Source organism: Camellia sinensis, chromosome 8 (genome assembly GCF_055761805.1).
Source record: "Camellia sinensis isolate YWXY chromosome 8, ASM5576180v1, whole genome shotgun sequence".
Classification (NCBI taxonomy): domain Eukaryota; kingdom Viridiplantae; phylum Streptophyta; class Magnoliopsida; order Ericales; family Theaceae; genus Camellia; species Camellia sinensis.
In genome coordinates, this window is record NC_138968.1 from 142,646,298 (window position 1) to 142,790,476 (window position 144,179).

The 144,179-nt window shown below is 39.5% G+C and overlaps 9 protein-coding genes, 2 long non-coding RNA genes and 1 pseudogene across 12 annotated transcripts; 9 read left to right on the forward strand and 3 right to left on the reverse strand.

Annotated features, from left to right (window-relative positions):
* The first annotated feature begins 13,939 nt into the window (after positions 1 to 13,939).
* LOC114279819 (bifunctional riboflavin kinase/FMN phosphatase) lies at positions 13,940 to 20,403 on the forward strand. Its single transcript, XM_082883645.1, has 10 exons — positions 13,940 to 14,363; positions 14,469 to 14,655; positions 15,219 to 15,349; positions 16,526 to 16,595; positions 17,060 to 17,125; positions 18,062 to 18,216; positions 18,300 to 18,377; positions 18,705 to 18,838; positions 19,560 to 19,652; positions 20,101 to 20,403. Exons 1-10 carry the CDS (start codon positions 14,276 to 14,278, stop codon positions 20,254 to 20,256), a joined length of 1,158 nt encoding a protein of 385 aa, XP_082739771.1. The 5' UTR covers positions 13,940 to 14,275; the 3' UTR covers positions 20,257 to 20,403.
* Positions 20,404 to 21,845: 1,442 nt separating this feature from the next.
* Positions 21,846 to 24,150, forward strand: LOC114279989 (senescence-specific cysteine protease SAG39). Its single transcript, XM_028222296.2, has 2 exons — positions 21,846 to 23,102; positions 23,203 to 24,150. Exons 1-2 carry the CDS (start codon positions 22,667 to 22,669, stop codon positions 23,793 to 23,795), a joined length of 1,029 nt encoding a protein of 342 aa, XP_028078097.2. The 5' UTR covers positions 21,846 to 22,666; the 3' UTR covers positions 23,796 to 24,150.
* A 21,554-nt stretch (positions 24,151 to 45,704) lies between these two features.
* Positions 45,705 to 46,094, forward strand: LOC145798142 (uncharacterized). The gene has a single exon (XM_082885625.1). It carries the CDS (start codon positions 45,705 to 45,707, stop codon positions 46,092 to 46,094), a length of 390 nt encoding a protein of 129 aa, XP_082741751.1.
* Positions 46,095 to 48,272: 2,178 nt separating this feature from the next.
* Positions 48,273 to 48,758, forward strand: LOC145798143 (uncharacterized). The gene has a single exon (XM_082885626.1). The coding sequence runs from the start codon at positions 48,273 to 48,275 to the stop codon at positions 48,756 to 48,758; it is 486 nt and encodes a 161-aa protein (XP_082741752.1).
* Positions 48,759 to 56,498: 7,740 nt separating this feature from the next.
* Positions 56,499 to 57,619, forward strand: LOC114279988 (senescence-specific cysteine protease SAG39-like). Its single transcript, XM_028222295.2, has 2 exons — positions 56,499 to 56,934; positions 57,027 to 57,619. Exons 1-2 carry the CDS (start codon positions 56,499 to 56,501, stop codon positions 57,617 to 57,619), a joined length of 1,029 nt encoding a protein of 342 aa, XP_028078096.2.
* Positions 57,620 to 58,904: 1,285 nt separating this feature from the next.
* On the forward strand, positions 58,905 to 60,197 carry LOC145798144 (L-type lectin-domain containing receptor kinase S.4 pseudogene; annotated as a pseudogene).
* Positions 60,198 to 98,885: 38,688 nt separating this feature from the next.
* On the forward strand, positions 98,886 to 99,455 carry LOC145798145 (uncharacterized). The gene has a single exon (XM_082885628.1). It carries the CDS (start codon positions 98,886 to 98,888, stop codon positions 99,453 to 99,455), a length of 570 nt encoding a protein of 189 aa, XP_082741754.1.
* Positions 99,456 to 101,783: 2,328 nt separating this feature from the next.
* LOC145798146 (uncharacterized) lies at positions 101,784 to 107,564 on the reverse strand. Its single transcript, XM_082885629.1, has 4 exons — positions 107,265 to 107,564; positions 105,805 to 106,843; positions 104,466 to 105,379; positions 101,784 to 101,903 (listed from the first exon to the last, which is right to left on the reverse strand). Exons 1-4 carry the CDS (start codon positions 107,562 to 107,564, stop codon positions 101,784 to 101,786), a joined length of 2,373 nt encoding a protein of 790 aa, XP_082741755.1.
* Positions 107,565 to 114,617: 7,053 nt separating this feature from the next.
* LOC114279821 (senescence-specific cysteine protease SAG39-like) lies at positions 114,618 to 115,738 on the forward strand. The gene is made up of 2 exons (XM_028222107.2): positions 114,618 to 115,053; positions 115,146 to 115,738. The coding sequence occupies exons 1-2, from the start codon at positions 114,618 to 114,620 to the stop codon at positions 115,736 to 115,738; spliced, it is 1,029 nt and encodes a 342-aa protein (XP_028077908.2).
* Positions 115,739 to 120,678: 4,940 nt separating this feature from the next.
* Positions 120,679 to 124,241, forward strand: LOC145797162 (uncharacterized). Of its 2 annotated transcripts, none has more exons than XR_014338348.1 (3): positions 120,679 to 120,990; positions 123,688 to 123,752; positions 123,887 to 124,241. It is a non-coding gene; the product is annotated as an uncharacterized LOC145797162 (long non-coding RNA). The 2 variants fall into 2 exon arrangements; XR_014338347.1 differs by having other exon boundaries at positions 120,691 to 120,990; positions 123,688 to 123,757.
* A 559-nt stretch (positions 124,242 to 124,800) lies between these two features.
* LOC114279822 (senescence-specific cysteine protease SAG39-like) lies at positions 124,801 to 126,218 on the reverse strand. The gene is made up of 2 exons (XM_028222108.2): positions 125,669 to 126,218; positions 124,801 to 125,575 (listed from the first exon to the last, which is right to left on the reverse strand). Exons 1-2 carry the CDS (start codon positions 126,216 to 126,218, stop codon positions 124,983 to 124,985), a joined length of 1,143 nt encoding a protein of 380 aa, XP_028077909.2. The 3' UTR covers positions 124,801 to 124,982.
* Positions 126,219 to 130,615: 4,397 nt separating this feature from the next.
* On the reverse strand, positions 130,616 to 138,119 carry LOC114293207 (uncharacterized). The gene is made up of 8 exons (XR_014338349.1): positions 137,944 to 138,119; positions 137,537 to 137,836; positions 136,038 to 136,116; positions 134,784 to 134,861; positions 134,221 to 134,379; positions 132,399 to 132,525; positions 132,232 to 132,281; positions 130,616 to 130,725 (listed from the first exon to the last, which is right to left on the reverse strand). It is a non-coding gene; the product is annotated as an uncharacterized LOC114293207 (long non-coding RNA).
* Between the last annotated feature and the right edge of the window lie 6,060 nt (positions 138,120 to 144,179).

The window sequence follows — 144,179 nt, forward strand, 5'->3', positions numbered from 1 at the left end:
CGCGGCTTTCTCTCAATGTTCTTCAGGACGAAGTCCCTCTCGAGAACCTTCGATGGGGTTGTGATATTCTGACTCGGGGTCATGTCCTCAATCCCCTCGCCCAAGCAGAGCTTCACATGTTTTTGGACCAACTTCCATTGCTTCTCCACTGGCATCGGACCTCTATGGTCACCACACAATCTTTAGACCAACTTTCGTCCCTTCGAATTCACGCGCAGTACGAAGCAGAGAACTTCATTGAAGAATTCGATGATTTTGAGAACAAAGATTCTGCATACTAGGATGACTTAGAGATAGACGAATTGGAACAAGGATTGAGAGAAACAACATTCGAAATAAAGGCCGAAGAGCTCTTTTACGAAGTGAGAGCACATCAACTCATGCAGCCAATGTTAGAAGAAATAGAGGATAGAATAAAGAAAGAATAGAAATTCATTGATCATTGTTGGACTAAATTTCATGATCTTGTTATTTATTCAATTTCCTATTTTTATGAGCTTTAGTTTATACCCAAATAAGGCCATTTGATGTAACTGCTTTTGCTTTAATACCACTAAGATTTTTCTTTGTTTGCTATGGTTTGATCTTGTCTCCATTTGTCTTTAAAAACAACTTCAGAGCTTCGAACTGAACAATCTTATCCTTCGAACCTGGACTCAATCGTTTTAAATGAACCCAAAAACGACCATGAACTTTTCCAACTTATGGAATGCAGTTGGTAGTTTTTTTTTGATGATTTTTATTTAGAATCCATGCTTCGAATCTAATAACCCTACCCTTCAAAACTTGTTTCAATCATAACCAGCATATGGTCAATGATTTAATATGATCAATTAGTTTTAAATTGATCCTTTTGCTTTGAACAACAGTCCATAATTTCAAAAATATGGAAGCTCCTTTTGAGGGTTGCACTGTTCTAGTTTTAAAAGACAATTTTTCTGGATATATATTAACCAACTATTGGTTTTGATGTTTTGAATACCAATTTCCATTCTTAAGGGACTCTAGTTTTGCTTTGAAGAACATTACTTTTGTTGAGAAAACCTAAAACAGGTCTTTAATCCCTTTGAAATAAATGAACACTTGAGCATTCTTGTATTCATTAGGTATGGAATGTGCTTCGAAGGCGGCTTCGTAGTTTCGAAACCGTTGTTATTTGACTTTTGGTGCCAAAATCTGGTTTCGAAGCCAAATATTTTATTTCGAAGCTGGTATTATCATCTGGGCTGTGTTTTTCCCTCCAAAAGTATCAATATTGAAGGGAACTCTTTGTATTCGTACTTTTAGTACTTAACAAATTATGCGATATATTTTCCAGACACAAGCTTTTAAAAACCCTTTTATTTCGTGCTCTGAAACCACTCGCTCGTTCAAAACACAAACCCTTCTCCTCTGTTAACCCTCTCTTCCTTGCCCCTTCCTCGCTGCTTGTTACCAATGGCCTCTTCTTCTCTCAAAGTGCCTGCCAGTGATCGTATAAGCCCAACCATGGCTTTGAAAAAATGCATTGATGAAGAGATAGCCAAGTTAACAACTGGTGAATCAAGCGTCATAGACGACCGTCTCTTCGTCCCTCGCCACAACAATAAACAAGAATACGTCTTGGGCCCCATCTTTCGAGAGGCTCCTGCTCAACTTCCAACCTTGTACCCTCGGTTGGAGGACCATTTTCTTCTCTATGAAGGAGGGCTTGATTGGGGAAATTGGATGGTGACCCGACCTCATCGCTGTTGGCCAACATTGAGAACCGAATGGGAAGAATGGTATGACAGAGTTGTTCCTGCGCGAGAAGACGACCTGCAAGAGCTCTGTATTCTCGATGCTCTCCGTCTTTCCAGGTTTATCATTCCTAAAGACCCTTTCTTGATTCCTACTGCTCTTTGTTTTTGGAACATGGCCTTCAATTTTTTCCAATTTCGGTGTGGCATGATGGCTCCCACCGTTCTTGATATTTTCCATTTTTTAGGGCTTTCACCCCTTGGCTCTCCTTTCACTCCCAGTTATCCAAACCTCTCTGTTAAGTTCTCCCTTTCACCCTTAAACTCCTCTTACAGTGATTTTGTAAAGACCGAAAATAAAAGGGTAGGTCCCGTGAGTGATAGAGAACTTTTTTCCTTTATTTTGTACTAGTTGTGTAAATTCCTTTTCTGTACATCATCTTAGAGGATTATGCCTGAGTTCGCTCCACTTGCGAAGGCACTTGTTTTGAAAAAATGTATAGCCCTTGCTCCTTACCTCTTAGGCCATGTTTATAGAGCATGTTCCCAATTTTGTAAGAAACCTCTCGATGTGAACCAAGGGGATCCCCTTTGGGTGCTCCAACTTTGGCTCTTCGCCTATTTCACTGACTTGCATCCCAAATGCTTAAGATTCCTTGTTCAGGACCCTAGCACTTACGGGGAGAAGTATGCTAGGATTGTTCTTTATCCTGCTTCTTTTGCTTATTACCTCACCTTTTTCCACCAGCTTCCTATTTCTCCATCTCCCACCTTCTTTTGTCCTTTTGATGCCAGCAAAGGAACTGCTTGGCTGCAAATCTTTTTGGCTGATAAAGAGTGTTCCACCTCACCTCACAAAGATATGTGGGCTTCTATTTTGCTACCAAGGGAGTTGTTTATTGGCACTTTAAACCCTCGAGGTTATAAATGTATAGCTGAGGTGTACTGCCATTCTCAGTTTGCCAGGCAATTTGGGCTTACTCAAGGGATTCCTGTTCCACTTTGCAATCTCTCGAATGTCCATCTTATGGCCAGAGACCTGAGAGTACCCAGATCAAAGCTAGAGGCAGCTACATTCAGACTGCTGAAAGAATCATATGAGTTCACATTTGTCCCCTTTCTTCCCTATGGCTCGGTTTTGAAAAGATTCAAAAACTGGTGGTCAGTCAATATGGAAGTGCGCCTATCAGCGCACCCTTACGATTTACTAATAGGGTTAGGAGTGCCCTCTAGGGCTAAATCCACAACAGCTGAGAACATGCCTCCTCTTTCTACAGTCGCCCAAACTGTTCCTGCAGCCTCGCCTCCTCCAGCTAGAGTCACTAGAGCTGCTTCAAAAAATGGTAAGTAATTCCAGGTCACTTTTCTTTTTGACTCTCTTCTTTGCTTCCTTTACACTCATACATTTTGGTGCAGGGCCTCCACAAGAAGAATCTCCTAAGAGGACTGAAATTCTAGCCGCTCTCAAGGACAAACAACAGCAGAAAAAGAAAAGAAAGCTGGTACTTACTCCTGAAGAATTTGAGTCCCACACCGAAGAGAGGAAGGTTGAGAAAGAACAGGAGGTACCATTGCAGAGGATAAAGAGGAAGCAAATGACTGCCTCTTCTGCTGATTCAGTCGAAAACCCTGCTCCTAGGACAACCACCAAAGTAGCAGAAAAAGAACTTGCCCCTGAAGAGTCTGAATCCCATCTTGAAGAGAGAGAAGTTGAGAAAGAACAGGAAATGCCAGCACCAATAAGGAAAAGAAGGAAAATGACTGTCTCTCTTTCTGACTTCGTCAAAGACCCTATTCATGAAGCGGCTGCTAAGACAGTGGAACAAGAACATTCCAGGGCCATAATTGTCTTTGAGAGAGCTGAAAAAAGACGGCAGCAACAATTCTTAAGGGATGAAGCTGCTGCTGTTGATGCAATCCAGAGGGAGGCTGCAAGAAAGCAACATATTGCTGAGCACTACTCCCTTTGAAGCTCTCCCATGGCTGCTATTACTTTTGAAACAAGTAACTTCTTTCAAGCCTCTACTGTTTCTCTCTTATCAAATTTTGGTGTTGAACTTTGTCATTACTGAGCCTATTCTTGGTACTTCTCTTCTTTTGCAGCAACAACTACTGAGCCTATTCTTCCAATGAGGACTCCCTCAGTTTCAGTTAAAGTTGAACAGATGCAAAATGTAAGGATTCTTCAGATAATGCCCCCACTTCCTAGGCCTACATTCAATGTATCCTCCTTGAGGCCAAGCATTCCTGCATCTCTTTCTTTTGGATTAAATCCATATCTTCCTTACTTGTCTTTGGATCTACCTCAATTTATTTCTCTTTCGAGCCTTGCTCTTTTCCTTCCTCCTAAAAGAGTTCCACCTGATGCTCCATCTTTGATGGTAGCTAATTCCCCTACTGAGGGTGCTGGCAGCTCTCCAACCCATGGTTTATTACCTTTACCTGCTTCCAGCCCTTCTTCTCTTGACTTATTGGTGGCTAGGACCATAGAGACTGTTGAAGATGCTCAACCTATTTCTCCTATCCCCATGCAGTCCTCTGTGCCTTCCACCACAGCTCTCTCTGCGCCCCTCATGTCTACGGATGAGGTAGATATCTTCGAAGCAAGACTAGCCAGTCTATTCGACATACCTTCTACCTCTCTAATGGCCAATGATGAAGTTGAGCCATTAGTCTTGGCTAACTCCTTGTTAGACATTCTTGAAAGCCCCTCTTCCTCCAGTAGCAAGCCTTTCAAACTTCTAATAGACTTAGACACCTGCCTGGAACTGCTAATCTCATTTTCGAGGATCCCTTTTAAGGCTTTGCAAAGGCCTATGATAAGAAATGGGTTCCTTCAGTGCTGCAAAGTTACTGAGCAGTCCGGCATGAATGTCTCAAATCATATATCTCAGGCAGCAGCTACCATCGACTTCTATATCAACATTTGCTAGGCTGCCAAGACTACAGAGGAGAAATTAGTGAGAGACCAGAGCTTTGTTTCCACAGTACATGCTGAAGTCTCAGGGCTAAAGGAACAACATTCCTCTGTCTCCCATTTTCGCACTCAACTATTGGAGAGGAAGACTCAACTTGAGGAGGAGTTATCTGCAGTCAACCAGGCCTTAGCCTGAGCTGATACCAAGTTGTTGATCACCAACCAAGAACTGGCCGATCGAAAGCAAGAAATGACTACAGCCATTCAGTTGTTTCCATCTTTTAAAACTAAAACATCTGTTGTAAAAGAACAACTGAGGCATTGTAATGATTTTTGGGCCAATTTATGGCAAAATGTATTTAACTCTTTATGAAAAATAAATTCTTATTTATCATTTGAGTAGTTTTGTGTTCTTGTACTTGGCATTTATTTATCCCTTTGTGTTTCCCATATAGTTGGAAAATAAGGTTTCAAATACCTGCCATTAATCTTTTTGGGATGTACATATCCATTCAAGTTTCTCAAATGGTATGCTCCAAAAGGAAGGACTCTATGGATTTGGTATGGCCCCTTCCAATTTGGTGACCATTTGCCAAACTTATGGCTTTTAATACCTATTGGGAGTATGGTTTTCCACACTAAATCACCTTCATCGAAGCCAATGTGCTTCACTTTCTTATTGTAAATTTTGGCTGCTTTCTTCTTTTGAAAGAGAATGCTATTTAATGCCAGAATTTTGGCTTCATCTATTCCTTCTAATTCCAAGCACATACTTTGATGGTATTGCTCAGAATCTAGCTGGTCTTGGCATCTTACCCTCAAAGACTTAACATTAATTTCCACAGGCAATACAACATCATGCCCATACACCAAGGCATAAGGAGTAACTCCTGTACTTGACCTTGGGGAAGTTCTATAAGCCCACAATACATCCAACAGCAAGTTATGCCAATCCTTAGGATTGTCTTCCACAACCTTTCGTATTCCTTTCTTCAAGGACTTATTGGATGATTCAGCCTGGTCATTGGCTTGTGCATAATAGGGGGTGGAATTAACAAGGCTAATTCCAAACTCAGCCACAAAAGACCTCACAATTTTTCCATCAAACACACTCCCATTATCAACAGTTATGGTTTGCGGGATGCCAAACCTATGGATTAAATCCCTGATGAACCTAATGACCTCAGTCTGGTCTACGGCCTTGTATGGCTTAGCTTCGACCCACTTGGTGAAATAATTAGTAGCCACTAAAATGAAACAATGATGCTTCGAAGAGGGTGGGTGTATTTTCCCCATCATATCCATGGCCCATCCTCTGAATGGCCAAGGCTTTACTACTGCATGCAGGTCAGTTGTGGGCACATGCCTTATTGTGCCATGCTTTTGACATTCCTGGCAACCCTTTGCATATTCTATACAGTCTTTAAGGATAGTTGGCCAATAGTAGGAATGTCTTCGAAGCAGCCATCTCATTTTTACACCAGGCTGATGAGCACCACAGATGCCTTCATGAACCTCAACCATAGCTGTTAATACTTCTTTTGGGCCTAAACATTCCAACAATAGACCATCTCCCCCTCTTTTGTAGAGATCATTGTTATATATGATGTATTGCATAGATTGTAATTTAATTCTTCTGCTGGCCTTTAAGGATGGGCCATCCAAGTACTGTATTATTGGATGCCTCCAATCTTGTTCCTGCAAATCATTATGATTGACTTCCAGGACCACATTCCTTTTATTTAAGGGTGGTATAGATTTCTGGTATGTTGTTTGGCTTATGTCCCATTGAGTACCATCCCTCCTCTTGAATTCGAAGCTTTTTGAGCCACATCATTAGCTCTATTATTCAAGAATCTTGGAACATGAGTTACATTTGCTATTTGAAATTGAGAGAGCAAATGTAATGCAACAACATAATATGGCAACATGCTTATACTTTGACATTTGAAAATCCCTTTCACTTGGTTAACCACCAATTGAGAATCTCCAAATATGTCAACTGCATGTACTTGTTATCCAATAAGAATTTTCAATCCCACTATCAAGGCTTCATATTTAGCTTGATTATTAGAACAAGTAGTTTCATCCACTCTGAAACCATATGTGGTTTCTATTCCTTGTGGTGACTTAATCACTATACCAATTCCAGTTAGGCCATTGGCTTTCGATCCATCGAACCACATTTGCCATGGCTCAACATTAACCATACCAAGTTCCATTATCTCTTGGCTCTCTGTTTGAGATGGATGGTCTGCCAAAAAATTGGCTAAAACTTGTCCTTTCACTTCCTTTTGGGAAACATATTCTAAATGAAATTCTGACAAGGCTAATACCCACTTGCCAATTCTTTCCCTCAACATAGGTCTAGATAACATATATTTAACCAAATCTGTGGTTGTAATTACCAAGACAGTTGTAGGCAAAAGATAATATCTTAATTTCATTGTAGCAAAATACAGCGCAAGGCAAAGCTTTTCTACAACTGAATATTTACATTCACAAGAATTTAAAAACCTACTAAGGTATAAACAGCTTGCTCTTTGCCTTTTTCATTGTCTTGGGCTAAGAAAGCTCCCAATGAATCTTTTGCTGCAGCTATATACAACTTCAAAGGCTTATCGCCCTTTGGCAGCATCAGCACTAGAGGGTTGGCCAAGTAGGCTTTGATCCCTTCGAAAGCAATTTGATGCTCTGCTGTCCATACAAATTCCTCTTCATCTCTTAACCTTAACAAGGAAGAAAATACTTTAGTCTTTCCTGCAGTGTTAGAAATGAACCTTCGAAGAAAATTAACCTATCCAAGGAACTTTTGTAATTCCTTCTTACTTGATGGAGGTCTGGCTTCAATGATGGCTTTGGCTTTATTCTAGTCAATCTGTATTCCTTTCTTGTGTACTACATAGCCCAAGAAATTTCCAGATGATACGCCAAAAGCACACTTAAGAGGATTAAGTTTCAACTTGAACTTTCTCATTCTTTTGAAAGCTGCTTCTAAGTGAAACAGATGCTCTTCCATGGACTGGGACTTAACTACAATATCATCAATATAACACTCTAAATATCCTCCAATGAGGTCGTGAAAGATAATGTTCATGGCTCTCTGATATGTAGCCCCAGCATTCTTCAGACCAAATGGCATTTTAACCCATTCGAAGGTGCCAATATTTCCAGGACATCTGAATGCTGTTTTGTGAACATTCTCCTCCGCAATGCAGATTTGGTTATAACCAGAGTGCCCATCCATCATTGATAAAATTTGATGCCTTGCTGAACTGTCCACCAGCAAATCTACTATAGGCATAGGATATTCATCTTTTAGAGTTGCTAGATTTAGGTTTCTAAAATCAATGCATACCCTCATTTTGCCATTCTTCTTAACTACATGCACAATATTAGATAGCCATTCAACATACCTGGCTGTCTTAATAAAGCCTGCCTTGAGTGGTCTAAGAATTTCTTCTTTAACTTTCTGAATCACTTCTGGACCTATTCTTCTTGGTTTTTGTTTGTATGGCTTGAAGTTAGGCTTCATAGGGAGTCTATGTTCCACTAATGACCTATCCAATCCTGGTAATTTATTATAAGACTATGCGAAACAATCTTTATATCTCCTCAGAATAGCCAACAACTGGTTTCTACCAAGAGTATTCAACCAAGCACTTATATAAATGGGTTGTTGTACAGAATCTTCTCCTAAATTTATTTCTTCTAAGGGGTCTTGTATCTGAGCACTTACTGGAGCTCCTTCATTGATTCCTTCTGGCTTCGAAGCAATCTCCTTGCCATGTTCTGTTCCTAGGTTCTTTGATTCAACCTCTTTACCCTCCTCCTCATAGACGAAGTTTGTCCACAAGGCTTCTTCTTCTTGTATTTCTTGGACTTTTGTTTCTATGTCCAATGCACAGTATTTATCAAGGGCCAAAACTCTGGCTTGTTACTGCTCCTGCTTGTAGCCAATTATCATGGCTTCTTTCTCTTGCTCCTGCACTTTCTGGACTATTGACTTTACGTCCAATATTGAAAACTTAATTAAAGCCAAAGACTTGGCTTTTGGTGCTTCATCTTGCTGCTTACAACCAGGCATCATTGTCATCTTTAACGACCACCTCTTCATCAGCACTCTCTTGGAATAAGTGCTTCAGGTGTGTCACTTCCTCATCAGTCGTTACTTCGGCTGAGCCATCAGATTTCATCAGTATACTGAGTGGTGTCACTCTTTCAATATACAACTTGGCTTCTGCGAAGTCTGCGTAGGCTATGAAAGGTTGAGGATCTGTATCAATTTCCTCTGTCTCCTTATTATCTAGAGCCATCATTATTTTCTGATGCAAAGAGGAAGACACACATTTGTTAGTGTGGATCCAATCTCTACCAAGTAAAGCATTGTACTTAGCATTACTGTCAATGACGAAGAACGCCGTCATGCAGTCCCTGGTTCCCACACTCAGGTTGATGGGTAGAATTCCCTGGGCCATTTGTTTGTCCCCAACAAAACCAGTAATGGTTGTACTGGTTGGGATTAACCTGGGATTCCTTTTCCCTAATTTCTTCAAGGAAGATTTTGGTAATAAGTTCACTGCTGCCCCATTATCCACTAAGACTCAGTTCAACTGTATCCTATCGAAGAAGGCCTTAATATACAAAGGCTTAACATGCTGTGTCATAGAATTCGAGGGATATTCAAAAGGCTACGAGAGGTTAATACTTACCACTTCTTCACTCTCATATTTAGTTTCCATTGGGGTAACCATTCCGGAATTATCTTGTACCATACTCACTTATGAGTCTTCACTAGAGATTGGAATTGGGTCAATTTCTTGCCCCTCTTGATTCTCATCTCCAGCTTGGAATTCATGCGGTAGTATGTGTACCATGTTCACTGACATTGAGCCAAATTGGATGGCTGGTTGTATCTGCTTCTCCTTTTGGCCACCTTGTTCAGTCACTCTAGAAGCATCCTCCATGTTGCTTTCTGGTTCTTCATCGTTTGAATGGTTTGTCACGACTGGTTTTTCAACAAGAAATGTTTGTTCAGCCATGAAGGCTTCAAACATTTCTTCCTCAGCCATTTCTTTCTTTTGGCCTAAGCCAACTTCCGTCTCTGCCTCGCTGTCACTTTCCATCAATGCCTTCTCTAATCGTGCTAAACTGGACTTCTCTCTGGCTTTTAGTTCAGAATGAACTTTAGCCAACTGTTCTCTGTTGCAACCCATTTTGCCTTGTAGAGTTGGTTTTGGAGTATGGTCTGACTTTGGATTTTTCTTTCCTTTTGTCTACACCAATGAAGAATTCTCTCCATTCTCTTTCAGGTCTCGTTGGTACTGAGTGTACCTACGCTGAATTTTTCTCCTTTGTGATCTAGAAATCACGGGGACCATATCTAGTTCCTCTGTTTTTGGGTGCTTAAGCAAGACCCAATTGTTCGGAGCCACCAAAGGAGGTTTGACGATCCTACCTTGGTTTCCAGCAACCTCTCTCTCGGTAGACACCTCCCTAGGTTTGTTCTGCATTACAAACCAGTCTGGGACCCCAGGTACCCACGAACCTACTGACCCTGCCGTGGAACTACTTCCTTCTTCCTTCGAAGCCTTCCTCGAAGCTAGCTGCAAAGGCCACTGCTTGGTCCTGACCTCATGCTTTAGGCCTAACTCCAGCCTTCGATAAAGATGTCCTCTTTCTGTCTTGCATGAGGTTGGTTTAGGGGACCAATCTCTGGCTTTGATCCCGTAAACTGACCTTCTCTCCAATCTCCTCTCAGAATGACTGCTCTCCATTCTGTAATAATTAGCTGGCCTGGATTCGTGTAAAGGCCTCTTGCCTTTGGAAAGCATCCTATCAATTGATGGTTCAACCCTCAATGTCTGCTGCCTGACACCAGATGGATATGGCCTTTTATTGTAAGCATTGGTTGGTCTAGGACGTCTCTGCACATCCTTGTAGTATTGTTTCTCATCAATCGGGAGTCCTTTTAACCATTTGTAGCTCAGTCTGCACTTAGGACACATCCTCTGCATTACAACTGCTTCTAAGGAATCATCATCCAGTGCTTCTTCCTCAAAGTCTTCCTTCTGGTGTGAGAAACCTTGTCCAATAGCTGGTAAATTTCTAGTGTCTTTCTTGATTGCTGTCTGGTTGGCCATATGCATCTACACATTGACTTCTTCCAATTCTTTTAAAGACAAGTTCTGAAAATCTAGCATAATGACATTGGCTGCCACCTCTCCAATTTCTAGAAATGGATTACTGTCGATCCCCATGGCCTTTTTAGTTTTGGCTGGGAATTTCAAACTCCCTTTTCGAATTTGTTCTTGGATCCTGTCTCAAAAAACAACACAGTTTTTAGTCGAGTGAGACCAAGAATTATGCCATTTACAATATACTTTCCCTTTAAGTTCATCAAGAGATGGAATTTTAACCCCTTTTGGTAACTTAAGGAAATTGGCCGCAAGCAAATGATCAAAGATGTCATCTGCCTTAGTTAAATCGAAAGAGTATTTCCTGTGAAGGTCTTTCTTTTTAAACTGCTGGTCAATTGTTGTATCCTTATGAATCAATGCTTCACAGATCACAGGTTCTTTCCCCACAATCTCTGCTGCATCAATCTCATAGTTAGGATCTTTGTAGTATGTCTTGTATGATGCATTATTTTGATCTTGCTCCTCTTCTAGTAATGCTTCATATCTAGATACTTTGTAAGTCAGTTCCATTAAGTCCCTGAACTCTGTTGAGTCAAACTTCTTTCGAAGCCTAAACTCTAAACCATTTTGAGCCAATCTTACGAATTCTGGCTCTGGCAAAATGACTCTACATTTATTTCGAGCCCTTTTAAATCTGGCAATAAACTGAGTAGCCTTCTCTTCAAGCCTTTGACTCAACCTTGCCAGGTCTGCCATGGAAACCTCTGGCTCCGATTGGAAGAATTGGGCATGAATGTCTCTTCCATTTGTTGCCAAGTTTGGATTGAGCCAGGTGTAAGGTTAATGTACCATACAAATACTCTCCCAGTTAGAGAGTTTGGGAACAGTCTTAGCATCATATAATCATTATTAGTGAATTCATCGCATTGAGCAGCGAACCTAGCGATGTGCTCTACTATTGACTGGTTTCCATTCCCATAAAAAAGGGCGAAATCTGGTATCCTGAAACCTCTTGGGTATTTATGTACCCTATCTACCCATTCTGGGTATGGTTTTCTGTATACAGAAGTCTGGACCCCCTGAGCCATTAGTCTACACATCTCCCTAACGATGTCAGCAATTTGGTCCCTAGGGACCATATTTTGTGCCTGCTGAACCACCGCTGGAGGAACAAACACAGGATTTGATGGACAAATTTGTGCTTGTGGTCCTCTTGGTCCATAAGGTGGCATGCTTGGGACTGGTTGTCCCTGTGGTGCAGGTTGCTGTTGGGGGTGTGGGTAACCTCTTTGAATTTGTCCTACGAAAGGACCTGCGAAAGGTGCTGGAACTGGTGTTGTGTCTCTTCCATTTGTAGGAAAACCTTCCAACCCCCCGGGTATAAATTCGAATAAGGGATTAGTGAACCCCCTTGTGCCAGGTATGGCTTCGAACATGGGATTTGGAACCATTCTTATGCCATTTTCTTGTATTGGACCAGTTCCACCAAATTGCATGGCTTCACTGTTAAGTACTGAGACATTTTGACCTACTACAGGCGTTGGAACAGGTTTGTACCAAGACTGAGGTGATGGTCTTTCATGATTCGGATTACTAGTTTGACCATTAGAATGCCCATTAACTTGCATAGGCTGTTTATCTCTAGCCAATCTTTGTTGAGGGACATTCGAAATTTCCTCCATGTGTCTTACGTTTGTTAGTTGGTGGTTATTCATTCGATCCAAAAAGGATGTTGCCCACCTTTCCATTGTGTTCATTAATTGCTGTCCCATTGCATCTATTAAGTTTCCCCATGGATTCATTGGCTGAGTAGATGGGACGGTGGATGGTCCAATTCCTTGGTCTCGTCCAATATTACGAACATGTGGTATTTGTTCTGAAGTACTGGTCTGTTCGACCATAGGTTCTGATAAAATGGGAGTTTCCACATGATGTGTTATCACATTATCCTCTCGATTAGGTATCTCTACCTCTCCTTCCACGCCTTCTTCCAAGCGTTCATTTTTTCCTTGTCTCCTACGTCTGGCCATTTTAAGATGGGTCCCACTGGGCGTGCCAAAAATTGTTGTTGGCTTTTTGGCTTTCAAAGGTTATTATTGTAATTGCGAGCGTACCAGCAAGGATCAATTAGTCCTTACAGAAATTTAATTGCCAACCAATTATCAGACGATTGTGTTTTAGTTCTCTCTCAGCCTCAATGAAGAAGACTTTTACTGGTGGCTTGATTTAGGAGAATTTAAACAGAATACCAATCAAATAAAGAAAATCTGAAGCATTTCATTAGAATGAAAAACTTACAATGATTCGAACTCAGTTTCGTAGAGGTTTACAGCGACAATTTACTTGAAACTACTCCTATGAATGAAGTGCAGTGCAGGATTTAAAGTACTGTAATGTAAAGAACAGGCTATGTAAAACTAAGTAAAGTAGAATAAGACTGATTTTTTAGATCTGAGTCCGGGGGTTTTTTCTAGGGCCTTCTCTGCTATTTATATTGCTTAAGGATGACCATCGAACTGTATTTTCAACCGTCGAATTGCTCCCCTATGATCGCTGATCATGTAGCTTCAAGATTAACTCCACTACGCCATCACTTGTAGTTAGGCTTCCCTCATAAATTTGAATTTAAATGTGAGTAACCGTTGATGCCGCATCACCTTGTATCTCTTTGTTGATCCACTGCTGCTCAGATCTCATAACAACCAATACTAACTGTCACGTGTACGATCAGGATCGAAGATTTGAATGGTCTCCCCATACTACCCTTACTTTGCCACGCGTCGAATTGTAACTGGCTTGTACAAAATATGTAGCCAACAAAACTGTAAATAGAGAATATTATGGGATGGGCTGGGCTGGGCTGGGCTGGTAATGGTGACTAGTGATGGAAAAGGGATGAGAATGGCAATGATGGCGTAATTTTCCAACGTTGGTTGGCCGGTGGTGAATAAAAAATGGTGAGTTAGGGTTAGGATTAGGGTTTGAAGAAGGAAGGAGATAAGGACATTTTTGGTATGATAAGTTGTGTATTGAGTAGAAGATGAGATTTTAAATTCATTAGGTACGTGCCTTAAGAAATAATGTACATAGAAAATATTTGGGCGTAAAAATAGAATTTCCCACTAACCACATGTAAAATTACACTTGCACCCCTAGGCATGATCGAGAGAATGAGGCATGCAGCATATGCTGTGAATTATACCATGCCATTCAGGGAAGGCGGGAAATCTCTCTCTCTCTCTCTCTCTCTCTCTCTCTCTGAAGAAGTTGAATCCAACTTCCCAATTTGCCGAATTTGTGGGTTCTTTACGCGATGACACTACCCAACCAAATTGCCTCATTGGGAATCAATCCCATTCTTCATCACAATTCTCTTTAAAATGCTCTCTTCCTCATATTCAATTCTCAATTCACTGTCCATCCAAAAAAAATTATAGTATTATATTCAATTCACTCATTTTGTCTTCTCTCTCATATACCCACAAACTTCTGAGTTACCAATGAACAATTTTGAGTGTGAATCCCAGAATGGAGAGACCCATATTTCTGCTGTGATTCTTGATTTGGATGGTACCATTTTGAACACAGGTACTTAATTCCTATCATTCTTGTCTTTCCTCTATGTATGTATTCACATATGTGTATATATATATATATATATATGTGAAACTTTGTATGGTGTTGTGTGTGCAGAGCAAACTACAAAGGGGGTTTTAGGGGAACTTTTGGCAAGATATGGGAAGGTTTTGGATAGGGAGAAGGAAGATCAGAGGTTGGGAATGACTTTCAAAGAGTCATCAGTGGCTGTTATTAAGGACTATGATCTTCCAATCACAACTGATCGTTTTAGCGAAGAAATCACACCCATGTACCAGGAAAAGTATACCTCTCTCTCTCTCTCTCAATATTGATATCATAGTAGTCAAGAATTGGAAGAAACCTAGTTTCTTGATTTTCTTTTGTCTACCTGATCGATAAAAGTTGGAATGGTGATTGAATATATGAACACCTTGTAATTAGAGTTTTTGTTAGTTTGAGGTAGTTTTACTGTCAGCTTTGCACCTTGGGTTTTGTTTTGTAGATAGTTATACATTTATGTGTAACTCTTTTTTAATCGCAAGAGTGTTTGAGGCTTCGTCCTGACTAATCCCCCATTACATGTAGTTTCCGTCTCATACTCTAGTTACTTTCTTGTTCTCTAATTATTTGTAGTTGCACACAGTAACACACTTAATTCTGCCTACTATGTTAATTAAATCCCAATGCATGTGTGTGTAAATAAACCAATATAAATAATATCTACCTTCTGTAACTTCCTTCAATGTTCATCATGCTAATGAATCAGATACATACTTCACAACTATTACATGTTTTAACCATGGACTTTGATACATTATACCTGCATATGAAATGTTTTCTTACTATGCAACTGCTTTCTTCTAGATGGGTGCATGCAAAAGCACTTCCTGGTGCTAATCGTCTTATCCAACATCTTTATAAGCATGAAGTGCCGTTTGCACTTGCTTCAAACTCTATGTGGAAAAACATCGATACAAAAATCTCTCATCAAAAAGGTTCACTTCTCTTGTCTTCTTGATATATTGATTGTTTTTCTTTCTTGAGTCTTTTTATTGATATTGTATGTCAAGTTTGATAAAGAAAATATTGTAGGTTTGGTAGTTGCGTATTATATTGTTAGTATTATCATGCTTTGACCATGGTCTGCTCTCTGTTATGTTAATCCAGGACAGAACTAAGTTAGCATGGGAACTGAATTTCAGAATACCAAATTGCACTGCTACCAACCATAAGAACCCTTTTAGGGATGTCTAATGTCTCTTCAAACAAATCTCACCCACTGTTTAGTGTATTAATTTTACTTCTTTAAACTTCTCCATTAAAAAGATCTCGTCATTTTGCTCTCCCTTTTCCATATCAGAAGAATTTTCAGAAGCAGAAAGGCCTAGGATTTGTAATAGAAAGATTAGAAGTGGGGTGTTTTATAATGTGATGAATGGTAGCTTGCTGCTACCTTGTACATGACCCGAACTGCCCTGACACCTGTTGTTTTTTCCTGCTCATGCATGAAGTTGTTTATTTCATAAATGGTTATGTACAGGTCAGCTCTATGGTGGTGGTACTGGACTTTTTTTCTTTTTTTCTTTCTTTCTATAGCTTAATAATTTAGTCAGGTTGCCAATTGCCATAAACATTGCAGTGCTGCTTTTTGTTCCAGGCTCTCACCTATTACTACCTTCTAAAAATGTATTTGTGTTATTGTTGAATGGTTGAGTATTGTTTCTGTTCCTGGTGAAATTTTAATTGAACACCATCATAACATTTAGCTAATTTAGTGCTTACATAGACTGATGATGAATTTGACTTAAAACCAAATTAAAATGTTCAAAATTTCATTCTAGTGAAAACCTTGTCTGCTAAATTTCCATTCTTGTGTGTGAAAATATCATACACTTGCGTCTTCCATCGTTAATTTTTTGTAACTAATAAACTACCGGGTGAATTATGGAATTTTTCTTACGGTCTTTCTATGTTTATCTCTTGGAACTCACACAGAAAGATGAATCAGTTTTAATTGTGAATCTTAACTTCACCCTCTTTCCCCTTCTCACTAATTTTTCTGTTTGTTAACATGTGCTATTATTTGGCTTTGTTATATGTTTTATGGTTGGTGGGCTTTTGTATGCTTAGTTTCTCCAATTAATTTTGTTTAGTCCAACTTATTTCAATAGGTTGGAGGGAATACTTTTCAGTAATTCTTGGAAGTGACCAAGTCAAATCAGGGAAACCCTCTCCAGATCTGTAAGTAAAGATATTTTAAGAAATTCCGTTGCAACATACAATAATGTGCTTGGTTTTGCATGGAAAGGGAATAACCATTCCCTACACCCCCTTTTTTTCCTTTTCAAATCATAGCATTTAAAGGACCAATTCCATTTGCTATGGTGGAGGTGTCAACGCAAATGATTGTAAAGAACTGGTACAAGGTTTTTTCTCATGTATCTAAGAAGATTTCTCTGTGTAACAAAAATGAATGATGTGGACATCCCAGTGCCAATCAAAAAAAAAAAAAAAAAGAAAGAATGATTTTGTTATAAATGTTATAAAACACAGGTGGAGTCATTCCATGTATTTGAGAGGCCTTACATAGCTTTTGACCTCAAAATTTTCCCATTTTCTCTTACAGAATATTTAACTGCTATCTTTTACAAGATGATTACTTACTTGTCATCATTAATCCTGCAAAACTTTTAATTGGCGATCAGATTTCTGGAAGCTGCAAATAAAATGGGAGTAGATGCAGTTCGCTGCCTTGTGATAGAAGATTCCATGTAAGTCAGCCTTTGTTTAAACTATATTCAATTAATCATTAGAAATAAGTTTAATTATCAATAAATGTTGCTAGTATGTTCTGTTTCATTCTCTTGGTTCTTAAAATTATTAGCATAGTATGCTGGAGTATGTCTACTGAATGTGTGTCCTGGTAAGCTCAAACCAATTAATGCCATGGTGTGCCTTTTCCAAGTAATGAATTGCATGCCTTTTGAGGACATTGTAGCATTATGTGATTTTAGTTGTGAACTAGCCAATTTTAATTTTCGTATCATCTTTCTAACATCTTAGGTACCTGCAAGTTGCAGAGTAGAAAAAGACAAAAAAAATATAAAAGTAAAAGAACAGAAACCAAAGGATATTTGCTCAATATAAGGAAACAAAAAGTGCATAAACAAAACCCCTAATAGCTTGATCTACATTGTTGGTCCCATTTCCTAATAACTGAAGTTTTGGGTACTAGTGGTGATCTAACTAACATGGCATTGAGCTTAGGATCGGGGAGGTATTGGGTTCAAATCTCTCCATTTGCATTTATTCCCCATTTGCATTCTGGTTCTCTCTATGTATGTCTCTTTGCATGTCCACATCTAAGACGGGGTTGCATGTAAAGGACAGGGTTCCACGTCAAGGGCGGTGTTAAATAACTTGATATGCATTGTTAGACTAATTTCTTAACAGCTTCAGCTTTTGGGACTATTGGTGACTTTACAGCCAAAATGTGTCGAGGTAAGTAAATTTGGTTTGTGGATGTACCCCTTTAGTTTTGGGGATTGTGATTCCTTTTCCTGATAGATAAACCATTTAGATTGTAGTTATTAAGCACTATAACTCCCATGGTGTCCATTTTGCAGCTACCGTCTAGTATACTCCTGTCACTTGGAAACATATAACTTTTTTATTTAGTAACTCTTATTATCCATATATTTCAATAGGGTTGGTGTTAAAGCAGCAAGGGCCGCTGGAATGAAGGTAGTGGCTGTTCCCTCACTTCAAAATGCAGCCAATCAGTATTACATTGCAGATTCTGTGCTTCATTCACTTCTAGAATTCCGGCCCGAGCTATGGGGTCTTCCACCATTTGAAGACTGTATATATCTTTTGAATTTATTTACCTTCTTGATCTTGACCCCACATTATCTGATTTGATGCCATCTAATTTGATGATTTCAGGGGTGGATAATGCATTGCCAATTGAACCTCTTTATTTAAAGGTTTGGTATAGCAATGGACATCTGCATCAATCTGCAGGTTTAGCCAATAACTTTTTTTTTAGTAATTTGTCAATTTTGCAATGTGCATTACACTTGAGATTGTAAGCATTTGGTTCATCGGGTTCTACCCCATGTGAACATTACATGCCATCTCACCAACATCAGATCGGATGTTACACGGTTTGCCACAATTGGAGCTTGATGCTTATAATAACAATGTGATATATGTGTTTTGATTGTATTTACTATCTATTTGTTCAGTCTCACAAGTATGTTCATTACATTGCATTAGCATTTGGTAGTAGTTCTTGATGCATGAAAATACTTGCCAACAAGTTATTGAAAAATAATTTTGAAAATCCAGATAGTGGAGAATCTGCTCTTCCTGATCAAGTTTTTGGGATCTACATTGGTTGGGCTAAATTTGACACGGATGAGATCTTCAAGGTTGTGACCAGCATTGGATGGGACCATTGCTGTACACGTAAGAGAAAAATTGTGAGTAATTTGCCCTGAACTCCCTTTCAAAGAGATCTGTTTTGAACCACTTTTTAAAGATCACTTGCATATGTCATTTCCTTTCTTCATAGCATTTCAGTGAGTCTATTTCTTTTTCCTTATAATTTGTTTACATTTCAGAATCTGAAATACTTTCCTCAACTGTTTATTTCTCATCTAAATTTGGACTTCATTCTGACTGGCAGACTTACATGCTTAAAAGCCATGGAAATCTAAATTCCATAAATGTGCTCCCTGGATTCCACTAAAGTTCATGTTAACGAATGTTCCTTCATGGGGTAGCTTATTGAGAGCTATCAAGTCATGTGTATTTCAATCCTAAGTTTTGTGAGAGAAAAGACGGGAGGATAAAAATCTCTTTTTTTCTCGTGTTTGGTTGGCTTATGGGGAGAGAAGAACATTTAATATCAATAGGGTATGGAGGGAAAGTTGAACCAAACAGGGGAAACTTACAAATTTATTTTCTTCCCTTTCCTTCTTTTTCTCATCTTTTTCCTTCTCTTTCTCTCCTACCATTTATGACATAATTGATTTCTGAAAGGAAGAAAAAAAAAAGTGTCTGCATTTATGATAACATTGGAAAAATACATAAACTTGATTATTTATGTTTATTATTATCTCTAAGCTTACTAGTATCTCTTTTGTTTATTATTTTGTCGATTTGAAAATACTGAGTGGCTAATCTCATGTTCCTTTGCAGCAAATACATCTACTTGATGTAAGCAATGAGCAAATATGTGATGGGGAGGCACAAATCGTGCTCGTTGGCTACATTCGAGAATTGAGCAATGAGGTAAATTTCTATAGAAAAATAGAAAAAGAAAATCATAAACTTACGAATGTGTTTACAGACCTGCAATGGAAGTTTTAGTACCATGATGATACCACCCCCTCAATCTGAATATCAAAACCATAACAATAAGCCTTTAATTCCTTAAATTCTTCAAACTGAAGTGCAGACATATATGTACTTCCATGTTAGTGGATCATTTATAAGCATGTGTAGTAAGTACGATGTAATTGAAAGAGGAAAAAAAAGGTGGTTGGAAGGTGTTATATTTCACAGTATCTTGTAAAAAGTTTTAGTTTATTTCAACCAGGACCATTCTTGTAACTGTACGAGAGTGTACTGATTTTGCTCAATATCAGCCAATTGAATTTTTCATGTAGTTGAGAATGAAGTGATTTTGTTGCTTGCTTATAATAAAGCCTCTTCTAAACAGAAGTATGTGTGTACATAGGAAAACAGAGTCAGTGACATTGAAATACCTGAAGAAGACAAGTCTATAGCTCGTGCATCATTGGACTTGCCTGTATTTGGCCATCATACATGTTTCTCATTCTTTTCAGAAGCTTCCTTCGAAGATGACTCTGCTGACTCTGCTGATAATGAATAAGTATGCATGAATTTCAGCATTGTTTATACTTCGATATTTCCATGTCAATTGTTCGATATTTCCCTTGTCCCTTTCATGGCAAAAATAAAATGTTGCCCCTTTTGGTTGTTATTAGTTCTCTTTTGCAATAAAAGACTGTTTTGGTTATTACATGCCTCAGTGAAGATCATTGTTTCTCAATTTCAATGTCAACGAAGACATTATTTCTATTACATAGCTTGGTGAGGTACATAGATTGAGAAAATTTTAAGTCCCCGAACTTTTTTGGAATGAAGAGGAACTTATTTTCATCCTCTCTCTCTCTCTCTCTCACACACACACACACACACACACACACACACACACAATAACAGGTGTTAATGCTAGGGGTGATCATGGTCCGGATTGGACCGGATTGGGGTAAAACCAGGACCAATCCGTTATCTACGGTTCTTGAAAAATTGAAACCAATTCAATCCGTTTAAATCATGGAACCAATCCATTTAAACACGGATTGGATCGGTTTAGGACCACGGATTCACATAATTAAATAATAAAATATATATATGACACTTTAATTTCATAAAAATATAAACATAGTACTATATGAGTTCCACAATAGTAACATGTCTTTCTATAATAGCGATATACTGTTTTAGAACGTAAACAACCATAAGAAAACTGATTCTACCATAAGTATTTAGATCATTACAAATCAAAACTAAAAACTAACCAACAAAAGTAATAAAAGAAAATATTATGTGGGTTTAGGTTTGTGCTTAGGTTATATATGGAATAAGCGAAGATATTATTCGGGAGGGTGTATAATAAAAATATAGATTATTTGTATACGGTTCGGATCGGTTTCAATCCGGAACCATGGGGTTCAATTCGGAACCAATCCGTAAACTATGGATTTTTAATTCTTCAATCCGGAACCGAATCACGGATTCAAAAAATCAATTCAAACCTATCGGATTGGACTGGATTGGATCAGATTACGGATTTTAAGGATTCCTTGCTCAGCCCTAGTTAATGCTTTTGGCTCTAATATTTTTTACTGAAACAAACGAAGCCTAGGCTTTTACTTAATTTTGGTTTTTCCTTTCCTTTTTCCCCTTCATAAATTCAAAATCCATGAACAAATGATTAAATTAGCACTACCAATTACATGATTGCAGAAATATTTTTTTTCATTTGCAATTTTGATAAATCCAAATGTATAATGAACAAATGACTAAATTAACACTAACAATTACATGATTGTAGTAATAATTTTTTCATTTGCAATTTTGATGAGTTTTCCGACAAGAATACTTTTACTCGTACAAGAAAATTTAATTTAGTTTGTCCAAATTTCATCTCATGTTTCGGAATTTAAATTTCGTTCACTGGGAACGTGTGAATAAAACATAAAATTTGATTGATTTAAATCTGTTCATTGAACCCTAATTAAAATTGTGAGTTCTATTGTTTGAACTAATTAAAATTTGTGTTTTATTTACGCACTTTGATAGTATATGAACAAAATCGGACTATATATGTTTTCTACCGTATATCTGCTTAAAAAATATTTGCGACTTATTTAAAAAAATCCCCCCAATTTGACCTACAATAATATTGCATAATAGGTGGCAACTTGTAATTTGTCACATATTCAACTATAGAGGGTCCAACTCCCTTGTCACATCATTATGTTGTCTAAAATTGTAAGTTTCTAGTGTTTTTCTTCCCTGAATCTCCCCTTTAAATAAACTATTATAGAGTTTTTGTATATGAGTTATGTTTTTATAGCATTAATTAGCACTGTTTGGATTATAAATTTAAGTATGGATTATAAATTTAAGTAGAAATTTGAAAATGGAAAGAAAGAGGTAAGGAAATTCATGTTCATGTTCCAAACAGTCTTAATCAACCTCTTTTTTTAAATCTCAATTCCACCTTTTAAATCTCAATCCCCCCAATTCCACCTTTTTTTTAAATCTCAATCCAAATTCACGTTCCAAACAGTCTTAATCAACCTCTTTCTTTTTTTTTTTTTTGTGTGGTAATAATCAATATTATGGTCATGTACCTGACAAAATAAAGCTGCCTGTTATGAAACGTTCCGTATCATTAATATTATTGTAGTTTACCCATAAACTATACAAATTGGTTCTATTAGATACAACTATCTGATATCATTACAAAGAGTAATCAAATGAAAACCTATTAATCAACGTAACCAATCTGCTGAGTCTATGTCATAACATTTTATTAAGCCACGCAGAGAGCAATAATATCTATTTTCTTTGAAAGACCACAACGATAGTATGCATTGTGACAAAATCATGTAACTCTATATAAAGCCCAAGAGCAATGCAGAATTCATTGCACCTCCCAACTCACAGCCTATCAGTCTCCTTTCCTACCTCTTATTAGCAGAAGAACCATGGATTCCAAAAACCAGCAGCTGTACCAATCCATCTTCTTTGCTTTGCTATTCATTTTGGGAACTTTGGTTTCTCAAGCTGCATCTCGTTCCCTTCAAGAGGAATCAATGTATGAGAGGCACAAGCAATGGATGACTAGGTTTGGGCGTGTCTACAAGGACACTGCTGAGAAGGAGGAGCGTTTCAAGATATTCAAGGCCAACGTGGAAATGATAGAATCTTTTAATAAAGCCTCAAACAAGCCTTACAAGCTTGGGGTTAATCAATTTGCAGATCTTACAAACGAAGAGTTCAAATTGCGCAATAGGTTCAAGAGCCATGTCTGCACCGTAGCTAAGCAACTATTCAAATATGAGAATGTGACCGCAGTACCAGCTACCATGGACTGGAGGAAGAAAGGTGCTGTAACACCTGTTAAGGACCAAGGCCAATGTGGTAAGTAATAATTTTTTTGACCACAAAGCATAAAAGAAAAATGACAATGATGTTTGTTGTTTTCTAACTCTTTTATTTGTTATCAACATTCAACATATAGGATGTTGTTGGGCATTTTCGGCTGTGGCAGCCATGGAAGGAATTAACCAATTAACAACTGGTAAGTTAATCTCGCTATCTGAACAAGAGCTAGTTGATTGTGACGTATCTGGTGAAGATCAAGGTTGTGGGGGTGGTCTTATGGATGAGGCCTTTAAATTCATTGAACAAAACAATGGCCTGACAACTGAAACAAACTATCCATACAAGGGAACTGATGACACTTGCAACAAAAACAAAGCAGCAAACCATGCAGCCAAGATAACTGGGTATGAAGATGTGCCTGCCAATAGTGAGAGTGCATTGTTGAAGGCTGTTGCAAATCAACCAATCTCTGTAGCAATTGATGCAGGTGGATCTGACTTCCAATTCTACTCGAGTGGAGTCTTTACAGGAACTTGTGGCACCCAGCTAGACCATGGCGTCACTGCCATTGGTTATGGGACTGCAACTGATGGGATGAAGTACTGGCTGGTTAAAAACTCATGGGGCACAGGATGGGGTGAACAAGGGTACATAAGGATGCAGAGAGACATTGATGCTCAGGAAGGCCTATGTGGCATTGCAATGATGGCTTCATACCCCACCGCATAAGGTTCAAAAATGAAAGTTCATACGTAGAATAATATGTATTACTGGTGTATTCTACATTTCTCAGCTCTTGGATGTTCATAGCTATTGCAAAACTTTGTGTATTTCCTATATGGAATCAATGTAAAATTAGTCTTATAAAAATTTCTTATTTTCTCGTGTTTGGTTAGCTTATAGTGTTGGAATATAGAATATTGTGTATTTAGGAGATCCCGTAATTTCTATAAATTACGGTTATTTAGGGATTTGATTTTAGGATTTAATTGTACAATTATTTAATTCCTTTTTCTTGTGTATCTTCTATTTATTACATATAGACATGGTCTCACCCAAATTAGGGTAAGCCAATTTTGTACAACTTTTTTCTTGGTATCAGAACAAAAGAAACTCTAGCCGCTCCTTCTATCACCACCGCCAGCCTCTCATCATTTTCCTAGTAGCTGACTCACCTACCCAGCCCCCTCAAACCACCCTACACCACCCGAAACCCTTTCTCTCTCCCTCGGCAATCCTTTCCAGTCATTGCCGGGATTTTTACAGCACCCGACCAGGCTTTGTCCTAATTCTGTGCAGTTCGACACCCTTCTAGGGTGGTCCGGGCTGGTTTCTAACCCTTTTAGGGTTGCTAATGTGGTAAGCAACCTGTGTGTGTTTCTTATTACTTGGGCTACCGGTTTGTTCGGTAACATTTCTTTTGTGTGACGCCGTTACTTCAGCTTCGTAATGTTTCAGAATGTCTGACTTTGTTGCACAAACCCAGAATATGGTGCCTTGTTTAGATGTTTCCCTTGTCTCCCATGTTCTGGTTCATCGGATTACCAGTATGTTGCTTAATGGTCACACTTTGCTACTTGGAGTCGGTCTATACATCCCTACCTTGGGGGTAGAGGCAAGTCTGGATGGCTTCTGGAAAACGAGACACAACCTCCCGCTGATGATTCTAAGCGGGTTCAATGGGATATTGACAATTGCACCTTACTTGGTTGGATGTTCAACTCTATGGAAGAACGCATCTACAACATGTTTATGTACTGTGATACCGTTCCTCAGTTGTGGACTGCTCTTACCTAGATGTATGCACATGCCCACAATGATGCTACGATTTTTGAGCTCTATCAAGATATTTCTCATGCCTCTTAGGAAGCTTTGGGTTTTACTGTTGCTGAATTTTTTGGGTATCTTCAGTCTCGCTGGGAGGAGTTAGCACAGTATGAGCCATTGAGTGATTTTCCAGTTATTGCCGCTTCTATTGTGTCTGCTCGTCTTTCTCGCCAGCACACCTATCAATTTCTGATGGGTTTAAAACCTGAATTCGAGTCTCTTCGTATTCAGATTTTGAACACATCACCTATGTCATCCTTATATGAGGCTTTTGCTACTATTGATAATGAGGAGCGTTGTCGTCCATTGATTCAACCGGTTGCTTTGCTTCCTTCCTTTGTTCCTGCATCATCTTCAGTTTCAAATCAGATGTCCCTTGCTGCCAAGTTTAGTTCTTGTGCTTCTAGTAGCAAGGTTATTTGTCACCATTGTGGCGCAGCTGGTCATGTCCAAGCACGATGCTTCAAGCTTCACCCTGAGTTGAAGCAATGCTTTGCAAGGGCATGCCCTTCATGCCCTTTCCATACTGCTGTTATTGCCGACATATCTAGTACCCCTTAGCCGACTCATTCTGTTAATCTTTATTAGCTTCAATCTCAAATTGGTCGCCTTCAAGAGCAAGTTGGTTCATTCACTACCATGTTTCCAAGTGTCCCTTCCACTGCCACACTCGCTACAGGTACTCCTACAGCCTTTCATGTTCGCACTGCACCTAAATGAGTATTGGATTCTTGGGCCAATGATCATATGACCGATGAGTTTTCTTATTTATCCTCTCTTGTCTCTACTGCCGCTCAGACTGTATGTCTTGCTGATGGGTTTATTTCACATGTCCAACATAAGGGTGTTGTGTTCTTATCGTCTGATATTACACTTACTTCTTTATTACATGTGCCCGTTTTGCTTACAATTTTCTCTGTTAGTCACCTTGCTAAGAACCTTCATTGTGCTGTTATTTTCTTACCTACTCATTGTTTATTATAGGACCTGACTTCGAAGAAGATTTTTGGTAAGGGGTTTGAGCGCGACGGGCAATACTACTTCGCGGACCCACCACCTTCTCATCCTACCACTTTTGGCCTGCAAGCAACTGTGTTACCTAAGTCGTCTTCCTGTGTGTTTTATTTTCAGACTTTAGCCTTGTGGCATGCTCGTTTAGGATATACAAACTTTAATTATTTATGTTTACTTTTTCCGTCACTCAATAAAGCTTGCAAGGATCATCAGTTTCATTGTGTTGTTTATGAACTGTCTAAATATACTTGTACTTCTTATATTTCTCATATATATCGCGCTTCATGTATGTTTGACCTTATTCACTCTGATATCTGGGGTCTTTCTCCTATTTTGGCTTTTTCTGGGCATCGGTATTATGTGACTTTCATGGATGACCACTCTAGGTGTACATGGGTTTATTTGCTTAAAAAGAAGTCTGATATGCTTCCAGTTTTTATTCAATTTCTCTAAATGGTCAAAACCCAATTCCACACCGTTGTACACAATATTCGTTCTGATAATGGAGGGGAGTACATCACTGATGCATTTTGCTCCCAACTTAATCAGCAGGGAATTTTGTAGCAACTCACTTGTGCTTACACCCCTGAACAAAATGGGATTGCTGAACGTAAAAACCATCATATTATGTCTGTTGTCCGGTGCTTTCTTTGTGGGATGAATGTTCCTAAATCCTATTGGCATATGGCTGTGCTTACTGCTGTTTACCTCATTAATCGGACACCGAGTCAAATTCTTTATGGGTTGGCCCCTTTTCAATTACTTCGTCCAGATATCGTGTTATTTTCTCTTGTACCTTGTGTGTTTGGTTGTACTTGTTTTGTTCAGGATCATAGTCCTACTCGGACTAAGTTAGATAGCAAGTCTCTTAAATGCATCTTCTTGGGCTATTCAGCTCTCTTTAAAGGCTATAGGTGCTATGATCCGTTTTCTCGTCATTTTTATCATTCTATGGATGTCACATTTTGCGAAGATATGCCAGTTTTTGGCTCTAACCTTGTGTTGTAGGATTCCACCTCGAGTGCACCGCCTCCTGTTGTGTCACCGAGTGCTTACCTTGTTTTTATCATTGATTCATTTGCTCCCTTATCATAGCTTGTATTTGCACTTTCCAGTCCTCCGCCATTATAGACATACTTTTGTCACCCTCGTGCTTCGCCCCCTCCAACATCTTCTTCGCCCTCAGGCCTAGGTACTCCCTCTACTATTTGCTCCCTAACTCCTTCCCGTTATCTAGCCCGTGAACACCGTCCCTCTAATCATTTTGGTTGGTTTAGTAGTACTAATCACCATTTTTCCTAGTTTTTATGTTATGATGACCTTTTAGCTTCTCATCGGTCTTTTCTTGGAAAACTTGAGTCGTTCTCTATCCCGCGGTCTGTGTCTGAGGCTCTCTAGAATCCCCAATGGGTTATGGCTCTGCAAACTGAAATGGCTGCTTTGGAGCATAATCACACTTGGGATCTTGTCTCTTTACCTTTTGGTGCTATGACTGTTGGGTGCAAGTGGATTTTTACTGTCAAATACTTGGCTAATGGTAAAGTGGAACGCTATAAGGCTCGTCTTGTTGCTAAGGGCTTTACCTAGGTTCATGGCAAGGATTTTGGGGCTACATTTGCATCGGTGGCTAAATTGACCATTGTTCGTTTACTTATTTCCATGGTTGCCTCTTCTTTTTGGTCCCTTCATCAACTTGATGTCAAGAATGCTTTTCTACATGGGGATTTACTTGAGACGATCTACATGGATCCTCCATCCGGGTTTCAGGCTGAGGGGGATTATGCTGGCAAGGCTTGTCATCTGCGTAAGTCCCTCTATGGCTTGAAGCAATCTCCTCAGGCATGGTTCCACCATTTCAGCTTTGTTATCCTATCCATGGATTTTATTCAGTGTCACTCTAACTATATATGCTTCATTCGTCATCAGCCCAATGGTCGATGTATTATTTTGTTGGTCTATGTGGATGATATCATCCGTACAGGAGATGACACCATTGATATTGGTAAGGTAAAACAGGAGCTTAGTCTAGCATTTGACATTAAAGACTTGGGTCCTCTCAAATATTTCGTGGGGATTGAAGTAGCTTGTTTTCACAGTAGGATATCATTGTCCTAATGGAAGTATACTTTGGATCTTCTTCGGGACACCAGTATGATAGAGTGCACGCATGTATCTACTCCTATGGATCCGAATCTAAAACTTTTGGCTGAGTCCAATGAGTTGCTTTCTAATCTATCTCGCTACCAGAGATTGGTAGGACGTTTGATCTATTTGACTAATACACGACCAGATTTGACATTTGCTTTAAGTGTGGTTAGTCAGTTTATGCATTCATATCATATTGCTCACCTTGATGCTGTTCACCACATCTTGAGATATATCTCAAGTCATGTCCAGGTTTGAGTTTATTCTTCAATGGTGGAATTCAGACAGGATTAACCTGTTTTACTAATGCAGACTATGTAGGTTCATTGACTGACAAACGATCAATTTCTGGGGTCTGCACTTTCCTTGGTACCCATCTTTTGTCTTGGAAAAGCAAAAAATAAGCAGTTGTTTCTCAATTATCTGCTAAAGCTGAGTACCGAGCCATGGCTCATGGGACATGTGAGTTACTATGGCTTCAGTCCATTCTTACTGAGTTAGGCTTTGAGAAGAATATTTCCTCCAAGCTATTTTGTGACAATAAGTCTACCATCTTATTTGCCTCCGACTCTGTGCTTCATGAGCGTACTAAGCATATTGAAGTTGATATTCATTTCATTGGGGAAAAGGTTAGAGCTGGCATTGTATGTCCCTCATTTGTTCCATCTTTTGATCAGACTACCGACATCTTCACCAAATCTGTAGGACCATCCCTACTTCGGTCTTCCATTGTCAAACTGGGTTTGGTTGACATCTTTGATCCAACTTAAGGGGGAATGTTGGAATATAGAATATTGTGTATTTAGGAGATCCCGTGATTTCTATAAATTACAGTTATTTAGGGATTTGATTTTAGGATTTGATTGTGTAATTATTTAATTCATTTTTCCTGTGCATCTTATATTTATTATATATAGACATGGTCTCACCCAAATTAGGGTAAGCCAATTTTGTACAACTTTCTTCTTATAGGTAGAGAAAAAAACATTTAATAGGTGATTGCATAACATAAAATAAAACACTACAAACTAATCTAAGAGTGGAGAATCTTCATGAAGAATTTCATGATATTTCTTTCATGAAACTTAGCATTATTGAATTTGTTTCTCCCCTCTTTCCTTCCTTTTCTCTTCTTGTTTCTTCTCTTTCTCCTACGATATATGGCATAATTGATTTCTGAAAGGGGGAAAAAAAAGTGTCTACATTTAGGATAACACTAAGAAAAGACAAAAACTTGATTATTTTTGTTTATTATTATCTTTAAGCCTACTATTATCTCCTGTGTTTATTATTTTTGTCAATTTGAAAATACTCAGTGGCTAATCTCATTTACTGCAAAATCATCTACTTTATGTAAGCAATGAGCAAATATGCAATGGGGAGGCACAAATCGTGCTCGTTGACTATATTCAAGAATTGAGTAACAAGGTAAACACGTTCTAGAGAAAAATAGAAAAAGAAACAAAAAACTTACGAATGTGTTTACAGCCTTGCAATGGAAGTTTTAGTAATATCATGGTGGTGCTACCCCTTGAAGCTCAATATCAAAACCATAATAAAGAGCTAATGGGAAATTTAAATTCCACTTGATGAGATATGGAAATGGGATCCCTTTGAGAATCAAAAAACAAATTACTTTATTTCTCGAATTGTTGGATACATGTATCTCTTATTTTTCTTACAAATTGAATTTATTCAATACAACAACCTAAATCATCTATTTATAGATTTCCGTTCTGGTGTGAATACTTGATGGCTGTGAGTTGTAACCAGCTCAATTCCCATGTTTTTCATATTTTCTTCTTTGTTAAGCTATTGACCATGGAGCTTCCATGAAGCTGTCATGAACCATCTTCTTCTTTCTTCCAACTTCTTGATCAATCTGGAACTTTGTTGTTGAGTTGTGTTTGTATTTTTCAACATCCCCCTCAAACCCAATTCAGTGGGTTTCTTCATTTTTTCAATAGCTGCAAGCATTATAGCTTTCTCTTTTGCTACGAGGATCTTTACTCTTGTCCTCAAGTGTTTGTATGCCATATATTTGATTTTTCTCTTGTACTTGTGGTAGACCTTCAGTGTTGCATTATTCTGTTTTTCAATATGAGCATTGCACTGGACTTTCTTCATTTTTAGACATTCCGTGAATGTTTTTTCTTGATAACTTTTCAGTTTTGCCTTTTGTTGAGATTTTTCAATTCTTGTCGAATCATTTCTTGTGAAGTGACAAAATAAATCAAGATCTTTATCAATGCATTTGGTTAAGTCATAGATGTTAAGAATTAGTGATCCTTCACTTAAAATGTTGCTTGTCCCCTCTTGCGGTGAGTGTGGGGTCATTAGGATCTTCATGTCTGGTGACTCATTTTCTTGGCTGTCATCTAAAAGTATGCTCTTCATCTGAGCATTTGATTGACAATCCCAATTTGATTCTTTGTCAAACTTTGCATTTGTTTGAATTTCTTTAGGAAGTTCCGTTGCTTCCATTCTTGCTTCATTAACCCTTTGGGTTTGCATCTGTCCATCATCAAGTTTGATTGGACTAGTTATATTTTCTTCAGATTACTTGCTTTTGAGTTTTCTGCTTCTTCTGCGATTGGTGTAAATTTGACAACACCTTCTTTATCTTGTTCTTCTTATGCCAATTCTTTTGTCCTATTAGCCTCTTGAACTTTTTCTTCAATATCTTTTGCACTTTCGTTTTCTTGTGCAACTTTGGTGGAATACACACCTTCATATTCTTCCCACTAGAATTCATCTTCTTCAATGCATCTGACCCAATATTTTGTGGGTAGGACTTTTCCTTCATATTTGATGACAATGTCCTCAATTGATTTCCAAACTAGTTGCGGGCATTTGGAATCTTCAATATGCTTCCAAATCTTTGAATGTATTGACCTTGTCGATAGTTGAAGTAATCTTGCATTTTCTTGTCTTGAATTCTTTTAGGCAATTTTTTATACAAGAAATCTTTTGTGAGCACGTCTTGGAGATCACATATTCCAAAATAGACGTAAAGTTCAATCTTCTTTCTCCTGTAATTGGAGAACATTAATTTTTCTCTCGTTTCGTACTCTATTTTTATTGTTGGTCTTCAAAATAAAATTTGTAATTTTTTTGAATTGAATTTACAAATTTTGACCGCACGGATGTGTTTGGAATGATCCAAATAGTTGGAAATGACTATTGGATCATTGTGATTGTACTTTGAATTACTTAATTTTAGCCAAAATAAATTACATGGTTTAGATCAACTGCGAATCTTGTCCGCGAAGCACCGGATGATTTCTTATTGCGTCAGGATGACCTCAATGTGATGTTAGCGGCTTGTTTTGGCTGCTCGGCTCGACAGCTCAACTTGGATGTCGGCTCAGCTTGGCGGCTCGTGATGATGCCAGTAATCGGCGACGATGATATCAATAATCGACAGTGATGACGTCAACATTGGTCGTCTTCTCCGGCAGAGTTGACTTTTTGGAACAAACTTTGACCGGCCCGTGTGGCTTTATTTTTTGCTTCGATTTGCTTGATTTTTGCATTGTTGGATTTTTCTCGACGAGTACTTCAATTTGGTATATTCAAAAATGGATTTTGAGAACTTTGATTTCTGGAAAAAATTTTAATTTTGCTCTGTTCTTTCTCTATTTTGCAGATTTTCTGCAATTTTAGGCTACCTTAGCTTTTATGGCTCTAATACCATTGATGAGAAATTTAAATTCCACTTGATTAGTTATGGGAATGGGATCCATTTGAGAATGCAAGAACAAACTATTTTATTTCTTGAATTGTTGGATACATGTAATATCTCTTATTTTTTTACAAATTGAATTTATTTAATACAACAACCTAAATCATCTATTTATAGATTTCCATTCAGGTGTGAAAACCTGATGGCTGTGACCTGTAACCAGCTCAATTCCCATGTTTTTTCATATTTTCTTCTTTGTTAAGCTATTGGCCATGGAGCTTCCATGAAGCTTCCATGAACCATTTTCTTCTTTCTTCCATCTTCTTGATCAATTTGGAACTTTGTTGTTGAGTTGGGTTTGTATTTTTCAAGAAGAGCCGCTAATTCCTGAAATTATTCACACTGAAATGCAGACATATATGTGCTTCCATCGTGTTAATAGATCATTTATAAGCATGTTTAGTACATAAGATTTAATTGACAAAAAAAATAAAATAAATGTTGTTGAAGGCATTATATTTCATGGTATCTTTTAAAAAAAATTAGTTGGTTTCAACCAGGAGCATTCTCTCAACTGTATGAGAGTAACGATTTTGCTCAATATCATCTAATTGAAATTCTCTTGTAGTTGAGAATGAAGTGATTTTGTTGCTTGTTTATATGTGTATGCATAAAAACAAAGGCAGTGGTATTGAAATACCTAAAGAAGACAAGTTTATCATTGCTCGCGTATCATTGGACTTGCCTGTATTTGGCCATCATACATGTTTGTTTGCCATTCTTTCCAGAAGTTTCCTTCGAAGATGACTTTACTGCCTCTGATGATAATGAATAAGTATGCATCAATTTCAGCCTTGTTAGCACTTTAATATTTACACGTTGATTGGATTAGACAAGCTGACATGATTGTTTGCTTGTCGGGGACCTCTTCTAGGTGAAAATAAAAATGTGACCCCTTTTAGTTATTTTGAGTTTTCTTTTGCAATTGAGAGGGAGATTTGTACCGTACAATGGGCCGAGCTATATCAACACAGAACATGGTGTTGGGCCTCAAAAGAAGAGCTTGGGGCGCTGGGGCCGAATTGGATCCGTGCTGAATGTAACGGAACACTGAGTTAGGATTATCCGAGATGTACTTGGCCGAGCTGAGGCAGAACGTGATGTCAAACCGAGCTTGGCCGACACGGATTATGGTGTTGGACCGGGCTTGGACGAACAGGCCTACAGACCGGACTGCGGTTGTATTTGGTCGAGTTGTAGGTGATTCAGACTGCAAATATGAAGATAGGCGATCCACGAGGCCACGGTGTGAGGCCGAGATACCAAGCGACGCATCCCGTATCTTGTCGGTTCTGATGGATCGGTTTGGTTTTGCTCGGTAGTGGTTGTCCATTATAATGGTTGTCTCTCCAAGTAATAGCTCGGTTGTCACATGGACCAATGGTAAGAAGAGGGAAATCCACTCCTGGTATCCGTTTAGCGGTTCGACAAATAATGTTTTGAAGTTTTGGTCTCCACATGTGTAAGAAATATAGAGGGGAGCACAACTGCCTGCCCAGAGAAGGACAGTAAAGGTAGTGTGCCCACAATCTCTGAGATTGCATGGTGTAACATGCCCGGGGGGTACCCGTGCGCGTTAAACAGTTCGGACTCCTGAAATCTTTTTGATCTAGTCTCACGAGTGCAATGTGAAACGTAGATGAGAGTCCAGATTTGGCAACTTTTATTGAAAATCCATTTTATTGCAATTTTGTCAAAAATGGACTGCGTCATCAAATCTCAGAGTCGCCACCTAATATTTTGGGAAATTAGGAAACCCATGACTCGGTGCCAAGGCCACTGTTCGTCGTAACCAAGGATGCTTGGCTCGGAACCTTAGGTATGAGACGAGAAGGTCAATAATGAGCATCTCCACTCACCCGATCAAAAGATCGACCTCTACTAAACCATGGTATGACTTTTTTTATTTTCTTTATATGTTCATGTTCTGATTATTAAATAAATCTTAAAATTTACTATGTGAAGCATACAAGTATAGACTAGTTTGCTCAAATTGGAACAATTCAATTTCATGTTTGTTTTTCGAAAAGGGTTTGAATTTGCCACTTGACAAAGTGGGCTTTAAAGTTTGTGAATTTGCCACTACAAAGTGGGCTTAAAACGTACATTCGTTGAATCATTCCAATTCAATCAACAAGCCTTCATCTACAGGCATTCAAACAGTTTATCATTTAAGCAATTAGCCTCATGGTAAGATGCTAAACATAATAAGAAAATTATGTACAAGCGGGATGCTAAAGCATAAAAACTCACATATTTACCGACGTCTCGCGAACAGCTACAAAACAAAGTTAGTAAAATATGCATGATCTTATATACAGAATCCTAATGCAATTCACTCATGAGATGCACTAAAGATTTGGCTTCTAAAATATGGCATGTGAATCATCTCAATAACATGAGGTAGCGCATAGAATCACAGAAGAATTGATTAAATCCACACATGTAAATGTAGCCGAATCTTAATGCATGAGACATGAATGTAAAGCATGGATATGCATAGCATGTCAGATATATACATATGCACAGCTAGGGAAAGCGATTAAAGAATGGAATAGAAAGAAGCGGGGTGGGAGATTATTACAACACTTTAAATATTACAGATCCGAGGGAGAGGGAAGGGAATAAATATTACAGCAAAATATAAAAATCTTCACAAACTCTCAAAATAAAAATAAAATAAAACAGTGACACCTTAATCAATCCTGACAGAGATGGCTCGAGCAAAACCTCATAGAATCACATGAGAATCACGTGATCAATCATCATAAATAGACTGTTATAAACCATATACTGCAAGTGGACCCCATCAGCCCATGTCTTAACTCCCACCAATTTCTTAACAAATTGGGTCCAAAGAGATGCAAAAGAAACCCACGGCCAAGCACTACTCAACTAGCCCATAAAAATGGGCCAAACTATTGACATATGAATCAATGTTAATGGCCCATTAATATCAAGGCCCTCTGAGAGAACACGTGAGCCCCCCTCCAAATTGATGTTTAGTAGAAGTGCCACCACTCTTACTTCCATAACACCATGGCGTAGACGAGGTGGCCGCCGGAGCTGCAGTCGGGAGAAGGAGAACGAAGCTTCAAATTGTCGAGAGCCCATCGGAAGGTGTTCATGCTCTCTTCGCTGCTATCCTTTTTTTACCACATTTGCATGCCCCTTTTCTATCCACCCCGTCAGTGTAGTGTAGTCCAGCTCAGTCGCAAGGATCGTCCCCAAGCGTCATTCACCTTGTCAACTTTACAAGCCATTCCTTCATTTTGGAGAGAGAGAGATAGAGAGAGGGAGATCCTTGAGAAGAGAGAGTTGCCGAGTGTCACGACCCAAACCCGCCCCTATGGGTTTAGTACCGTAACCGGCCAGTAATCCGAGATTACCGAAGGCTTGCTTAACAGTAATACAGCAATACAGAGTACAGGGGCTGGCGGAAGCCAAAACAGTAATTAAAAGATGTCCAATGAGTTGTGACAATCTGTATGCAAAAAAAAAGACTTTTCAATACACATGTACAATTAGTACCAAAACAGTATGTACAATATATACAATCATTTAGGACAGGGACTTAATCCCTATTAGAACAGTACAGTACAACATCATTCAGTCTATACAAAACATAAACAAAGAGGGGGAAAACTAAAACACCCCAAGCAGCCTCAGCTTGAACAGTTCTGGAACCTCAAAGTGAGGCACAAAGGTTGGCTTGACAAAATAGGAGTTAAGCTTGATGCCCCTAGCAATGGTCCGGTGCCTGAACACTTACATATATATATATGAGCAGTGAGCTAAAACCCAGTGAATAACATATGCGTAAAGAGGTTAAGAATGAATGTCCTTTCAGTATTGAAAATAGTCATTTAAACAGTATATCAGTCATTCAGTTTGTGGCTCATAATTCATGCCATACAGTAATTCAGAAACTATAATAGTCATATGTGGTACACCCAATAGCAAAATAGTACATTAGGTCTTAACAGACTGAGCAGTCAATGATGGCCATCAGTAATGGTTCCAAACATGGGAACCGACAGAGATCTTTGTAACAGTAGCACTAACAGTTCAGTAATAGTAAATTACTATGGATGCCACGAATACAGTTCACAAATAGGACAAACATTCATTCAATAAACAGTGTCATTTCATAAAGCAGTACAGTCATTGTTCAGAAAATAATTTCAATTAAACATATCTTTACAACATTGTTACTCACAGAGTTCTGGGCTACAGATAAGCTAGTATGCGTCCTCGGATGCCAACCCTACATAGTTACAGAGTGAACACACACTAAGCTATACAGTTGGGAAATAATAACTTAATCCCTAATTTGTCTCGGTGTGGTTCTACATCAATATCCTCATTAAGATGCCTTAAACTAGGCCTAGGAATGCCTAGAATGGAATGAGGATGCAAAGATGCACTTTAAAAATATTTTCAGAAAACAGAGGTCCCGCTCGAGCGGACATGCAAACAAAAGGCTCCGCTCGAGCGTAAACTTTCCCGCTCAAGCGGACTGCAAAAGTACTGGATGTGTGAAAATCACGCTCGATGGGCGCTCGACACCCGCTCGAGCGTGTGACACAAGTCCTCGCTCGAGCGTGCATTCCCCCGCTCGAGCGGACTGTAAAAACATGCAAAGTACTGGATACATGCATTTCACACTCGAGCGTCACTTTCCCCGCTCGAGCGGACTGCATGAATTCAGTAGGTACGCTCAAGCATGGAATACCCCGCTCGAGCGTGAGTCTAAAATCTGGAAATTCCAGATTTGAACCTCAAGCTCAAAACTCAATTTTAATGCACCAAAATCGATCCTCTTGGGCTAATTTTCTGGAAAACACTTCAAAACCCATAGTATAACATGTTTTGAAGATCAATTTGAGGAATCAAGCCCAAAGGTAGTTCAATTAAAACACAATTCCAACCCAAAATCCAATAACATGAAGATTGATGCAAAACTCATACATGCATGAGTTCTAATGAATTCAAAGCTTCTAAAACATGCTCCAAAGAGCCAATTCTTACAAAAACATGGTGAATCCATGGATCAAGACCAAAAATATGAACATGCATGTAGCAATTTCCATGAAAACAACTCAAAACTCAACAATAGGACCATGCATGCATGAAATCTTACTCAATTCAACAATTTAAGCCATATTTTGGCTCTAGACTTCAAAATTAACATGGACCATGCAAGAAGTAATTCAAACTATGAACAAGAAGGTAAATTCTCTACCTTAGGTCTTGGATTACAAGTGTAGAGGCTCAATATGCAATTCTCCTTCAAATTCTCCAAGCAATCTTTGATGAATTCTATTTTCTCCTAATTCCCTCTCTCTCTAGTCGATTTTGCTCTAGGAAATGAGCTGAAGAAATGTTGTATCAACATGTATGAAGTGGAGAGGGGTTGCCTAGATAAATCCACTAGATGGCAATTTGGTGATTAAGGCTAACTCTTGTAATTTACCATTATTAAATCTAATTTAATCATACCTAATCACATTTCAATTAAATATACCATAAAATTACATAAATTCTAACGAGCATAAAATATTAAGCAATTTCGGATTCGGCCGCCGATAAGGCCTTCAATTTGTAGTTTAAAACATAAAACACGAACAGATAATTTAACAGTCAACAGATAGAATTGCATTCAAACTAGCACAATCAATCAATCAGTTTAATAATTAAGTCAGTCAGTCAGTCAATTAACATGCTTAATCATAGATTAGCATTAATCAATAGTGTTATCAATAAGTAGTGGTGAGGGTTGTCACACTGAGATGATGATCCTTCCAGCGGATCGGCGCCACCGACGTATCGGGAAGAAAGTTGGTCAAGTGAGGAACATCTTCGAGTTCAAATCCATAATCAATGGTGTCGTTTGAATTTTGAGCTCTGATGGGGTGATTATGGTACCAAAGCAATAATTTTTCGGAATAGATTGGTGAAAACAAAACAAATGAGAGTCCACCCAAGAGGGAGAGGAGATAAGAGAGAGGGATGGGCTGCTTGTGTTGATTCAAAAACTCAAGAGAGAGAGAGAGAGTCCATGTCTGTTTTGTGAGTGTGTTGAGTGTCTCCATGTGTGTGATCTGTGTGGAAGGAGAGAGAGAGAAGCCTAGGAATCTAGAGAGAGAAGAGAGATCTGGGTTTGGTGTGTGTGTATGCATGGTAGTGGTGGTGGTGGTGTGCATGCCTAGAAGGAGGGAGAGAGGGATGGGTTTCTAAGGTCTCCATACCCGTGTGTGCTGCTGTGTAATATGTGTGTTTGTGTGTGCATGGTGTATGTCAATGGTGTGTGTGTGCTGGGTGTGTGCCCGTGTGCATGGGTGGTGTGGTGTATGAAGCTCTGTTTGTGAGTGTGCCATGTGTATCAAGCTCTGTGTGTGAGTGTTCCCTGCGAAAGAGAGAGAGGTCGCTGTGTGTGTGTGTATGTGATAGCAGCGAAAGAGAGAGGTGGAGCTTGTGTGTGTGTGTGAGTGGATCAGTGTGTGTGTCTGAAGCTCTGTGTATGAGTGTGCCGTGTGTATCAAGCTCTGTGTGTGAGTGTTCCCTGCGAAAGAGAGAGAGGTTGCAGTGTGTGTGTGTGTGTGTGTGATAGCAGCAAAAGAGAGAGGTAGAGCTTGTGTGTGTGTGTGCCGTGTGTGCCGTGTGTGTGTGAGTGGATCAGTGTGTGTGTCTGCTCTCCCCTTTGAGTGGTGTTGGGTCTCCTCTTCTAGAGAGAGAGAGGTCGTGCCTCTCTGTGTATTGTTCTCTTTTTCTTTTTTATTTCAGATCCCAGTGTAGACGTCCCCGAACGCCCCGGGAGGAACGAGCTCCCGTTCTGTTCATTTTGGGGTCACTACAGCTCGGACTCTCAAATTTGTCACGGTTCTAAGTCTGAACCAAAGAGTCCAAATCCGGCAAATCGTTTTGAAAAAAACAGATTTTTGAAAAGAAGTGCCAAACATGGACTGCTTTGCCAGATACAGAGTCGCCACCTAAATGTTTTTTAATGGGAAATTTAGGAAACCCTGACTCGGTGCCAAAGGCCACGTGTCCGTCATCACCAAAGTTGCCTCGGCTCGGGAACTTGGGTACGATTGGGGAAGGTCACTTCGTGAGCACCCCTGCTCGCCCGATCAAAGATCGGCCTCTACTAACCATGATATCTATTTTTGAAAACTTTGTGTGTCCTTATTCCGGTTATTAGCCTAGGTTACTATGTGATGCACACAGTATATAAGTATAGACTGAGTCGCCTGAATTGGAACAAAACATTTCATGTTTGTTTGTTTGAAAATGGTTTGATGGTGCTACCTGCAGGTACGCTTAAAATGTAGATTTTGCCACCCGCAGGTGGGCTTAGGAAAAGATGGTTTTGCCACTATCTAGTGGGCTTAAAACTCACAATTTGATGATTTATTCCAATCCAGATAACCCGACCTTCACCCACAGGCACTCAGGCAGTTATATCACATAAGCAATTAGCCTCATGGTAAGCATGCCATTCATGGCAGTCACTCACACGCATGCAAGGATGCTAAAGCATAGAACTTACCGAGTACTCCAAGCCAAAATAGAAACTACATTAGAAATCATGCATGATCTTAAGTATACAAAAATGCCTAATGCAACACAGGCAAAAATGCAAACTATAGCAGGCTCGGCTATTCTAAACATGGCATATGGAATGCTACAGCTAACATGTATTCAACTTGGAATTGAAATACAAATGCAGTTAGTATGATGCGCCGAGCCCGGTGCATGCAAAACAGATGAATGAATGCAAACATGCTATCATACTGTATGCTAATTGAAATATGCCCTAATCTAACCATCAAAAGCGGATAAATAAAAGGGAGAAAGACGTGGGGTTGGAAGACATACAACACACACACGCACACTTATTACAATTATGCCCTCGCGCAGAGGGTCCGAATAAATAATACAGTCCCAAATGAAAGAATAGTACAGTCCAAATATTACAGTCCGAAAAATATACAAATTCCTACTTAATTAACAAATTAACTAAGAAAGCTGTAAAACTGGCGTGCAAGCTAGGGACTGCCTCGCTTCTGATGAATGATGTATGTTAGGCTGCTTTGCGCGAAAATCCACCGGGATGCCCCAATTAGCCTCTGTTTAGCAGTTATTCTTGGAAAGCGTGCCAGACTCCGAAAAGTTGCCGATTCTTTATTTTGCTGCAACAGAGAGCAGGAAAGGGACATGGCAATGTATTTTCACAGATATATGCATGCCTCGATCCTCGTGCCACCAATCACGCATGTCGAGGCATGATGGCCGAGGAGTCGAAATGTGCAACTCAATATAGAATGAATGCACGTATAAACACAACAAGAACCTAACTCCATCATGGGTAATCCGGAGTGTCGGTGACTGGGAATTGAGACACGTTCCGTCACTCGGAGTACGAAACGCATCTCGTTTCCCGTGCCCGGGCTAACTCCTATCCCGAACACGATGCAATATGCATGATATGCATGAATGCAACTAAGATACAGCCTAGCATGCACAATGCTATGAAAATGAGATGTCTCGAAATGCGTGCACACAGGCACGTAAACTGAGGAAATACATAAATGCGATCTAAGATACAACCTAGTATGCACAATGCTATGAAAATGAGATGCCTCGAAATGCGTGCACACGGGCACGCAAACCGAGAAAATGACATACGCAATGCAAATGACATGGAAATATGATATGGGCTTACACTAACATGAGAGAGCCTCAGCCACACTCACATAAGAGGCCGATAGATGAAAATGAAGTGCCTCGAAATGCGTGCACCCGGGCACGCAAACCGAGGCAATGGCATACGCAATGCAATGGCATGGAAATGACATATAGAATGCAACATGGACTTATACTAACATGAGAGAGCCTCAGCCACACTCACATAAGAGGCCGATGGATGAAAATGAAGTGCCTCGAAATGCGTGCACACGGGCACGCAAACCGAGGCAATGGCATACGCATTGCAATGGCATGGAAATGACATATAGAATGCAACATGGACTTATACTAACATGAGAGAGCCTCAGCCACACTCACATAAGAGGCCGATGGATGAAAATGAAGTGCCTCGAAATGCGTGCACGTGAGCACGCAAACCGAGGCAATGGCATACGCAATGCAATGGCATGGAAATGACATATAGAATGCAACATGGACTTATACTAACATGAGAGAGCCTCAGCCACACTCACATAAGAGGCCGATGGATGAAAATGAAGTGGCTCGAAATGCGTGCACGTGAGCACGCAAACCGAGGCAATGGCATGCGCAATGCAATGGCATGGAAAATGATATGAAAGCATGCTAATGGATTTTCAGCAATGAAATGTGGGGGAAAACAGCCCCGAAATGAGGCGAAAACACACCCGATGCATGGAATCTCTCCCGAAATGCAAATTAGGCGCATAGAATGAACTACAGCTATACAAAGCATGCATAATTGGTACACGAGATGAAAAGACAGAAGCAAGGCAGCCTCAAAATAAGCATTTTTACAGTACAAATCATGGCCAAACAGCAAGCAAAGATAGGGCAACAATGGCATGCAAAAATGGCCCTAAACATGAGATTATGAAGCAACTCACAGCTGCTAACTCCAAATAGGTTAGGGCCCTTCAACAACATTGAAGAGGGGCCAAAAATAAGCCACTTTACAGAACTGTAAAAACCTCAAAAACAAATATAGATATGGCTAAGCTCTTATGCAAGAAAATGGGCCAAAAGGTGGCCAAAGAGGCAAGTGGTATATGCAAAGCCCAAACTGAAAAATTCCCTTCTACAACATTGAAGAGGGACAAAAAATATGCATATTTACAGAACTGTAAAAACCCCAAAAACAAATATAGATATGGCTAAGCTCTTATGCAAGAAATGGGCCAAAAGATGGCCAAAGCACAAAGTATACTAAATATCCATCAAACAGCCAAAGGCCCTTAATGAAACATGAAGAATGGGCCAAAATAAGACTATTTCTAGCTCTGTAAAATGACCAAAAATGGAAGCATAATGGGCTGCCAAAGCATGCAAGAAAACAGCATTCAAGGAAGATATTGAAGCAAGTGCAAGATGGGGGGCTCAAACAGGGTTGAGCCCTTAATGAAACATGGAATATAGCTCAAAAAAATGGCATTTTATGTTTTGGTCGGAGCTCAAAACAGCAAGCAAAGAGGCTAAAAAAATGAGGCAAAAATGAGCTAGAAAGAGGGAGAAGAGTGCTCACCCTTGAAGACGCAACCTTTGCTGCCTCTAGGACTGAAAAATGTTGCCTCTTAGCTGCTGGAAAGCCACTCCTATCTGCTGGAATGGAGTAGTGGTGGTGGTGCTTGGTGGTGGTGAAGAAATGGGTGTAGGAACTTAAGGATTTTGAAGCTTAGAATTATAGAGAGATAGAGATACAATATAGGAGCTCCAAATAGTTTTTTTTTCTAACCCTTAATACAGACCTGGGGTGCTGTATATATAGGCAAAAGGGGTGGAAAAATGGGGGGAAAAAATGGAGGGAAAACAATCCAAGTTTCCCTCAAAAAAAAGCCAAAAAGTGGGATATAAAGGCAAGTGGTAGCTGCTGGACCCAAATGACCGAGAGCCCTTCAACAAAGTTGAAGAGGGGCTCAAAACAAGACACTTTGTAGTTTACGACTAAGTCCAAAACAGCTCACAAGTAAGCCTAAAATACCGCGCAAAAATAGGCCTAAAAGAGCGTTAAAGAAGCAAGTGATAGGAAGAGATCTCAAACAACAAAAGGTCCTTAATCAAACATGAAAAGGACCTCAAAATATGACTATCTCAAGTTCGGGTCGGAGCCCAAAAATGCAAAATGAAGGTTCGGGAGCCAAAACACGCAGTTCGGGGCCCCGAAAGTGGGCTGTTAGGCACCGGAAGTGGTGTCCGACCACGAAGTTGGTCTTTCGGACCACAGTGTCCCTCAAAAGGGAGCAAATAATACGCATACCCAAAACCGGAGCAAATGAAAGTGGTTAGGCGGTCCTGAACCAAGGCACACGGCCTGACGGCTCCGAGAACCGGGAACCGGGCTCCGAAACGGGCAAAATGGCCTACGACCACGAAATGTAGCCCACGGCCACTGAGAGATGGTCTACGGGACCTCTCCCTCCCCTCAGGAAAAGAAACAGAGAAAACCGAGTCTGGTTCGCGAACCGAGGCAAGGTACAAAAGAATCCGGAAGTCCGGAGGCAAGGCTCGCAGCCGAGACTCTGAAACTTCTGAACGAGCACAATATGCAACATCACCGAGCGCTTAATCGGTGACGTCTGAGTCTTAAGGTCGGTCAAAAATGGGGTGTCTACACCCAGCCCCTATGCCCATGTGTGTCCTCTTCTTTAATCATACACTACCCACTCTTTTTCCATTGGACGACCCACTCCCTCTTTTTCTTTAAAACATACCACCCCACCACCTTTGAAAACCCACTTCACCGAATTAACATACAGATCCATCAGCTTTTGAACCACTTCCTGAAACTCTCTCCCATCTTCTCACCTACTCTCTTTTTTATATTATTCACCCACGAAAGAGAGGCCCCAACTGCATGTGTGTCTCTCCTTTTTTGAAATTCTATCTCACCTACCCCAATCAAAACAATAAAAATCTCCATACCTCTTTCTTCCACCATCCACCGAAAACCATAATAATATTCTCTATCCTCTCTTTCTCTTCTCCCCAAAAATACCCCCTTGATCACACTCTAAATTTTCTTTTCTTTTTTTTGTTTTTTTTCCATTATTATTTTTTATTTATTTTTTTATTTTTTTAATTTTATTATGTTGTATTTATCAACATAGCTAAAATGTACCAATTTATATAACACCACCTAAAAATATACACATACATAAAATTATAAAATACTATAAATTAGTAATTTGGCCAAAATGGGTGAGGTTTGGAATTAAAGTTTCAATCTGATTTTGTTGCTGAGAAATTCATAAAATTGTATATCCCAATTTGCATCATGGGGTGTTCAAAAAAAGGTGTCCAGGTCTTAAGGACGGTCAAAAATGGGGTGTCTACACATGGCCAGTCTTGAAAAGGAGGAGCATGCAACCGTTAGAGGTGAGCGAATTCTATCAACTCTCTCTCTCTCTACATTCTTCTTCTTCTCCAAGTGTGCTGATTTGATCGTCGGAGGGCTTATCCGGCAGCACACCAACAAGCAGCTCACCGTCTTTCTACTCTCAGGTTAAGAAACGCTACGTGAAGCTTGGACTCAAGGAGTACGGAGAATGGAGAATATTTCATCCCCGTACAATTGGCGTCGTCTGTGAAAGTTTTTGACAGATAAACCTTGCTCTCTAAGCTTTTTCAACCGTTTCCCATGGAAAATAACGACGAAACACCGCTGTCTGTCGTCAATGGCATCACACCAGAGTCGGTCCGAAGGAAAATGCGCAAGGAGCACTGACCATTCAAAAATTCCTGAGGGTCGCCAACGGTGAGGAGAATTGTGTGCTCAGCGCCTAGAGCTCAAACTCAGAGACTAGAACGCCTTCATTCTGAAGATGGCGGCTGAAATGGAGATGTTGAAGTGACAAATCAAAGGGAAGGGTGCTACTGAAGTGGGCGACCACAGTGAGCGCACCCAACCCAATCGCTCTGACAGCCGTCGCCAACATGGAACACCCTCTCTCTATTACAAGGAGTATAGAGTTGGCGACTCCGACCCACCGGTGGAGAGATCATATACGCGCGACAACAGTTACCGTCCCTCACGTTCGCCGACGACATTGAGATACTTTTACTCCGCCCGTTCGGGGGACTTGAGAGATATGATGGAGGAGTGAGCTCACTGCAGAGAGACCGACAGAGTGCCGGCGCTGTAAAAGCTGAGCCCCCAAATCCGTTGCAGTGAGGAGGTGGCCATGCCAGCACCTAGAATGGTGGCTCCAGTGCCGATAGACAGAGAGCTAGCAAGACTTACCACTAGCCCGTTGTCTTCAGAGATTGAGAGTACACCACTCCCTGCTAGATTCCACCAACCTAAGTTCATGCTATATGATGGCAAGACGGATCCGTACATGCACATTAGTCACTACCGGCAAGTAATGGCTGGCCACCGGCGCAACGACACCCTGATGTGTCTCATATTCTCAGCAAGTTTGGGAGAACTGGGCTTGAAGTGGTTCGAAAGGCTTCCGGAGGGAAGTATCGAGGGGTGGTAACAATTAGCGGAGGCCTTTGTCACCAGGTTCAAGACCAATACTCGAACATCAAAGGAGGTTGACCACCTCCTGAGCATGAAGATGGAGTCGGGTGGTTCTTTGAAGGCATACAATGCCAAGTATTAGGAAACCTACAATGAGATCCTCGATTGCCCCACCAATTTGGCGATCGCCCAATACAAGCAAGGTCTACCAATCGGGCATAGGCTGCGAGACTCGCTCACGATGCATTAGCCTACAACCATGGAATCCTTAATGCAGTGGATCAATGAGAACATCCGAGTTGAAGATGATGCTGCCACCGCCACCGTCACCGTCACCACTACCGAGAAGGCAAATCCGGTTGCGGCCAACAGACGTGTGGCTAGGAAAGTTCACTCAGTGGGACAGGAGGATAACCGCCCTAATAACAGAGCTAAAGACCAATATCGCGGTTTAAACCGCAATGACAGAAACAAAAGTCGTGAAAATGACCGAGCTAACGCTCCTCGCAATGAAGAGGAAGATGCCAAGAGGAAGTTGAAGTCATGAACCGGCATCACCACAGTCTTTAAGATCCCAATTTATCACATCCTCAGTGAAATCCGAGGTGAGCCATACGTTCGTTGGCCGGTAAAATTGGGAGACACACAGAGGGGCTTCAACTCAAGGTACCATTGCACTTTCTATGAAGAAAGTGGGCATCGAACAGAGGACTGCATGCCACTTAAACAACACTTGAAGAAGCTAGTTGCGGCTGGGCACTTGGATCAGTACATAGACGGGGGTATGAGGGCCGCTCCACAAGGACAAGCTGAGTTAAATGGCATTGCCATCCTGGATGCGGCACCCCAAGGAGTAATCAATGTTATTCACGGCATCATCGAGCCAGTGCGGGTTTGTGAACTGAGGGAGATGATCAAAAAGGCCAAGCACATGAGGGAAGTACTCTCTGTTCAGCCCACCATGAAAATAGGGAAGACCGAGATAAAAGACGTCTTGACTTTTTCAAGCAAGGACTTAGAAAGAATTCAAACACCTCACAATGACACCTTAGTTGTGACACATCGCGTCAAGGATTTTGACATCAAAAGAATACTGATCGACTAGGGAAGTTCGGTCGAGATCATGTACTACGATGCATTCAAGCAGATGAAGTTAAAGGACAAAGACCTGGCCCCAGCAACGACTTCTTTGGTCAGCTTCAACTCTCAACCAGAATGGTTGATCGGCAAAATCATATTGCCGGTCAAGGTTGGGTCCGGTCAAGGTTGGGTCAGTCACGAAGCAAGTGGAGTTCTGGGTGTTGAAGATCCGATCGACTTACAACTTGATCTTGGGAAGAGGCTGGTTGTACACCATGCAAGCAGTAGCGTCGACTTATCACAGGTCATGTGCTTTCCTACACTAGCCGAGCAAGTCGAAAAGGTTTGGAGGGACCAAGTAATGGCAAAGCAATGCTTCGTCGTGGTAAATAGCAACCGGGCTACCAAAGGCTTTGTCCAAATGATAAAAAGGCCAGAAAGAAAGGAAGTCCTAGAAGATGTGGGAAGAAAAGCAGAAGAGAAATCAATTGAAGATTTGGTGGAAGTGCACATCGATGAGAATGATCCGAACAAGTTCTTTCTTTTGGGTTCATTTTTGTCCAGCGCCGAGCGGTTGGATTATGTAAATTTTTTGGTTTCCAACATTGAAGCCTTTGCGTGGACACCTTACAATATGCCTGACGTCGACCCTAGCTTCATTTGCCACCAGTTGAATGTCTTTCCCAACGTACGACCGGTCATTCAAAGAACTCGAAGCTCAACCTTGCACCATGCCGAGGTAGTGGCAGAGAAGGTCAAAAACTTGTTGGAAGCTTGGGCGATAGAAGAGGTGCAATACCCCAGACGGATCTCTAACACGGTGGTGATGCCGAAGAAGAACCGAAAATGGCGGGTGTGCGTCAATTACAAAACAGTCAACCATGAATGCCTAAAGGATAGCTTTTCACTCCCTAGGATTGACCAGTTGGTGGACCTTACCACTTGCCACCAAAGGTTTAGCTTCTTAGACACATACTGTGGCTACTACCAAATAGCCATGTATAAACTAGACAGAGAGATTACATCCTTCACCATGCCCAGGGGCTTGTACTGCTACAAGGTCATGCTCTTTGGCCTTAAGAACGTCGGGGCAACCTTTCAAAGAATGGTGACCAAAATGTTTGCCCCTCTGTTGGGCCATACTATGGATGCTTACATTGACGACATGGTGGTGAAGAGCAAAGACAAGTCTCAGTATCTTTCCGACCTAGCTAAAATGTTCTTCATTCGCAAATACCACAAGTTGTGATTGAATGCATCCAAGTGTGCTTTCGGTGTGGGAACTAGAAAATTTTTGGGCTTTCTAGTTACCAATCGAGGAATTGAGAACGATCCTTCACAGATCAGGGCAATTCGAGAACTGGAACGATCAAATTCCACAAAGGACGTGTAACATCTTGCCAGAATGGCTGCCGTGCTAAACAGATTTATCAGCCGGTCATCAGATCATTGCAGGCCCTATTTCATGACTTTGAAGGCTAAGTTTTTATGGGTTGGCAAGTATAACCGTGCGCTGGTTGATCTAAAGGTTTACCTCTCCTTGGCCCCAATCCTGGTCACACCATGGCCGGACAAAAAACTATATCTCTGCTTAGCAGTTTCTCAGCATGCGATAAGCACAGTCCTCGTTCGTGCTGAGGGGATCCAGCACCTCCCTATTTTCTACATCAGCAAGATGTTGCCCCTGGCCGAATCGAGATATCTGTCGCTTGAAAAATTGGCTCTAGCTCTCATGATGGCCTCCAAAAAGTTGGCACACTATTTTTATGCCCACGCAATAGTAGTGCTAACCAAATTTCCGCTCAAGGTGCTTTTTAAGACAGCAGACTTCGCCGGTAGAATTTTAAAGTGGGTCGTAGAGTTGGGGCAATACAACATCAAGTTCCAGCCGAGCATAGCCATCAAAGCTCAAACCTTTACCGATTTTGTGGCAGAATTTGCCCGAGGCACACACCTTGTTTGCCCTGTGGATTTGGCTAGTGCGGACTTAGTGCAGCCCACGGCTTCAATGACACAAAAAAGGGGTGAGGAACAAGAAATATAATGGTAAGATGAGACCAGGCTAACAGTGAAAAAACCGATGATTTTATCAAAAAACAAGCTCAATAGAAATGTAAGAAAGTATCTGGTCGAGCCGACTAGCACCTCGGATTTGAGAAACTCTCAAAATCCCTTTGACTATTGAAAATTGTTCATTGGTGAGATGTGGAAGCTCTTCGTTGATGGGGTCTCCAACAGATATGGCGTCGAGCTAGGGGTCGTGTTGACATCGCTTGATGGGTTGACTATTGAGCATGCTATCACACTTGGTTTCCCAGCATCTAACAATGAGGCGGAATGTGAAGCCCTCTTCGCCAGACTAAAGAGTGCTTTAAGAATGAAGGCATCAGAGCTTATGGTATTCAGGGACTCCAAATTGGTGGCCAATCAAGTCTCTGGGGAATATGAGGCCAAGGATGATAAGATGGCCAAGTATCAAGCGTTGGTACATGCAGAGGTCAAAAAGTTTGCCGCGATAAGAATGGAACAAATTAACCACGAAAAAAACAGTGAAGCCGACAAATTGGCCAGCTTGGCATCTATGCAAACGAATTTTTCCAACACTTTGATGATAGAATTCTTACCCCGACCGAGCATTGAGGAACCGGAGGCGTCCGAGGTACTCTGCATCGACTTGGGGCCGTCCTAGATGGATCCAATCATCACCTTCCTGAAAGATTGAATTTTGCCCACTGAAAAGAAGGAAGCCAACAAGATCAGGGCTAAGTCAGAGCAGTTTTGGCTCTCTCCATCTGGCGCCTTGTACAAGAAGTCCTTTACTGGGCCGTACTTGAAGTGTGTCCACCCCAGTAAGGTTGAAGCTTTTCTCTTTGAGATTCATGAAGGCATCTGTGGAAGCCATATTAGGAGTAGATCTTTGGCTTACTGAGCAATTTCTCAGGGTTATTGGTGGCCGTGCATACAGGCCGACACGCAAAAATATGTTCTCAAATGTCAAAAATTCGCTCACCAAATCCACTAGCTGGCCAGAGAGTTGCTCCCCCTGACAAGTCCTTCGCCATTTGCACTTTGGGGGCTGGACATTGTAGGACCACTTCCAACCACTCTGGGCAACCGTAAATTTTTCATCGTTACTACTGACAACTTCACTAAGTGGGTAGAGGTCGAGCCATTGGCCACCATCAAGGAAAAAGATGTAAAGAAGTTTGTCTGGCAGAATGTCATCATTCGCTTCGGCATTCCAAAGGCCCTCATTTCGGATAATGGCACACAGTTCGACGGGAAACTTTTTCACAAATTTTGCGAGGAGTTAAAGATTCAGTTTTACAACTCTACACTGGCTTATCCTCAATCAAATGGTTAAGCCGAAGCCTCAAACAAAACTATCTTGGACGGGATAAAAAAGTGACTGAAGAAGGCCAAAGGGAGGTGGGCTGAGGAACTCCCCAATGTGCTCTGGGCATACCGCACTACACCAAGACGCTCGACCGGGAAAACTCCATTTGCCTTCGCTTATGGTATGGAGGCTGTCATACCATTGGAAATCGGCATGCCAACCCTTCGATCTGAAAGTTTTGAACTAGACTTAAACAGTGAAGCTGTAGGGCATACCATTTGAAGGACTTGGACGACAAAGCTATCCCAAGACCATGGAATGCGGCCAATCCCAAACTGTTTTACTTCTGAGGTTGTAATCTTTCTTCCTTTGTATTCAAGTTTGGCCTATTGGCATTGTAAGTAATGTTTATGCGTAATGGAAAGAACCTGTGATTTGTTTGTATCTATGTATTATTTTTTTCCATATATTAGTGTTGTATCTGAGTTGCTGGTTATTAGGGGCATTTCACCTTCAGTTTCAATGACACGCCGTACAGAAGGTTGTCTTCTGAATTGCCTGAGGCATAAAACTGACCTAACTTAGCTCTACCCCAGCCGAGCTGATTTTTGCTCCCTGTGACCAAAAACTAGTGATATCTCCAATTTCTCCATGTGAATCGAGCTATTTTTGCTCGCTTTGTTGTTAGTCGATGTTTTGGCTAATTCCCAATTTGAGACCAAACTGACTTAGTTCAATCCGGGCTGGCTTTGGCCGCTGACCAAACAGTTGATATTTTCCCCAACTGTGACTGCTTGTTCTGAGCTGACTTTGCTTACTCGCTCAAACAGTTGGTGTTTTTTCCAACTTAAGATTGGGAACCGAGTTGACAATGCTCGTTACCTTGAGCGGATTTTGCTCGCCTGCGAGAAGGTTGGTGTTGTGAACGACTTTTGAGGTGATATCGAGCTGAGTTTGATCATTACTCCGAGTTGGTTTTTCACTCTTTCCAAAAAGTTTACGCTTTGAACAACTCATGGATTAATTTTACCTTAAACTGAATTGAAATTTTTCTCGGGGCTTCCCTAATTTTAAAAAGGAACTTCACATTTATGTGCATTTGGAAAGAAATCAGCTCGGCCTAACAGAGATCATTACACCTTGGAGCACTATGAGCAGATTTTCATCTCGGCTGCATGCAAATTTAGCTTGATGCTGTTAAACCAAGCAGTATGTATCTCGGCCGCATTAAAAGCAACGATTTCAATCATTTGACCAAATTAAAGAAAATGAAAGCAACAAAGCAGACAAATTGCAGAAGGCAAATAGGAGAAAGGAAATACACATGGCGAGCAAAAAGAAGTTGATATTGCATTGATGATACTGTTCGGTTACAATAGAGGGGTTCATAGCCCGGTAAAAAAAAGGGGGGGGGGAGGGGACAAGAAACAAAAGGAAAATACAAGAGTGCCTAATCTATGTTCACGATCTCCTCTTGCTTGACTAAGCCTTGCTCGGTTACGTTCAGCGCAGGCTCCTCTTCGGTAATAGGGTTTAGTTCGAGTTCCAGATCGGTACCGCTACCGCTACCGCCCGGTGATTCTTCTTTCTCAATGACTGTCTGTGGACTCTCATTGGTTGATAGAGGAAGTGTTGCTTCAGTCGCACCAGCAGCCGTCGTCGTTTCAATCAACTTCTACTGTATGGCTGCGGTGGGATAAAGGCCAATGGGGGATTCTTAAAAAAATCAATGTCGGGCCCATGGCCAAGCGCCTCTGCGACAGCTTTCCAGTCTCATTGAAATAAGATATCATTCGTTCCCTCCATTTGCCATTCATACACCTTTTCGCCTTCCCGTAACTGCGGTCCTCGGCCTTATCGATTTAGTTATTTAGCTCAGCCTTCTGAGCAGTGCGGAGCTTGCATAGCTCGGCTAGATATCGCTCTTTTTGGCCAGCACTGCCCTTTCCTTGTTAGCTTCGGCCTTCGATAGCTTCTCGACCAGTATATCCCTCTCGACTAACATAGACTAAAGAGAAGCTTGTACCTTCCTCAGCTCGGTTGTTTTGGCCTTGTTGTCAGCAATGGCTTCCCTCAGGTTCTGCCACACAGAAATCATGTGTTCATGGGCTAAGTAGTTTTTCTGTGCGGCTTGCAACACAAGCAGTTAGTACATCGAAACCAACCAATAACTTGGTAATTAAGAGATTCGTTCACCTACCAGCATAATCGACTTCGCCGCCGACCTGAGGACCTTTAGGTCGGATAGCTCCTCATGCTTCTTCATATCTGCTGGGAGCAGCAGACTCTTGGTCATGTTGAAGCCTAATGAGTAATCCTTATCCACATAAATGGAGTCAGTGTTGGTCACAACTCGGCCTTATATTTGAGCTCGAGCGACCACACTGGGGATGAAGAGGTTTGGTGTGATTGACCGGCTATAACTTGCTCGGTCTGCTCTCCCTAATTAGCAAACGGAAGCTCGGAGGAATCTTTGTCAACTAGCCTTTGCTCGGTCGAAGCCCGTCTAGGCCTTTTCTTCAACCAACCTGTAACTTCGCTGGCAAGAGCCAGTATGGGGTCCTTCTTACACGACTGGCCTAAAAGTTTGGCTCCCTGTCTTTTCGGCCGGCTGTGAGTCGCTCAGCTCACCTGTGATCATGGACTTTATGGCTAAGATTTTGGCCATTTCTTATTCTTTTGTCAGTGGTACAAGTTTGATCGGTGGAAGGTTTGGATTCGGCTCTAGAGAAGGAGCACGAAGGAAGTTAGTCACCCTGCTCTTGCACGACACTGTGTGCCGGTAGCTCGGTTCGTATCCGAGCAATTTATGAGACTCACGCTCTTCGATCAGATACTGTAGAGCAACTCTAATAGCCTCCTGGTTGGCACGAGAATAGTCTTCCGCCAAGAGTTTGTAATCTGCAAAAATAACGCAAGCATAAGATCAACAAAGACAGAACATATACAAAATTAAAACCGTGCTGAGCTGCTAACCAGTGCTCCTAAAGTTTTTTCGTATATTCCAGCCCGGTATAAGCACTTCGATGCCTTCATAATGGCCAGACACCCATAAGAATTCGTCGTCGTTCATCTTTTTATCAGGGTTACCCTCTACAAGCTTTGCTCAACCCTTTCTAACCTTTAGGTGCCAACTGAAGCCCCCTTTATTCTTACTAAGTGTGCATTGATGGAATATCTCGGCCAGACCGAGATTCAGACCGAGTATTCGGTTCAGCGCGGCCACACCGTTTATTATTTTGTAAGTGTTGTTGGAGACCTGGGTCGGCCACAACCCAGTCTGCCTCAATAATTCGCCGTCCAAAGGCTGGACCAGGAAGCGTAGACTGCCCTCTATTATAGATACAACGATGAAGGGGCAAGCGTCTAATTTTCCCCATGGAGTGTCTCCTTTTTTGGCCAACTCTAAATAGACGTCATCTAGAATGTTGAATTCCCTATGGAACTTGGTCATAGCCCTAGGTGAGCTAACCATAAATCGGTATTTTCCCATCTTTCCCAGTTTTATTTTGTATGACAAATAGCTCGGACAAAATTGGGTGACTTGTGATCGTTTGCTCGGTCTTTAACCTCATTGACCGTGATGTTGAATGTGCCTGGTCGGTCCTAGTTTGTTTTGCATTATTAAAAAATAATTGCAAGTGTTAGCATGACAGCAAGTGTGCGACTTTCAAAATATGCCTAGATCGGCTACAACAATTCTTACTACGCTATAAGCCTCAACTCAATTGTCATTTTAGCTCGGTCGTGGAGCCTAGGACGTTAGGTCAGTTTTTGGCCTTATCCCTAAGTGCTCGGTCCTCATCTCGGTCGGATCCCCACAAAGCTCCTTGTGCGGTCACTGCCCCTTGGCAGGACCACTAACTAGCTTCAGCCTGGCTCAATCCTATTTTTGGATCTAAAAGTGGGATTCTGCTCGGCCCTATCCAGAATCTACGTTGTTTATCCTAAATGTGAAGTTCACACACAGAAGCTAAGGAAGATGAGGGGCATGGTGACCCCATGTGTGTACTAGATTTCAGTTTTTCCTAATTTTTACAGATGCCTATCGATTTTGCCCTATGAAAGGAGCATTGGCAGCATATCAACAGTCCCAAACGAAGAGAAAAATGAAGAAAAGTGAAGAACACGAAGAACAAAAAAATGGTGATGAAAGTAAAAGGGTCTTACAGATTTGAGTACCAAATCAAGCTCCAATCGACCTCGACCTTCGTTGTGATGCTCATTGAGATGGAAAACACTAGAAATAGTGCAAGTGAGAGCGACGACAATGACGACAATGGCAGATGGAGCAGATACTCAAAGGGTTTAAGGTTTTGCACGAGGAAGATGAACAGCGATAAGGGCGGAAGGGCAGACCTTTCATGTATATATGAATGATGATGAAAGGGCGCCAACTTTTCAAATTTCGGAGGTCGTGGAAGAACTATAAGGCTACATGGAACCAATCAGGGAGGACCACGTGGCATTGAAGTGATGGGTGATCAAAACGGCCGATTGATTGATGATAAGACAACCAGCGTAAGTCTCGATGACTGATCAAACGGATAGCTCGGTCGGAATGGTAATCCCAATCACGCTCTGCTCAGATGGGATTAAGGGACAATTGAGAGGGAGATTTGTGCCGAACAATGGGCTGAGCTACATCAACACGGGACATGGTGTTGGGCCTCAAGAGGAGAGCTTAGGGCACTGAGGTCGAATTGGATCTGTGCTGAATGTGGCGGAACACTAAGTTAGGATTATCCGAGATGTACTTGGCCGAGCAGAGGCAGAACGCGATGTTAGACCGAGCTTGGCCGACGCAGATTATGGTGTTAGGCCAGGCTTGGACAAACAGGCCCACAGACCAGACTGCGGTTGTATTTGGCTGAGTTGTAGGTGGTTCAGACCGCGAATATGAAGATAAGCAATCCACGAGGCCGCGGTGTGAGGCTGAGATGCCGAGCGGCGCATCCCGCGTCTTGTTAGTTTTGATGGATCGGTTTGGTTTTGCTCGGCAGTGGCTGTCCATTATAATGTTTGTCTCTCCAAGTAATAGCTCGATTCAATATGCCACATGGACCAATGGTAAGAAGAGGGAAATCCACTCCTGGTATGCATCAATACCGTTTGGCGGTTTGACAAACACTGTTTGGAAGTTTTGGTGTCTACACATGTAAGAAATGTAGATGAGAGCATAGCCGCCTGCCCAGAGAAGGACAGTAGAGGTAGTGCGCCCACAATCTTTGAGGCTGCATGGCCAGCCTTGAAAATGAGGAGCATGCAACTGTTAGAGGTGAGCGAATTCTATCAACTCTCTCTCTACATTCTTCTTCTTCTCCAAATGTGCTGACTTGATCGTCGGAGGGTTCATCCAGCAACTCACCGTATTTCTGTTCTCGGGTTAAGCAACGCTATGTGAAGCTTGGACTCAAGGAGTACGGAGAACGGAGAATATTTCATCCCCGTACAGCAATAAAAGATTCTTTTGGTTATTTCATGCCTAAGTGAGGAGCAATGTCTCTCAATTTTCAATGTCAACTTAACAAAGGCATTATTTCCGTTCCTTAGCTTGGTTAGGTACATAGATTGAGAAAACTTGAGTCCCCCAACATTTTGGAATGAAGAGGAACTTGTTTTCATCTCTTTCTCTCTAATCTTATGGATAAATAATTGGTTAACAAGGCAAGCATTTTGTAAAGATTTTTACAAAACAATGCGAATAACGGTTTTGAAGGCAGAGTCTCTGATTTACATTTTGGTGCCAATAAGGCCAGCATTTACCTTATTTTGCAGCAACAGGTGTTAATGCCTGGACTTTTGGCACTAATATTTTTCGCTAAAACAAATGGAGCTTTAGCTTTTATTTCATTTTGGTTTTCCCTTTACTTTTCTCCCTTCCCTCCACAAATTCAATTCAGAATCCAAACATATTCTTAATGAACAAAGGACTAAATTAGTGCTAACAATTACACGATTGCAGTAATAATTTTCTTAATTTTCAATTTTGACAAGTTTTCCGACAAGAATACGTCTACTCTTACTAAGAAAATGTAAGTCCAAATTCCATCCCATGCTTTGGAATTCAAATTTTGTTCACACTGTGAGAGCATAGAATAAAACATAAAATTTGATTGATTTAAAATTGTGTATCACTAATTAAAATTGTGATTTTCATTATTTTGAGTTAATTAAAATTTGTGTTTCATTTACACACTTTGATAATATATGAACAAAATCGAACTATGTTTTGTACCATATATCTGTTTGGAAAGTGTTTGAGACTTTTAAGAAAATTCACTCAATTTGACCTATAATAATATGACATTATAAGTGTCAACTTGTTATTTGTTACATAATCATCTAAGGTTTAACTCCCTTGTCACATTATTGAGGGTTTAAAATTATAAGTTTCAACATTTTCCCCCCTTGAATCCCTCCTTTAAATAAACTAATTTAGAATTTTTGTATATAAAATATGTTTGTATAGCATAATAATCACTTAAGTAGTATTTAGATCATAAATTTGAGTAGAAATTTAAAAAGGAAAAAGAAAAATGTGGGTAAAATGTGAATGAAATATAACTATATTTCATTACTTTTTCCCTTTTTCTTTCCAAATCTCTATTCAATCCATGATCCGAACACATCCTTAATTAGACTCATGCTTTTGGTAATGATCAATATTATGGTCATGTACCTGATACAAGAAAACGTTCCGTATCATCAGTCCAAAGAAATTTTTGTCATATAATGATACATCTAAAAAACTATCTTGTGACCAAATAACTACCGGTATTGATATCATTCATTATTGTACTTTAATATACAAATTAGTACTATTAGATAAAAGTATCTGATATCATTATAAAGAGTAATCAAATGAAGTCCTATTAAGCAACATATCTAATCTGCTGAGTCCAAGTCATAACATTTTATTAAGGCACGCAGAGAGCACTAATTTTTATTTTCTTTGAAGAACCACAACAATAGTATGCATCGTGACAAAATCATATTACTCTATATAAAGCCCAGGGACAATGCAGAATTCATTGCACCTCCCAACTCACAGTTTATCCGTCTCCTTTCCTACCTCTTGGCAGAAGAACCATGGATTCCAAAAACCAGCAGCTGTACCAATCCATCTTCTTCGCTTTGCTATTCATTTTGGGAACTTTGGCTTCTCAAGCTGCATCTCGTTCCCTTCAAGAGGAATCAATGTATGAGAGGCACGAGCAATGGATGACTAGCTTTGGGCGTGTCTACAAGGACACTGCTGAGAAGGAGGAACGTTTCAAGATATTCAAGGCCAATGTGGAAATGATAGATTTTTTTAACAACGCCTCAAATAAGCCTTACAAGCTTGGGGTTAATGAATTTGCAGATCTTACAAACGAAGAGTTCAAATTGCGCAATAGGTTCAAGAGTCATGTCTGCACCGTAGCTAAGCGGCTATTCAAATATGAGAATGTGACTGCAGTGCCAGCTACCATGGACTGGAGGAAGAAAGGTGCTGTAACACCTGTTAAGGACCAAGGCCAATGTGGTAAGTAATAATTTTTAGATCGCAATGCATATAAGAAAAGTGACTGTGATGTTAGTTATTTTCTAACTCTTTCATCTGTTATCAACATATAGGATGTTGTTGGGCATTTTCGGCTGTGGCAGCCATGGAAGGAATTAACCAATTAACAACTCATAAGTTAGTCTCGCTATCTGAGCAAGAGCTAGTTGATTGTGACATATCTGGTGAAGACCAAGGTTGCGGGGGTGGTCTAATGGATGAGGCCTTTAAATTCGTTGAACAAAACAATGGCCTGACCACCGAAACAAACTACCCATACAAGGGAACTGATGACACTTGCAACAAAAACAAAGCAGCAAACCATGCAGCCAAGATAACTGGGTATGAAGATGTGCCTGCCAACAGTGAGAGTGCACTACTTAAGGCTGTTGCTAATCAACCTATCTCTGTTGCCATTGATGCGAGTGGATCTGACTTCCAATTCTACTCAAGTGGAGTCTTTACAGGAACCTGTGGCACTCAACTAGACCATGGTGTCACTGCTGTTGGTTATGGGACTGCTGCTGACGGGACTAAGTATTGGCTTGTTAAAAACTCATGGGGCACGGGATGGGGTGAAGCTGGATATATAAGGATGCAGAGAGACATCGATGCTCAGGAAGGCCTATGTGGCATTGCAATGATGGCTTCATACCCCACCGCATAAGGTTCAAAAATGAAAGAAGTTCATACGTAGAATAATATGTATCACTGGTTTATTCTACATTTCTCAGCTCTTGATTTTTCATAGCTATTGCAAAACTTTGTGTATTTCCTATATGGATCAATGTAAGTGTTATTAATATGGACAACATATCAATTTCTTTCCATGAACTCACTTGTTGATATGGTTGTCCTATATCTCTAGAGGGCTTGTGCCCTGGGCAATTTAGAACAAAAGCACTTGAAAAACATCAGTTCTTCGTAAATCAATAACAACCAATCTTAACAGCCAGTCCAAACAACAATTAAAGTAGCTACCAAAGTTACCAGGAGAGTGAAACCAATCATTGCATCCAATATTTGTCCCTTAGTTTGGAATTTAGTGAATCAAAAATTTATTTTCCTTCAGTTTCTAAAGTAAAGAAAAGTGAAACAACCCAGAAAGTTGTTAATGTAATAGAAGGAGAGATCTCAAAGGGGTGAAAGGAAAAAAAGATCATTTTGGACACTGGTGATTTTCCTAGTTTTGAGTAATTGGGATCAACATTTCAAGGTTTTAAAAATAAAAAGGTTCTTGGTTTGAAATTAAGAAATTTCACATTTTCAAGTAAAACAAAATAAGTTTGAAGTTGAGAATTTTCAGACTTGGGATCAAAATAAGATCACCTGCATATGTCATTTCCTTTCTTCATATCATTTCAAAGAGTATTTCTTTTCCTTATGATTTGTTTACAAATCTGAAATACTTTACTGTTTATTTCTTTATATTCAGACTTCATTCTGGGTGATAGACTTGTATGCTCAAAAGCCGTGGAAATCTAACGAATATTCCTTCATGGGGTCAAGTCATGTGTATTTCAATCCTATGTTTTGTAAGAGAGAAAAGACGGAAAGGATAAAAATTTCTTATTTTCTCGTGTTTGGTTGGCTTATAGGTAGAGAAAAAAACATTTAATAGGTGATTGCATAACATACAATAAAACAGTACAAACTAATCCAAAGTAGAGAATCTTCATGAAGATTGTATCAGGATCCTCTGAAGTTGATCCCTGATGTGGGTTCATCCAACGGCTCGAAATGTAACTAACTAAAATACATCATTGTCTCCAAATGTCACATCTTTTCGTACTCCTTTGTTCCATCTTCTTCCTCTCAATCCCATCTTCGCCTAGCTCGACGAGCTCTTCTACTTCGGATTCAATGAACTCAACACAAACATCACTCTCTCCGGAATATCCGAGTTTCAAAAAAATGGCATTCTTCGATTAACCAACGAGACCAGTAGAAAAATGGGTCATGCTTTTCACACCTCTCCATTTCACTTCAAGAACTCCTCCAACGGCTCTGCTTTCTCTTTCTCTACCTCTTTCGCCTTCGTCATCGTCCCCGAATACCCAAAACTCGGCGGCCATGGACTCGCCTTCACTCTCTCTCCTTTCGTAGACCTCCCAACAGCTCTTCCTAGTCAGTACTTGGGCCTCCTCAACGCCTCCGACATCAGAAACTTCTCAAACCACTTGTTCGCAATCGAGTTCGAAACCCGTCAGGACTTCGAGTTCGGAGATATCAATGATAACCATGTTGGCATCAACATCAACACCATGGCATCGAACAAGTCTGTTGCGGCAGATCTGAATCTGAAAGGTGGAAAACTCATCATAGTTTGGATTGAATACAATTCGATTACGACTCTTATCAATGTTACAATCTCGCATTCTTCTTCAAAACCCAGATTGCCAATTCTTTCTTTGAATTTCGATCTCTCTCCAATTCTCCATGAATGGATGTTTATTGGGTTCTCTTCTTCCACTGGTTTGCTCGCTAGGCTCGCATTACGTATTGGGTTGGAGCTTCAAAATCAATGGAGCTTCGAAATCGCTTAGCTTGAATTCTTTGACATCATTGCCTCTAATAAAGAAGATAGACAAACCTCTGGTTATCAGTGCTTCCAAATCTCCTTTTTTTTTAAAAAAAAAATTATTAACCAAAACGACGCCGTTTTGATTAGTTACATTTCCAGCCGTTGGATGAACCCACTTTAGAGATCACTCCAGGGGGAAAACTTCAGAGGATCCTGATACTATGTGCTTCCATCGTGTTAGTAGATCATTTATAAGCATGTTTAGTATATAAGATTTAATTGACAAAAAAATGTTGTTGAAGGCATTATATTTCATGGTATCTTTTAAAAAGTTTTAGTTGGTTTCAACCAGGAGCATTCTCTCAACTGTATGAGAGTAATGATTTTGCTGAATATCATCTAATTGAAATTCTCTTGTAGTTGAGAATGAAGTGATTTTGTTGCTTGCTTATAAGTGTATACACGAAAACAAAGCCAATGATATTGAAATACCTGAAGAAGACAAGTCTATCATGGCTCGTGCATCATTGGACTTGCCCGAACTCGGCCTTCATACATGTTTCTTTGCCATTCTTTCCAGAAGCTTCCTTCAAAGATGACTTTGCTGCCTCTGATGATAATGAATAAGTATGCATCAATTTCAGCCTTGTTAGCACTTCGATATTTACGTGTCGATTGGATTAGACAAGCTGAGATGATTGTTTGCTTGCCGGGGAATTAATATTGTTCCCTTGTCTGTCCCATGGTTAAAATAAAAATGTAACCCCTTTTGGTTGTTTTGAGTTTTCTTTTGCAATAAAAGATTCTTTTGGTTATTACATGCCTCAGTAAGGAGCAATGGCTCTCAATTTTCAATGTCAACTTAACAAAGGCATTATTTCTATTACTTAGCTTGGTTAGTGTTGGCTTTTTTGGCTTTCGAAGGTTAGTATTGTAATTTTAAGCATGCCAGCAAGAATCAATCAGTCCTTACAGAAGATTAATTGCCAACCAATTATCAGATGATTGTGTTTCAGTTCTTTTAGCCTCAATAAAGAGGACTTTTACTGGTGACTTATTTAGGAGAATTTAGTAAACAATAATTAAATGAAGAACAATTGTAACATTTCATTAAGTAAAAATGAAAAACGTACAATGATTTGATACAGCCTTGTAAAGGTTTATAGCAACAAGCTATTCAAAACTACTCCTATGAATAAAGTGCAATACAAGAATTCGAAGTGCAAAAATGTAAAGAATAAGAAATGTAAAAACTGGAAAAAAAAATAAAGTAGATAAAAATTGGTTTCTGGATCTGAGTCTGGGTCCTCTTTTTGGGGCCTTCTCTATTATTTATACTTCTCAATGACAACCGTCAAAACATCCCTCCATGATCGCTGATCATTCTCTCTCACAGTTAGCTCCATTACGCCATGTCTGCAGTTAGGTTTCTCCTTTGATTTTGAATTTGAACCTTGTGAGTAATCGTTAGGCCATATCACCTTATATCCTTCGATCATTCCAGTGCTACACAGACCCATTATTACCAATATGGGTTGACACGTGTCTAACTATGGTTGGCGATTTATATTACCTTCCCAAATTGCCCTTCTCATACCACGTGTTGAATCGAGCTTGACTTATACAATTTATACAGCCAACATTACCCCTCGCACTAATATACCCAATACTTGGTGATATTAGTGGATCAAAACACTTCACCCACATCCTAGGATGTGCATGGGTTTCATATCTTCTTAGAACTGCAACCGCTTACATTAAATTCTCGTCTACACCTTGAACATTTTCCATTATCTGAGCATTTGAAAGGACTGATACAGCTCGCATGACCAAACAAACTTTCTTTGACATATATCGACCATACGAGGAGTTGTTAGATAATAATGTTTGCCCTCGAAAGAATTTTCATGCATTTATTAGCCACTCCTATCCATCTCCCTATATTCAAGTCATAGAAGCTTTTGCAAACTATTGACCTTTGGATTACAAACCCATTGTTCATAATTCTCTAGACCAAAACTTTGCAAACATGGATATTGGAAGCTCTTCTTCTAACCAAAAACCTTCTGCGTGGGATGAGGCTGCAGCTTCTTCTTCTTCTTCTTCTTCTTCTTCTTCTTCTTCTAAGACTTCTGGCTAGGGAGGCTGGCCAGAACCTGAGGAATCCAAGCTGAGAGAGCGCATTAATCATCACTTCGTCGAATTCGCTGATCTTCCATCTTTCCCTCCTATCACTCGGAGCTCGGTGGTTTACCCATATGTATCCATCGATCACCGACGCAGTTTGGAAGACAACTTACTCATAGCATGGTACATATCCTCCATGCCTACGATGATTGTGCAAGCCACTCGTCGTCCAGAGGAAGCACAAGGGTACAACATGTTATTCTTAGCCCAGAGGGAAAAATTTTGCTCTTCTAATTGGTTTGAATGGGTTAACAACCCCCAGTTCCCTTCTTCTTTTGAGATGGATCCTCCTGCACCTCCTCTTCTGCAAAACCCTCATTGGGTGGAAAAATTGAGACTTACTCTTTTTGAGAATTAGTTTCTTCCTTCCTATGAACCTCCAACTCCCTCTACTATATTTGAGCGATATCAAGCTCAGCTTCTGCTTGTGGCCTTTTCTCACTTGCCCTTCAATGTTCTTGAGGGTGATGTTCCTCTTAAGTGCTTTCGATGGGCTTGTGACGTTATGACACGAAGTCATGTCCTTAATCCTATTGCCCAAGCAGAGCTTCACATGTTTTTGGATCAACTCCCACTACTTCTTCATTGGCACCAAACTTCTGTGGCCACCATTCAATCTTTGGACCAAATCTCAGCCCGTCGAATTCATACCCAGTATGAAACGGAGAACCTTATCGATGAATATAATGACTTCAAGAATAAAGACTCTACATACTGGGATGACTTGGATATGGATGAGATAAAACAACGATTGAAGGAAACAGAATTCGAAATAAAAGCTGAACAACTTTTTCATCAAATAAGAGCATATCAGCTTCAACAACCTAGCTTGGAGAAGATAGAAGACAAAATAAAAAGGAACAGAAATTTATTGACCACTATTGGAACAAGTTCCATAACCATGTCATTTTCTCTATTCCTTATTTTTATGAAATTGAATATGTAGCCAAAAAGATTTTCTAATGTAATTACTTTCATCTTAATAAAGCTAGGCTTTCCTTTCTTTATTTGGCATGGTCTGATTTCATTCTATTTATCCCAAAATAAACAAAATCAGAGCTTCGAATTCACCAATTTTGTCCTTTGAAACTAAATTTAAACATATCCAATGGAATACTGGAGACCTAATTTGAACTTCACCAACATATGGCGCGTAATTGACAACCTTTGCCTTAGGTCTTCTTTTCCCAATCATATGGTTAACACAATCAACAGTTTCGAATCAACTATTTTTTCTTTGAACAAACTGTAGACGTCCCCGAATGCCCCGGGAGGGAAATCCCCCCCGTTTTGTTCATTGAGCTCACTACAGTTCAGGACTCAATGTCACGGTCCTGTATCTAATCTCGCAGAGTGCAATGCAAGACCGATGAAATCATCAAAGAGTCCAAATCCGGTAAATCATTTTTGAAAAAAGATTTTTTGAAAGAAGTGCCAAACATGGAATGCTTTGCCAGATACAGAGTCGCCACCTAAATATTTTATTTTGGAAAATATAGGAAACCCTGACTCGTTGCCTAAGGCCACGTGTCCGTCATCACCAAAGTTGCCTCGGCTCGGGAACTTGGGTACGATTGGGGAAGGTCACTTCATGAGCACCCCCGCTCGCCCGATCAAAGATTGGCCTCTCCTAACCATGATATCTAGTTTTGAAAACATTATGCGTTCTTATTCCTTTTATTAGCCTAGATTTACTATGTGATGCGCACAGCATACAAGTATAGACTGGATCGCCTGAATTGGAACAAAACATCTCATGCTTGTTTATTTGAAAATGGTTTGATGGTGCTACCCGCAAGTAGGCTAAGACGTGGATTTGCCACCCTCGGGTGGGCTTAGAAAAACATGATTTTGCCACTATCTAGTGGGCTTTAAAACTCACAATTAATGAATTGTTCCAATTCAAATAACCCAACCTTCACCCACAGGCATTCAGGCAGGTATATCACATAAGCACATAGCCTCATGGTAAGCATGCAATCATGGCAATCACTCACACGCATGCAAGGATGCTAAAGCATAAACACTTACCGAGTACTCCGTACCAAAACAGAAGCTATGTTAGAAATCAAATGCATGATCCTAACTATACAGAAATGCCTAATGCAACACATGCAAAATGCAACTAAGATAGGCTCGGCTATTCTAAAGATGGCATGTGAAATGCTACAGCTAACACGTATTCAATTTGGAATTGAAATACAAATGCAGTTAGTATGATGCGCCGAGCCCGGTGCATGCAAGACATATGAATGAATGCAAACATGCTATCATACTGTATGCTAATTGAAACATGCCCTAATATAACCATCATAAGCTAGTAAATAAAAGGGAGAAAGACGTGGGGTTGGAAAACATACATCACACGTACGCACACTTATTCCAATTGTGCCCTCGCTTGGAGGGTCCGAAAGGATAATACAGTTCGAATAAATAGTACAGTCCGAATAAATAGTACAGTCCAAATAAATACAAAATCCTAATTAACCAACAAATTAATTTAGGAAAGCAGGTAAATTGGCACGCAAGCTTATGGACTGCCTCAGCTCTGTTCCAAATGATGAATGATGCATGCTCGAATTGCCTATGTCGGGAAATTCATTACGATGCCTCGGTTTGCCTCTGTTTGCAATTATTTTCGGAATATTGCGCAACGCTCCAGAAGCCCGCTGATTTCTAATTTACTGCAACAGAGAGCAACAAAGGGGCATAGCAAAGTATTTCACATATGTATGCATGACTACTCTTCATGGAGTGTAGTCCTCGATCCTCGTGCCACCAATCACGCATATCGATGCACGATGGCCGAGGAGCCAAATTGCACGACTCAATATGAGATGAATGCACATGAAAACACAACAAGACCTAAACTCCATCATGGGTAATCCGGAGTGTCGACGACAGGGAATTGAGACACGTTCCGTCACTCGGAGTACGAAACGTCCCTCGTTTCCCGTGATTGGGCTAACTCCTATCCCAAACACAATGCAAATGAGATGGCATACACAATGCGACTAACATACAACATAGTATACTCAATGCTATGAAATGGCATACACAATGCTTGATGCAACATGGTATACACAAAGCTCTAACAGGCAACCTAGCATACGTAAGGCTATGAATTGAAAAGGCATACACAATGCATGATGGACTTATACCAACATGAGTGGACCTCATCCACACTCACATCAGTGGCCATAAGATGAAAATGAGATGACCGAAATGCGTGCACACATGCACGCAAACCGAGGACCGAACCTAAGGCATTAAATGCCACTCTACCAAAACATGGCAAGGATGAAGCATGGCATTCAAACATGTAATTTTCAGCACTGAAACATAATGCTAAATGGTCCCGAAACATGGAAATATGGCACCCGATGCATGGAATAAGCCCCGAAACTCAAAACTAGTCCAATGCATTGAAACACAAGTATACAAAGAAAGCATTATTTGATCATGAAGTCTAAAGATAGAGCTAAGGCAGTCCCAAAACATGCATATTTCCAGTTTAAAGCATGGCCAAAAGATGCTAACATGATGGACTAAAATAGCATGAAACATTGGCTAGTAAGTATGGGTTGTATTACAACTATATGATGCGCATGAGATCTCATCAAACCAGCTAAAAACAGTGAACAAAACATACCAAAATATGCCCAAATAATCATTGAAATGCAGCCAACGCATGCAAAAATGAGGGGCTTCTTTGGAGGGCCATGCAAGGGGTTGTTAAGCACATACAAGATAGACATGAAGCATAGCAAAACCACCTCTGGAAATCGACTATGACAGCCCTAAAACTCAACAAATTGGCCCTGAAATGGGTCTAGGAAATATGCAAAAGAAGGCCCCTTTGAAAGGCCTTGGATGGGATTGCTCTACACATGCATTGTAGACATAAAACATGGCCAAAAAGGCCTTGGATAGAGCCAAGGCAGACCCCAAAACTCACAGAATGAGGCCTGAAACATGAATTTGAAGCATGAAAAATAGGGTCCCTTTGGAAGGCTCAAAAGACCACCAAACAAGACAATGAGAGAGGGGGTCACCCCCCTCTAATTTTGGCCCTCAAAAATACATCTAAGCCACTAAAAATCCACGGGATTTCAGTGGCTAAGAGTCCAAACCATGGCCAATGCAAGTGCTCTAATGCATGGCCCTAATCATGAAGGAATGAAGCATGCATAGGGGAGGATGACCCCAAATAGAAAAATTCCCTTAATAAAACTTTAAGAGGGGCTCAAAATAAGAACTATTTCAGTTTATGACAACTCTCGAAAATGTCCACAAGTAGGGCTAAAATATGATGCAAAAATAGCCCTAAAAGAGAGATAGAGGGTAAGGGGAAGTAGATGACCTCAAATAGCAAAGTATCCTTAAACAAAGTTGAAGAGGGGCTCAAAATAAGAACTTTTTCAGTTTATGTCGAAGCCCAGAAATACTTGCAAGTAGGGCTAAGTAATGAAGCAAAATAAGGCTAGAAAAGGGGAAATGAAGACTTACCCTTGTAGAGCCGACCTCCAGCAGCTTCTAGACCAAGTTGGTGAGCTTTCAACCTCTGTAAATGACCTCCAAGGTGCTAGAGTGAATGAAGGAGGTGGTAGGCTAAGAGATGTAGGGTAAAATGGCCAAGAATATGGACTTTTGAGCACAAAAGAGAGAGATAGAGAGGGATGTATGTATATCTCTTAACCAAAAATCTTGAACCCTTGCAATGGAAGAAGAGGCCTCCATTTATAGAAGAGAGGGGCTAAAGCTTCTTAAAGAAGCTTTAAAACTAGGTTAAACATCCTCCATACACGTGTATGGAGGATGCAGCAAATGGCAAACAGCTGGCACAGCTGGAATACACTCACCGAGACAAAGCTGGCCGACCAGTTCAAAAGGTCCAAGGTGGTCGGCCGACCAGGGGTCAAAAGGTTCAAGCCCCAAAGCTGGTCATCCATGAAGCCCTTGAAGTTAGCTTTCCAATGCCACAAACCGTGCATTAAAATTCCTCCTGTGCAAAAAGTTATGCCTGTTTTGGTGAAGCCGCGCAGATTCGGTCTAACCGGACTTCAACCAACCATATCTCCCCCACCCGGACTTGGCTTTAGGAGATTTTTGAGTGAAAAATGAAGCCCCGGAAGTCTCCTTTCCAATGGAAATGGCCTCACATCTAAATTCCTCCTATGCAAAGAGTTATGCCCGTTTCGGTGAAGCCGCGCAGTTTTGGTCCTCCCGGATTCATGCCGAACCACTTTTGACCACCTGATTTTTCTGGTCTGCCATCAGATTTTCTGGTCGGCCATGTGGCCGTATTGAAGCCCCAGAAGTTATCTTTCCAATGGCACCAACCTTGCATCAAAATTCCCCCTGTGCAAAGAGTTATGCTCGTTTCGGTGGAGTCGCGCAGTTTCAGTCCTACCTGGATTCATGCCGAACTTCTCCCAAACTAGTTTTCTTCTCTCTTCTCCTCTTTTCTTCAACTCTAAACCCCCGAACAAGGTGTTTTGAAATATTTTTCAAAGATTTTATCTCTCTTTCATTCATTTCCACTTTGTCCTTGCTCGGTTTACTGAAAAGCGCAACATTTGACAAAATACGAGCCTTGGAACATCGTAAAAACTTTATTCCAAAAATGTTTTGAAAGAGAGGATTTTAAGGTCTAAAATCTATCCAAAATAGCTTTGGTCCAAAATGGGGTGTGAGGTTGGGACTTGACTCTCCCTTGCCGAAGAAACTGAACCTTTGCCCTGCACACCTTTCTCCATCGAGTAAACCATCAGTCGCGTCCAAGTCTTAAGGGCGGTCAAAAATAGGGTGTCTACACAAACAGTCTACATTTTCCGAAGTATGGAAACTTCCTTTAAGGATTGCACTGTTTTATTATAAAAAAGTGATTCCCTTTGTATTCTTCACTTCTTAACCAAATATTGGTTTTATGTCACTTCGAAGTCTAGAACAAACCAATTCTAACCGCAGAGTATTTGAAACTTTATTTCGAAGGATTTTACTTTTGTGGAGAAGTGGTTTGGAAATACTTTTCAGATCCTGGGGGACGCCCGTGATTTTCAGCTAGCCACCTGAAAAAGAATTAACACTCCGGTTGGGGGTGTCGAAATTAGCATTCTGACGGATAACACTCTCTTGATTGCTTGTATCTTAAGTTAAACATGCTAGTTCTCACATACCTCTTTCTGGTTGATGTTCTTCTATTTATATCTTTTCTTTCTTGGGCCTCGGGATTGGGCCCACTTTCAATTCGCCATTCGGCTTCTTTTGTAGCAAACCGCTTTTCACTCGGCCCCTTGCTCAACCGACTATTTGACCGAATAGGGTAGGATTTGAGCGTGCGAGACAGCGCCGAGTGCTATATATTTTGACTCTCCAAGTTCAACTATTAGGCCTCTTTACAACTCCCAATATTCGGCCCCGACAATTGCCCCCTAAGCACTCCACTAATGACAGTTGGCTAGAGTGTTTGGTTTCGAACTCGAAAAGTCAGAGCCGACGGCTGACCTCATTCCAACGCAGATGTCTGAGCACACGCTTCTCGGTTATCATTTCGACTTCCCGCCCCTTCGTACACTTCTATTTATTGTGATTTAAAATTTTGACATCTTTTCAAATATGTACACATTTTTAGACGTTCGTCGCTGGACTGCCTTCCGAATTACCTCTGCAACTTCCTTTTCTTCACTATCCTCTTCGTCTCTTGTAAGTTTTCTCCATCTCTGCTTTGAATCTTTTTTCCTACTTTGTTTTCGGCTTAGCATATTCCTATAGGCTTAAGGAAATGGCAAAACATGTAAAAGATCTCTCTTCGGATCGAATTTTTGGCTTCCGACGCCATTTCTCCATTCCTGATGATGTTCGTCTGTCACTCGTGACAGACGGCACCCTCAATATGGAGAGGGCTGATGAAACCACGATTGTCTTCCCTCTCCTATCAATCGCAGAGGGTGGAATCCGTTTCCCCCTTCACCCATTCCTTAGGGCTGTGCTTCGCCATTGGGGTTTAATCCCTTCCCAACCCAATGTCAACTTTTTTAGAATTGTAATGGGGATTATAGAGCTAAACTGTCGCCTTAGGATTAACCTCGGCATTCCAGCTATCCGGCATTGTTATGCCTTGGCCAAGTCTTCTGGTCAGCACGGACGTTATTTCCTTATGGCCAAGGACACCGACCATCAACTAGTGACTATGCTTTCCAGTTCTGGGAAGTGAGTCGATGATGTTATGGTCGTTGTCCAAGGTAACTAGGAATTCGACGAAGGCGAGGATCACCTCGATCCTATTCCTAGACAGAGGGGCGAACCAGGTGGCCGTATAGCTTCTTGTGTTTATTTTTTTGTTATATTTATAAAGCTTCATTTATGAGACCTCATGGTTTTGCTTGTGCAGGAAACGATTTGAAGAAAGTTCTGACTTCAACCGACGACGCCGCTCTTTCGGAAACCAAAGTCGCGCTCAAATATTTCGGCCCTCCGAGTCTCCAGAAACAGGGGAGGGCGGCCCACGTTCTGCTTTGCTACGAGCCGACCTATACGACCTTCTCAGCGGCAAAAAATATCCCAATTCCGAAGGGTGAAGAGTCTCTTACCGCTCTTATTTTGATCGACTTCAAAAACTTGCGGCAAGTTGGTTTCGAGGGGTCCGATTCGGAGCGGGCGGAAGTAGCTGAGGTCGCCGAGTCAGATCAGTCCAAAACGGAAGTAGACGAGGCATTGAAGTTGGCCTTTGAGGAAGCCGGCCTTAATTCAGCCGACCCTCCATCCACTTCGGGCCGAGGGGACCTTCTATTTGACAACGTTTTTAACGGTTTAGAGGACCTTCCCGGCGCATACCCCGAAGACATGGCTGGGTTAAACCTCATGCAACTTGCCAAAAAGAGAAACGTAGAAAGGTTGGTCGCGCGGCGAAGAGCAGAGGCCATTCGATCTGAAGTGCCACCTGTCGCCGAATCTCAGCCCTCCTTGCCTGTTATTGAGGAGGAAACGGCAAAAATCCAAAGTGCCAAGTCCGTTGTGGTTGTGCAGGCTGATCAAGAGGCTGAGCAAAGGGCAGAGAAGCGTGCTGCCAAGGTCAAGGCCGGCTCAGAAGAAAACCGTGTTAACAAATGACCTCATTTAGAGGAATCGGATATGATTATGCCTTTTGTCATTCAACCGAAGATAAAAAACATGCCGATCTCCTCTGATGCTTCAGCAATTAAAGATCTAACTGTCGCACTCAGCATGGCTACATACGTCTCATTGTCGGCTAACAAGGCGGCTTTTTGGGTGGAGCCGGATCTGGTTGCAATAGCATTAGCCGCTCAATCAGCTCTTTTGGTATATATCTTGACTTTGTCTTTTCATTTTATGCAAATACTATTTTGGTTTTAATTTCCTGTTTTGCAAACGGTCGGAAGGATAGCCGAGATGGGCCGTCGCCATCATGACATCGTCGAACAGCTTGGCCGTTTACAAACGGAAGTTGAGGGCTAAAGGAGCAGGGCCGGGTTCGAAGCTTTGACGGCGAAGATGGAAGGCGCAAGGGCCGAGGCCGAGATGGAGAGGGCCAGAAATGTAGATGAACTCAGGTTGGTTGCCGAGCAGAGGACGAATGCGAGTGAAAATGTGCTCAAGTTAGCCCAAGAGGCGATCACCAAACTTGAGGCGGACTTGGCGGAATCGAAGGCGGCGAAGGAAGTAGCCAATTCTGAGGCTTCGAAGGCGTATGAGGCTGGGCAAAGCGCTGTCCTTGACAATTACGTGGAACAAGTCCCCAAATTTTAGAATCGGGGATTCAAACACGGCTAGCTCAAGGCCCTTGCTGCTACTAATGTGACATTGGCTATGCCGATTCCATACGAGCAAGTGGATGTTGAGCCACTGGAGTCTGATTCCGAGGATTAAATTGGGCGACGCTTTTGTTTTAGGATTTTGAATGTATTCTTACAGCTTTTCGATTAGTAGTTTTCATGTATTGCTACAGTCATAGTTTTTTGCTAGGCATTTTCATGAGAACTTGTAGCTTTTTGTTTAGTAGTTTTCATATGTAAAATGGCTACAATTTGTGCTCAATTCACTAATGAAAATTCCCTTTGTACTTTGCTATTATTTGTGCTAAATTTTGTTATTGATGAAAGGTATTGTTTTTTGGATAAAACATTCATGTATACTTGCCGATTAGATAATTAGGCAATTTTGATTTATCCTCGTTGAATAGCCAATCAGATTAATAAATCCGAATGCTAATCCAAAAAGCCAATCAGCTAACTAAGAAAATTTAACTCCAAAAAGCCGAATGCTAATAGTTCATGGAGTGGCTATGGCACACATCGATCGGCGTTGGGCTTAGATGCTTGGCCGATCAGATTAATAAATCTGCCTTTGCCCCAGTCAATGCATGAACTCCAAAAAGCCGATCAGATAACTAAGCAAATTTAACTCCAAAAAGCCGAATGCTAATAGTTTATGGAGTGGTTGTGGCACACATCGATCGGCGTCGGGCTTAGATGCTTGGCTGATCAGATTAATAAATCTGCCATTGCCCCAGTCAATGCATGAACTCCAAAAAGTCGAATGCTAATAGTTCATGGAGTGGCTGTGGCACACATCGATCGGCGTCGGGCTTAGATGCTTGGCCGATTAGATTAATAAATCTGCCCTTGTCCCAGTCAATGCATGAACTCCAAAAAGCCGAATGCTAATAGTTCATGGACTGGTTGCGATTCACGTCGATTGGCATCAGTCTTTTGGAGTTTAGCGTTAATGAAATCGCCTCGGGGGCGCTGCAAGCATTAGAAATAAATGAGATGGACTCTTCGCGCCAGTGACTCCACTTATTGTGTTTAGACTCGATTTAAAACAATTTTTTGAGCGAGGTTAGATAAGTGCGAATGTCAAATAGATTGTTCTTCAACAGCAAAGGAGAAGCGCGAACATTGGCTGAGCTTGACACTGCAATGAATTACAGCAACAAACCCATCCATGCAGGAGGTAGGACGTCCAAAGAACGGGAAAAACATCAGCCTCCAAGTCGTCGAAGTAGATCACCCCGAAAGGAAAAACAGCAACGGGAAACTCCCCACGACCGTGACCGAGAAATGAGGTCGACACGACACCGCGACTGTTGAGTTTTGCAGTTTTTGTGGGGAATAAACCGATGACAGAGGCGGACTCCATTGTCAACGACCCAGGTGTAGGGGTCGAGTTTGCTCGACAAATTTTTCTGCCGGAAGTCCAGCAGTCGATGGTTGGTCGACAGGATTTCGAAGTATTTTGAGAGGGCATCCATGGGGCGGTGAAAGGGCTGTATACCGCTTATGAAGTCAGCATGCGCCTGCGCGCCGCGGGATGAGAAATAGAGAAAAAGGACGAACGAATTCGGAACTTGGAGGCTCGTGTGGAGAAGGCCGAGCATGAGCTTAGGGAACTTAGGAAGGCTCAAACCACCGAGCCGCGTGCAGCAGGTCAATCCAACCAAGTCGTGGAGGAGAGAGTGACCCAACGACTGTTAAGTCACGTGATAGCCGATTGAGATATGGCAAGCATGTTTGCCGTGGAAAATGCAAGGACCGTGGGTTATGAAAAAGGCTTCCATGACGGCCGAAGAGTCGGGATAGACAAGACCAAGGAGAAACTCGTAGAGGAGGTGTGCCAATGCGAGAATCGGGGCTTTAGGCACGGGTGGATTAAGGCTCTCCAAGCCTCAGAGGCACTTCAAGGAGCAGGAATTGAATCGGCGTCGCCATTATATCATCGTCACGAATTTCCTTTTAACGCTTTCAAAATTGAGAAGAGAGATGACGAGGGTGATGCCGAGTAGAACTAAACATATATTGTAAACGTTCCAACTAAACGACTTTCCTTGTAAACGTTCCAACATATACTGTATCTGTTGGATAGTTCAATAAAATGTTTTATTTTAAACGTTTGTGTTTGATCTTTAATGTTTACATGCCTAATTAGGCATCTCATTTCGAATGTTTGCATATTTTAATTCGTTATGCGGTTACGCCGACCCAATTTATTCAAGCATTTCATTTTCAATGTTTGTATGCTTAATTTTTATACGGTTTTCGCCGGATTAACTTAACGAAGCATTTCAACTGAACTTAATCAGGCATTTTGCCGGCTCAACTTTCATGTACGGCTTAATTTGTTTTCTGTATGGCTCTGGCTCTGAATTCGGAGTCTTATTCTGCCAATAATTGCCCGCTAATGAGTTTTCGAATCTAGAGTCTTATTCGGCTTATAAATGCCACTGGTATTCACGAAGGGCGCTCCGAATTCGGAGGCTTTATCGGCCAAAAGGCGTCACGCGCCGATGGGGCTTTGAATTCGGAAGGGCGTTCCGAATCCGAAGACTTAAATCTTGGCCAGTCGTGATATCCACGAAGGGCGCTCCGAATCCGGAGGCTTTATCGGCCCAAAGGCGTCATACGCTGATGGGGCTCTAAATCTAGAGACTTTATTCGGCCAATCGTGTGATCCACGAAAGGCGCTCTAAATTCGGAGGCTTTATCGGCCCAAAGGCGTCATGCGCTAATGGGGCTCTAAATCCGGAGACTTTATTTGGCCAATCGTGATATCCACGAAGGGCGCTCTGAATCCGGAGGCTTTATCGGCCCAAAGGTGTTATGCGCCAATGGGGCTCCGAATCCGGAGACTTTATTTGGCCAATCGTGATATCCATGAAGGGCGATCCGAATCCGGAGGCTTTATCGGCCAAAAGGCGTCACACGCTGATGAGGCTCCGAATCCGGAGACTTAAATCTTGGCCAATCGTGATATCCACGAAGGGCACTCCGAATCCGGAGGCTTTATCGGCCCAAAGGCGTCATGCACCGATGGGGCTCCGAATCCAGAGACTTTATTCGGCCAATCGTGTGATCCACGAGGGGCGCTCCGAATCCGGAGGCTTTATCGGCCCAAAGGCGTCATGCACTGATGGGGCTCCGAATCTGAAAACTTTATTTGGGCAATCGTGATATCCATGAAGGGCGCTCTGAATCCGGAGGCTTTATCGGCCCAAAGGCGTCATGCGCCGATGGGGCTCCGAATTCGGAGACTATTTGGCCAATCGTGATATCCACGAAGGACGCTCTGAATTCGGAAGCTTTATCGGCCCAAAGGCGTCATGCGTCGATGGGGCTCCGAATCTGGAGACTTTGGCCAATCGTGATATCCACGAAGGACGCTCCGAATCCGGAGGCTTTATTGGCCCAAAGGCGTCATGCGCCGATAGGGCTCCGAATTCGGAGACTTTATTTGGCCAATCGTGATATCTACGAAGGACGCTCCGAATCTGGAGGCTTTATCGGCCCAAAGGCATCATGCGCCGATGGGGCTCCGAATCCAGAGACTATTTGGCCAATCATGATATCCACGAAGGGCGCTCCGAATCTGGAGGCTTTATCGGCTCAAAGGCGTCATGCGTCGATGGGGCTCCAAATCCGGAGACTTTAAGACTCAATTGCGCGATGAGAAAACGAGAAACTTAGCATTGCAAAAATGAGGTGTACATGGCAAACCGTTCAGAACAAATATCATGCCCCACAAGTCGGGTCAATGATAAAATTTGCGTAAATGCGTGGAATTCCAAGGCCGTGGCAAACTTCTTCCTGACATGTCTTTGAGCCGATATGCCCCTACTCTTGCGACCAAATCAATCTGATACGGGCCGTCCCAGTTAGGACCCAATTTTCCATTAGCTGGTTTCCTGGCAGCTGGAAGTACCTTCTTCAGGACCAGCTCTCCTGGTGTGTAGTGGCGCAGCTGAACACGTTGATTATACGACTTAGCAAGCTGCTGTTGGTACCGTGCCATGGACGCAAGGGCACGGTCTCTTCGTTCTTCAATCAGAATCAAATCCAAAGCCAGCATCATGTCGTTTCGGCCCATATCAAAAACTTACGATTTCAGGGTTGGGTGGCTGATCTCCAGGGGTATGATCGCCTGGGTTCCAAAGCATAAAGCAAACGACGTTTCTCCAGTGGATCGCCTCGGCGTAGTTCGATGAGCCCACAATACACTCATCAATTCTTCGACCCATTTGCCTTTATCTTTCTCCAGCCTCTTCTTGATGCCGTCCAAGATGGATTTGTTAGAGGCTTCGGCTTGACCATTGCTTTGGGGGTACACCGGCGTAGAAAAGTAAGGCCGGATACCATACTTGTTGCACTGCTCTCGGTAGATGCCACAATCAAACTGGGTGCCGTTGTTGGAGATAAGAGCTCTTGGAATGCCGAATCATGTTATGATATTTCTCCATACAAAACGCTTAACATCAGTATCTCAAATGTGCGTTAATGCCTCCACTTCAACCCATTTTGTGAAGTAATCTACCGCGATGATCAAGTATCACTTGTTCCCTGGGGCCCTCGGCAATGGTCCTACGATATCAAGTCCCCACTGGGCGAACGACTAGGGACTGGTGATGGAGCTTAACTCTTCAGCAGGCAGATGGTTAACAGGGAGAACTTCTGGCACTGTTCACATTTCTTCACATAGCATTCGGCATCAGTTCTCATTGTCGGCCAATAATACCCCTGTGTTATAGCTCGATGGGCCAAAGAGCGCCTGCCAAAATGGACACCACAACTGCCTTCATGTATTTCAGTCAGAAGTTCTTCGACTTTGTCCAGGTGTACACATTCCAGGTATGGACCAGAAAGGGATTTTTTATAAAGCTTTCCTTGTGGATCCAAGTAGTATCGCAGGGCTTTGTTTCGCAGTTTGTGCGCTTCTTTTTTGTCCGTTGGGAGCTGTTCGGAAGACAGGAATGTAGCAATGAGGTCCATCCAACTCAGTCCTGACTCTATGACATTGACCTGGATTTCCTCCGAAGGGCCAATGCTCGGCTTTGGGATGAAACCTACTTCGATGGTCCGTTTAATCTCTGAGTTAATGGCGGATGCTAGGCAAGCTAGGGTGTCTGTATGTGTGTTCTGATCACGTGTTATCTGATTCAATTCATGATGGTCAAATTTAGCCAGCAGGGCGCTAGCCGATTTCATGTAAGCTGCCATACGGTCATTTTTGGTTGCGTACTCCCCCTTTAGCTGATTGATCACCAATTTTGAATCGTAAAATACCAGCAAATGCCGAGCACCGAGAAGGTGTGCATTCCTCAAGCCGGCCAGAAGGGCTTCGTATTCGGCCTCATTATTTGATGTTTCGAAGTCGAGTTTGACAGCCTGCTCAATTATTGCGTCGTCGGGAGCCATGATTACTACTCCGGCTCCGCTGCCTCGTTGATTAGATGATCCATCACAGTACAACTACCAAATGTCCTCAACATAAATTCTCCAGTTCGACTTAGGTCGAATTTCATCAGACTTGAAGTCAAAAAGACCCCTAGTGAATTCGGCCACAAAGTCGGCAAGCACTTGTCCCTTGATTGAGGTTCTAGGCAGAAATTGAATATTGTATTGGCCGAGTTCAAGAGCCACTTTGAAACGTGTCCTAATGCTTCCGCACTACATAGTACTGATCGAAGGGGGTAATCTGTTAGCACCCCTATGCTATGCCCCTGGAAGTAATGCATCAGCTTTCTTGCCGCCATGACTAGGGCTAGGATGAGTTTTCCCAGCGAAAGGTAGCGTGTTTCAGCGTCGACCATTGCCTTGCTCACATAATACACAGGCCACTGCTCCCCTAGCTCTTTATTTATCAGTACGGCACTGACGGCCAGGTCAGAAACTGCCTGATATAAAATGAGCGGATCACCTGCCGAAGGTGTTGTCAAGAGTGGAACTGATCGGAGGTAGGTTTTGAGGCCGTTGAAAGTAGCTTCGCACTCAACGGACCATTCAAAAGCCTTACCCTGCCGTAGTGTATGGAAGAATTGTCGATAGCGATCTGTAGACCGACTGATGAACCTGTTGAGTGCGGCGGCCATCTCCATCAACTTTTGAACCTCTTTTACTGAAAGAGGGGAGTCGAGCTCCAAGATTGCTATGATTTGCCTCGGGTTGGCTTCGATTCCTCGGTGGTTGACAATGTAACCTAAGAATTTGCCAGAGCCGATCCCAAACGCACATTTGGAAGCGTTCAGCTTCATTTTGTATTTGCGTAAAATTCTGAATGTCTCTTCCAGATCAGCTAGATGAGTTTGCTCTTCTTTGGACTTGACCACCATGTCATCAATGTACACTTCCATAGTGTGGCCGAGTTGCTCCTTGAACATGGTAGTGACCAGTCTTTGGTAAGTTGTCCCTACATTCTTCAGCCCAAAAGGCATAACCTTATGGCAGTAGGTTCCTCTTGGGGTGAGGAATGCAGTTTTGTCTTGGTCCTCCGGATGCAAAGCGATTTGATGGTAGCCTCTGTAAGTAACGAGGAAGCTCATACGCTGATGGCATGCCATCGCATCTACAAGTTGGTCAATTTTGGGTAGTGGGAAACAATCATTGGGGCAGGCTTTGTTTAGGTCCGTGAAATCAGCGCACATTCGCCAAGTCCCATTTTTCTTCTTCACAACCACAGTATTAGAGAGCCACATAGGGTAGGCCACTTCCCTGATTTCCCCAGCGTCAAGCAACCTGTCAACCTCTTCAACAATGGCGGCAGTGTGCTCTGCGGCTGACCTCCGGCTTTTCTGAATGATCGGCTTGCATTTAGGGTCAACATTCAAACGGTGCTACGAAACAGACGGATCTATACCCGGCATCTCATATGGAGTCCATGCAAAGACATCAAGGTTGCTGAGCAGGAAGGAAATTAGTTGTTGTTTGTCAGCTTGATTCAGGGAGGCGCCGACCATAAAGAACCTGTCTGGGTTTCCGTCGATTTCAACTCGATCTAGGGCTTCCGTGGCCTTTTCATTTGGGAGCCGCCCAACATCGTCGAGGCTCTCCTGATCTGGCACCTCAATAGAATTTACTTGCAATTCCTTTGGCGTCTTTCCAACAAGGAGATAGCATGCTTGTGCCGACTTCTGTGAGCCACGGATTTGCTCAATGCCTCATTCTGTCGGGAAGCGTAGCAGTTGATGATAGGTGCTTGGCACGGCCTGCACAGTATGTAACCAAGTTCGCCCCATGATGAGATTGTATGGCGATGGCAGCTTGACGACCAAGAATTCCACATCCACTGTTCGGGAGCCCACTCGAACGGGTAGTGTGATTTTTCCCTACGGGTACTCTGGATTGGCGTTGAAGCCGAATAGTGGATAAGGGGCCGAAGAGAGATCCGATTCAGAAAAGTCGAGTTTGGTGAATGTCTTGTAGTACATAACCTCCGATGTGCTCCCTGGATCAATGAGTACGCGCTCAACTGTGAATCGGTTTACGCGTAACTCAATTACCAAGGGATCGATGTGGGGAAGTGTCACTCTGGCCAAATTTGAATCATCAAAAGCAATGCTCGCAACTTCATGAGGTCGTTTAGCCAGAGTAAGTTGATTTTGAGGGTCAGGATCCGACTGAATTGTATGCACCGCAGATGACATTGGCAGGCTGTATATCATGTGGATCATGCCGAGTGGAGGGGAATCCTGTCTTAAGGTTATTGCTTTGGTTGAGTTGCCTTTTCAAACGTACTGTTGTAGCCGACCATCTTGTACCAATTCCTCCAAGTGATCTTTCAATGCATAACAACTCTCAGTATCATGGCCATAGTCCTTGTGATACTCACACCGTCTATCCTGTCTTCTCGTGTCGGGAGGCCCCACCATTTTGGACGGCCATTTGAAGTACGGAAGGTGTTGGACTTTGGACATAACCGCGCTGATCGGCTCTGTTAACTCTGTATATTTCTTGTCGGCGCACCTCGTGCGCCTGCTATCAACTTGCAGTTGTTCATTTGCTCGATGGGAGCATTGGTCGCTTAATCGACGGAGATCCTGTCTCTTGTCTCGTTTAGCTCAATGCCGTGGTTCAGGGCTCTGAGGTGGTACAGAATTTATTGGCTGAGCAATTTCAGAAGGGGCCGTCTTGTTGGCCACATTTCTGGCTTTAACCCGCAAGGCGTCATTCTCCACTTTGCAGTATTCCTCAACTTTCTTCATCAACGACCAGACTATTTTGGGAGGTCTTCTAGTCAAGGAACTGCGGAGAGCACTGTCAGGATGCAAACCCATTTTGAAGACGGTGATGGCCATGGATTCGTTGCAAGCGTCATCAACAAGATTAAAGCACTCCCAATAGCGCGTCGAATATGCTCTTAGTGTTTCTCCTTACTGGATCTGCATTGCCCAGAGAGAGTCGGCTTGTTTCGGCTGGATCTCATTGGTGATGAATCTAGCCCTGAAGGATTTTTGTAATTGATGGAAGCTTTTGATCGAAGCCGGTTCCAGTTTATAATACCACCTGACAGCCAGTGGTCCCAAACTGTTGGAAAATATTTAGCACATGAGGGCCTCGTCGTCTGCATGCAATGTCATGGATTGCTTGTAGTGATGGATGTGATTGGTGGGGTCTGATTTTCCATCATAAAGAGTGAACGACGGAGTTTTGAACTTTTTGGGCAAAACCGCCCTTGCGATCCGTTGCACAAAGGGATCATGCTGGTCTTCCTCGTCTGAACTGTTTCTTCTACGCTTATGTCTTCTACGTGGACTCTCTTCAGAGGAACTAGAAGTTTCGAGTTGTCCCTTTTTCTTGGGCTCTAGGGATAATGAGTCGGAGTCGCTATCAGTGTCTTGTTGTCAGGCTCGAGGTCATCGACCACCTGCTCTCAAAGGTCATTCTGGATCTTGGCGTACAGCTTGTTTGGACTTCGCCACTTCCAAGGCCAAATCCTGACGGAGACGTTCATTCTCAGCGATCATGTTCTCCAACCTCTGTTCGTTTTGCTTTGCTTGTTCCATGACCGCTTGCATTGCCTCATGCTCTGAAATCGAGGGTGAGGCAAAGTTCAAAGCCCGTCTTGCGGGGATAGTCTCTAGTCCAAGCATGTTTGTTAGAGTGAGGTTGTCTCTCTGCGTGGTTTCATCAGTGACTATCGAAGGGTCTTCCGTTACGCCTGCCATGGATGTATTTGAGTATTCCCACAGATGGCACCAATTGTGGAGAAGTGGTTTGGAAACACTCTTCAGATCCTGGGGGACGCTCGTGATCCTCAGCTAGCCACCTGAAAAAGAATTAACACTCCGGTCAGGGGTACCGGAATTAGCACTCCGACAGATAAGTCAATGTATACTCTCTTGATTGCTTGTATCTTAAGTTAAACATGCTAGTTCTCACATACCTCTTTCTGGCTGATATTCTTCTATTTATATCTTTTCTTTCTTGGGCCTCGGGATTGGGCCTACTTTCAATTCGCCATTCAACTTCTTTTGTAGCAAACCGCTTTTCACTCGGCCCCTTGCTCAACCGGCTATTTGGCCGAATAGGGTAGGATTTGAACGTGCGAGACAGCGCCGAGTGCTATATATTTCGACTCTCCAAGTTCAACTATTCGGCCTCTTTACAACTCCCAATATTCGGCCCCCACAACTTTCAACATAAAAACTAAAAACAGGTTTTTAATCCTCTTGAAGTAAACAAATACCTGGGCACTCCCGTACTCTTAGGTGTGAAATGTGCTTCGAAATCAACTTCTTGCTTTCAAAGCTCTAGCTGAATGTTTGTCACCTAATTTTGGCGCCAAAGCTTGGCTTCAAAGCCAAACATTTGATTTCGAAGCCAATATTAATATTTGAGATACGTTTCCCTCCCAAATTATCAACATTGAGAGAAACTTTTTACATCCGTACCTTTAGTACTTCTTTATGAATTATATCCACTTAAAACGATTAGGTACTTTTCGGATAGAAAGGTTTAAAAACCCTTTTATTTCGCGCTTCTAATTCACTTGTTCACCCAACACACAAACCCTTCATCTCTAGTGTTTTCTCATTTCCCTTACCCTTACCCTCTTTCTCAACTTCGTCTTCTGAAAAAACTCCTGTCAATGGCTTCTTTCTCCTTGAAAATACCGGTTGTGGAGCGTGTGAGTCCATCTGTAGCCTTAAAAAGGATCGTTGCTGAAGAGTGTGAGAAATACAAAGCTGGGGAGAAAAGTGCTATCGACGGGCGCATCTTTATTCCCCGTCACCATGAACAACAAGAATACGTGCTTGGGCCCATTTTTAAGGAGATTCCCACTGAGCTTCCAGCTTTGTATCCGCATCTGGAGGATCATTACCTCCTTTATGAAGGCGGTCTTGATTGGGGAAGCTGGAGGATGAACCGACCCCATCGTTGCTGGCCCACAGTAAGACCAGAGTGGGAGGCATGGTATGATCTGGTCACCCCTATTAGGACACTGGATCTTCAGGAGCTTTGCCTATTCGAAGTCCTTCAATTATCCAGGTTCACCATTTCAGAGGACCCATTTTTAATACCTACTGCTCTTTGTTTTTGGAATTCCGCTTTCAATTTCTTTCAATTTAGATGTGGGATAATGGCTCCTACTGTCCTTGACATCTGCCATTTGTTAGGATTATCCCCTATTGGTACCCCCATTGGTCCAGACTATCTTAACCTCAAAACCCTTTTTTCTCTCCTCCCTCTGAACTCATCCTATAGTGACTTTGTCAAGGTTGAGAACAAAAGATAAGGCCATGTGACTGATAGGGAATTTTTCTCTTTTTTATTGTATTGGCTTTGCAAATTCCTCTTCTGTACTTCTTCTTAGAGGATTATGCCTGAGTTTGCCCCTCTTGCCAAAGCCTTTGTTTTACAAAGAAAAGTGGCCTTAGCTCCATATGTTTTGGGTCATGTTTATAGAGCTTGTTCCATCTTTTGTGAAAAAACCCATAGATGCCAATTAATGAGGCCCATTTTGGATACTCCAACTTTAGCTTTTTGCATACTTCACTGATTTGCAGTCTAAATGCTTAAAGTTCTTAGTGCCAAACCCTACCACTCATGGTATGAAGTTAGCCAATGTTTCACTTTATCCTTCCAACTTCGCCTTCTACTTTTCTTTTTTTACCAACTCCCAGCTTTCCCTTCTTCTCACACCTTCTACCTCTTCGAAGCTACCAATATTGGTTCAGCCTAGCTGGGGACCTTTTTAAGTGATAGGTCCTGTTCTACGCCTTAGCACAAAAACATGTGGGTTTCTATTTTGATCCCCAGGGAATTATTCATTGGTACTATGAACCCCAGGGCTTATAAGTGCATCTTTGAGCCCTATTGTCCTGCCCAATTTGCTAGGCAATTTGGACTCTCACAAGGGGTCCCTATCCCTCTCTGCAGTCAGTCCAATTTAAACCTTGCCAACAAAGATTTGAAGGTTCTAAGATCCAGATTGGAAGAAACAACTTCCAAATTTATCCAAGATCTAATTGATTTTGAGTACCTACCCTTCATACCTCAAAGCAATATACTGAAAATGTACCGGAACTGGTGGATGGCCAATATAGAGGTGCACTTGGCCATTTTTCCTCAAGATCTATTAATGGTACTAGACGTGCCTCAAGCCAAGTCGAAAGGGACCGGAGTGGTTACTTTCTCCACTGCTCATGCTACCCCAATTCCTACCCTGGCTACTATAAAGTCTACTTCTGCTGCCTCATCTCCTCATAGAGTTACTCGAGCTACTTCGAAGAAAAGTTTGCACTGCTGCTTCTTTTCTTTTCTCCTTTTTATGATACTTTTGCCTTTTAATTATAGTTCCTTCTTTGGTGAAGGTGGCGTAGGCGTCTCACAGGGAGACTCTCCTCAAAGAGCTCAAGCTTTAAATCTCCTTAAGAGCAAACAGAAGCAATAAAGGAAAAGAAAGGTTTTACTTGATCATGAAGAAATGGTACCTGAGGCTTACACGGAGGAAAAGGAAGCAGAAAAAGAGCATGAGGCACCATTAAAAAGAAAGAAGAAAATGACAGTCTCTCTCTCTGATTTCACTAGGTACCCCATTCACGAAGCATCTATTAAAGTAGTGGAAGCGGAACACTCTAAAGAAATCATTGTGTTCCAGACGGCTGAGAATATGAGACAATAGCAAATGCTTAGGGATGAAGCTGCTGCTGCTAATGAACTCCAAAGAGAAACTGCATGGAAACAACAAACTGCTGAACATTATACCCTTCGCAGCTCTCCAACTATTGCTGCCACTTCTGAAACTGGTAACTTCCTTTTGTGTCTCTAATTTCCTTTCTCAAGTTCTTGATACTGAAACTTAACATTACTTCGTATTTCTTCTTTTGTAGCAACAACTACTCTGCCTTCTCCTTCAATAAGGACTTCTTCAGTTTCATCTGAAGTTGAAAGACTATCAGAAATAATGCCTCAAAATATGGAGCCCATTCAAGCAATACTCTCACTCCCTGGTTCTACACTTTTCATTCTTTTTTTGAGGCAAAGTATTCATGTGTCCTTATCCTTTGGCTTAACTCCATACCTTTCTCTCTTATCCTTTAACTCATCCAAATTTATTCTCCCTTCAAGCCTTGCTACTCCTTCCCCTCCTAAGGAAATTCCAATTATTACTTCATCTCCAGTGATAGTTGATTCCCTTAGAGAAGACACTGGTAACTCACCAGTTCCTTGTCCACTAACCCTATCTAGCTCCAGTCCCTCTTCTCTTGACCTACTAGTAGTCAAGACTATGGAAACTGTCAGGGATACTTCATCTTCCTCTCATATCCCTACGCAACCATCTCTTCCTTCTATCAGAGCCCTTTCTGTACCAACCATGTTAACGGAAGAGGTGGACATTTTCGAAGCTAGACTAGCTAGCCTTTTTGACATGCCTTCTACCATTCCAACAGCTAGCAATGAAACTGAGCCATTGGTTTTGGCTGATTCTTTCTTGGAAATTTTTGAGAGCTCTTCCACCACCAGTAGGACTTTCTTGCTTTCACTGGATTTGGATGGCTGTTTGGAGTTGCTGACATTATTTTCGAGGACCCCCTTCGAAGCCTTGCAAAGACCTATTATCAAGAATGGTTTCCTCCAGTGTTGCAAGGTTATTGAGCAATCCAACATGGCTACTTCAAGTCATTTATCTCAAGCAGCAGCTACCATTGACTTTTATATCAACATCTGTCATGCTGCCAAAGCTACAGAGGAGAAATTGTTAAGAGACCAGAAATTTGTTTCTCAGATACATGCTGAAGTGTCTAAATTGAAAGAACAACATTCCTATGTCTCCTAATTTTGAGTCCAACTTTTGGAGAAGAAAGCTGAACTAGAAGAAGAGTTATCAGCAGTCAACCTGGCTTTGGATCGAACTGCCACCAAGCTGCAAATTACCAACCAAGGACTAGCTGATCGAAAGCAGAAGATGACTACGGCCATTCAGTTGTTTCCATCTCTTAAGAGTAGAGAGTCAATTGTAAAGGAACAACTGAAACATTGTACTGACTTCTGGGCCAATCTATGGCTACATGTATTCAACTCCTTATGAAATAAAATCTTTATTTATTATTTGAGTGTTTTCATGATTCTTTTGTTCAGCACTTATTATACTCCTTGTGTTTCCCACACAGTTGGATAATAAGGCTTCAAATATCTGCCATTAATTTTCTTAAGGTGTACATATCCATTCAAATTTCTCAAATGATATGCTCCCCAAGGCAAAACTCTTGAACTTGATATGGTCCTTCCCAATTAGGTGACCATTTGCCAAACTTATGGCTTTTAATCCCTATTGGGAGTATTGTCTTCCATACCAATCACCTTCATCAAAGCTAATGTGCTTGACTTTCTTATTATAGTTTTTGGTTGTTTTCTTCTTTTGGAAAAGAATGCTATTTAATGTCAAAATTTTAGCTTCATCCACATTCTCTAACTCCAATCACATACTCTAATAATACTGCTCAGGAGCTAACTAATCCTGACATCTCATCCTCAAGGACTTGATGTTAATTTCTACAGGTAACACTGCAACATGCCTATATACCAAGGCATAAGGAGTAACTCCTGTACTTGATCTTGGAGAAGTCCTATAAGCTCATAATACATCCAATAGTAAGTTATGTCAATCTTTAGGATTGTCTTCCACAACTCTCTATATTCCTTTTTTCAAGGATTTATTGGATGATTCTGCCTGACCATTTGCTTGTGCATAATAGGGAGTAGAATTAACAAGGCTAATTCCAAATTCTGCCACAAATGACTTTACCATCTTCCCATCAAATACAGTCCCATTATCAGCAGTTATGGTCTGTGGGATGCCAAATCTGTGGATCAGATCTTTAATGAATCCAATAACTTCAGTCTACTCTACAACCTTATGTGGTTTAGCTTCGACCCACTTAATGAAGTAATCTATGGCCACTAAGATGAAACAATGATGTTTCGAAGAGGGTGGATGTATTTTTCCTATCATATCCATAGCCCATCTTCTAAACGGCCAAGGCTTCACAACCACATGCAGATCAGTTATTGGTACATGTCTTATCGTGTCATGCTTTTGGCATGCTTGACAACCTCTAGCATATTCTATGCAATCTTTAAGAATGGTTGGCCAATAGTAGGAATGTCTTCGAAGCAACCATCTCATTTTCACACCAGGCTGATGAGCACCACAGATGCCTTCATGAACCTCAGCCATGGCTGTCAATGTCTCATTTGGCTCTAAACATTCCAATAATAACCCATCTGCTCTCCTTTTGTAAAGAGCATTACCATACATTATGTATTGCATAGATTGTAATTTGATTTTTCTGTTGGCTTTTGAAGATGGGCTAGTTAGGTACCGCATTATTGGATACCTCCAATCTTGTTCTTGTAAGTCATTATGATTGACTTCTAACACTACATTCCTTTTGGTTAAGGGTGGTATTACTTTTTGATATGTCATTTGACTTATGTTCATTTGAGTGTTATCCCTTCTCCTGAAATTCGAAGCTTTCTGAGCCACATCATTGGCTTTGTTATTCATAAATCTTGGGACATAAGTCATTTTTGCTATCTGGAATTGAGAAAGCAAATATAATGCAACAACATAGTATGGCAACATGCTTGCATTTTGACATATGAAATTTTTTTTCACTTGGTTAACCACCAATTGAGAATTTCCAAATATATCAACTCCATGAACTTGTAACCCAATAAGTATTTCCAATCCCATTATTAAAGCTTCATATTCAGGTTGATTATTGGAACAAGTAATTTCATCCACTCTGAAACCATGCGTTGTTTCTACCCCCTGTAGTGACTTAATCACCACACCAATTTCAGTTAGACCGTTGGCTTTTGATCCATCAAACCACATTTGTCATGGTTCAATACTAACCATACCAAGATCCATTATCTCTTCGCTTTCTTCCTGACATAGATGATCTGCCAAGAAATTAGCTAAAACTTGTCCTTTTACTGCTTTTTGGGGGACATATTCTAGATGAAATTCTAATAAAGCTAGTATCCATTTGCCAATTCTTCCTTTCAACATAGGTCTAGACAATATATATTTAACCAAATTTGTGGTTGCAATTACCAAGACAGTTGTAGGCAAAAGATAGTATCTTAGTTTCATTGCTGCAAAATACAATGCAAGACACATCTTTTCTATAGCTGAATATTTACATTCACAAGAATTTAAGAACCTACTAAGGTAATAAACTGCTTGCTCTTTGCCTTCTTTATTGTCCTGGGCTAAGAAAACTCCCAGTGAATCTTCTGCTGCAGCAATGTACAACTTCAAGGGTTTATCATCCTTTGGTGGCATCAGTACTGGAGGCTTGGCCAAGTAGGCTTTGATTCCTTCGAAAGCAGTTTGATGTTCTGTTGTCCACACAAACTCCTCTTCATCTTCCAATCTTAATAAGGAAGAAAATACTTTAGTTTTCCTTACAGTATTAGAAATAAATCTTCGAAGAAAATTAACCTGTCCAAGGAATTTTTGTACTTCTTTCTTACTTGATGGAGGCTTGGCTTCAATGATAGCTTTGGCTTTATTTTGATCAATCTGTATTTCCTTCTTGTGTACTACATAGCCCAAGAAGTTTCCAGCTGATGCACCAAAAGCACATTTCAGAGGATTAAGCTTCAACTTGAACTTTCCCATTCTTTCAAAAGTTGCTTCCAAGTGAAACAAATGTTCCTCCATGAATTGGGACTTCACTACAATGTCATCAATATAACACTCTAAATATTCTCCAATGAGATCATGAAAAATAGTGTTCATAGCCCTTTGATATGTAGCCCCAGCATTCTTTAGGCCAAATGGCATCTTAATCCATTCGAAGGTGCCAATGTTCGCAGGACATCTGAATGCCGTCTTATAGATATCCTCTTCTACAATGCAGATTTGGTTATAACCAGAGTGTCCATCCATCATTGATAAAATCTTGTGCCTTGCTAAACTACCCACCAATAAATCTGCTATGGGCATGGGGTACTCGTCTTTTAGAGTTGTTAAATTCAGGTTTCTAAAATCGATGTATACCCTTATTTTACCATTCTTCTTAACTACAGGCACAATATTAGATAGCCATTCAACATATCTGGCTGTTCTAATAAAGCCTTCCTTAAGGAGCCTAAGAATTTCCTCCTTGACCTTCTGAATCACTTCAAGACTTATCCTTCTTGGTTTTTGCTTGTATGGCTTAAAATTAGGCTTCATAGGGAGCTTATGTTCTACTGATGACCTATCCAATCCTGGTAATTTATTATAAAACCATGCAAAACAATCTTTATAACTCTTTAAGACCATTAGCAACAGGTCCCTGCCAGGAGCACTTAGCCAAGCACTAATGTAGGTGGGTTGCTGTGTAGAACCTTCCCCTAAATTAACTTCTTCCAAGGGGTCTTGTATCTGAGAACTCACTAATGCTTCTCTTTTGATTTCTTCTGTCTTCGAAGCAAATTCTTTGCTTTGTTCTCCTCCCAGTTTCTTTGATTCAACATCTTTGCCCTCCTCCTCATAGACAAAGTCTATCCATAAGGCTTCCTCCTCCTGTATTTCCTGGACTTTTGTTTCGATGTCCAATGCACAGTATTTATCAAAGGTCAACAGTCTGACCTGTTGTTGTTTATGCTTATAGCCAACTATCATGGCTTCCTTCTCTTGTTCCTAAACCTTTTGGACTATTACTTTTAAGTCCAATGCTGTGAACTTAACTAAAGCCAAAGGTCCGATTTCTTGGTTTCACCTTCTTGCCTACAACCAGGCATCACTATCATCTTTGATGACGAATTCTTCATCAGCACTCTCCTGTACCAAGTGCTTCAGGTGTGTTACTTCCTCATCAGCTGTCACTTCGGCTGAACCATCAGGTTTTCTCAATATACTGAGTGGTGTTACTCTTTCAGTATACAACTTGGCCTTCGCAAAATCAGCACAAGCGACAAAAGGTTGAGGGTCTGCATTGATCTCCTTTGTCTCTCCATTGCACAAGGCCATCATTATCTTCTGATGTAGAGAGGAAGGCACACATTTGTTGGTGTGAATCTAATCCCTACCAAGTAGCACATTATACTTAGCATTGTTGTCAATAACAAAGAATGTCGTCATGCAATCTCTGGCCCCTATACTCAGGTTGATGGGCAAAATACCCTGAGTCGTCTGTTTATCTCCAGCAAAACCAGCAATGGTTGTGCTCGTTGGGATTAATCTGGGGTTCCTTTTCCCTAGTTTCTTCAAAGAAGATTTCGGAAGTAGGTTCACCACTGCTCCATTATCCACCAATACTATATTCATCTGTATCCCATCGAAAAAAGCCTTGATATACAAGGGCTTGACATGCTGTGTCATGGATGTTGTAGGATACGCAAAAGGATATGAGAGATTACTACTCACCTCTTCCTCACTCTTGTCCCCAGTTTCCATTGTTGTGGCCACTTCGAATTCATCTTGAACCATACTAACCTATTAATCTTCACTAGAAACTGAAATAGGGTCAATCTCCTGACCTTCTTGGTTTTCATCTTCAGCTTGGAACTCATATAGTAGTATATGCACCATATTCACTAACACTGGGGGAAATGAGCCAAATTGAACCATTGGCTGCTCTTGCTTCTTTTCCAGGCCAACTTGCTCAATTACTTCAAAAACATCTTCCATGCTACATTCAGGCACTTCAGTACTAGTGACTTCTTTTGAATGGTCTGTTCCTGCTAGTTTTTCGACCAAAAATGACTGTTTAGCCGTGAAAGCTTCAAACATTTCCTCCTCAACCATCTCTTTCCTTTGGCCTAAGTCAACTTCTCCATCTGTCTCACTGTCGCTTTCCATCAAATCCTTTTTAAGACCTGCTAAACTAGATCTTTCTTTGGCTTTTAGTTTAGAGTGAACTTTAGCCAACTGCTCTTTGCTGAAACTCCTTCTGTCCTGAGGAGTCGATTTTGGACTATGATCCAGCTTTGGACTTTTTCTTCCCTCTGTCTGGCCTTTTGGTTGGGCCAATGAAAAAATTTTCCTACTTTCCTTCAGATCCTTTTTGTACTTAGTGTACATTCGCTGGATCTTCCTCATTTGAGACCTAGAAATTATTGGGACCATATTTGGTTCCTTTGTTTTTGGATGTTTTAGTAACACCCAATTATTTGGAGTCACCAAGGGAGGTTTAACCATCCTACCTTGGTCTCCAACAACACTTATCTGGGTAGGTATTTCCTTAGGCTTGTTCTGCATGATAAACCAATCCGGAACCCCAAATACCCATGAACCCACTAGCTCAGTTGTTGAATTGTATCTTTCTGCCTTCGAAGCCAGTTTCAAAGCTGCCTGTGGAGGCCACTGTTTGGCCCTGTCCCCCTGTTTTGGGCCTAATTCAGGCCTTCCATGAGGGTGGCTACTTTCCATCTTGTGTGAGGTTGGTCTAGGAGGCCAATCTCTGGCTCTGATCCCATAACTTAAGCCCACTCCAGGTCTCCTCTCAGGATGATTGCCCTCCATTCTGTAATAGTTAGGTGGTCTGAACTCATGTAGAAGTCTCTTGCACTTGGAATGCACTCTAGTGGCTGTTGGTCTGGCCAAGAATGGTTGTTGTCTAGGACCAGTTGGGTATGGCCTTTTGTTATAGGCATTAGTTAGTTTAGGGCATCTTTGCACATCTTTATAATACTATTTCCATCAATCGGGAGCCCTTTCAACCATTTGTAGCTTAACCTGTATCTGGGACACATTCTTTGCATGGCAGCTGCCTTCAAGAGTCATCATCCAGTGCCCCCTCATCAGAGTCTTCCCTTTGGTCTGCAAAGCTCTGCTCATTCGCTGGTGAACTTCTAGCATCTTTCTTGATAGTAGTATGACTGGCAACATGAATCTACACATTAACCTCTTCCAATTCCTTCAAGGATAAGTTCTGGAAGTCTAGCAAATAACATTGGCTGTAACTTCTCCAATTTCTGGGAATGGATTAGTATCAATCCCCATAGCTTTGTCTGCTTTAGCTGAGAATTTTAAACTCCCTTTTCAAATTTGTTATTGGATCCTGTCCTGAAAAATAATACAGTTTTTAGTTAAGTGAGACAAAAAATTGTGCCATTTACAATACATTTTTCCTTTAAGTTCTTCTGGAGAAGGAATTTTGACTCCTTTTGGTTACTTTAGGAAATTTGTTGCAAGTAAATGATTAAAAATGTCATCTGCCTTTGTTAAATCGAAAGAATATTTCCTATGAAGGTCTTTCTTTTTAAACTACTGATCTATTGTAGTATCTTTATGAATTAACGCCTCACAGATCACAGGTTCTTTTCCTACAATCTCTGTAGCATCAATCTCATAATTAGGATCTCTATAATACGTCTTGTATGATACATTACTTCGATCTTGTTCTTCCGCAAGTAATGATTCATATCTAGACACCTTATAGGTTAATTCCACTAAGTCTCGAAACTCAGTTAAGTCAAACTTCTTTCGAAGCCTAAACTCTAAACCATTTTGAGCTAATCTCACAAATTTAGGCTCTGGAAGAATGATCCTACACTTTTTTCGTGCTCTTTCGAATCTGGCAATAAATTGAACAGCCTTCTCATCGAGCCTTTGACTCAACCTTTCCAAATCTGCCATAGAAACTTCTGGTTCTGTTTGGAAGAATTGGGCATGAAATGCCTCCTCCATTTGTTGTCAAGTTTGGATAGAGCCAGGTGTAAGGTTAATATACCATACAAAAGTTGCCCCAGTTAGAGAATTTGGAAAAAGTCTTAACTTCATGTAATCATTATTGGTAAATTCACCACATTGGGCAGCGAACCTTAGAATATGTTCTACTGTTGGCTAGTTTCCATTCCCATAAAAAAGAGCAAAGTCTGGTATTCTAAACCCTCTTGGGTATTCATGTACCCTATCTACCCATTCTGGATATGGTTTTCTGTACATAGGAGTTTGAACCCCCCGAGCCATAGGTCCACACATTTCTCTAACAATATCAGTAATTTGGTCCCTAGGAACTATATTTTGTGCTTGTTGAACCACCACGGGAGGAACAAACACAAGATTTGGTGGAAAACCATGTGCCTAAGGTCCTCTTGGTCCATAGGGAGGTATATCTTAGACTAGCTGTCCTTGTGGTGCTGGCTACTGTTGAGGGTATGGTTGACCTCTCTGAGCCTGTCCTGTGAAATGTGCTGGAACTTGTGTCTCTTCCAGCCGCAGGAAACCCTTCCAACCCCCGGGTACAAAATCGAACAAAGAATTAGTGAACCCGCTTGTGCCAGGCATGGCTTCGAACATGGGATTTGGAAACATCCTTATGCCATTTTCTTGTGTTAGCCCAGATCCACCAATTTGCATGGCTTTATTGTTAAGTAATGGCGCATTTTGATTTATCATAGGCCTCGAAAGCGGCTCATACCAAGACTGAGGTGATGGTCTTTCATAATTTTGATTACTAGTTTGACTATTAGTATGTCCATTATTTTGCATAGACTGTTTATCTTTAGCCAATCTTTGTTGAGGGACATTTGAAATTTCCTCTATATGCCTTGTGTTAGTTGGTTGATGGGCATTCATCCGATCCATAAAGGATATTGCCCATCTTTCCATTGTGTTCATTAACTGCTGTCCTATGGCTTCTACTAGGCCTCCCCACGGATTCATTGGTTGAGTAGATGGAATAATGGATGGTCCAATTCCATGGTCTCGTCCACTATTCTGGACACATGGTACATGTTTTGCATTACTGGTCTGTTCGACCATAGGTTCTGATGAGATAGGTGCTTCCATAGGATGTGTTATCACATTATCCTCTGGATCAGGTACCTCTACCTCTTCTTCCATACCTTCTTCTAGGCGTTTATTTTCTCCTTGTCTCCTACGTCTAGCCATTTCCATTTATCCCATTGGGTGTGCCAAAAATATATGTTGGCTTTTTTGGCTTTCGAAGGTTAGTATTGTAATTTTAAGCGTGCCAACAAGGATCAATCAGTCCTTACAGAAGATTAATTACCAACCAATTATCAGACGATTATATTTCAGTTCTTTCAACCTCAATGAAGAGAACTTTTACTGGTGGCTTGTTTAGGAGAATTTAGTAAACAACAATTAAATAAAGAACAATTGCAGCATTTCATTAAGTAAAAATGAAAAACTTATAATGATCTGATCTAGCATCGTAGAGATTTACAGCAACAAGCTATTCGAAACTACTCCTATGAATAAAGTGCAATACAAGAATTCGAAGTGCAGAAATGTAAAGAACAAGAAATGTAAAAACTAGAAGGAAAATAAAGTAGATAAAAACTGGTTTCTGGATCTGAGTCTGGGTCCTCTTTTTGGGGCGTTCTTTGCTATTTATACTTCTCAATGACAACCGTCGAAATGGGCTTCTCACCGTCGAAACATCCCTCCATGATCGCTGATCATGCTCTCTCACAGTTAGTTCCACTACACTATGTCTATAGTTAGGCTTCCCTCCTGATTTTGAATTTGAACCTTGTGAGTAACCGTTAGGCCACATCACCTTATATCCCTCGATCATTCTAGTGCTACGCAGACCCATTATTACCAGTATGGGTTGACACGTGTCTGACTATGGTTGGCGATTTATATTACCTTCCCAAATTGCCCTTCTCATACCATGTGTTGAATCGTGATTGGCTTATACAATTTATACAGCCAACAGTTAGGTACATAGATCGAGAAAACTTGAGTGCCCAAACATTTTGGAATGAAAAGGAACTTGTTTTCTCTCTCTCTCTCTCTCTCTCTCTCTCTCTAATCTTCTGGGTGAGTAATTGGTTAACAAGGCCAGCATTTTGTAAAGATTTTTACAAAGTTATGCAAATGACGGTTTTGAAGGCAGAGTCTCTGATTTACATTTTGGTGCCGATAATGTAAAACCCAAGTTGTGTGTAGAATTATTTTATTGGATAGATTAGTAATTAAATTAATTTATATGGATCATTTAATAATATCAAAGAATTAGTTATGAGATGGCATTATAATTTCTATTACTTAGATGGGTAATTTTTTAATTTTGAGAAATTGGGTTAATAAGCCCACATGTTGTGGCTCTAAGTCCTGGGAAAGAAATAAAAAAAAAAAAAAAAAAAAAAAAGAGAAACAAACAAAACAGAGGCTGGTGAATTACTATGGAGGGTTTTGGAGGCGGCAAGGGTTTGAAAAGGTAAAAGAAAAAAAAAGAAAAAGAAAATAGAGGTTCAAGTGAGGCTGCAATAGGAATTAGAGGCAGCACGTTGGGGATATTCTGATACAACCATTGATTGGGGTAAGATTCTTCTTGTATCACCAGCTATTAATTTTCTATAGATTAAAAAAAAAATTAGCCGAAGCTTTATGTAAACTTATATGTGCCTACTTGGTTTTGAGAACTTGGTGAATGGTCCCCACGTGTGGAGTGTAGTCTAGGTAAAGAGTAGAGACAGTGGGACAGTTTGGGTGGATGTGTTTTGACATTTGAGTTTTGTACTTGGGTAAGGTGTGTTTGGCTATTAAATTGGGTGGATTGATTTTGTGTCTATTAGATTTTAAGCACTATATATATATATAATGGGTTCTTGTTGATGCGTGAAAGACATCAAAATATTAATTTATTTGAGGTTCTATTTATTAGGTTTGTGTGATTGAATTGGTGGAGCTGGGTGTTTGGAGTTAGAGTGGTGGAATATTATTTGAAGCGTTTGAGGTAAGTAACCCTCTATCACTATTGGTTCAGTTTTATTCCTATTGAATAGTTTGAAATTATAAATATTTATTTATAGCCTTCATGTTCTCTTAAAAATAAAATATGGGTCAAGTATAAAACAATATTGGATATTGTTGTAAAAATCATTTGAATATTTTGTGAAACTATTCTGAAAATTATACTAAATATTTAGTCTGAAAATATCGAATATTTTATTTAAAAGTTGTGTATTATTTGAATTTTGAATATCACTCTAGCCAGACTATGATTTGGACCCTAGCCAATGGGGGTTATTTATTGGCACAAAAACTAGTTTCTTTTGGGGTTTCACCACCGACCTAGGTATTTTTTTGGGCCTTGTCACGGACTAAGTGACCATAGTCACCAAGACTTGAGTTTTGTGAATCAAATCATTGAACCATCTGAATATCGAACCATCGATTTGAACAACGAATTTACTTTGAATTATCTTGTTGGCTTTTCAATTAAAATGCATTGTACATTGTTTATTTTCTGCTATGAAACCATCTTACAAATAATTGTTCATTTATTGAATTGTAGCAAAAATTATATTTATTGGTTATCGACTTTTTTTTTTTTTTGTATACTTGATCCAGTTAGCAGTGATGGTTGGTTATTTGCTGGGCTGTCTAGCTTACCCTTATTTTATTTTATTTTCAGATTCCGAGGAGTAGAGCTGCACAAGTTTTTTACTTGTGGGAGTGTCGAGAGTTGGACTACGATTTTAATTTACTGTGGGTTACTAGTTTGTTAGTGGATTATAGTAGTGGACTTGGTGGATAATTTTATATGACAAGGATGGTTTATTTTTTATGGATTTTGGCATTATGATAATTTAAGATTTAATTTGTGTATTTTATATTGTTGATTTATTTGATTGGACTCTTAACCTTGCATGCTCACTTAGATGAGTGTACGGCTTTGTCACGAGGCTTGGGGCATGACAATTTTGTGGTATCACAGCCAGGTTGTAATTTTAAAGGCTGGTATAGAATAGTGGTGAGATTGGGTAGATGTAGGATTGGGAATGCTTATAATTTGGAATATTTTTAATTTTATTAATATATTATAGGGATTTGAGAATGGAATAAGATGATGTTTTATTATTGATGCATATAGGTTGCAATAGAACATGAGAAGACATTGGCAAATATGGCTAGGAATACACGCCAGGGTCAAACGAATTGACGGACTGGTAATAACAACCGAGGGAATGTAACTAATAATGGTAATGGTTCTCAGGCAGTCAGAGGAAATCAGGGGCAAGAGCTAGGACAACAAGAACAAGCTGCAATCTCCAATCCAGATGGGATGATTTAAGTGCTTCAGACTTTGGCTAGGGTGGTGCAACAACAAACCACCATAGGAAATAACTTGACCAAACTTATGGAGCAACAACAACGGATACAGCCAGGTGTTGGGCCATAACCGAAGCCACGTTGTAACATTACTGAGTTTAAGAAGAAAGCCTTGGCATTTAAGGGAGCCGCAGACCCTTTGGAGGCTGAAAAATAGTTGACAGAAATGGAAAAGTTGTTTCCCGTTTTTGAGTGTACGGATGATCAGAAGGTGACCTATGATGCGTTTATGCTACAAGGGAAAGCTAGTGATTGGTGGCAAATGGAGAAGCGCATATATGAGCATGATGCCAACCCATATACATGGGAAATGTTTAAAAATGCATTCAATGGAAAATACTTCCCTAGGAGTGTTTGTCTACAAAAACAGAGGGAATTTTCGAAGTTGGAGCAAGGGAATAATATGGTTGCAAAATACGAAGCTGAGTTTACGAAGTTGTCTAAATTTGCACCAGCATTTGTAGCAGACGAGGATAGCAGAGCATGAAAGTTTGAAAGTGGGCTAAGAACGGACATTATGCAACAGGTGGTTCCTTTCGAGTTACTTACTTTTGGAGGAGTGTTGAATAAGGCATTGTTAGTTGAGAGTGGCCTCACTAGAGCCTAAGAAGAGAAATAAGAGAATTCTATGAAGAGACCTAGTACTTCCAACTTCCAAACTAGTAACAGCTCGAAGGGTAATGCTAAGAGACAAAACATTTCTTCGGTTGGGAGTTGGGGAAGTCAAACTGTGGGTCATAGTGTTGACAAGCAGAATGATCCGGTACAGTGCACTAGATGTAATGGGTTCCATTGGGATAGTGAGTGTTGTTGGAATACTGGGGCTTACTTCTCTTGCGGGCAACAGGGGCACAAGATAGCTAATTGCCCTAACCAGAAGGGGCGTAAGACTGAATAGAAAGCATGGACAGACAAAGTGTCTTCAGGAAATCAAAAGAAAAATGGAGGTCATAAGCCAAAGACTCAGGGCCAAGTGTACGCACTCGCGCAACAAGATGTTCAGACTTCCAACATGGTGGTGCCAGGTACTGTTTTAGTGTCTTTTGTTTATGCACATGTGTTATTTGATTCTGGTGCCACAAATTCATTTGTGTCTATGGGATTTGTTGAGAAACATGGATAGAAATGTGTCTCTAGAGAGATCGACTTATGTGTTGAAACCCCGATAGGAGGTGTTATGGTTGCTAACTTAGTTTGCAAATCTCGTGTGGTTAGTGTAGATGGCAGGAAATTGCTTGTGGACTTGGCTGTTTTAGATATGCGGGACTTTGACATAATTCTTGGGATGGATTGGCTGGCAACCAATTATGCTTCTATTGATTGCCAAGGCAAAAGAGTAGTATTTCAGATTCCTGAGCAGCCAAAATTTTGTTTTGTGGGTAGTGGAGTTAATACTCCTCCTCTAGTAATCTCAGCTTTGCAAGCTAGACGGTTATTGAGGAATGGTTGCGAGGGTTATTTAGTTTATGTGAGAGATACCCGTGAAACTAAATTGAAGTTAGAGGATATTCTAATTGTAAAGGAATTTCCCGATGTTTTTCCTGAAGACTTACCGAGGTTGCCACCAGATAGAGAGACTGAGTTTGCCATCGAATTGATACCCGGCACGGGTCCTATCTCCAAGGCTCCATATCGGATGGCCCAGCAGAGTTGAAAGAGTTGAAGGAACAATTACAAGAGTTACTAGATAAGGGCTTTATTAGGCCTAGTGTTTCTCCTTGGGGTGCGCCCGTTTTATTTGTGAAAAAGAAGGATGGTAGTTTTCGCCTTTGCATTGATTGCATTGATTATCGAGAGTCAAACAAGGTAACAATTCGAAATAAATATCCTTTGCCCAAAATAGATGACCTATTTGATCAGTTGCAAGGAGCACAAGTCTTTTCGAAGATTGACCTTCGTTCTGGTTATCATCAGTTGAAGGTTAAGGCGGAGGATATACCTAAGACCGCCTTCTAAACTAGGAATGGGCATTATGAATTTTAGTGATGCCGTTTAGGTTGACTAATGCGCCTGCAGCTTTTATGGATTTAATGAACAGAGTATTTAAATCCGTCCTAGATCAGTTTGTAGTAGTTTTTATTGATGACATTCTTGTGTACTCAAAGAGTAAAGAGCAACATGAAGAGCATCTGAGAATAGTGTTGCAGCTATTAAAAGAGAATAAATTGTTTGCTAAATTAAAGAAGTGTAAATTTTGGCTAGAGAGTGTATCATTTTTGGGTCATGTGATATCTAAAGACAGGGTGTCTGTTGACCCCAAGAAAGTAGAGGCTATGGTAGAGTGGAATAGGCCCACTAGTGTCACTGAAATTCCTAGCTTCTTGGGTTTATCAGGATATTATAGAAGGTTTATTAAGGGATTTTCCCAAATTTCTATGCCTTTGACTCGTTTAACACAAAAAGGGGTTAAATTTGAGTGGTCTGATGATTGTGAGAAGAGTTTCCAGGATCTAAAGAGTCGATTGGTGTTGACTCCAGTACTTATAGTTCCGTCCGGGGATGAAGGTTTTACCATCTATAGTGATGCATCGAAGATGGGCTTAGGTTGCGTCCTGATGTAGAATGATAGAGTTATGGCATATGCGTCTAGGTAGTTGAAGCCATATGAGCAAAATTATCCCACATATGATTTGGAGTTGGCTGCAGTGGTGTTTGCATTGAAAATCTGGAGGCACTACTTGTATGGGGTAACATGTGAGATATTCACTAATCATAAAAGTTTGAAGTATATTTTCACTCAAAAAGAATTGAATATGAGGCAAAGGCGATGGTTGGAGCTATTAAAGGACTATGATTTGACTATCAATTATCATCAAGGAAAAACCAATGCAGTGGCGGATGCCTTGAGTAGAAAGACCCCGAGTAATTTGGCTACCTTGATCACTGACCAAAAGAATATCTTGGAGGACTTGCGAAGGCTGGATATCGAGATTAGATGGCACAACCATGGAGTGCAGTTACCAAACCTTAGAGTTTAATCCATATTGATTGATAGAATTAAAGATGCTCAGGGAAAAGATCCTCAGTTGCAAAAACTTAAGGTTGAAATGGAAATAAGGCTATAAATAGAATTTTGTAAGCATGAAGATGGAACCTTGAGATTTGGAGAGAGGTTGTGTGTGCCTAATGATTTAGAGCTCAAGAGAGAAATCCTAAGAGAAGCTCACAATTCAGGGTATACTGTATATCCAGGGAGCACTAAAATGTATAAAGACTTAAAGAGGAAATTTTGGTGGAATAATATGAAAAGGGAAATTGCTCAGTATGTTGCTCAATGTTTGGTATGTCAATAAGTGAAAGTTGAACATCAGAGACCTACAAGTAAGTTACAATCTCTTTCTATTCCTGAGTGGAAGTGGGAACATATTATCATGGATTTTGTGACAAGGTTGCCTAGAACCTAAGGTGGTAACAATGCTATTTGGGTTATCGTTGATCGATTGACAAAATCCGCCCACTTTCTAGCTTTTAAGGTGGGGTTCTCCTTAGAGAGGTTTGAAAATTGTATATCAAGGAGATTGTGAAGTTGCATGGTATTTCGGTGACCATAGTGTCTGATAGAGATAACAGATTTGTATCTATGTTTTGGAGGAGTTTGCATACAGCTTTGGGTACTAGTTTGAATTTTAGCATAGCCTTTCATCCTCAAACTGATAGACAGTCAAAGAGAATTATTCAGACTCTTGAAGACATGTTGAGGGCTTGTGTTATTGATCTCGGAGGTTCTTGGGATAAGCATTTGGCCTTAGTGGAATTCTCTTATAATAATAGTTATCATGTGAGCATTCAGATGGCACCATATGAGGCTTTATATAGACGAAAGTGTAGATCACCTATTTGTTGGGATGATGTGGTCAAAAGGAAGTTGTTAAGGCCTGTGATTGTGCAACAAACAATGAGCAAGATTAATCTTATTAGAGAGCGACTTCGCACTGCACAGAGTAGACAGAAAAGTTATGTAGATAATAGGAGACACAATTTGGTGTTTGGGGTTGAAGACCATGTGTTGCTTAAGGTGTCTCCTATGAAAAGAGTAATGAGGTTTGGTGTTTATGGTAAATTGAATCCTAGATTTGTTGGACCATTTGAGGTTCTAGATCGAATTGGAGAGGTAGCTTACAGACTTGCCTTACCACCTTCAGTAGCTGGAGTTCATAATGTCTTCCATGTTTCAATGTTGAGGAAGTACATACCGAATCTCAATCATGTGATTGATCATGTACCATTGCAGTTTAAAAAGGATTTGACCTATGAGGAACACCCTATAAGAATTGTTGATAAGAAGGAGCAGGTTTTGAGGCATCGAGTCATCCACTACGTTAAGGTTCAATGGAGCAATCACTCGGAAAGAGAAGCTACTTGGGAACTTGAGGATAAAATGAGACAAAAGTATCCACGACTTTTTGAGACTCCAGGTATGTCAAATTTCAAGGATGAAATTTCTTTTAAGATGGGAAGAATGTAAAACCCAAGTTGTGTGTAGAATTATTTTATTGGATAGATTAGTAATTAAATTAATTTATATAGGTCATTTAATAATATCAAAGAATTATTTATGAGATGACATTATAATTTCTATTACTTAGATGGGTAATTTTATAATTTTGAGAAATTAGGTTAATAAGCCCACATGTTGTGGCTTTAAGTCCGAAAATAAAATAAAATAGTTGAAGCTTTATGTAAACCTGTACTTGGTGAATGGTCCCACGTGTGGAGTGTAGTCTAGGTAAAGAGTGGAGACAGTGGGACAGTTTGGGTGGGTGTGTTTTGACATTTAAGTTTTGTACCGTGGGTAAGGTGTGTTTGGCTATTAAATTGGGTGGATTGATTTGGTGTCTCTTGGATTTTAAGCACTATATATATGTATATATAATGGGTTCTTGTTGATGTGTGAAAGACATCAAAATATTAATTTATTTGAGGTTCTATTTATTCAGTTTGTGTGATTGAATTGGTGGGGCTGGGTGTTTGGAGTTAGTGTAGTGAAATATTATTTTAAGCGTTTGAGGTAAGTAACCCTCTATCATTGTTGGTTCATTTTTATTCCTATTGAATCTTTTGAAATTATAAATATTTATTTATAACCTTCATGTTCTCTTAAAAATAAAATATGGGCCAAGTATAAAACAGTATCAGATATTATTATGAAAATTATTTGAATATTTTGTGAAACTATTCTGAAAATTGTACTAAATATTTATTCTGAAAATATCGAATATTTTATTTAAAAGTTGTGTATTATTTGAATTTTGAACATAACTTTAGCCTGACTATGATCTGGACCCTAGCCAATGGGGGTTATTTATTGGCACAGAAACTAGTTTTTTTTGGGGTTTCACCACCAGCCTAGGTGTGGTTTTGGACCTTGTCACGGGCTAAGTGACCATAGTCACCAAAACTTGAGTTTTGTGAATCAAATCATTGAACCATCTGACTATCAAACCATCGATTTGAACAACGAATTTACTTTGAATTATCTTGTTGGCTTTTCAATTAAAATGTATTGTACATTATTTATTTTCAACTATGAAATCATCTTACAAATAATTGTTCATTTATTGAATTGTAGCAAAAATTATATTTATTGGTTATCGACTATTTTTTTTTTTTTTTTTGTATACTTGATCCAGCTAGCAGTGATGGTTGGTTATTTGCTAGGCTGTCTAGCTTACCCTTGTTTTATTTTTTTCAGATTCCGAAGAGTAGAGTTGTGCGGGTTTTTTACTTGTGGGAGTGCCAAGAGTAGGACTACGATTTTAATTTACTTTGAGTTACTAGTTTGTTAGTAGATTATAATAGTGGACTTGGTAGATAATTTCATATGACAAGGATGGTTTATTATTTATGGATTTTGGCATTATGATAATTTAAGATTTAATTTTGTGTATTTTATTTTGTTAGTTTATTTGATTGGACTCTTAGCCTTACATGCTCACTTAGATGAGTGTGCGGCGTTGTCACGAGGCTTGGGGTGTGACAGATAAGGCCATCATTTACCTTATTTTGTAACAACAGGTGTTAATGCCTGGACTTTTGGCTCTAATATTTTTCACTAAAACAAACAGAGCTTTAGCTTTTACTTCATTTTGGTTTTCCCTTTACTTTTTCTCCCTTCCCTCCACAATCAAACTCAAAATCCAAACATATTCTTAATGAACAAATGACTAAATTAGTGCTAACAATTAAACGATTGCAGTAATAATTTTTTTCATTTTTAATTTTGACAAGTTTTCCGTCAAGAATACGTCTACTCTTACCAAGAAAATGTTAGTCCAAATTCCATCCCATGCTTTGGAATATAAATTCCGTTCACACTGTGAGAGCGTAGAATAAAACATAAAATTTGATTGATTTAAAATTGTCTATCACTAATTAAAATTGTGATTTTCATTATTTTGAGTTAATTAAAATTTGTGTTTCATTTACCCACTTTAATAATATATGAACAAAATCGAACTATGTTTTGTACCATATATGTTTGGAAAGTGTTTTGAGACTTTTAAAAAAATTCACTCAATTTGGCCTGTAATAATATGACATTATAAGTGTCAACTTGTTTTTTTTTTATCGGCAAAGAAAACTTTATTGATGAAAAATAACTGAATTACATCAATAAAGAGAAGTTTGGAGCTAGAAGAAGCTCCAACCTCCTAGCTGGTGAAAAACCAACAAACAAAGCAAAACAAGACAAGGAAACGAAGGAAAAAACAAAAGAACAACAGAGCATCAAAACAGTAACAAATCTGAAAAAGCATAACAGCATAACAGCTGAGTGGCTACATACACCAAAATCCTACTGAAGCCTTGAATGAGCAACATACCACCAGAAGTAGACTTGCTTCCTACACAGAGCATCCCATCTTCCAGCCGTCCTAAAATCAGCAGACAAGCAATAGTAGGCCACACCACTAGCCTAATACAGCAAAACAGAACAGCAGCCTAACAGCATCAGGCCGAACCAGACATACAGAAGGCCAAACTGCAGCATACTTCAGCAGCAAACAACAAAATACAGAAGGCCAAAACCAGATCAACTTAGCTCTGCCACACACCAGATATAAACCAGAAGCTCATAACACTCAATTAAGAGATAGCAAAACACTAAGCAGAACAAGGCATACCAGATGAACTACCAACAACTCAAGACCAACCATCCAAACCCATTATTAAAACCCGGTCTAATTAATATTAGACAAAAGACCTGCACCCCACCTGAATCTAGAGCACATGCCCGCTGCATTTGAACAACAAACCTCTGAAGTACTGAAACCTTACTGCAATATGATCTGGTAGAGATTGGACACTAAATCATGGACTGAATAATCCACCTTCAAGTGCCATTTGGACCACAAAGCTACCTGCAACTTAACTTGTTCACAGAGTTCTTGGAGATCAGGAAGAGCATCCTTAAATAAGCATTGGTTTCTTAATTTCCATACTGACCATAAGACTACAGAGGGAATAATCTGCCATACTTTGAGTGCCCAAGACTTGAATTTGAACATGCCACCACTGCAACAGGCCTTCTACAGAACCTGGAATAGCCCAAAACTGGTCTCACCACTCTACCATGTGAGACCAGCACTTCCACACCAACGGATACAGCAGTAGCACATGTTCAACAGTTTCCACCTCAGCTTGACAAAAAACACACAAATTACTAGCACTCAAATGAAAAGCCCCAATTCTTTGAAGGTAGGATGAGGTTTTAACTCTGCCACGCCATGCCAACCAACAGAAAAACTGCATCTTTGGAGGGGCCAATTGTAAAACCCAAGTTGTGTGTAGGATTATTTTATTGGATAGATTAGTAATTAAATTAATTTATATGGGTCATTTATTAATATCAAAGAATTAGTTATGAGATGGCATTATATTTTCTATTACTTAGATGGGTAATTTTGTAACTTTGAGAAATTATTAATAAGCCCACCTATTGTGGCTTTAAGTCTTGGGAAACAAACAAAACAGAGGCTGGGAATTACTCCGTAGGCGGCTAGGGTTTGAGGAGGTAAAAGAAAAAAGAAAAGAAAAAGAGAAGAGAGGTTCAAGTGAGGCTGCAATAGGGATTGGAGGCAGCACGTTGGTGATTTTGGGACACCCATTGGTTAAGGTAAAATCTGTCTTTACTGTTAATTATTAAGTTTATATTGAGGAATTTAACAATCAATGCATTAAGGGGATTTGGAAGATCTATAGGTGCCTACTTAGGTTTTGAGAATTTGGTGCAATGTGTAAGTGTAACTTTGGGTGGGTAATAAAAACAATGGAGTTTTGTATCATGGGTAAGGGTGTGTTTGGCTATAAAGTTGGGTTGAATGGTTTGATCACTTGGATATTAAAGCAATACATTAATCTAATATGGTGGGGCTTTTGTGGGTGTATGTAACACGTAAAAATATTAATTTATTTGAGGTTTTGTTTATTAGGTTTGCGTGATTAAAGTGGTGGAGCTGAGTGTTTGAAGTTGGTGTTGAAATATTGTTTTTAAGCGTTTGAAGTAAGTAATTCTCTATCACTGTTGGTTCATTTTTATTCCTACTGAATCGTTTGAAATTATAATTATTTATTTATAGCCTTCATGTTCTCTTAAAATAAAATATGGGTCAAGTATAAAATAGTATCGGATATTATTATGAAAATTCTTTGAATATTCTGTGAAACTATTCTGAAAATTGTACCAATGTTTATTCTGAAAATATTGAATATTTTATTTAAAAGTTGTATATTGTTTGAATTTTGAATATCACTCTAGTCTGATTATGATTTGGACCCTAGCCAATGGGGGTTATTTATTGGCACAGAAACTAGTTTCTTTTGGGACTTTACTACCGGCCTATGTGTGGTTCTGTGCCTTGTCACGGGCTAAGTAACCGTAGTCACAAAGACTTGAGTTTTGTGAATCAAATCATTGAACCATCTGAATATCGAACCATCGATTTGAACAACGAAGTTACTTTGAATTACCTTGTTGCCTTTTCAATTAAAATGTATTATACATTGTTTATTTTTAGCTATGAAATCATCTTACAAATAATTGTTCATTTATTGAATTGTAGCAAAAAATTATATTTATTGGTTATTGACTATTTATTTTATTTTATTTTTTTGTATACTTGATCCAGCTAGCAGTGATGGTTGGTTATTTACTAAGCTGTCTAGCTTACCCTTATTTTATTTTTTTCTGATTCTGAGGAATAAAGTTGCGCGGGGTTTTTACTTGTGGGAGTGCCGAGAGTAGGACTATGATTTAAGTACTTGGATTATTGTTTTGTTAGTGGATTAAATTAGGGGACTTGGTGGACATTTTCATATAAGAATTATTTATTTTTATGGATTTTGGCATTATGACAATTACGGATTTAATTTGAGTATTTTACATTGTGGGTTATGTGATTGGACTCTTAGCCTTGCATGCTTACTTAAATGAGTGTGCGGCGTTGTCACAGAGATTGGGGCGTGACACCAATCTCACCCACACCCTAGTTGGGACTACCAGACCATTTCCACTAGCTGCAGCCCTCCACCTCCACACAAAGGCAACAAAAAACTGCCCTGACTTCTCCACTAACCAAGAGCAAGAGTCCTCAACACCATCTCTGAGACTGGGAGATAAGAACAGCATGCCTAACAGCCTCTGCAAGTCTTCTTCTTCCCAAGCTAAGAGATTCCTTTTGAAATGAAGCTGCCACCCTCTTGAGGCACCAAACTTTGCACTAAGCTGCTGCAAAGAATCCTCCTTTTTTGTGGATAAACTGAACAATCTAGGAAATTCTGCCTTCAAACCTCTGCTACCTAACCAAGGATCATACCAAAACTTTATTCTCCTCCCATTACCAACTTTTATTTTAACCTGTTCACCAAAAAATTCACCCATTTGCTTATTAGCCACAGAAAGTTGCGAGATATCCTTCCAAACTAATGAGACCCCTACTGACTGATTCAATGAAGGTAACCATCCCCCACCAATTTTTCCATACCTAGAGCAGATCATTGATTTCCACAGAGCTTTATCATCACTGCCATACCTCCACCACCACTTTAGCAACAAGCATTCATTTACCATACCTAAGTCCCTAACTCCCAAACCTCCTTGGTTCTTACTTTTTGTGATCTCCATCCACTTGACCAAGTGCACTTTTCTGCTGGTAGCAGAACTTCCCCATAGAAAATTGGCTTGAATTTTAGAAATAGACTTTACGACCACCTTTGGCATTTTAAAGATTGACAAGAAGTAGATAGGCAAATTAGACAAGGCTAATTTGATCAAAGTCAGTCTACCAGCATAAGACAATAGTCTCCTTTTCCAAGAAGAGAGCTTCTTCTGAAATTTCGCCACTACTGGAGACCAAGTACTCTTTCTACTAGGATTCGCCTCTAAAGGCAAGCCTAAAAAATTAATAGGCAATTTCTTAGGCAAACAATTCAACACCTTTGCAAACTCCTTAGTCTAGTCTTCATGATAGCCCACCCCACAAACCACACTTTTGTGGAAGTTTATTCTTAAACCAGAAATCACCTCAAAACACCTTAAAACTCTTTTAATATTCAAGACTTCCTCCATGCCACCTTTCCAAAAATGATGGTATCATCTGCAAATTGGAGATGAGAGATGTCCAGCTGATCAGAGCCTACTGATGCACCGTTAAACATGCCCTTTTCAATAGCCCTACCCAACAAAAGATTAAGGCCTTTAGCTGCTATAATGAACAAAAATGGAGATAAAGGGTCACCTTGCCTTAACCCCTTTTATGGTTGAAACTCCTCCATGGGTGAACCATTAACTAATATAGACACCATAGTTGTTGTAATACAAGTCTTCATCCACCTAATCCACCTAGCCCCAAAGCCGAAACTACCCAACATTGATAGCAAAAAGTCCCAGCTTAATGAATCATAGGCTTTCTCGAAATCCAACTTCAAGATAATGCCTTTCTTCCTAGCTTTGTGCCACCCATCTGCAACTTCATTGGCAATCAACACACTATCTAAAATATGCCTACCACTGACAAAAGCTGACTGCACTTCACTGATCACAGCTGAGAGAACCTGCTTTATTCTTTTGGACAACACCTTGGCCAAGATCTTGTAGATGGAGCTAACCAAGCTAATCGGCCTATAGTCACCCAATCCTGAAGGATTATCCCTCTTAGGAATAAGCACAATGAAGGAGCTATTAATCCCAGATGATAGCTTAGCATTTGTGTGAAATTCATGAAACATTTGAACAATCTCACTTTTCATGACAGGCCAACACTTTTTTATGCATGCCAAATTAAAACCGTCTGGACCGGGGGCCTTGTTCCCATCACAATATTTAAGAGCTACCCAAATCTCATCTTCCAAGAACACTGCTTCCAAGTTAGTTGTTGCCTCTGAGTTAATAACATTGAAAGGGCCTAAAAGCTTTGGCCTCATAGACCAACTCTCCATAAACTGCTTTCTAAAATGCCTCACCACAGCCTGTTTAATCTGAGTAGGGTCCTCAAAGCACACCCCTTCCACACAGACTGAGTCTAACAAGTTCTTTCTTTGTCTCCTGCTAGCCATAATGTGAAAAAACCTAGTGTTTTTATCACCATTTCGAGCCCACAGCACCCTGGACTTTTGATGCCACAACCTTTCCTTATCTCTGCTTAATTTCCACACTAGACTTCTAATTTCTCTTCTACTTCTAATGCCCTCATCATCCAAAGGCCTAGACTCTGCCTTCAAATCCCAATCATGTAACTCCTCTTTAGCGGACTTTAGAAGAGAGTCAATATTGCAATACACCTCATTGTTCCACACCCTTAAATGAGATCTTAAATCTTTCAGTTTCCTCATGAGTTTAAACCCAGCCCAACCTGACACCTGATTATTTTGCCAAATCTGTTTAACAGCAGGCATAAAGGTAGGGTGTAAAAGCCAAGGATTTAAGAACTTGAAGGGTTTGGGACCCCAATCCCTTCATCCTCCCTCAACAGAATAGGGCAGTGATCGGATAAAGTTCTAGGTAAACCCCATTGCTTAAAGGAGAACTTTTCTAGCCACCTAGAATCCAACAGGAATCTATCTATCCTACTCTATCCTTCTCTATCCAGTGCATTACACCAGGTGAACTGTCTACCTAACAAAGGCATATCTGTTAATTCCAATTTGTCAATAAACTCATTAAAATCCTTCATTCCCTTCTCCCTCCTAAAGCACCCTCTCATTTCACTGATGAATCTAATTTCATTAAAATCCCCTCCTCCCCTCCCACACACCAAGGGTTTGGATAATGAGGGTATACATTAACCAAAACCTCCCATAACTTTCTCCTACCCGCAACCTCATTAGGGGCATAAATATTGACTATGGCATACTCAAAAGAAAGGCAAGATGTACCTAATAGAAGAATAACATTCTTACTGCAACAACAGTCACTGAGCTTAAAGACTTCTGGCCTCCAAATGCACAAAAGTCCACCTGCACTACCATCTAAATCCACACCCATAAACTCCATCTCTTCATAAGGCCATATGGACTTCACAAAACTAGCATCCACAGAACTTCTTTTTGATTCTTGTAATAATAAAACATCCACACTCATTTCCCTCACCAGTTGCTTGATTTTCCCCCTTTTTTTCTAACCTTCTCAGCCCTCTAACATTCCAAGATAAAATATGCATGATTAAATTGATTTAACACCCTCATTTCCCCAAATTGCAACCAACTAGCTTCTGTTTTCCCGAACTACACCTGCAAGTCTTTCCACATCATTCTCCTCTAACTCCACTATTTTGCTCACAACTTCTTCCTCTCTACCTTGGTACTGCAGCCCCAGAATTGCTCCTACCTTTAGAGTTGATTGCGCTTCTTCAATTAAACTTCTTCTTCTACTCCTCGATTTACTTTGAAAGAATGACAAGAAGGAAGCTACTGCTGGTGTCGTGGCACTGAAAATGGCAACTCTTTGGAAGCCAAGGCTGCTGACTACACCCATTTGTTTGCTGATGCAACCAGCTATCCTGCTACCCCTCTGTAGACACCCTATTTTTTACCGTCCTCAAGACTTGGATGTCACTATTTGAACACTCGGTGATCATCCATGTTTGTGTTCGTCTTGAGTTCCTAGAGGTCTCGGCCACGTGCCTTGCCTCCGGATCTCTCGACTCGACTGTTTTGTGTTTGGTTTTGCACCAAACACTTGTGTTTTGCTTTTGAGAGGTAGAGAGTGGCTTGTGGGCCACCCCCACACCTCACCAGCCATGGCTTGAGGCCATCGACCATTGTTTTGTTGCCATCGGCCATATGTTTGGTCGGTCGGCACTCTTTATGGTCGGTCGACCATGTATTTTGCCAATTTGTCATTTTTGACTGGCCGACCACTGTGCATCTGCTTTTGCAGATATTTTTATGCCAGCTGTGCTAGCTGGCATACACCTTGCACCCCCTCCATACACGTGTATGGAGAGATTTCACTCTTGCTTAGCTTGTCTTGTAAGCTTTGCAAGAGTGATCCTCTATAAAGGGAGACCTTCTCCTCCCTCCTCAATGGTTAGAGGGTTAAGTTCCAGAGGTCTGGATTAGGGTTAGCCATAGTGTATCTATTCTATCTCTATATCTCCCTCTCTTTGTGTATAAGTGTGTGTTTATCCTTACTTTTGTGCACAAACACCTAGTTTTACACCTTACCTTGGTTGCTGAGGAGCCATTAGGTTGTTCTTGAAGTTTTGAGCTAGTTTTGAGCTAAGGAAAGCAGTTGGAGTGCTGTTCTTGAAGGGGTCTACAAGGGTAAGAACTTTACCTTTAAATGCCCCATTTTTGTATAGTCTTTTTGCCTACCTTGCATCTGTTTTTGAGCTTAGTGTATAACATATAAAAGTCTTTTTTTTACTTGCTTAAAATAATTGTTTAAGGTTGCTTTGAGCTTTGGGGTTGTTTGACCCCTCTTAGGCCTTGTTTGGCCCCCCATTTTGTGTTATTTTGGTGAGCTCCGGGACCATCTTGTTTGGGCCTCCTCACCACTGAAATCTTGAGGGATTTACGTGGTGGGGATAGTGCTTTAAGGTCCTAAGAAGGAGAGGGGCATCCCCTCTCCTTGTTGCCTTCAAAAAGTGCCATTTTAGCCTCATGTGTAAGCACCATTTTTAAGTTCATGTTGGCCATGTCTTAAGTGTTATTTGTGCTTATTTTGTTATGATATAGCACTATTTTTAGTTGGTTTAGACACACCATGCATGCTTAGCATACTTGTCTTGTAATGCTATGAATTTGCCTTAACATGCTTTGTGCTTTGAGCCTTGTTATAGCATGATTTTGGCCAAGCTTTGTGAAACTTTTATGCATGATTTAGTACGCTTTAGCTCTATTTTTAATTGCTTTGGCCATGCTTGACATGCTTTGTATAGCCACCTTGCATTTTGGCTTGCTAGCCTCGGGTGTGTGAATGTTGAGTATACATTGCTTGGCTCGTTTCAGTGGTTTGGCACCACTATAGCATCATTTCAGTCCCCATGGTATGCTTGTATGCTTGCATTTGATGCTCCTTTAATGCTTTAAAAAGTTGTAGTCTTGTGCTCCATGTTTGGCCTCTTTTGTATGCTTCCATGTGTAGGCCACTTAGATGCTATCTAGGTGTGTCCTTAGCTTTGTTTAGGTCTGCCTTGGGACTATTCTAAGTCCTCTTAGCCTTGTGAGGCTTGGTTGGCATGGCCATGGCTTAAGCCCCTTGGCTTACCTTGAGTTTTGGACATCGTTGAATGCTTAGCTTGTCTTGTTTGCTTGGTTTGGCACCTTTTATAACATGGTTTCAGAGCTTAGTATGCATGCCATTAGTCCATGATTGTCCTCTTTTAAGTGTGCTTAAAAGTCGCTCTTTAATGCCTAGGTGTTGAACCATGTGTGCATGCATGTTTGTATGTCATTTTGCCTCCATTTCCTTGGTATTTGGCCACTGTTTTGGGCTTATTTGAGAGCTGCCCAAATTGGTATAAGACCATCCATCGCATGTTGTGGCATGCTCACCTTGTGTGTTGATTGCATACTTGGCTTATCATGTGTTGTTGCATGTTTAAGTGACATTATATTTGGCATGCATCTTATGTTAAGTTGCCTTGCATACTTGCATGTGTTATGCCTCACATGTTGTCACATGATTGAATCAAGTCATACACTTGTTTGCATGCTTGTCCTTGCATCTTGTAATATGCTAGTTGCCTTGGTAGCATCATTGCTTGTTTGCATGTTCATATGGCATGCTAGGCTTGCATGCTTAGGTTGCATCTTCCATGCATTCCTCGCCTCTTGATTAACCATGACAGAGGTTAGGATTCATTGGGTGTTTGGTGTGCATTACATTTGATATCAAATACACAACTTGGTTCCTTAGGCCATCATGCATTGAAATGCGCGATTAGTGGTCCGAGAATCGAGTACTATCCCTCTTTGAGTCATAAACATGATAAGGGGTGTGTTGGTGCACACATTTGCTTGAAATGCATTGCCATGCCTTGTTTTGCCCTCTGCTGCTGTCAAAACAGGTTCTGCAGGAAGCTTTGGCCGGTCGACTACATCAAGTGCCGATCGACCAATTATTGATGGCCGATAACTCCATAGATGGTTGATGACCACTTCTATTTGGCCGGTGACCATTCCTCATGGCCGGTGGCATTCCCCAGTGTTCATAAGGTATACCTTGGGAATTGTGCCATTTTTAAAGGAGCAGAGCAGGGTAAACAGAGGCAGCTTGTACATGGCATTGGATTTCCAGGCGAAGCCAATCCGAGCACGTGTGCATCCCTCTTCCCGAGGTCTTTTAATGCTTTCCTTAGCCTAATTGATTTGTTAATTAATTAGGTGGTCTGTGAATTATTTAATTAGCTTGTAGGTTAATTAAAGTGTATTATTCTTTTGGTCCCTCCGAGTGAGGGCGAATTTGTAATAAGTGTGGGTGCGTGTGTGCATGTCTTCCAACCCCCACTTATTTCTCCCTTTTACTTACCTGCTTTGATGGTTAGTATTAGGGCATGTTTAATTTAGCATCCTTATGCTATGCATTCGTGCATCCATTCATTCGTATTGCATGCACTGGGCTCGGCGCATCATACTAACTGCATAGTATTTCAAATCTAACTTTAATACGTGTTACTTGTTGCATTCCACATGCCACTCTTAGATTAGTCGAGCCTATTCTAGATTGCATTTCGTATGTGATGCATTAGCCATTTAACATGGACTTGGATCATACATTTGATTACTAACATGTTCATTGTTTTGGCTTGGAGTACACTGTAAGTGTTTTATGCTTTAGCATCTCGCATGAGTGTGAATGTTAACATGACAGCATGCTTACCATGTGGCTATATGCTTATGTGATATATTTGCCTGAATGCCTGTGGGTGAAGGTTGGATTGTTTGAGTTGGAACAACTCCTTGAAATCCGTGTTTTAGCATACTTGCGAGTAGCAAATTTCAAACCGATTTTCAAACAAATGGATATGCGATGCTTTGTTCCAAATTGGGCGATCTAGTCTATACTTTGTGTTGTGCGCATCACATAGTAAATCTAGGCTAATAACCGGAATAAGAACGCATAATGTTTTCAAAACAAGATATCATGGTTAGTAGAGGCCGATCTTCGGATCGGGCGAGAAATGGTGCTCATAGCTGACCTTCCCCAATCATACCTAAGCTCCCGAGCCGAGGCAACTCTGGTGATGACGGACGCGTGGCCTTAGGCAAACGAGTCAGGGTTTCCTAAATTCCCCCAAAATAAAATATTTAGGTGGCAACCCTGTATCTGGCAATGCAGTCCATGTTTGGAACTTCTTTACAAAAATCTGTTTTTCAAAACGATTTGCCGGATTTGGACTCTTTGGTTCAGATTAAGAACCGTGACAATTTGAGTCCGAACTATAGTAAGCCCAAATGAACAAATCGGGATTTCCCTCCCAGGACCTTCGGGGACGTCTACACCCTCCTCGAAACAAAGCCTTTTTTGCAAGTGGTAGATGTTTTCTGGTCTACAACTCCATTGCCTTTACTGCTCACACCAACATATTTTCCCAAATTATTCTGTATGGACTGAACCAAATTGGGCCTGAGTCTGGACTGGGCCACACTATCATCCAACTTCAACCTCTCCCTATTATTTGATCCACTAGGCAAAGGCCCAACCTGCACCCCCTCAAGTAATACTTCAAGATTAATATTTGATCTTCCCTCCTCTGGCCCACACCACTTTGTAAAAAGCCCAAAAGAGCCTATAGCCCCGTTTGGAATTTGAATATTGTTCATCATTTCCTGTTGTGAGTTGACTACTTGAACCATACCTTCCTCCTTGGAGCATGCACCTATGCCATCATACCCCGTGCCTCCCTGTAGAACACCTTCGACTACTGCATACTTACCATCATCATCCCTACCCAACACATCTAGTCTGTCTGGCTCTGTCTCCAACACTCTACTCACCTCATCAAAGCCACCCCTCATGACCTCCTCCCTTACTAAAAAAGTTTTCTGGGCACTCCTCATACAACCTCCATTGCCAGATAGCTGATCCACCTCTTCTTGATCTTTGGATGGAAGAAGAACAAGGTCTTTTTCCCTACTAGAACTTGAACTCGGACATAAACAACTTGGTAATTCCTCGCAGACCCTCACAGGATAAAGAGTTCTTTTACATTCCAAGTAAACAGTCGTGTTGATCATCTTCATGCACCTCGTTATTACTCGAACTCTGCCTTGCTGAAAGGTTTGAGGATTATTAACATCCTCTTCAAGTTGGACCACCATCCCCCAATGACTAGCTATATTGCAAAAGGTAATGACACTCCAAAGATTGATTGGGATACCAAAGCAACACAGCCAAACACACCTCTGCTGCTCTACAAAGTGACCTTTCCCCCATTCTTCAACTGAATCACACCATTCCTGGCACCACGTACCCAGCTTAGCCTTCACTTCCTTCATCTGTTGACCCTTTTGTATAACTCTGCTCTAAACTCTTTGAAGGCTAGAAAACTGCACAATTTCACAACTAAGCTTTCGTACCTCCACCCATTTCCTTCCTCGTAAGTCTTGATCACCACCTTCTTCCCTTCACTTGCTCCTCCACTTACCAGTGCCTTAGCATATGACCTCTTTCCTCCCTGAAACTGCCTCTATTGCACTTGAAGTAGCTATTGGATCCTTGTCCCAGCTTCGTTTCTGCAAAGCCCCCTCTGCACCATTGGAACAGAACTTTGGGATTTTTGATACTTTGCTCTTTTCACCATCAAAGCCCTATTATCGCACCACAGACCATCTGCCTTCTGAATCGCTATCTCTGCTGCCATTTCACAATCGTACCTAACAAAACCAAATCTAGATCTTGTTGCTTGCCTTCTTTTCCTTGGGATGAACACATCTTTTACAATACCAAACTTACGAAAAAGAGTGAACAACCCTTTAGGATCCATTGACTCTGGGATGTTATCCACGAAAATGGTAATTAGTCCTTGCTCCTTCCGAGATCCTCTCTACCAACCCGTATTCTTTCTCTTTCGTATTATTGGGTTCCATCCACCTTCTCTCTCGTTTGAGCTCATCTTGTTTGTTAGTGGAGGGGAGGTCTTGTTCAATTGAATCTTTAAATCTATCTAATGTCTCTCTAGAATAGGTGCAATATCACTTCTCATTTACCACCATTAAGTCAATATTGCAACCATTGATGATTTATCATCCAATTCTTCATTCTGTTGACGCAAATAAACAAAAATTCAATATGAACAAATCATGGATTTGGGATGGGGAGAGTTGGCAGCCATTAGTGTGGAAAAAATTGTTGGATACGAGAGAGGGAGGGGGTTGGGGGGAAGTGGATGTGGTTATAAGTGTCAACTTGTTATTTGTTACATAATCATCTAAGGTTCAACTCCCTTGTCACATTATTGAGGGTTTAAAATTATAAGTTTTAACATTTCTCCTTCTTGAATCCCCCCTTTAAATAAACTAATTTAGAATTTTTGTATATAAATTATGTTCGTATAGCATAATAATCACTTAAGTTGTATTTAGATTATGAATTTGAGTAGAGATTTAAAAACAAAAAAGAAAAATGTAGGTGAAATGTGAATGAAATATAACTACATTTCACCACTTTTTCTTTTTTCTTTCCAAATCTCTACTCAATCCATGATCCAACCAAACACATCCTTAATTAACCTCATGTTTTTGGTAATGATCAATATTATGGTCATGTACCTGACACAAGAAAACGTTCCGTATCTTCAATCCAAATAAATTTTTGTCATATAATGATACATCTGAAAAACTATCTTGTGACCAAATAGCTACCGGTATTGATATCATTCATTATTGTACTTTAATCATAAACTATACAAATTAGTACTATTGGATAAAAGTATCTGATATCATTATAAAGAGTAATCAAATGAAGTCCTATTAATCAACATATCTAATCTGCTGAGTCTAAGTCCTAACATTTTATTAAGGCACGCAGAGAGCACTAATTTTTATTTTCTTTGAAGAACCACAACAATAGTATGCATCGTGACAAAATCATATTACTCTATATAAAGCCCAGGGACAATGCAGAATTCATTGCACCTCCCAACTCACAGTTTATCAGTCTCCTTTCCTACCTCTTGGCAGAAGAACCATGGATTCCAAAAACCAGCAGCTGTACCGATCCATCTTCTTTGCTTTGCTATTCATATTGGGAACTTTGGCTTCTCAAGCTGCATCTCGTTCCCTTCAAGAGGAATCAATGTATGAGAGGCACGAGCAATGGATGACTAGCTTTGGCCGTGTCTACAAGGACACTGCTGAGAAGGAGGAACGTTTCAAGATATTCAAGGCCAACGTGGAAATGATAGATTCTTTTAACAAAGCCTCAAACAAGCCTTACAAGCTTGGTGTTAATCAATTTGCAGATCTTACAAACGAAGAGTTCAAATTGCGCAATAGGTTCAAGAGTCATGTCTGCACCGTAGCTAAGCGGCTATTCAAATATGAGAATGTGACTGCAGTGCCAGCTACCATGGACTGGAGGAAGAAAGGTGCTGTAACACCTGTTAAGGACCAAGGCCAATGTGGTAAGTAATAATTTTTAGATCGCAATGCATACAAGAAAAGTGACTGTGATGTTAGTTATTTTCTAATTCTTTCATCTGTTATCAACATATAGGATGTTGTTGGGCATTTTCGGCTGTGGCAGCCATGGAAGGAATTAACCAATTAACAACTCATAAGTTAGTCTCGCTATCTGAGCAAGAGCTAGTTGATTGTGACGTATCTGGCGAAGACCAAGGTTGCGGGGGTGGTCTAATGGATGAGGCCTTTAAATTCATTGAACAAAACAATGGCCTGACCACCGAAACAAACTACCCATACAAGGGAACTGATGACACTTGCAACAAAAACAAAGCAGCAAACCATGCAGCCAAGATAACTGGGTATGAAGATGTGCCTGCCAACAGTGAGAGTGCACTACTTAAGGCTGTTGCTAATCAACCTATCTCTGTTGCCATTGATGCGAGTGGATCTGACTTCCAATTCTACTCAAGTGGAGTCTTTACAGGAACCTGTGGCACTCAACTAGACCATGGTGTCACTGCTGTTGGTTATGGGGCTGCTGCTGACGGGACTAAGTATTGGCTTGTTAAAAACTCATGGGGCACGGGATGGGGTGAAGCTGGATATATAAGGATGCAGAGAGACATCGATGCTCAGGAAGGCCTATGTGGCATTGCAATGATGGCTTCATACCCCACTGCATAAGGTTTAAAAATGAAAGAAGTCCCTATGTAGAATAATGTGTATGGCTTGTTAATCCTACTATTTCTCAGCTTGTTTATAGCTATTGCAAAGCTTAATGTATTTCCTATATGGAATCAATGTAAAATTAATGTTAGTCTTGATTAATATGGACAACTTATCAATTTCTTTCCATGAATTCACTTGCTGATATAGCTATAAGGGCTTGTGCCCTAGGCAATTGAGAACAAAAGCATTTGAAAACCATCAGTTCTTCATAAAACAAAAACAACCAAAACCAATTATAACAGCCAGTCCAACAATAATTAATGTAACCACCAAAGTTACCAGGAGAGTGAAGTCAGTCATTGCATCCAATATTTGTCCCTCAGTTTGAAATTTAGTCAATCAAAAATTATTTTCCTAAAGTTTCTTCAGAATAATGAAAATTGATACAACCTAGAAAGTTGTTAATCTAATAGCAGGGCAGATTTCAGGGGTGAAAAGGTGGGAAAAATCATTTTGGGTACTTATTAGTTTCCTAGTTTCGAGTCATTGGGATCAACATTTCAAGGCTTTGGGGAAAAAAAAATTTGGTTTGAAATTAAGAAATTTCCCATCTTTATGAAATTTCACATTTTCAAGTAAAACAAAATGAGTTTGAAATTGAGAAATTTCTCAGTTTCAAAAAATTGGGATCAACATTTTGCCTTTTGATAGTGAATAATTTATCACATGCGAATTTATTTTTGTCCCAGAGGTCGGACAATTTTTGCCGCAAAATAATTAAAATACCCTCATCAGGATAATTTATCCAGTCATAATCTATCTATGAAACAAACATGACCTTAGATTTAGGCCTTAATGACTTAGTACAGATCCATGCAACCTTATAACTAACATGATTATGAAGATGATAAAAATAAAGCTTGAGGAACCCAAATCATGCATCTGATATAAATTACAATGGATATGGGCATTGCCTGTGATATTCAAGTCCACCTTGTAATGGCATTTTGTGCTTGATTGTTGCTCAAATATGAATGAAATATAAGTTATTTATTTATTTATTCATTTCTCTTTTTCTTTTTAAATCTCTATCCAAATGCATGATCTAAATATAGTGTTAATGATTTCTCTTTGGACTGGTTGGCAATAGAAGTGGATAGACAGATGGCGGTACTATGTTAGGATTTTTGATGAGGTTTAGAGGCTTCAAAAAGGTAAATTAAGGCTCACATATTTTTGGGTGGTAAAAGTAAAAAAATTGAATCAACTTTGGTCTGTAGAGCTCCAAATTATAATAATTTTGCCATTTAATTTTTTACACTGGTTCAATTTTGTCCAATTAATAACATTTGTTAATAAAATGAGACAAAAAATAAAGGACAAAATAGTTCATTAAAAAAAGAATAGACTATTTTAAATTGGATGAGAACCCATCAGTCACTTTGAGGAGAATGAATGAACTATTTTGTTCCTTGATTTTAGTCAAATTTGTAAAAAGGAATTATCAATTGAACTAAGTTGATATAATTTGAACAACTCAAAGGTAAAATTGATGAATTAAAACTATAAAAATCAAATTGGCATACGAGGTAAACTAAGAAGAAAAATGACGACTTTTCTTTTTGAGCTGATAGTGAGGGCATTTCCTTTTTATTTGCGGACACATAAATCAAGCAGAAAAATAAACTAATCATCACCATCTTTGTAGGCCAAGTGGATATGTATTTACCTCAATCTTAATGTCAGACATCCAGTTTCTATGAAAAGAAAAGGAAAAAAGAACATTAACATAGAGAAATCCAATAACAAAATGGAGGTGTGTTATGTTAACCAAATGAAGTATATGTCTTGAAAACCTTTTGCATGTTCTTTTGCGCCTTTTTTTTTTTTGTTTTCCTTATTATTGTCTAGAGGTGCAAAAAAGCTATCATATAGTAGGCCTGTTGATTAAAAAAAATATATTTATTGGATTAGAAAAAATCTTGGTTACAAAACAAAGTAGTGTTCTTGAACTGTGATTTGTACATATTTACGGGTTATTTGGGATGTCCTAAATAAATGTACTTTTTAAATTTTTGGACTAAAAAGTTGAGGAAAAAAATATAGTTGTTTGGGTTAACTTTTTGACTTTTTATGGAAAAATGTGTATTAAAAAATTATGTAAATTAGTGTGTAGGAGAAAATTATGATTGAGAGTTGTGCAGCCGTACTTTTTGATTTTTGGTGAATAGTGATAATTTTTTAACTTTTTGAGTAACTTTTTAACTTTTTAGGCACATGCCAAACTTGGCCTTAGTCATGCACAAGAAGTCAATTTTGGGAACTTAGCAGACACAAATAATAGACATAAAAAGAAGGGAGACTTATTTATAAGTCTTTTTTCAGACACTTATGGTAGGTTAAGTCTTGTGTAATTTTTTATAGTCTTAAGTCCTATATTTAGATAGAAATGTATTTCATAAGATCCTACATAAACGTAACGTGACGTGACACTTGCATAAACATAACGTAACGTGACACCTATATAAATGTAACGTAACGTGACACCTACATAAACATAATGTAACGTGTCACGTTACGTTTCGCAAACTTAATGAGTTTTTATTTTTTTAAATTGAATATGAAAATATTGCTGGTTTATATTGGTGTCACGTTACATTTCATATAAATATGATCTATGGCAACATTCAATTTCCTATATATAGGAAATTGAATGTTGCCATAAATCATAGGTGTCACGTTACGTTTAGGTAGGTGTCACGTTACGTTACGTTTATGTAGATATGATCTATGGTAAATTACATGTTACCATAGATCACAAGTGTCACGTTACGTTTATGTAGGTATCACATTACGTATGGGTGTCACCTTACGTTACGTTTATATAAATATGATCTATGGTAACATTCAATTTCCTATATATGGTTTTACTATTATTTATGATATTAACAACTAATATTGAGAATAAATATGTTAACAAACTTCCCACAGAACTTATGGGAATATAAGTTTTTTAGTAGGATCATATGTAGCATAAGTCTCCCTAATAGGCCTTATAAATAATTTTTCCTATTATATATAACTCATACTTTAACACAACCTTGACAAATTTTTTATATCATGTAATTAATGTGATATTTTCTATCTAATTTTAAAAATTCACCATTAATAATAAAACAAATAATACTTAAATTCAAAAAAAAAATAAAAATTCAAGAAACAAAGTAAAATACTAGACAAACATAATAAAATTTGCCAATTTTATTAGATTGAATGATCATTAGAATTTAATCTGAATAATAATAAAATTTACAATCAAACAATACAAGGTGAGTCCGGAGATTAATAATCTCACTCCTATGTATACTCCGTCCAATCGAAAGAGAAGACGAAGCAGAGCTCCATGGCTGCCTCTGTAGAGATGTGGAGGGTCTGCACTTCTGCCTCTGATGACTCCCTGGCCTAATCAAGATGGCATTTCTAAGTATGTCTTCATTTTTTTCTTTAATTTATTGGATTTTTGTTAAAAAAAATTTCCCTCAATTTATGATTGATGGAGTTGAGGATCTAATACCCAAATCATAAATACCCTGCTATGTGGGCCCTTGTTGAAACTGGTGATGAGAACTTGCTTCCCATTGGCATGAAACTCATATATGAAGTAGAACAAGTCATTCTTTGCTAATATTCCAAACTTCTTTATTTATTTATTTTTGATAAAGGTGAAATTAAACCCATTAGAATCTGCAGCTTCAAACCCATTGCAATCCTTCACAGCTTGAACAATTTCAAATTCTAAAAAAACTTTTGCTATGCTGCTTGTTGATTATCTTCAATACACTGCAACCAAATAGAGGTCTCATCCATGGTGGTTAATCAAATAGAGTACTGAAAAAACCTCAATGCTCTATTTTATTTTATTTTTTAATCTCATCATATTCATCTTGGATTAACTATCCACTTCAATAAATGATATGAAGTTCTTTTTAGGAAAAATTATTTATAAACTATATTAGAGAGACTTATGCTACATATGATCCTACTAAAAAATTTATGTTCTCATAAGTCTTGTGGGAAGTTTGTTGACACATTTACCCTCAATATTAGTTGTTAATATCATAAATAATAGTAAAACTATATATAGGAAATTGAATGTTATCATAGATCATATCTATATAAACGAACGTAACGTGACACCTACATAAACGTAACGTGACACTTATGAAATTGCATGTTACCATAGATCATATCTACATAAACGTAGCATAACGTGACACCTACATAAACGTAATGTGACACCTATGATCTATGGTAGCATTCAATTTTAAGTTTGCGAAACGTAACGTGACACATTACGTTACGTTTATGTAGGTGTCACGTTACGTTTATGTAAGTGTCACGTTACGTTACGTTTATGTAGGTGTCACGTTACGTTATGTTTATGTAAGTGTCACGTTACGTTACGTTTATGTAGGATCTTGTAAAATACATTCCTATCTAAATAGGACTTGAGACTCCATAAGAAATTACACAAGACTTAACATACCATAAGTGTCTGAAAAAAGACTTATAAATAAATCTCCCTATATAATAAAATATTTTTATATTACGTGATTGTTAATATGTGTTTTTTTTTCTAATTTTGGATATAAATTAATTTTTAAAATAAATTGAGAAAAAAATTAAAATATAAAAAGCTAAAGTTAAAAAAAAAAAAATATTTAAAGGCCAAAATTAAAACTACATAGTTTTGAAGAACATATGCCACTAATCTTTTGTGTCCCCTACATTGCTGTTGCAAAAACAAGTCTTTCACCATTATTTATTGAGAAAATTAGTATAAGGTCCCTCTTTCATTTTTAGTAATGGAAGAGATCCACAATATTATTTTATGATATCTAAGGTCCCTCAACCCCACACCCATATATTACAGAGAAATTTAACTCTCTCAAATCAACTCATCGATCTCTACGTCTTTTTCTCTCTCTAAAATCTCTGACTCTCTCTCTCTTTCTCTTTTCCATTTTCTTCATCGCTTAAGTCTTGAAATTTCCGCACTGTTTCAACAATGGCAAGGGGCACATCGCAGTCCCAAATCATTCGTCTCCTCAACCTCCAGCCCCCGACCCTGTCGCTAAAATGGCCCCCTACAGCTCAGCCCTGGCCACCGCAAGTATGCGTTGCCATCACCTCTGCTCTTCTTCCTCCGCTGGATTCAGCGGTGGCGGCACCGAAAGCAACGTCCTCAGGTTTTACAACGTCTTCAGGTTCAAAAGAAAAATTAGTTGGTTCTATCTCCTCATTGTTGATAAATATATATATATATATATATATGCATATATTGTTTGTGTTGACAGCATTGAATTTCTCTGCAAATTCTGATGGTTTCAGTTTCTTGTATTTCTGTGTCAAGGTGATAACATCATCATTATTAATCGGTTCCATTTGCACAGGTGGTGGTGGAGGAGGTGGAAATGGTTGTCTCTGTTGTTGTTGGTTTTGCTCTTGCTGTTGTCTCACCAACCCAGTTAAAGCTTCCACCATTCTTTCTAACCGATCTATTCTGGCATTAGAAGATTCTGACTCATCTACATTCCTTGCATTAGTGTTCTCCATTGGTCTCTAGTACCCATAGCAGATAGAATATTTCATTCTCAGCATGATAGTTCCTCTGTTGTCTCATCATTTACAGTTCTTGTCTCTTTATATATTCAAAAACACACGCACACATGCACATATGTTTATGCCATGCCCTATTTCTCTTCTAGGACACCCTACAGCTCATATGGACACGTGTGTGAGTAAATTAACTCGTGCGCTCTGATACCACTCTGTCACGACCCAAACCCGCCCCGAAAAGGTTGGCATCGTAACCGGCCAGTAATCTTAGATTACCACAGGCCTTTCTGTACAAAACATACATAACCGGGGCTTGCGGAAGCGAAAACAAAACACTAATAGTCCAAAGAGCTGTGCATTTATATGAACATACATTACATGCCAAAAATGTTAATTTACCCACTACATTACATCACATATAATCAAAATTCATATACAAGACATAGGCTCACGCCACATGTACAACCAAAACCAAGCTTCCTAACGGCCTAGCCCCAACTCGGAGGCATCAAAACACCGGGTAGGCTTCAAAACGGCGGCTCAGCTCGGACTCCGCCTAGGCTTGACTCCCAGAGTGCTCACCTATAAATACATATATACAAACAATGAGCTAAAGCTCAGCAAGTAACATTAAAGTAAAGGGGTAGTGAACGAATCCCACATTTCATATATCCATAAAATAAATCATTCATAAACATAATCATCTCATATCAGAACATACATAATGGCATACTCCATAGAACATAACATTTGTCGTCCAACGACTAGAGTAACCGGTCCCGGACACCGATTAAACACATACCGAGATCTCGTAAACTGGTCCACTTAGGACTATCTATGGATGCCATACTAGATTCGCAAACTGGACATTCGTTCACAGAAAACATTTATCATTTCAAAACCATAACATAACGTAGCACTTTTAAACATAGATCATACTAACATATCTTTACAAAAATGTCACTCACAGTGGGTTTCCAAAACCGGTTGCACGGTCCTCGCCTCTTGACCTGCAATTATCAACATGATAACACATTTCTTCAATACACATTATCATTAAATCACTTAATTCGTGCCATTCTATTCTTCCCTTATTAAATTTCATGTTCATGCGGTGCCAAATGATGCCAATAATATGATAAAATCAAGTAATTCATGCCATATATGAACTGAATACAACCTTCAAAATTTTCCTGAAAATAAGTCCCCCGCTCGAGCGCCACTTTGTCCGCTCGAGCGGACTGCACAATTTTCCAAAACTGCTGGAAGGCCGATTTTCACGCTCGAGCGGGAATACCTCCGCTCGAGCGGACTGCGCGAAAATCTGAAATTCTAAGCTCTTCCAAAGCTTTAACCTTTCCTTTAACAAAAACAACTTCAAAACGATGGAAACCAAGCCCCAAAACACTTGAAAACCACTTGATTTAGACCTTACAACTTCTCAACAAAACCCACATGCATCATGTACAAGATCAAACCATGAATTGAGGTGAAGAATCATAACTATTCATGTAAAAGCTTCATTTCTTCATATCCATGGAGGTTCTTCCTCAAGAATGCCAAATATAAACATAAATCATCTATTCATGCCATACATGCTCAAATTAAACATATTTCTCCTTTCAATCCTCTTATTTAACACGAGATCATTGATGATTCAACCTTATTTCAAGAAAGTAGAGAAGAAATTCTTACCTTAAGCACTTAATTGGAGAAGTTGTAGCTTGATTCTCCTTTTTCCCCCTTCTTCCCCTTTCTCACGAATTCTCCTCTCTCTCTCTCTCTCTCTCTCTCTCTCTCTCTCTCTCTCTCTCTCTCTCTCTCTCTCTCTTTTTCTAGATTTTTCTTTTCTTCTTTTTGAGTCAAAGAGTCAACATCCTTATCTATGTATAGATATATCACAAAAAAATAGAATTGTGCCATAATCTTGAGCCAAACAAGGCTTAACGAATCAGACGAAATTCAGTCCTCAATTTATTTTCCCAAATGGGTCTAAAAATTCCCGGTATCACATAGGCGTGCTCAATTTCGTTTTTTGAACCCATTACGGTCATCAATTTCAATCCCAAAGTTGTAGCCTCAGCAGATATTTTTCTAATTCAAACGGATATTCTTCAATTAATTTCATATGAACACATAATTAATTACTGATAAATATGACACATGTTTTGGGGTCATTACAAATATTGTGATACTTGATTGAAACAAGCCTTTTATGTAAAATTTTAGAATTTGTATCTGATTCAGATTTACCCTGTAATATAAATACATATACATATATCAATTATGACTTTTACTTCTTGATTAATAGTTCCGTTCTCTTTTGTTTTGTTATCTTTTAATAGTTTCCTGACTTTGAATAGATGGATCCATGTAGCAACCCTGAGTATTTGGGACAAAGACTCGTTGAGTTGAGTGAAGTTTTCCTGGTTTTGAGCAGTTCAGGATTTATACGTTTTTCACTTGTGGTATTATATTAATAGCTAGTTAAAAAAAAGGACGAGTCTTGGAAAACTATCACTCAAATATGATGTTGAATTACAGGAAAGTGAAAGTGAAGAAGACATTCTTGATGAAAGTGATGAGAAGGCAGATGAAGAGCATAATTAAGAACCAAAGGTCCCAGTACAACCCGAGCCTGTGGTAAATAAGGCCCCTGAAGTTTCTTCAGCACCTAAAGAGGCAACCAGAGAAAATTTCTTCCAACTTCATTCCTCATCTTTCCTAAATTCTCTTGTTTGCTTATAATTATTGTTTTCCTTTTGCTTTTGAATAATAATGAAGCCTTGTAAATGCACCCTGTAATAAATTACAGATTTATAGTCTAGAAAAATTCTCAACAATTCAAATTTATAGTCCAGAGAAATTCTCAATAATAATAAAGCCTTGTGAACTAGAATTTCTCTGTAAAGTCCAGGAAAAATTTGTCTAGAGAAATTCTCTGTGAAGTCCAGAGAAAATTCGTCCAGAGAAATTCTTTAGATCGAATTTTCCCTGGATCGATGTTAAGGAACCTTAGACATTATGAAAATATTGAGTATCCTTTATACTATAAAATCTTTTGCCAGAGATCTTTAAAAAAAAAATCTGCATTTTACTATGATTTATTTTCTATAGGATTTGATGGGAATTAAGCCCAATTATTAAGACCTATAGAAAGTATATTTTAGGCATTTTATGAATACCTACATCGAGTTTAATGATTAAAATATTATTTTTTTTATTGATTTTACTTAACAAAAACAGACAAATGGTTTAAATTAAAATCAAAAAGATTAGAATTTAAATTGATAAAATTAAGGACTCTTGATTTATTTTGTTACATGGCTCAAACCTTGATGTTTTTTATGTAATTGTCTGAAACAACAATTGTCAGATGCCTTTTTGTTCTCAATTGCTGCTCGGGCATCAGTCATTGGGAGATATAGGATTGCTAATTTGCTATATCAACAAGTGAGTTCAAGGAAAGAAATTAACATGTTGCCCATAATAATCAAGACCATGATTAATTTTATATTGATGCAGTACTATAGGAAGTACACAGTTTTGCAATAGCTACAAACAACTAATAACTGAGAAATAGTAGAATTAATAAGCAATATATATTATTCTACATAGGAATGTCTTTCATTTTTAAATTTTATGCAGTGGGATATGAAGCCATCATCGCAATGCCACATAGGCCTTCCTGAGCATCGATGTCTCTCTGCATCCTTATATATCCAGCTTCACCCCATCCCGTGCCCCATGAGTTTTTAACAAGCCAATACTTGGTCCCGTCAGCACCAGTCCCATAACCAACAGCAGTGACACCATGGTCTAGTTGAGTGCCGCAGGTTCCTGTAAAGACTCCACTTGAGTAGAATTGGAAGTCAGATCCACTTGCATCAATGGCAACAGAGATAGGTTGATTAGCAACAGCCTTACGTAGTGCACTCTCACTGTTGGCAGGCACATCTTCATACCCAGTTATCTTGGCTGCATGGTTTGCTGCTTTGTTTTTGTTGCAAGTGTCATCAGTTCCCTTGTATGGGTAGTTTGTTTCAGTGGTCAGGCCATTGTTCTGTTCAATGAATTTAAAGGCCTCATCCATAAGACCACCCCCGCAACCTTGATCTTCACCGGATACGTCACAATCAACTAGCTCTTGCTCAGATAACGAGATTAACTTACGTGTTGTTAATTGGTTAATTCCTTCCATGGCTGCCACAGCCGAAAATGCCCAGCAACATCCTATATGTTGATAACAAATAAAAGGGTTACAAAACAAGAAGCATCATAGTCATTTTTCTTTTATGCATTGCAGTCTAAAAAATTATTACTTACCACACTGGCCTTGGTCCTTAACAGGTGTTACAGCGCCTTTCTTCCTCCAGTCCATGGTAGCTGGCACTGCACTCACATTTTCATATTTAAAAGGTGTTGTCGAGGAGCATTCGTGACTCTTGAATCTGTTGCGCAGTTTGAACTCTTCATTGGTAAGATCAGCAAATTGATTAACCCCAAGCTTGTAAGGCTTGTTTGAAGCTTTGTTAAAAGATTCTATCATTTCCACGTTGGCCTTGAATATCTTGAAACGTTCCTCCTTCTCAGCAGCATCCTTGTAGACACGGCCAAAGCTAGTCATCCATTGCTCATGCCTCTCATACATTGATTCCTCTTGAAGGGAACGAGATGCAACTTGAGAAGCCAAAGTTCCCAAAATGAATAGCAAGGTGAAAAGGATGGATCGGTACAGCTGCTGGTTTTTGGAATCCATGGTTCTTCTGCTAATTAGAGGTAGGAAAGGAAACTGATAGACTGAGTTGGGAGGTGCAATGAATTCTGCATCGGATTTGGGCTTTATATAGAGTAATATGATTTTGTCACAATGCATACTATTGTTGTGGTTCTTTAATGAAAATAAAAATTATTGCTCTCTACGTGCCTTAATAAAATGTTATGACTTAGACTTAGCACATTATTTATGTTGATTAACAGGATTTCATTTGATTACTCTTTATGATTATGTCAGATATTTGTATCTAATAGTCCTAATTCGTATAGTTTATGGGTAATGTACAATAATGAATGATATCAATGCAGCTAGTTATTTGGTCACAAGATAGTTTTTTAGGTATATCATTATATGACAAAAATTCCTCTGGATTGATGGTACGGAACGTTTCATGACACAGCTTTCTTTTATCAGGTACATGACCATACTATTGATGATTACCAAAAAAATGAGGTTGATTAAGGCTATGATTGGATCATAGATTTGGGTAGAGATTTGAAAAAAAAAAAAAAATGTGGATGAAATGTAGTTATATTTATTCATGTTTCACCTACTTTTTTTTCCTCTCTCTTTCTCTTTTCAAATCTTTATCTAAATTTATGATCCAAACCCAACCTGAGTGGTTATTATGCTATACAAATATAGTTTATATACAAAAATTCTATATCAATTTATTTGAAAATGGAAGGGGGGGGGGGGGGGAGGATTTACAAATGAGAAATGCTAGAAAACTATAATTTTAAACCCATAATAATGTGACAAGGGAATTGGATCTTGTATGGTTGAATATGTGGCAAATTACAAGTTGATACCTATCATGCTATATTATCGTGGGTCAAATTGGCAGAATTTTTTTATAAGTCTCAAAACACTTTCCAAACAGATATATGGTACAAAACATGGAGTGCGATTTTGTTCGCATGTACTATCAAAATATGTGAATAAAATACAAATATTGATTAGCTCGAAAAAATGGAAATCACAATTTTAGTTAGGGCCATCACTTACATTACAGGAAATGCCACTTTTGGCGACCAAAATATTGGTCGCCAAAAGCCCCATTTTTGGTCGCCGAAACAATTAGCGACTAAAATATTTTGTCGCCAAACTAGTCGCCTATACCCTGTCGGCGATAGTATTGGCAACTAAACTATTTTTGGTCGCTGAAAGTGAACGTTTTGGCTACTAAACTCTGGTTAGTCGGCAAAGGTTATCTTTTGGCGACTAAAATATTAGTCGCCAAAAGTGAACATTCGGCTACCAAACTCTGAGTAGTCGGGAAAGGGTATATTTTGGCGACTAAATATTTAGTCGCCAAAAGTGTTCAAATAAAATAAATTAAATTTTCAGCGACTAAAACTTTTTGTCGGGAATAAGTTTTAGTCACAACATTACTACATTTAGGGACTAAAGAATTTAGTCGCCAAAAATATTATTTTTCATTTTATTAAACTTTTGGCTACTAACCATTTAGTCACTAAAAGTTCTACCTTAGGCGTGGTGACTTTTGCCGACTAAAACTGTTCGTAGCCAAAAACCTATTAAGATTCATTTCTTTACTTTTTGCCACCAAAAGTTTTAGTCGCCAAATGATACCCTTTTTTCCGTGACTAAAAAATTTAGTAGCCAATAGTTTATTTCTCTCATTCTCAAATTTTTTAGCTACTAATTATTTGGTGGCAAAAACATTTTGGATTATGTTTTTGCTACTAAATTATTAGTAGGCAAAACTTTTGATTACCTATTTGGCTACCAAAACATTTGGTGGCCAAATAATTTTCTGTTTTTTTTTTTTTTTTAAAAAAAATTGTAAACAACCTGTATTCATTTATATTACATGTACCCTGTATAAACAATATAATCCATCAACACTAAAATATATTATCAACCATTAAAGCATTCAACATAATACATGAATAACCATGATTTAAATCCATACATAATACATGAATAACCAACGTCAATAATTTAAATTACAACCTGTAAACATAATACTTTCTATTACATTTGTAATTAATACAGCAATGATACACAAACACCAGAGAAAATCAGACCAGCCACCTACAACGAGGAAGATTAGTGATTTGAAGCAGCTTAATTACGTCCTATAGCACCCAAAGCAAGAGAGATTTAGTCTTCTGTCCAGCTCTGCTCAACAATTTCACGCACCCTCCGGTTGTATTCACGCTTGTTGTCACGCCCCCAAACCGCCCCTAGTAGTTTGGTGCCGTGATGGCCAGTAATCCGAGATTACCGAAGGCCGACTTACGAGAATCAAACACAATCAGAGTATAAAATATGGGGCTTACAAGTGCGGAAGCAACATATATACATATACTGAATCTAAATAGTCCATGAGAGCCGTGCTTAAGTCCAATGAAATGACATACATTTTTACAAAGTCTTACAACTTAGATACAATAAGGGAACGAGATACAAAATACATCTTGACCAAAAGGCTTCTCAAGCCGACATATACAAGTACACATGAATTATAGGCTAAGAAGCATAATCTTCAAGATGGTACAAAATGCTAATCCAAAACACGTCGGCAATGCACCCAAAAACACATCGGCTACACGTCTAGGCCTCATTGCCTTCTTGCTCATCACCTACATATATATAGAGAGGGTGAGCTTGGGTACTCAGTGAATGATATTAGAAATAAAGGTTTTGCATGATTGATATCCAAGATTTCTTTCAAAACAATACATAGCATACTTTACAATCAAGGGGGAAATCAAGTTCATTGCCGGCCTTTCAAGTTCTTTGGATGTTATTACATCTACTTAATACAAGGGGGTGATGACAATTCCAAGACAAGAGTGCAGTTGCATTATAGTCCCCTGCAGCTAAGGACTTTCAAGACAAGAGTGCAGTTGCATTATAGTCCCCTGCAGCTAAGGACTTTCAAGACAAGAGTGCAGTTGCATTATAGTCCCCTGCAGCTAAGGACTTTCAAGAAATGTCATCAAAACAAGATAGTGCTTAATATACAAGTAGGGATAGTCATTCATGCTAGATCAAGTACTTTTCGAAACAAGGCAAGACGAGATTTATGAAAGCAAGTGTAACATAGCTTTATTAAAAATACCACTCACATAGTTCTTCACACGTCGGGGTCGAGACAAGCCGAAGTCCTACAAACACAGGGCAAAGCCTATTGAATGCACTTTCAAACAAGTCTCTTATGTATGCAAATGATCTCGGAAAGCACGCTGGGCACTAACCAGGTCTAGGCCGAGGTTCCACACCTCCTTGCCGAGGTGTGTCCCCGAGGGCCACATGCAAGGAAAAGAGGTCGGGAACTCTGGGTTTCCCTCTGCTGATGAACATGAAGAACATGAGTGTGAAAACATGAAAAATATGAATGTTCAATCATAATCTGTCATCACAAATCTGGGATTTTCATGCTATGAGTTTGAAAACATGGACCTGGGTACCCGTACTTGGAATTTTTGTGGAAATAAACACAAAAACATGATTCTTTATGCAAGCTTTCGGATCAAAACAAGACTTTCTTGAAGAACACATGAATGTCATTTTCTCTTTCTAAAATCGAACTTCAAAACAACGCATGGCTTACAAATCATATCCGATCATGCAATGCAATAACATGAACATAAAGAACATCATGAGCAGATCAAGAATCTAACCTTAGAACACGGATCTAACGGTTCGATCTCTAGGAATCAAGCTTGAAGATCTACTTCCTCACTCTAAAACTCCTTCTTCCTCCTAGAGTTTCTCTCTCTACAAGGCAAGGTTATGATATCAAATGATAGTTTTCTTTACCCGGTTCTGGGGTTAACCCTCTGCTGAGACACGTGGCGGCGACTGGTTGGGTTTACCCTGAAAAGGTGGCTGACAGACCAGACAAAGCATGGTGGAAGGGTGTTCAACAAGTAAAGCGGTATGGGCTCTCTGACGAGGCAATGACATCAGCTAATAACAAGGCGTATTTAACAAGCTACACGGAATGGCACTCCGGCAAGGGGTGACATCGGCTAACAAAAGGACTTCGGCAACTAAGGTGACAATGACCCCGGCTAGGAAGGACAACACTTGACTAAGTTGTGCCACATCTTGGCCTAGATGCGCCACACCTTGGTCTAGGTCATACCACTCCAGGGCGAGATCACTTGGGTGCAAGGTAACATCTCGGCTAAAGTGGCAAGGCGAGGACGGAGGTCAACAAGGGGTTCCAAGATACTTCTAGACTGAGTATGACCTCGGCTTGGGATAACATCGGCTAGCATGACTCAGGCAAGGCGTGACCTAAGTTTCACATCAAGGAAGGAACAAGATAAGCGTACTACACTTAGACAAATCACAAGGCTTCAAAATAAGGCATGGATCACACTCGCTTAAGCGAAACAAGTCACAAACATACACATGCAAGCTTAACAAGCCGTAATCATACAGATGCTCATGAACATGACGAAGACATAAAATGTGGGTTCCTACACTTGTTCGCACTAAACAACAATGCTACTTCTGAATTTGCAGGTGAGTTTGCATTTGGATCACAGAGCATTGACTGAAATGAGAAAAAGGGGAAACCTGCATTTGGGCTTGGGTTTGGGTTTGGATCACAGAGCAATGACTGCAATGAGAAAAATCAAAAAACATCATACCTGAACTAGTGACCAGTAGCTTTGTGGAATCAAAACATTCCTAGAAGTTATATCTATTTGGTATGGTAGAGTCATGCTTGAACAATTGACAAACTGCTGAGTTTATTACATGCATTTGCCAGTTTTGCTCATTTATTTATTAGTAAAATGATTGCACAGTATGAATTTAATACACACCACGCATAAACACGTGCCCCAAGTTGTTATGTTATATCTATGAGCTTGTTAACAATTAATGAAAGGTTGGCCGCTATTTTGCCACACTAAATCCAAGGGATAGTATGTGTGGAGTGGCCAACATGGGTTCAATTCTGCTACCTTATGAAAATTTGTTTAAAAAAGAAAAGTAAAAGTTCTGTTAAATAAAGTGGATAGATAGGTATGCACAAACCAATCAACTTTATTTTGCTGCTCTCAAATATTTTTGTATTTCATTCTAGATTTCTCATATTTTATATTACCTACATAGAGGAAAGTGGAAACCATAAAGAAAAAAAATAAATAGCACAAGAGCCAAAGGAGATATGTTTTGTGCTAGCATACTCTAAATTGGTTGCAGGCTTGACGCCCTTTTTTCTCAAAATCAACAAACACGAGTCTCTGCTAGTTCACCTATGGGTTTATAACTCCATAGGTTAAAAGGCATGCATGGAGACTTATTTCTCATTGCTTTAGGCTATTTTATGCTAGTTCAGTAGACACCTTTCTTGCCTCTGCTAGTTCACCTATGGGTTTATAACTCCTATGGTATATCCTATGTGAGTCGGTTTGCGGACCCTTCATGGGCCACTTTTGACCCACCCATTTCTATTAGGATTTTTCTCTCATTCCTTTTTCCAACAGTGTTTCTCCCACCAACGCAAGTATGGCTGTAATTTCAAATTTCGAATTTGACCTTCATACAAAGAGTGATGCCTTTAATCATGGAGTGGAAGCATTATGTCAGACATTGGAGCAATTTCTTTGACATCTGGCTAAAAGTCTTAGCCTGTCTGAATATTAACCTTGTCTGGTTTGGGCATGACTATGGGCCTGTTAATCTATAGATTTTAGGGACTGAAGAAGTTATGCAGTCAAATAGAATTGGAATTCTTTCATTTTTTGTTTCTTTTAAAGGCCAAGAACTAAAATATAGTTTTTGAAGGAGCTTTTGTTGACTTAAGCCTAATAGTGATAGTGTGCAGAATAGTTTCAGAGAACAACTTTGATAGTTTCTCTTTTTGTTTTTGTTTTTGTTTTTTTTCTTTTTTCCCCTTGTTCTATGGAAATAAATCAGTTGCTTGCTTGTCATTTACATCTACACTGTCTCTCAAGGTAAGCCCTTATTTCTCATATCAAGATGTGTCCATACACAGCTAAAGTGGTATATGCATGATTGAAAAATACATGGTGATATAATGAGATGAGAAAGGCACACAAGAATTTGCAATGAGTTTAAAGCAAACCAGGCTCAACAACCGCTTTGGTTCGCTCACATGGGAAGGATGATTTACTGGAATTGGTAATTCTATATACCCAAAGTGACCTGAAAGGTAAAAAAATGAACAAAACTTTAGCAATACTTCAATGTGTCCAGCGATCATGACCATTCAAACTTCTCAGTGTAATCAGAAAATAAAAAGGATTAAAACATGAAAAATACCTTCGCATGTCCCGGGTTCCGCAGCACCACATGATTCACATTTTCCAGATTCAAGCGGCAAACTAAGGAACGGATTTGAAAGTTGACTAGCATGGCTTATAGGGAAATCACTATTGGATGATGTGCACTAACAAAAAAATAAATAAAAGGAATCATACCAACTTATTCAACCAGAATGGTCACAAGATCCAAAGTTGCACTTAATCAAATGCCAATTGTAGGACAATTTGTTCGGAAGGAGGTTTACATCCATCACAAGATCTAAAATATGTCTGGAACAATATTAGGACTCAAATCTTCTAGGGCCCAGTTTTTTTTTTTAAGAATTTTTAAAACTATAAATGAAAAAACACATCTGAGAACTGTTTTAGTTTCCAAAAAAAAGACAACAATTTTCAATTTCAAAATCTAAAGAAAAAATATTATTTTCAAAACAATTTTTCATTCCCTATCCCCTGCGTACCTCCTCCCTCCACTCACTGAACATTTTTTCTTAATCTCATTTTATATTTTTAAAAACATATGTATGATGTACCAAATATTGTTTTTTATTTTGTTTTATGCAAAAACAAAAACAAAAGAACAAAAACATGGATAGACAGAAAACAGGGCATTACCAAGCCCCACCCTAACAACATGAGTTTCAAAAACAGGATAAGATAGGAATTCTTTATTCAAACTGAAAAGAAAAGAAAAGAAAAGAAGCAAAAAAAAAGATTCAAAATTCCTAGTGATAATCAAACAATTCCACTAACCCCTTTTATAAAACTGAATTATGCAAGCTGAACAAATAACACCAAAAAAGAGATTATGGTCAGACTTTGTCTATGAGCATTAAGACTCTATTTACATTATCAATTACCTTGCCATGAATGTCGTTACCTTGCCATGAATGTCGTTACCTTGCCATTAAGACTCTATTTACATTATCAATTACCTTGCCATGTATCTTCTGGACTCTATTTACATTATGATAAGACTTTGTCTGTGAGCATTAAGACTCTATTTACTGAATTATTACCTTGCCATGAATGTCGTTAGTCATTTGAGCATTAAGACTCTATTTACATTATCAATTATAACTCATTTCTCAATGATTAATTCAACAATTATGTTGATAGAATATATATAAAACCATCTAAATAATAGAAAACACCTATGAAAAAAGAATATATATAAAACCATCTAATCTTTCTAATTTTCTCACTTTACAGCAACAACTAACATCTATCCGATCCGAGTTTGGATAGAAAACAAATTAATACAGTTATTACATAACATAGGTTTAACTAACATAGGTTTTTGCATAGAGAAAAAAGAAAAAGAAAAAAACAATGCCTAGTAGCCTCATTGGGAGCTTAGCTGGTTTCTTGTTCTTCATCATCTAGGAATTGACAGAAAAATGAGCATATTCTCAATGGTAGTGTAAAGAAAGAACAGAGGAAAGCTTAGCACCTAATTGCATACCAAACATAATAATGAAATGAAGATGTGAACTTGTTCATCTCCTCCAACCTTCTCTTCATTTTTTAGTACATTAGTATTGCTTTTGTTTTGCCTTAAGTGGTGATTACATAGTAGATGTGGCTCAATTATTACGCTACTGAAATTTTAGACTAGTGTTAAAATTTCTTCCCATAACATCTTACACCAAGTTCTTCCCATAAAATGTCTTAACATAACATCTTCAATTGTCCTATATTTGTTAGTTATTTCGTCTTTATTATTTTGAAAACAGTACACATCGCAGTGTAGTCAAAAGATTCACCAATTTGAGCTGTAAATTTCTAGTTAATGCCAGCTACACCATCTAACAACATACCTCTCCAGCATAATGGCAAATACCAAAAGCTCCACCTCTTTCTCCTTTAAAGCAAGGATTACCACTCAAGTGTTGCTTAAGCTTATTAGCAAAGGTCAAATCAGTGGCCTTGGGGAAATTTGAATCTTCATCCAACAAAGATATTAGCCCTATAGGTTTCTGCAAAATGCATAGCAGTGAAGCCATTAACACACAATCTACCACGCATGAAGGAGTGAATTTAAATATGAAAACCTATAATTAGGTTTCACATAACATGGTATGATCAAAAAGATGAGAACTTGGTGTATAATTATGCTTAGGAAGCAATATATTCAATCTTTTATTTTCTTTACAACTTCAGTTTATAAGAAACAATATTACAATAAGAACATGGTTTGAATTATGCATGAAAGGCTAACAAAAATAGTCAGAGACCTAGGACGACCTATGTGGTATGGCATCATATGTATATGAAATATAGTCCAATGCTCACATAGATCAGCACAAGGAACTCTGAAAAACTCGACAATGAACATGTGAGTGTGTGTGCGTGTGTGTGTTTGTGTTAAAAACAGAACTACCTTCTCAAAGAGATCCAAACACTCTTGGTTGTCTTCAAAATCTACTTTTGTCCAATCAATTCCATCTAATTCATACTCCTAAAAACAAAATAAACAAGTTGCAACATTAATATACTAAGACATTCAGTTGTCCTCATCCAAACACTGTTGATAACAGATGCAATTAAATTGGAACCTTTATTTATTAAGGTCATTAATCACAAATGCAAATGAAAGACAGGGGAAAAGAAATTAAGGAAAACCTGAATAGATGCAAATGAACTACAAATAATAATAATAACAATAATTGACTAACCATGAAAGAGATTATACAAAGCAATTCAAAATAACTATACCAATGCCATGACCCATGAGCATAACAATTCAGCGAAGTAAATACATTTCAAAATAATGCAAATAACCACAGAGGCATAGCAACATAATGACAATCATAAATGCAAAAAATCCAAGAATATATGGAAACCTAAAAGCATACTCTAAAAACATTAATTAAAACAAAAGACCAAGTTTGAAGCCATGCTCTCTCTCTCTCTCAATTAATCTATAACTAAGCTTGTTTAGTGTCCCAAATACTTGAGAAATAAAGAAATAAAATTTCAAATCCAAATCGATTCATGTAGTAATTTTCCCAAATTCAAAAGAAGAACAAACTCACAAAATTAGGCATAATCATCACAAAGCATCACCAACAAGAGTTACAGACAAATATCATAGGGTTGTGTGTGTGTGTGTGTGTGTGTGTGTGTGAGAGAGAGAGAGAGAGAGAGACCGATTGGGCGTTATGGTTACAGTGCCATTATGCTGTAGTATTCCTATCAAAAAAGGCATAGTTCCTACATATACTCCCCAAAAAATACTAAATGTAATACTGAAATTGATGTTGAACTGAGCATTCCCATAGTGAGCAGTTTAACAGTCATCATAAAATTGGCATGTTAAAATTTTCAATGTATTAAACAAAATGATATGCTAAGACTTAACCACAAACAACCCCAGCCACACTATCCCCATCCCACCAATACCTCTTCTTCCATCACCAAGGTAGAGTTCTCATCCATAAGGCAGGGTAGAACCTCCATAGTTTAAACCTTGGTACTGAAACAAGCAGATTACATGAAACTCTTCTACAACTAAAATCTATATTGATTACATCTTCGTGTCAATGACTAGCCATTGCGAAAATTAATGAAAAGAATAGAGCACACATGCATGTACCATACATAGAAAGAAAGAGAAAGAAAGCAACTCACTTACTTTTCACAAGCACCCTTCCTAAACTTTTCAGCCTGACAAATTTTTGCACCTCTGTCACACCACCTCTGTCACACCCTTCCTAAATGTAAATTTAACAATTCAAATTAAAAAAAAAAAAGGAAAAAAAAAAAAAAAAAAAAAAAAAAACTAACAAAATTAATGTCCCCTATTTATTGTGTTTTCAACATTATAAATTGAATGAATCAAGATATGAACAGGATATATAAGATATTGAATGAATCAACACTATAGATATATATATAGAGAGAGAGAGAGCAGTACCAGTATATATGTATATAGAAAGAACAAAGAGAGTGAAATTTCTACCTTGGCCCCTCCTAAGTATAATTTCTTTGCGTGAACGGAAGAGTTAGATAGGATTCTCACAATTGATAATCTTATTTGGCAGCGGCAGATTATGGTCAATTAGTGTTGTATGTATCGTGGGGTTGCGGAGTCCTTGTCTCATCTTCTTCTTCATTGTTCTGTGGCATATCAACTTTGAGTGTTGATTTTTTCTATGTTTAAAATGGTTTGGGTGCAACAAGGAAGTGTCGAGGGTGTTTTTCACAGCTGGAGGCCAGAGGCTTAGGAAGATGTAGGCTTTGGCACCTCTGTGTTTGACGTGGATGATTTGGTCATAGCGTAATTGGCATATTTTTTAGGGGGTGAATGAATTGGTGGCTCGAATGAAGGATCGGATTTTGGTGATTTTGTACAGTTGGTTTTGGGGAGAGTGTCCTAGATTTGCTTGCTTTTGTGGATTTTTACATACTCTTCGTGCTTAGGTTTGGGTTTTCTATTGATTCTTTTTCATTGTATTCTTCTTTGTTAATAATAGACTTTTATTTGTCAAAGAGAAAATAAATATCTCTATCTTGCAACTGCTCTAATATGTATAAGGGCACTCGTCAACAATCACTAAATGGTTGTAAATATCTTACCTACCCCAATTTTATGATGAAAGTACAACCCTTTTAAAACTTGATAACCACCGTCCGAAACTGGTTAATTTGCCAATTTTCAACACAATTAGACATAACCCAGGTAACTAACTATTCAGACTTTATTTATATGACCTTACTAAGATAGAAATAGAAAATCCAAAATACAAAATTAAATAAGTATACCCAATCCTTTCAAAGTAAATATGCATCCCTGCACAATGCCAATAACCCATTACAAAATCGAATCAGACCCTAGCAAATATGGTTAGAAAAAGCAGAACCCTATTGCTGAAAGAGTAGCTTCTGTCAAGTTTCTAACCCATTTTTCAACCATTAATAAGGTGCATATATCTCAACTACTGATGAGACTAACAAAAACATTTCGCAAAGTTGGCGCGACCTCCTTTGCTTTTGAGAATGCAACAAAATTGTAAAAAAAAAAAATTAAATTCAATTAATAAATAACAACAAATCCCATTTTCCTATTGTTATCCCAAGTTTTCTCACCAACCAAACAAGGAAACAACAGAAGAAGAGAACTACTGCGCTTACCTGATCTTCAACAGAAAATCCCAACGACATCACTTTCTCTGCCTATCTATCTCTGAATCCGAAGCTCAGAACGCAGTGCACAGTTGGGTAATCAAGATCCTCAAACAACTACCTGATCCTCAAAACCAATCGGATAGAGTGAAGCCCTAGAATACCCACATCATATATATGCAATCATTTGAACCGTCTCAATAGCATACAGAAGAACCACACTGAACAAAAACTGTCCCCAAACAAAACAGCGAGAGAGAGAGAGAGAGAGATGAGTCGGCCTCACAACAGGGCTCATCGAAATCAAACCTGAAAATATTACCAAAAAACAATTTTTTAAAACTATTTAAGAACAAGGGTTTTGTGATTTGAGCTGAGAAAAGGCAAATACAGAGAAATGGGTTTTTGAGTAGTACCTGTGGAGAAGACATTGTGAGAAGTGGTGGAAGAGAAGCTTAGAGACCTGAGTGATGAAGTGGGTTTGGGGTGAGTAGAAGAATAAGGGTAATTGAGGGATAGGGTAATTGACGACGCTGCTCCGACGCCGCTCGCCGTCGATCGCGATAGAGAGAGAGAGAGAGAGAGAGAGAGAGAGAGAGAGAGGGGGTGGGTAAGTAGAGATTGGGGATTTTTGGGTTTGACATTAGGGATTTTTTTGGCGGGAATGGGAAAAAGAGGGGGGGTTGTTAGGGAGCGGGAATGGAAAAAAAAAAGAGGGGGAATAAAAAAAAAAAATTTTTTTTTTAGTCACAAATAAAATTTAAATAATAAAATAATATCGTTTATTTTATTTTTATTTTTTTTTGCTGCGGGGGTTGACATCGTCAAAAAATTTTATTTCTTGTTAAAATATATATTTTTTGTAGTTAATAAATTTTGTTAAAAAAATTCCTCTTTTTTTTTAGTTACTAAGATTGCAAATTTATTTGTTTCATTTTTATTTTAATGAAAAAAAATATTATTATTTTTTATTTGGTAGAAGTAGGGGTAATATTTTAATGAAAAATATTTTTCACTAAAATAAAAGTTAATTTTCTGTAGTCAATGAAAAATATTTTTCTGAGGCCTATTTTTTTTTGTTACTAAAAATCATGAACTAATGTTTTGTGGTAGAGGAAAGGGAGCAGCAGTAGTAGTGAAGATGGTGGATAAGAGATGGTGGTGGTGATGGGGATGGCGAAAGAGATTAGTGGTGAAGTGTGTGGTAGTGGTAGTGTAAATGGAGTGGCAGGGGTGAAAGAGAGGTAATGGTAGTAGTAGTGGTAGTGGTGGTAGTGGAGTGGTGGTGATGATAGTAGTAATAGTAGTCGTAGAGGTGAAGTGGCGATAGTGGAAGTAGTGGTGGGGGTGGAATGGCGTTTGTAGTAGTGGTGAAGGTGGTAGTGGAGATGGATGGTGAGAGAGAGAAATAAGTGAGAGACAGATAGAAGAGAGAGAGAGAGAGAGAGAGAGAGAGAGAGAGAGAGAGTGGTGAGCGAGAGAGAGACAAAGTGGTCGCTAAAAGTGTATTTTCTTGTAGTGAATCGATAAATCAAGAGGGAGCTCAGTAAATAGAGAGGATGAGAGTGAGAGAGTGAGCAACGCAAACACAATGGGAAAGAGAGAGAGAGAGAAATAAAGAAAGAGATAGAGAGTGAGAGTGAGAGACAGAAAAGAGACATAGAGAGAAGAGAGATGGACGAGAGAAACAGAGAGATAGAGAGAAGAGAGATGAGCGAGAGAGACATAAAGAGAAGAGAGATGAACGAGAGAGATAGAAAGAAAGATAGAGAGAAGAGAGATGAACGAGAGAGACAAAGAAAGATGAGAGATAAGCAAGAGAGATAAAGAGAATAGAGATGAGTAAAAGAGACAGAGAGAGAAAAGAGATGAGAGAAGAGATAGATGAGTGAGAGAGAGAGACAGATAGACAGACAAACAGAAAGAGAAGAGTGATGAGTGAGAGAGAGAAAGAGAAGAGAGAAAGAAAGATGAAAAAATGAATGAAAAGATATAGACAAAGAGAGAGAGAGAGCGAAAAGAGATAGACGAGAGAGAGACAAAGAGAGATGAGCGAGAGAGATAAAGAGAAGACAGACAGAGAGAGAAGAGAGATGAGAGAGATAAAGAGAAGAAAGATGGACGAGAGACACAGAGAGAGAGAGAGACAGAGACAGACAGAGAAGAGTGATGAGTAATGAGTGAGAGAGAGAAAGAGAAGAGAGACAGAGACATAGAGAGAAAGAAAGAGACAGACAGACAAAGAAGAGTGATGAGTGAGAAAGAGAGAGACAAGAGAGACAGAGACACATAGAGAAAAAGAGAGACAGACAGACAGAGAAGAGTTATGAGTGAGAGAGAGAAAGAGAAGAGAGACAGAGACAGAGACAGAGACAGAGACAGAGAGATAGAAAGATGAAAAAATTGGTGAAAAGAGAAATGTTCGAAAGAGTAAAACAACGTCGTTTTTATTTTTTTATTTATTTTTTGTAACAGAAAAATACCGTTGCATTTATTTAAACCATTTTATGACCAGATATATATGAAGCTGTCTTAAAGCCACAATATATATATATATATATATATTTTTGGCAACGATACGTATTACAATCGCAAAAAACTCTTCTTTTTTTTTTTGCGACTGCAGTTGGTACCGTCGCAAATACTCTTTTTTTTTTTTGTGACAGCAATTTCTGTCGTCGCAAATACTCTATTTTTTGCGACGAAAGTCACATTTTTTGAGACGGCAAGTTGTGCCGTCGCAAAAAGTCATTTTTTGCGACGACAAATGTGCCGTCGCAAAAAGTTCCGTCTCATAAGCCCACTTTTCTTGTAGTGAGAGAGTGAGAAAGAGAGAGAGAGAGAGTCAGAGAGTGAGAGACAGAAAAACGAAATCTGAAATCTGTCCTAATATTTGTCCTAAAATTATAAATTAAAAATATTAAATTATCTTAAATATTTGTCCTAATATTTTTTTTACTGAAAAATATTATAATATATTTTAAAATTTTATATTCTTATATTCTTATATTATTTATATATATATATATATATATATATATATAAAATAAGAAAGAAAAGAAAGAAAGAAAATTAAAAAAAAAAAGAAGGAAAAAAATTTTTTAAAAAATTTTTGAGCCAGCCCAACCCGTGTTTTTTTAGTCACCAATTACTTTTATAAATCCCTCAAATTTAAATTAGAAATGTCTCCCTCCAAATTTAAATTAACAATAGTGTTTGATTATTGTTAACCGTGTATAACGTAAAAATAATTTTAAAAAGTTGAAAAAATTAATTATTAAAAAATTAAGAAAGATTTTAAAATTTGAAATAATATCAATAAGTCTTACAAATCAGATTTATTTACTCATAAGTCATGAGTGAATTTTTTTTATACACTTAGCCCTCGTTTTGATAATGAAATTTTTTTAAAACTTTTTAAATATATGTTTTGTGTCTGTGAAATGATTATTTCATTAGTACTAGTAATAATATTGAAAAATTTACTAAAATGATAAATAATTGGGATATTTTGTCTTTTATTTGTGAATTTTGATTTATTCTTAATTTATTAGTGTTATTGAAATATGATGATGTAAAAAGTATAAATAGTTTAATTGTACTTTTTAAAAATAATAAATTTATTATTAAAAATTAAATTCATCAGACTAACCTGTAACTATGCCTTTAAATTTTTGCAATGTAAAACTATCGACAAACAGACAATAACAAGTTGCCCATTTTAGAATTTAATTTCTTTTTATAATACAATTATTACATTTTAAAAATATTAATTTATCAAAATTACCTTTTGATAGTATATTTTTTTAGAAATATCAATTGTCATAATTGTACTTTTTGTATTATTAATGGATTTAAAAAAAGGACAAAATAAGAAATTCATATTATTTTAATAATCAATTTTTAAAAAAAATTAATATTTTGAGATAATAAAAAATAAAATAAGATATTAATATTTTTGGATGGTGGGTGTACAACCTCTTCATAAAAATAAAAATAAAATAAAATAAAATAAAACAACTATTTTGTTTAGTCAAATTTTCAAGTGGAGACTAATGGTATTGTTGTTAATAAAATAAAATACTATTTTGTTAATTTTTTTATTTTCATTCGGCTACCAAGCAATTTAGTAGCCAAAAGTAGGCCTACAGCGACTAAAATTTGCTTAAAATATTTTAAAAAGTTGAAAAAATTAATTATTAAAAAATTAAGAAAAATTTTAAAATCTGAAATAATATCAATAAGTCTTACATTTTACACACTTAGCCCTCGTTTTGATAATGATATTGAAAAATTGAAAAATTTATTTAAATGATAAATTATTACATTTTAAAAATATTCATTACATTTTAATAATATTAATTTTTCATTACAACCCTACAGAAATTAGCATTACCTAAAGGAACACCTTACCATTATTAAACAATCGGCTACCAAACTATTTAGTAGCCAAAAGTAGGCCTTTGGCGACTAAAAAGCAATTTAGTCGGTGAATCCCAGGTTTTTGGCGACCAAAATTTTGGTCGCCAAAGGTATTTTATAATTTTTTTATTTTTATTCGGCTACCAAACTATTTAGTAGCCAAAAGTAGGTCTTTGGCGACTAAAAAGTAATTTAGTCGGTGAATCCCAGGTTTTTGGCGACCAAAATTTTGGTCGCCAAAGGTATTTTATAATTTTTTTTATTTTCATTCGGCTACCAAAATATTTAGTAGCCAAAAGTAGGCCTTTGGCGACTAAAAAGTAATTTAGTCGGTGAATCCCCAGTTTTTGGCGGTATTTTATAATTTTTTTATTTTGATTCGGCTACCAAACTATTTAGTAGCCAAAAGTAGGTCTTTGGCGACTAAAAAGTAATTTAGTCGATGAATCCCAGGTTTTTGGCGACCAAAATTTTGGTCGCCAAAGGTATTTTATAATCTTTTTTATTTTCATTCGGCTACCAAAATATTTAGTAGCCAAAAGTAGGCCTTTGGCGACTAAAAAGTAATTTAGTCGGTGAATCCCCAGTTTTTGGCGACCAAAATTTTGGTCGCCAAAGGTATTTTATAATTTTTTTTATTTTGATTCGGCTACCAAACTATTTAGTAGCCAAAAGTAGGTATACAGCGACTAAAAGAAATTTTGTCGCCGAAACTTGACATTTGGCGACCAAAAGTTTGGTCGGGAAAGATTAAAAATTAATTTTTTAATTTTCATTCGGCTACCAAATAATTTAGTAGCTAAAGGTACCTTTATGGCTACTAAATTTTTATTTAGTCGCCAATTGTCATATGTTTAGCTACTAAAAATTGTTTTAGTCACCAATTGTAATATCTTTAGCTACTAAATTTTTTTTAGTAGCCAATAATCAACATTCCCCTACTAAAAAAAATTAGTAGCTAAAAAGTTGACTTTTGCCGACTAATATTATTTTTGGTAGCCAATTCCGTGACTTTTGGCGACTAAATTAGTTTTGGTAGCTAAAAGTGGTCGGTAAAAATGCTTTTTCTTGTAGTGTTAGACAGTGTGAACGAAAATTTAAATTCCAAAACAAGGCACATAATTTGGACAAACTAAGGCCTCGTTTGTCAATAGACCACTATAAGTTATCATATCACTCTCTCTACTTTTTTACATATTTTTTTTATAAAAAGTCAAAAAAATAAACAAAATTAGCCAATTTCCAATGAGCTCTAAGTTACATTTTATGAGTAGAAGTATTCTTGTCAGAAAATTTATCAAAGCTGCAAGCCTGCAAATGAAAAAATATTACAGCAATCATGTAATTGTTAGTGTGTGAGTGATTTTCTGATCACACTGCCCGCTTAGTAATCAGCTAGAGAGCACTGGTAGAATAGATGGCTTCAGTTATCCTGCAACAGAAAGAAAAGGCTCCGGCGGTGGCTCCTCCACACAGGGGCACTCCGACGATCAAGTCAGTATATCTCTCAAAGATAATCAAGTGCTAAACTCACTGCTCAAAGCATAAATTGCGTACCTTAGACCCACGGGAGTGCCTTTCTTTTATAGTTTACTTAATCCTAGTCCCACTAGAAGCCTGACTTCTATGGATTCCTGTTCAATACTTACCCTGGACTCTTCAAGAGATAAAGATAAACTTTCTAAAAGCTTTATCCTTATCTTGGCTAAATCTCCTCTTTATTCTAAGACTCTTGTCCCTTATCTTTTATCCTCTTATCTCGGATTCCGATATCTTCGGAGATAACCTCGGCCTTGCCGAGATAACCTCGGCGTCACGACCAGGACACGTGGCACCTTGACTGACACGTCGGCGTCACCTTGCCACGTGTTGGTACTCAGAAAATATATCCCCACAACTGCCCCCTAGGTTTTATTACCTCGGCATTCTGAGGTGATGGAACCTATATCATTCCATTTTTCCAGTACGTCGATTTTCAGTATCTCAACCGAGATCATAATTTTGGCCGATATCTTTTTATTGAAGAACAAGAATTTCAAGAACCCTTCCACGCGTATGAGCTGTCATACACCATAATTCAATCGTTTTTAACCACGCGTTCCTTTCTTACTGGTTCGTACCTGTGACGCGCCCATAAGCCGTCTCTTTCTCACGTGCGCCGTCTGACGTATGCATTCTTCTAGGTGTATTGATTATTTTTGCCGCCGTTTTCATTTTTGACAAAAACTTT

What these genes read in the sequence shown, in the direction of transcription:
- LOC145798143 (XM_082885626.1), top strand. Translation starts at nt 48,273, where the DNA reads ATGTGGAAGCTCTTCGTTGATGGGGTCTCCAACAGATATGGCGTCGAG.
- LOC114279821 (XM_028222107.2), top strand. Translation starts at nt 114,618, where the DNA reads ATGGATTCCAAAAACCAGCAGCTGTACCGATCCATCTTCTTTGCTTTG. An exon ending in TAAGGACCAAGGCCAATGTG is followed by an intron (nt 115,054 to 115,145) that starts GTAAGTAATAAT and finishes ATCAACATATAG; the next exon opens with GATGTTGTTGGGCATTTTCG.
- LOC145798142 (XM_082885625.1), top strand. Translation starts at nt 45,705, where the DNA reads ATGCCACTTAAACAACACTTGAAGAAGCTAGTTGCGGCTGGGCACTTG.
- LOC114279819 (XM_082883645.1), top strand. Translation starts at nt 14,276, where the DNA reads ATGAACAATTTTGAGTGTGAATCCCAGAATGGAGAGACCCATATTTCT. An exon ending in TGGTACCATTTTGAACACAG is followed by an intron (nt 14,364 to 14,468) that starts GTACTTAATTCC and finishes TTGTGTGTGCAG; the next exon opens with AGCAAACTACAAAGGGGGTT. An exon ending in TTCGAGAATTGAGCAATGAG is followed by an intron (nt 19,653 to 20,100) that starts GTAAATTTCTAT and finishes GTGTGTACATAG; the next exon opens with GAAAACAGAGTCAGTGACAT.
- LOC145798145 (XM_082885628.1), top strand. Translation starts at nt 98,886, where the DNA reads ATGAGCAAGATTAATCTTATTAGAGAGCGACTTCGCACTGCACAGAGT.
- LOC114279988 (XM_028222295.2), top strand. Translation starts at nt 56,499, where the DNA reads ATGGATTCCAAAAACCAGCAGCTGTACCAATCCATCTTCTTCGCTTTG. An exon ending in TAAGGACCAAGGCCAATGTG is followed by an intron (nt 56,935 to 57,026) that starts GTAAGTAATAAT and finishes ATCAACATATAG; the next exon opens with GATGTTGTTGGGCATTTTCG.
- LOC145798146 (XM_082885629.1), bottom strand. Translation starts at nt 107,564, where the DNA reads ATGAGTGTGGATGTTTTATTATTACAAGAATCAAAAAGAAGTTCTGTG. An exon ending in GATTAGGTGGATGAAGACTT is followed by an intron (nt 105,380 to 105,804) that starts GTATTACAACAA and finishes TTAATTTTTTAG; the next exon opens with GCTTGCCTTTAGAGGCGAAT. An exon ending in TAGTCCCAACTAGGGTGTGG is followed by an intron (nt 101,904 to 104,465) that starts GTGAGATTGGTG and finishes TTGCTGTATTAG; the next exon opens with GCTAGTGGTGTGGCCTACTA.
- LOC114279822 (XM_028222108.2), bottom strand. Translation starts at nt 126,218, where the DNA reads ATGCATTGTGACAAAATCATATTACTCTATATAAAGCCCAAATCCGAT. An exon ending in TAAGGACCAAGGCCAGTGTG is followed by an intron (nt 125,576 to 125,668) that starts GTAAGTAATAAT and finishes ATCAACATATAG; the next exon opens with GATGTTGCTGGGCATTTTCG.
- LOC114279989 (XM_028222296.2), top strand. Translation starts at nt 22,667, where the DNA reads ATGGATTCCAAAAACCAGCAGCTGTACCAATCCATCTTCTTTGCTTTG. An exon ending in TAAGGACCAAGGCCAATGTG is followed by an intron (nt 23,103 to 23,202) that starts GTAAGTAATAAT and finishes TTCAACATATAG; the next exon opens with GATGTTGTTGGGCATTTTCG.